This window comes from Aedes albopictus, chromosome 2, assembly GCF_035046485.1.
Source record: "Aedes albopictus strain Foshan chromosome 2, AalbF5, whole genome shotgun sequence".
NCBI classification, from domain to species: Eukaryota; Metazoa; Arthropoda; class Insecta; order Diptera; family Culicidae; genus Aedes; species Aedes albopictus.
Window position 1 is genome coordinate 97,373,210 of NC_085137.1, and position 144,179 is coordinate 97,517,388.

The 144,179-nt window shown below is 39.0% G+C and overlaps 2 protein-coding genes and 1 long non-coding RNA gene across 6 annotated transcripts in view; all 3 read right to left on the reverse strand.

Moving 5' to 3' along the window:
* Nucleotides 1-59,313: 59,313 nt before the first annotated feature.
* LOC109419785 (protein bicaudal C) lies at nucleotides 59,314-98,260 on the reverse strand. Its single transcript, XM_029852712.2, has 12 exons — nucleotides 97,955-98,260; nucleotides 90,562-90,956; nucleotides 74,292-74,341; nucleotides 74,075-74,224; nucleotides 73,552-74,004; nucleotides 73,326-73,436; nucleotides 72,474-72,581; nucleotides 71,850-72,359; nucleotides 71,403-71,750; nucleotides 71,005-71,341; nucleotides 70,664-70,940; nucleotides 59,314-60,835 (listed from the first exon to the last, which is right to left on the reverse strand). The coding sequence occupies exons 2-11, from the start codon at nucleotides 90,770-90,772 to the stop codon at nucleotides 70,693-70,695; spliced, it is 2,526 nt and encodes an 841-aa protein (XP_029708572.2). The 5' UTR covers nucleotides 90,773-90,956; nucleotides 97,955-98,260; the 3' UTR covers nucleotides 59,314-60,835; nucleotides 70,664-70,692.
* A 753-nt stretch (nucleotides 98,261-99,013) lies between these two features.
* On the reverse strand, nucleotides 99,014-103,468 carry LOC134289013 (uncharacterized). The gene is made up of 2 exons (XR_009998219.1): nucleotides 103,069-103,468; nucleotides 99,014-99,365 (listed from the first exon to the last, which is right to left on the reverse strand). It is a non-coding gene; the product is annotated as an uncharacterized LOC134289013 (long non-coding RNA).
* Nucleotides 103,469-131,363: 27,895 nt separating this feature from the next.
* The window catches only part of LOC115255007 (uncharacterized), a 717,425-nt gene continuing 704,609 nt past the window's right edge, over nucleotides 131,364-144,179 (reverse strand). For 3 of the 4 annotated variants that reach the window (XM_062850108.1, XM_062850106.1, XM_062850107.1), the window contains exon 8: nucleotides 131,364-139,116. In XM_062850108.1, coding sequence (XP_062706092.1) covers nucleotides 138,980-139,116 — 137 coding nt within the window. In that variant the 3' untranslated portion in view covers nucleotides 131,364-138,979. The remainder of the gene's footprint in view (nucleotides 139,117-144,179) is intronic. The other variant, XM_062850109.1, reaches the window with a different exon arrangement.

The following is a 144,179-nucleotide window of genomic DNA, read 5'->3' on the forward strand; positions in this document are numbered from 1 at the left end:
TTGAAGCAACATGCCGCATCACCGATAAAATTGCACAGCTACGACATAGCCGTAGAAGTGCACTCCTAGTATCATTTGACCTCGATCACGCGTTTGACAGAGTGAATCATCGATTTTTGAGAGAAACTATGCTGCGAATGAATTTCAATCCACAGTTTGTTAACCTGCTGGGTACAATTTGGAGTCAATCTTTTTCGAGAATCTTGGTCAACGGTCATCTAACTCAGGAATTCAAAATAAATCGGTCAGTAAGACAGGGTGACCCGTTATCTATGCACTTGTTCGTGCTATATCTACAGCCGTTATTAGATGAAATCGTGCAGCGATTCCCAAATACTGTGTTAAGTGCTTACGCAGACGACATCTCCATGATGATGATTAACCTGGGCTTGTTAGGGGAATATCTGTAAATAAAAAGAAAATCGGGTTAAGTACGGTTCCTTTGAATTCCACTAAGAATTTGCATCCTTTGACAGATACGTATTTCGACCTCAACTGTAAGGTCGTCTTCAGTGTCTTGTACTTGACATCTCCATGTTTTTTGACAACGAAGGCATCCTCGTGGAAGTAGCTGCCATCTTTAACGAGTTCGGACTAACGTCAGGAGCGGTTCTTAATAAGGAGAAAACTATTGCAATAATGATAGGCATCATCAATCTAACTAATGATACGGAATGGCTTACCATAGAAAATTTTGTCAACATTCTTGGAGTACGCTATGGAGCTAATATCAAACAAGCCCAAAAACTAAACTGGCAAGCTGTATTAAGTGGATTGCGAACACGGCTGTGGCTACATAACCCAAGAAAATTGAACTTAATCCAGAAAGTCGTATTGCTCAACACCTACATTAATTCCAAAGTTTGGTATATAGCTGCAAATATCCCGGTTTATAAAGGATTCATCAACAAAATAAGAGCCGAAATGGGAAAATTTATTTGGCATGGACAATCTCTTTAACGGATAGCATTTTCCAATTTAATTCTTCCCAAAAACAGAGGTGGATTGAATCTTCATTGTCCGAAAACTAAATCAAAATCACTGTTGCTAAATCGTCTTATAAGTTTAATGCCCCGGTTTCCATTTTTAAGTAGTTTGTTGGAAAATCCAAACACCCCCGTCCCTCCAATGTTCAACCACATTTCTCTATTGAACGCAGAGCTGCCCAGTTTACCGGATCGCCTTAAAGACGCGCCGTCATCACTAGGAATTTATCATCATCTTCTTTCGCTGAAGCCCGATCCTGGATTTGTCTCTGCAGTACAACGAAATTGGAAAGCAGTATTCAAACTTCGTCTCAACGTTCCAACTGGTTTACCATTATGCATAAGAAGATTAAATATAGGGAATTATTATGTCAACGAGGCGTTGTTGATGACACAATTTGTGAAACTTGTCCAAGAGAACCAGAGACTGTAGTGCATAAAGTTTTTCGATGTAATCGTGTTAGGGATATCTGGAGATATCAACTTAGCCTAATCTTGAGAAGTGAGTCTAGTTTGTGCAGGCTTGAGCAGGAAGAATTTATATACCCTACTCTAAGTAACATAAGTCGAAACTCCAAACAAATGATTATTAAGGCACTTGGCATTTACTTCAGTTATATAATTGAAACACCTGAAAACGAAATAGGTTTAGATAGTTTTATATTTCATGTTAAAAAACCAATTTTACAAAAAAAAAAAAAGTAAGCACTAGTTTACTGCATTTTTGGTCTCGGTAAGCTGATGATCAGTTTTTTAGTGTAGAATTATGCCCTAAATTCGAAAGAACGATGAAAACAAAAATCAGTGAAACAGATTTTTCTTTCCGACTTTCCATACAAGGCTTACGTTTTGGAATCGATATTTGTTCTATACCAATTTAAGCAATTGCTGAATTTATACGTCTCATTCTACGTAGTCAATGCACTATGGGGCGGCTACATACAAACCGGTGGTCAAACATATTTTTGCGTCTATTTCATAATGTCTTGCTCCTATTCGTACGGTTTATGTCTGAAAAATATGAAAAACGTGTTGAACAGGTTGTTTTAACACGACAGTTTCAAACAGCATGAAATTATAAGGGCATTGCATACTTTCAGGCGTTTAAGGATTTCTGATCCTATTTACAAATTGTATTCCAATTCGTAAAAACACACTTCGCTAAGAGATCCAAGACCAGATTTAGACTGCACTATGATTGATCTACCGGAAAAAGCGGCCATGATGACCAAATGTTTCCTCAGAGGTATTTAATGGCCAATAGGGAGATTTTATATAGCAATATCTCAATCATCGCCGACAACTTGATTGGAATTGCAGAATAGCAGCTAGTAGCAGCTAAATTTGATTTCAATGTCTCCCAGGGATCCTAAACAAAGTCATAAAAGTAGTCCCAAAGCGAAACTCTGCGAAACTTTTTTTTGTATGGAACGGTTTGTATGGAGAAAATTTGATTTTTTCAATGTGGTATCACTTACTAGTTTTACAATCAACATTTCCACGTCTGATACGTAATTCGAAAGGTTTATAAGCAAGCTTTAAGGAACTACTTTAAAAGTATGACATTTTTCATTTAAACCAAAGATATGTAAAGTTGAACATTTCATTCGTTTTACCAAAAATTGGCAATGGTCTCATTCTGCTACCAATATCTCGATAAGTAGGGATTAGCTAGAGGGTCTTGTTTCCCGGACTGAAAAAAATCGCGGGATTCGGGATTTTTATTTTCCAAGTCCCGGGATTTCCCGGGATCCCGGGAAAAATCTAAATTTTCTAAAAAACGATGAAAAAGTTAATGGAACGATTTCTTAAGCACTTTTAATTAAATTCGATCAACTAATAACCATTATATTCGAAAGAAAATACATATTTCGTAGACATTTGATTGTGTGAGGGCAGTTGGTGACATTCAAAGGTATTTTCAAATAAAGTTCATCTTCTTCCGCAATAGGTTAACTTGGACTATAGGTTAATTTCTGCCTTACTTATCCGAAGGAATTTTTTGACAGAACTTGATGATATTTCTATAGTAATCCCTTATAATTTACCCTGAGACGAATTATGTGTGAGAGTTTCATGACGGAGTTAAAATGGCAGTGTTAGAATGGTGATTTGAAAATTTCAAATGGCAATTTCTTAAGATATTATTTGTCCGCATTTTGTTTTTTTTTTAAGAAAATGTGTGACTATTTCAATTATATTTGGATATACATTCATGTCAACATTTTAGAATTTCGATTAGTTTTTTTGGTGAAATACATTGAAGAGACTGTGGAAAAAATCCAGAATAATTCAAGATAGACCCTCTCAACAAACTTCTTGTTAAACTGATATGAATATCTTCAAAAAAATCCTTATAAAATTCTTTCGAAAATTTATTTATGATTTCCATTTCAACATTTCTATCCCGAAAGTCCATTGATCTTTTTTTCGATTTATTTGGCAGGATGACAAGGTATTAAATTATATTCTTCGATTTTATTGCACGATTCGCTTTATTTTTTTACGATTCGATATCGCTCTGTTTTTTACCATAAATCATCACAGAAATTTCTGCAGAAGATCTAAAAACGGTGTGCTGTTCCTTCTTGTGAATAAATTAGTGATTTCTCTTAGAATTTCGTCAAAGCTATCGCTTTTATTATCTCTAGTGATTGTTGAAATGAGCTCCGCAGAAAATTTCGCCTGGACTTAAGAACAAAATGTCTCAACGAATATCTTTACGAAATCGTCAACAAATATTTCAAAGATTGTCAAAGTCCTGCAGAGGTTAGGGATTATTTATCCGTTTTCTTTTTAAAATTCTGCGAATTTTCCTCATAATTTAAACGTAAATGTGCAAGCAATTGATCAGAACTGTTGAATATTATATAACAACACAGTATTCTTAAGGGATAACTCCAGAAACATCTTAACATATTTGCAACAGTTTACATATTTCACATATTTTAAAAATGTTGAACATTGTCATAAATTCCAAGAATACTACCAGAACAATCTAGCTTAAAATAAATCATTTTATTTCACATTCCGATATTCTGTCATTTGATTCAGTTTGATTATAATTGAAATGTAACGCCACATAAATGAAAAATGGAAAGGCAGTAATAAATTGTAAAATGTAAAATCAATGTAAAAACAAAAGAATTCGGCTCAGTTATGCCCATGTGGCGCCCGAGCCTTCAAAATAAACGAATAAGTGAAAAAAATGAAAATGAATGACATAAATTAAGCCAAAATATCTTTAGTCTAATTAGTTGGACTTTCATCTAAACTTGACTTAAGTAGAAATAAACTATACCTGACAGATAGCGTAGAATTGGATGGAAAAAAGGAAACATTGTCAAAGAGAAGATTTCAAAGTGAAAAGATTTGTTTTAGTATTGCCATTTCTTTATTTTCTGGAAATCCCGGGATATCCCGGGATTTTTGTCCCGGGAAATCCCGGGCAAGACCCTCTAGGATTAGCAAACTAATATTCTAGGGTTTACTGGTCCAGGTGGGCTACTTTCAACTACCGAAGCTAAATATCAAATTGAATAAAGTCAATTTTTGATTTTTGGCCACCTGAATCCCCTTAGTGCATCGCCGACAACTTCATTGGAATTGCAGAATAGCAGCTAGTAGCAGCCAAATTTGATTTCAATGTCTCCTAGGGATCCTAAACAAAGACATAGAAGTAGTCCCGGAGCGAAACTCAGTGAAACTTTTTTTTGTATGGAACGGTATGTTTGGGAATAATTTCATTTTTTTAATGTGGCATCATTTAATAGTTTTAAAATCAATATTTCTACGCCTGATACGTCGTTCGAAAGGTTTATAAGAAAGCTTTTAGAAACCACATTAAAAGTTTGACATTTTTCATTTAAGCCGAAGATATGCGAAGTTGAACATTTAATTGATTTTATCAAAAATTAGCAATGGTCTCATTCTGCTGCCAATATCTTGATAAGTAAAGGGATTAGCAAACTAATATTCTAGGGTTTGCTGGTCCAAGTGGTCTACTTTCAACTACCGAACTTGAATCTCAAATTGAATAAAGTAAATTTTCGATTTTTGGCCACCTGAATCCCATTAGTGCAAAGCTCCAGTTGAGCTGAGTTTAAAACTATAACTCGCTAGTAAGTTGCAAAAAATGAATGATTTTTTCTTGTAAAAAATAACATATCATCAATCAGGGAATCATTCTGCAATTCCCTCAAGGCATTCTTCAGGAAATCTTTCAGGGAATCCTTCAAGAATTCCCTCACGGAATCCTTCATTAAGTCCCCCAGGTAATCCTTTAGAAATTTCCTCAGGAAATTCTTCAGGAATTTCCTCAGGAAATTTTTCAGGAAATTCTCTCTGGGAATCCGTCAGGAATTCCCTCAGGGAATCCGTCAGGAATTCCCTCTGGGAATCTTTTAGAAGTTCCCTCAGGAAATCATCCAGGTATTCGCCCAGGAAATACTTCTGGAATTCCCTCTGGAAATGCTTCAGGAATTCCCTCTGGAAAAGCTTCAGGAAAACCCCAGAGATTCCTCTAGGAATTCACTCAGGGAATCCTTCATGAATTTCCCTAGAGAATCGTTCAGGAATTCCCTCAGAAAATCTTTCGAGATATCCCTCAAATTTTTAGGATTTTCTGGCTTTTCAGTCCGATCCGTATCGAAACGTCGGAGTAAGAGAACATAAGATTGTTTTTGATCTCACAATCGGACTGAAAAGTCAGAAAAATCCTAAAAATACACCAAGAACAATCGTAACCAATTGGCAAAGATATCCCTCAAAGAATTCTTCAGAAATTATCTCAGGGATTCCTCCAGGAATTCCCTCTGGTATTTTTTCAGGGAATCCTTCAGGAATTCCCTAAAGGAATCTTTCAAGAATTCTCCCAGGAATACATCCAGTAACTCCCCCGGGGATTTCTCCAGGAGATTTTCCCGAGAATTCCCTCAGCGATTCTCTAGGGATTACCTCATGGATTCTCTAGGAATTACCTTAGGGATTCCTCCAGTTATGTCCTCAGGGAATCCTCCAGGCTTTGATTTCATGAGTACCCTCTATGAATTCTCTCAGCAGTTTTTCCTGGAATTTCCCTAGTAATTCCTTTATGAATTTTAAGGAATTCCTCCGTTAATTCCCTTAGGAATGCCTCCAGGAACAACTTCAGGGATTTAACCCAGGAATTCCATCAGGAATTCTCTCGTAGAATCTGTTTTTACCGAACCATGTAAAAAACAAATTATGAAAAATGTTCTATGGTAATCAGAAACTTTACCGATACGTGAAAAATCTAACAGGTCTGTATAGTAGCGTTTCTCAACTTTTAGGTCGCGTCCCACTGGTGGGTCGCGGGCTATTTTTTGGTGGGTTGCCAAGTCTTTATTAACTTTTATCGAATGTTATTGCCAGCCGCTTTCTAATTTTCAAACACTTCCCTATAGAATCCATTTCCAGAATTTCGGTTTCTCCTTTTGTATTATAAGTCTTGTCTGTAGTATATTGAATATTGAAACTATTGTCTGCGTTTGAAATCGATTCTATAACTATGAGTTTTAAATCAAAAGTTTTAAGATTAGGGTAAAATTTTAGATTTTACTTGTGATTTGGAAAAAAAGAGTTCAAGTTGTTGCTTGCAGTTAGCATTTTCTGTTAGACTTACACGCCAGTTTCAGCAGTTAAAATATCAAAAAAAATAGAAATACCAAAAAATTAGCAAACTTCGCCAATAAGCCTTACTATTCGTCAAGAAATTGCAGTAAATATACACTTCTACTTCCGTGTAATTCAGACGAATGTCGATAATCTGAACTTTAACGGAATAACTGAAAAGTAATTTTAATGAAAATAGAAATACAATAATTATGTATGAAGGATCCCAACAAACATTTTTGCTGTGCAAGAGTGGAACTAACTACTCTTAAGCAACCCTTAACTTAAGAGACTATTATTCAGCTAGTTTAGTTTCTTAAGATATCATTAAAATATTCAAAAGGACTCATCAGACCAATCAGCATTACTATAACTCCTAAAACTACTACAGGGGATACTCAAAATAACTGGGACAGGTAAAATTTTCACTTTTCAAAATATGTTCAACTCGCTGTAACTTTTCGAAAAGAGCATCAAATATTCTCAAATTTTTACTGTAAGTTCGTCAACTAGTTGTGTATTAGTGGTTCAAATTTGGAAAAGATAGGTCCACGACGAAGTTATAAAGATTCTAGAAAATTCTAGAAGATTCTAGAAAAAGGTATAATTATTCGATACCCAACTTTGAGCTGTTATATCTCCGGATTCAATGAACCGAATGCAATGGAATTTTGATCATTTATGACTTATATAATGAACTTGCAAAAACAGTTGACTTAATTTGAAATTATTAATAAGAAAAAAAGTTATGGTGATTTCATTTATTCCATGTTGTTTCGGTAAATTAATTTATTTTTTATATGCATCCCATTACTTTTTCAATTTAATGCCGGCTATTTGGTTGCTTTCCTTTGAAACATAAATATCTTCAATTCAATTAGAGGGAATTTAAATGAACTATAATTACTATCTCAAATTTTGAAACGATGATGAAGTTTTGAGTAAATTAATAGGGGGATTCACTTAACAGCGTAAACTGATTAAACTGATTAAAGGTCGCGATCACTAAGGCAATCTTCGATTATTTCATTCGCAAAAGCATGAAACATTTCAAATAAGCAGAAAATCATGGCTTATGCAGCAATTTAATCTGTTTGGTGAATACCCCTAATGTTATATTAGAAAAATAAACTAATCGAAATAATTTTCACTCGTATGAAGAATTTTAGGTTTAGTCAAATGTTTTTAATAGCTCATTATATAAGTCATAAATGATCAAAATTTCTTTCCATTCGGATCATTGAATCCGGAGATATTACAGCTCAAAGTTGGCTATCGGATAATTATATCTTTTTTTAGAATCTTTATAACTTCGTGTAGAATGGACCGATCTTTTCCAAATTTGAACCACTGATACACAACTAGTTGACGAACTTACAGTAAAAATTTGAGAATATTTGAGCCCTTTTCGAAAAGTTACAGCGAGTTGAACATATTTTGAAAAGAGAAAATTTTACCTGTCCCAGTTATTTTGAGTATCCCCTGTATATCTGGACCCAAAATGGTCCAAATTTGAAAATAAAATTACATATTGTGTATATGTATATGAAAAGCAAAAGTGGGTCGCAAGTTGAAAAAGTTTGAAAACCCCTGCTGTATTGCATTGTTCTGTAGAAAACTAATTGACAAAGATGCTTTGGGTCCTCCAAGAACTTCCGCGAGTGTAGGCTTTAAGATCTACGATATCAATAAATTTTTGATTCAATACTGATGCGGTGTAACATCCTACAAAAGCTCCCTGGATCATAGTTTTGTAGAGAAGTAATTTTCAAATATGTTGTAGGTTCCGCGAGTAAAGGCCTTAAGATCTATAAGTATATGCATTGGGTTATTGTTACATTACTGATGCGAGGTAACATCCTATAGGTCCATGAAGCAAGTTTTTGTGCAGAACAATTTTCCAAGAATTTGCCCCGTAACGTGGGTAGATCACCTTAGAATGGTGCGTTGCGGCGTAAGATCTACCACCACATCAAATTTCGATCTTGTTAATGTTTTCATGCTTAAAGTGGCCGATCTGTGGTAAGCAGACATTCCAGGATCGAGATTTGATGTGCTTTTTTAATGTTTTGTTACTAATCCACATTTTATTTCAGGAGTTATCAGGTAAATGTTTCGCATATTTTATAAATACTTATTTATCATGATTATGATTGTTTTTCATACAAATGTATAACAAAACATACACAACACACACTCACATACATTACATATACATATCTCATCATATATTGGGAAAAGGAGGGACCATCAGGGCACCCGATTGAAGCGATTTGGACAGGAGCTTGGAACTGCCTCCTCCTTGTTGTTAACATTTCGTGGATTGAGGGCGGGCTCTTCGACCCCATCTATTGGGAGTATTCTGTCAATCGAGGGCTTGATTTTGCAGTTGTTCGTGAGAACTTTCTTCTGGAAGGAGATTCTTTTCCCCTGACGCGGGTTTCGCGCAAGTGTCTCTGCTTGCGGGTCCGCACAACCCTTTTTGGCCCTTCATACAGGAGAATGGCTGACTACTAACAACAACACAATCTTGATCAAATCGCTTTTCAGATTATTCCAGTGCTATAGGCAGCTGCGTTGCTACAATAGATGGTAGAACAATATCATCATCATCATCATCATCATCATCATCAGAACAATTTTCCAAGAATTTTCTTGGTCATGCAGGAACTTCCGCGTAAGCTTATGGAATACAAGCTTAAATAATAGGATGCTGTTACATTACTGATACGGTGCAACATCATACAGGTCCATGCAGTATTGTACTGTAAAGAACCAATTTTTAAAAATGATCTAGGTTATCCAAGAACTTCCCTGAGTTAAAGCCTGAGGTTCCACAAGCGTAACCGATGGATTGTTGTTATATTATTAATGTGGTGTAACATCTTACAGATCCATGGAGCATGTTTCTATGAAGAACTGCTTTCCAAAGTTGTTCAAGGACTTCCAAGAACTTTCACGAGTAAAGCGCCATCAGTCAATTGTTGTTACATTACTAATACGCTCGTGCATATGACCATTGACCGTGCATATCCATGTGCCATGGTTCCTTAGAGAACTATTTCCACAGATGTTCTGAGTAATCCAAGAATTTTCGCGATTGAAGGCCAGATCCACAAGCATAATTAGAATGCTTTATGGGTAAGGCGAAAGGTAAATTCAAGTGGGTCAGGACTAGGGATAGAGGGAGTACCAATGGGAATTGAGGGGAACAAGGGGATTTAAGATTTAGATTAGTTTCTGAAAAGCTTCAATGAGGCTTCACTGGGGGTTTCAAAGGAGTTTAAATTGAGTTTCAAGAAAGATTCTGTGAAATTTCAGGAGTTTCATGAGGGTTTCAGATTGGTTCAAGGTCAGCAGTTACAATTTGAACAGAATTGAGAAGACGAAGAAGAATTTCCTTGTGCTTGCGCTGAAATGTGCAAATTAATTTCCAAAATGAATATTGACATATTGTCAGAAAGATTCCGGACATGTATTCAAACGTTTTATTTCACTTCGCTTATGTTTAAGCTCTCCCCCTTTTGACAGTTTGTAAAGTACAGCTAAAGTCGGAAATAAACCGAACTTTTGCACCGTTGGCAATCTGTCAGGGGAGTGATAGTTATAAAGACAGTTCCTTGACTGCTTTCGCGAATCGCGCGAAGTAATCAAATAAATAAAACAGCATCGTCGTGGAAAGAAAATCGGTAGGTTCTTACCGAGGAAAATACACGCCCCAGCAAATATGAGCAATGTGTGCTGCTGCACTGCACAGAACTGGTAGCGGAGGAGGAGGAGGAGGAGGAGGAGGCCAGCCATCTCGTGAATCGCAGCAGAACCAGAGGGCACTCGGCGACGGCAACGGCAGCAAACAGCACACTCACGCTGCAGGTTCGAACCAGCGAGTATTCAAATCAAATTTATGGTGATTGAATTTGACTTCTTTTCTACCCACTAGGAATCCGCGCTTCGTGAACCAAACCGACTCGATTCGAGTTTAGTGTTTCGCCATTTTTTTTTTTCGATGGCTGCTTGGGTTGCGTTGACCCTGAGGGGGTTGAAGAGATGACAGGGTTACATTTCCCCCTAGGTTGACTTCAATATTTTCACGCTGAAGACGGTAGGTAGATGGGGCTGCACTGCAAATCTTTGCCGAATGCCCTTTGGATGCTGTGTTTATTGCTTGCTCTCTATTGCTAACTGCTTGATCTTAACATTATTCGTTGGTTCGTGGTGTGTAGAATTGGTCTATTCACTGCTCTGGTGGCTGGGTATAACTTGACGATATCCATATTTTCTACGAGCACAGAACGTTAATACACCTGAAAAGATGATCGAAGAAACATCTACATATGTATCTGTGCCGTTTTGGTTTTGGTTTTATAACACTTTCACGAATACCATTGATCACCCTGAAAGGTTGAAAACCCTGAAACATTATTGTATAAATCATTTGTGCATCGTCTATTCTTTCCTAATTCATAGGCGCTAGACAATGTGAAGCAAATACAGTGAATGGATTGTTAATTGTAACATTGAAATGATTCAAGTCTCAGAGAAATGGTCAAGCGTTTCACTCTTCTTTACTAACAGAAGGGCTGCCATAAGCTACAAATTAATGAAGTCGCAATTATCTGCATCATTATCGTGTTCAGGTAATCAAATCTGTAACACCAAGATGAAATTGAGTGCGGCATGGATCGTTGACATTGCCTGTGATGCACTATGAATGACAGCGTTGCGAAATTTATAATATACCCGGTTTGTAGAATACATATTTCCGACGATAACAAACGACCCAAAAAGTACTTTGATGAAAACAATCAGTAGACAGTAGTATGGGACAAACATCAAATTCTCGCTCCAGTCGACTTTTTGAATTCCATTTAGGTCCCATATGAACTGTGCAAAATTTCAGCGCAATCGGTGAAACTATAATTCAGCGCAAGCGATTCAAAGTTTTCATAGGATTTACTATGGAAAAAGTTGAACTTTCAGATAAAAAATCCCAGAAGTCGCCACTTGTCTCCTTAATTCAAATCGATCTACGTTTCTTGTAGAAAAAACTTTTGTAAAACATTCCTTCGAAGACCGCAAAACAATCGGATGCTTGTGGAAAATGTTTTTGATTTATTACCGATTAATGATCCAACGAACGGCTTTTTGTTTTGTTTTATTAGCAGCACTGTAGCTGCTGCCTTGGCTGCTGCTGTTTTTGGGGGTGGTGATGCCTCCCGCCACCCCATGCAACAACGGCAGCAGCAGTGCTGCTGATAAAACAAAACAAAAAGCCGTTCGTTGGATAACTAATCGGCAATAAATCAATAACTTTTTCCACAAGCATCCAATCGTTTTGCGGTCTTCGAAGGAAAGTTTCATAAATGATTCAATTTGAATTAAGGAGACAAAGGGCGACCTCTAGGATTTTTTATTTGAAAGTGTAACTTTTCCCATAGTAAATCCTATGCAAAATTTGAACCGCTTGCGCTAAATTATAGGTTCACCGAATGCGCTGAAATTTTGTACAGTTCATATGGGACTTAAATAGGATCAAAAAAGTCGACTGGAGCGAGGATTTATTTTTTCCATACAAGCGTGTCCCATACTAGTAGACAGCCAATCCAATGTTCGGTAATCTAATTCAGTTGCACCGAGACACTGATAAATCGGAAAAGACCAGGTCTTCATTTGCCAACAATTCCAACGAAACAGAATGCAATCAGAAACACTTCAGTAAATTATTGATACCGAACAATGCAGAGAAAGTGCAACCCCAAGCTTCGGTTAGAGTGCAAGCACCGACCGACGCGGGAGTAATTGAAACTGAGTGTGAAATTTATCTCCTCGATGATTCCGGCCGGAGTGCGGTCAGAACAGCACAGAAGAGCGGCACTAACGAGGTAATAATTGGTTTTATGGTGCTGCCAATGGAAAGAACCCGGGCACAATGCACTGCTGCAGTCGTGTTGCTGCATCCGGAACTGAATGAATAATATTTAGCTTTTTGCAGTATCAAAAATATCACACCCAAGCATTGGCAGCTCGAATGACTAGGAACCGCTTGAGGTGAGTGTTTGCACGCCAATCGAAATAATCCGACCACAGCGTGGAAAGTGATGACACAAAAAGCGACTAAAGTCGGAAAATATTGATTCGTTCGTCACATAAAAGCCTGCCAGATTTGCCCATGCAAATTTAATTGAAGTTTATAATTGAGTGGCGAAAATTTATTTCAATGATTTTTCACTTCAATAGCGCTTGGTACCTGTCCACCGATGATTTGGGGATTATACTGTTTCAGAAATATGGTTATTGAAAAGGCATACAAGGGAGGGTATGCATATACAAACGAACATAAGTTGCAATTCAAATTGAAATTAGGCGTTGGTGTTGCATATTACAGCACAGCTTGGCTTCTGTTGTTGTTGAATGAGAATGCAGACACGTCTAATTTCCTGCTAAGACTACAATAATGGGATCTCCAGTTAGTCTAGTAGTTGAGGCTATGGATCGTCAATCCGGAGACGGCGGGTTCGCTTCCCGTTCCGGTCGGGAAACGGGGACTCCTTGGGCATAGTTTATCATTGTACTTGCTTCACAATATACCAATTCATGCAATGGCAGGCGAAGAAAGTTCTTCAATTAATAACTGTGGAAGTGCTCAAAGAACTCTAAGTTGAAGCGAGACAGGCCAAGTTCTACTAGAGCCATAACGAAGTAGGAGAACAAGCTATAATAATCGCCAACTTTTCACATTATGGCTTAATAAATCTGTTATATGTAAATTAAATAATAAATTAAATAACATAATGTAATTTGTTTTTGTTGTAAAATTAACTAAGTAAAAGCTTGAAGCATTTGAAGTACTAGATTGTAGTAATGAGCTGAATGTTTGTATAATGAGAAGGTAAATTCTCGATTTCTACCCCGTAACGTGGGTAAATCACCTTATAATGGTGAGTTACGGCGTAAAATCTAGCATAACAAATTTTGATCTTGTAATTTTTTTAGCAAATTAACAAATTAAATTGAGGAAAATTTCAAGATCACAATTTCCTCCATTTTTTTTTGTTTTTTTTTTTTGTATTATGTTTTTCATTGTTAATATCCTGCATTGCGGGAAAAATTGGCCCGCAAATTCAATCGCAATGGTAAATAGACGAGCGCGACTGCAAGAAACCGTTTTGGTGTCATATGCGCGTTATTCCTGGGGTAATTTGCGAACTTATTGTAGAAGACACCAAATCGATTTAACATCAAAGCGCACATCTATTTAAGATTGCGATCAAATTTGCGGGTGGATTTACGGCGAAACGCGCAGTAAACCATTCGTTTATCCCGAGCGTCTGGAGTGAGTTTTTTGGAGGCAAAGTGTACTGGCCGCTTTTTCATTCGGGTCATCCGCGTGCGCGTCGTCGTCTATTTGACTGTGCTCATCTTCGTACAGGGCGGTTTAGTGAGTTTTTGGAGGCAAAGTGTACAGGTCGCTTTTTCGGAATTCAGTGTACGGTGGACGCGTCATGGTTCGAGTCGGTTCCGAATTTTTTGCTTCCCGTCGGTGCTAGTTCCCAATACACTTTTAGTTGATAATAAATATTTTCTTTCGTTTTTTGCATTTACACAAAAAAATGAAAAATGTTAGTTCGGGCTCGCCGGTCGAGAAAAAAATCCGGGCGCCGACAAGTGAGTCGCGTTCAGTGTATTTCTGTGTGGAATAGACTGAAGGTTTCTGCTCCCTAGTGGAGTGGAGACGCGCGATAATTTTTTTTTTTTTTGCTAGTTTTGCGTCGAAAAGTGGTCGGTTGTTAACGGCGGTTTGTGTATATTGATCCATTGTCAAATCATATCACCAACCATAGGTGACTCCCGGACTGACAATGTACCTTACCCTACTAACAAAAAAATCCTTCCTGAGACAAACGTGGAGATGCAGCGATTCGCGGTCTTTATAACAACGTTTGTCTTACTAACATTCCCTCCCATCCTCGATGACCGTAAGGACGTGGCCGGCGCCGTTATTGACCTTATTAAAGTTGAGAGCTCTCGAACTGTGTACATTGAGAATAGTAAGCTAGTCCCAAGCCCTATTCATTGGTTCCTTGTGCAATTTCGATTGCTCTGGTCTATCACGGAGTAGCAACTACGAATTGTGCGGTCATCTATGCTCATGCTCATGCTCATGCTCATTCGTTTATCCCGAGCGTCTGTTCACCAAGGAGGTGCGGCTCAAACAGCGTCTGTTCTGGCATCCAGCGGCTGAGTATGAAATGCTGTATTGCGTCAGCTATACCTAAGAAGGCAGCCCCTTCAACGCAATGTAGGCAGCGCGGCGCCGGTAAGGTAGCCTGCTGAAAACCTTCAAACACCCAGAAAAGCAATAGTAGAGTAAACGGATTGATTCAACGGCAACAGACCCGGCAACGAATAAAGGACAACGATTGGAAAGTCGGATCTTGGAACGTGAGAACTTTGAATGAACCCGCACGTGTTGGGCTCCTGCCCAAGTAGCACCTGCAACTAAAATGGAAATGATCATCGTTGCAAACATGTTGCAACTGAGTTTTCATGAAACAAACAAAATTAAAATCTATTAAAATCCTGTTGTTAATGCCAAACTGAGGTGTAACAATTTTATAACAACTAGCAAAATGAAAACAAACGTCATCATTAGTCGAAACTTGCGAAACCAATTTATAACTGAAGTACAATGTGACTGTTTCAACGAATCTTAGTTACAACCGTTTACAAACCAAATCAACCAAAACATTGATTCTGATTGTTATAAACATGTTGCACCTGGAACTTATTTAGAACATAACGAACAATTTTGACAGGAGAGGTAGAAGTTCCAAAATGTGCGGCAAAATGTTTTTATGGTCGTGAAAAATATAAAATGCACTATAAAAAACCAAAATGTTTCAAAAATTATGAAATCATGTGCAAATAAAATGTAATTTTTTCTTCATAAATTTATCGACATATTCCAAATTTTATAAAGTTGAAGTGGTAAAATAGAAAAAAATCTGATTGGAAGTATAATAATGACTCAATAAAAAAGCCTCATTTTCGCAGTACTGAACGACTGCTACCTACCACTGGGAATATATGGGGGTTTGAGAAATCTAACGTAACGTACAAAAATATTAGGAGTTTCCCACGAAAATTTACAATGGGTTTACATTTTTTACAAAAAACGTGAAATTTTCCTTACGTAATAAATGGACAACCTCTTGTCGACGTAAATTCGTGGAGCCTCGTAGCCGTGCGGTTAGGGTCACCAAGCTTATAATCGCACCATGCTATGGGGTGAGGGTTCGATTCCCGCTTCGGGCGTTGAAACTTTTCGTGAGAATAGTTTCTTCCCCGTTTCCACTGGTGCATGCTCCGTTGTCCGTTGTCTAATGTTCAGTTTAAAAAACAGTCTGTACAGCCGAAAGCTGAAGACGTTGTCCGTGTCTCTTTTTTTAAATGGGAATGGGAATGCAAAAAACCGTCAGCTCAACGTGTGGATTACTATGGAAGGTTAGAAAGTTTTTGCCACAGAAAGCACTGTTGACAATGTACCATGCCTTTGTTCAATCCAAATTGCAATATCTTGTTTCGCTCTGGGGTGCTGCAGCAAAATCGCGATTGAAACCGTTGCAAACGCTCCAAAACCGTTGTCTGAAAGCCATTTTCAAGTTACCAAGACTACACTCGACCGTGGATTTATTCAGAAACTGCCCTCCGTCCATACTGCCAATACTTGCCTTGCGAAAACTACAGTGTCTGCTGCAAATTCACAATAACATGTTCAACCAAGAAGCGCATCATAATCAGAGCATAGAACGTGTTTCGCATAGATACCTACTAAGAGACACAGCAAATTTAGTTACCTCGCGCGTTAACACAGAGATGGCCAAGAGATCGGTGTCATACTTCAGTAGGAAATGTTTTAATTCATTACCAGTTGCCCTGAGACTCGAGCGAAACGCAATTAAATTCAAGCTTGCTGTGAAATCCCTGATGCGTCTCGAGGTCCACAGATACGTAAACTAATTTTTCCCAACATCTGAACAACTCCGCTCATCCGTCGGTCGAGGAAATACTCCAGCTCTTCCAGAACTGGAGAAAAAAAAACACATCTAATGACTACCAGGACGCGCGAAAGATATCACCGAAATTAGATTCCGTATCTGCAACCCCATTGTGATGCGCTGTTGGACAACCATCTATGGTCCGCTCATCCGTCGGCCGAGAGGATAGTCCAGCTCTTCCAGGTAAGAAGCTGGTATATGTCTGGCCGAAGTAAGTGATGCTGCGCGCCTAATTAGGTCGAAAAACTTTTCCAGAACTTGCGAAAAAAACACTGCTACTGGCTTCCACAAAGTGCGGAAAGTTCCACCGAAACTGGCTTCCATCTTGCTGTAACTCCATTGCGCTGCGCTGTTGGACAACCGTCCATGTCCGCTCATCCGTCGGCCGAGAGGATAGTCCAGCTCTTCCAGGTAAGAAGCTGGTATATGTCTGGCCGAAGTTAGTGATGCTGCGCGCCTAATTAGACCGAAAAACTGTTCCAGAACTTGCAAAAAACACTGCTACCGACTTCTTCAACGTGCAAAAAGTACAACCGAAGCTAGAACTCCATTGCGCTGCGCTGCTGGACAACCGTCCATAGTTCGCTCGTTCGTCGGCCGAGAGGATAGTCCAGCTCTTCCAGAGCTTGCGAAAACACTGCTACTGGCTTCCACAAAGTGCTGAAAGTACCACCGAAACTGGCTTCCATCATGCTGCAACTCCATTGCGCTGTGCTGTTGGACAACCGTCCATGGTCCGCTCATCCGTCGGCCGAGAGGATAGTTCAGCTCTTCCAGAACTTGCAAAAAAAAACATTGCTACCGACTTCCACAACGTGCGAAAAGTACAACCGAAGCTAGAACTCCATTGTGCTGCGCTGTTGGACAACCGTCCATGGTCCGCTCATCCGTCGGCCGAGAGGATAGTTCAGCTCTTCCAGGTAAGATGCTGGTATATGTCTGGCCGAAGTTGGTGATGCTGCGCGCCTAATTAGACCGAAAAACTGTTCCAGAACTTTCAAAAAAAAAAAAAAAACACTGCTACCGACTTCCACAACGTGCGAAAAGTGCAACCGAAGCTAGAAGTCCATTGCGCTGCGCTGTTGGACAACCGTCCATGGTCCGCTCATCCGTCGGCCGAGAGGATAATTCAGCTCTTCCAGGTAAGAAGCTGGTATATGTCTGGCCGAAGTTAGTGATGCTGCGCGCCTAATTAGACCGAAAAACTGTTCCAGAACTTGCGAAATAACATTGCCACTGGCTTCCACAATGTGCTGAAAGTACCACCGAAACTGGCTTCCATCATGCTGCAACTCCATTGCGCTGTGCTGTTGGACAACCGTCCATGGTCCGCTCATCCGTCGGCCGAGAGGATAGTCCAGCTCTTCCAGGTAAGAAGCTGGTATATGTCTGGCCGAAGTTAGTGATGCTGCGCGCCTAATTAGACCGAAAAACTGTTCCAGAACTTGCAAAAAAACACTGCTACCGACTTCTTCAACGTGCAAAAAGTACAACCGAAGCTAGAACTCCATTGCGCTGCGCTGCTGGACAACCGTCCATAGTTCGCTCGTTCGTCGGCCGAGAGGATAGTGCAGCTCTTCCAGAGCTTGCGAAAACACTGCTACTGGCTTCCACAAAGTGCTGAAAGTACCACCGAAACTGGCTTCCATCATGCTGCAACTCCATTGCGCTGTGCTGTTGGACAACCGTCCATGGTCCGCTCATCCGTCGGCCGAGAGGATAATTCAGCTCTTCCAGGTAAGAAGCTGGTATATGTCTGGCCGAAGTTAGTGATGCTGCGCGCCTAATTAGACCGAAAAACTGTTCCAGAACTTGCGAAATAACATTGCCACTGGCTTCCACAATGTGCTGAAAGTACCACCGAAACTGGCTTCCATCATGCTGCAACTCCATTGCGCTGTGCTGTTGGACAACCGTCCATGGTCCGCTCATCCGTCGGCCGAGAGGATAGTCCAGCTCTTCCAGGTAAGAAGCTGGTATATGTCTGGCCGAAGTTAGTGATGCTGCGCGCCTAATTAGACCGAAAAACTGTTCCAGAACTTGCAAAAAAACACTGCTACCGACTTCTTCAACGTGCAAAAAGTACAACCGAAGCTAGAACTCCATTGCGCTGCGCTGCTGGACAACCGTCCATAGTTCGCTCGTTCGTCGGCCGAGAGGATAGTGCAGCTCTTCCAGAGCTTGCGAAAACACTGCTACTGGCTTCCACAAAGTGCTGAAAGTACCACCGAAACTGGCTTCCATCATGCTGCAACTCCATTGCGCTGTGCTGTTGGACAACCGTCCATGGTCCGCTCATCCGTCGGCCGAGAGGATAATTCAGCTCTTCCAGGTAAGAAGCTGGTATATGTCTGGCCGAAGTTAGTGATGCTGCGCGCCTAATTAGACCGAAAAACTGTTCCAGAACTTGCGAAAAAACATTGCCGCTGACTTCCACAATGTGCTGAAAGTACCACCGAAACTGGCTTCCATCATGCTGCAACTCCATTGCGCTGCGCTGTTGGATAACCGTCCATGGTCCGCTCATCCGTCGGCCGAGAGGATAGTTCAGCTCTTCCAGGTAAGAAGCTGGTATATGTCTGGCCGAAGTTGGTGATGCTGCGCGCCTAATTAGGCCGAAAAACTGTTCCAGAACTTACAAAAAAAAAACACTGCTACCGACTTCCACAACGTGCGAAAAGTACAACCGAAGCTAGAACTCCATTGCGCTGTGCTGTTGGACAACCGTCCATGGTCCGCTCATCCGTCGGCCGAGAGGATAGTTCAGCTCTTCCAGGTAAGAAGCTGGTATATGTCTGGCCGAAGTTAGTGATGCTGCGCGCCTAATTAGACCGAAAAACTGTTCCAGAACTTGCGAAACAACATTGCCACTGCCTTCCACAATGTGCTGAAAGTACCACCGAAACTGGCTTCCATCATGCTGCAACTCCATTGCGCTGCGCTGTTGGATAACCGTCCATGGTCCGCTCATCCGTCGGCCGAGAGGATAGTTCAGTTCTTCCAGAACTTACAAAAAAAACACTGCTACCGACTTCCACAACGTGCGAAAAGTACAACCGAAGCTAGAACTCCATTGCGCTGTGCTGTTGGACAACCGTCCATGGTCCGCTCATCCGTCGGCCGAGAGGATAGTTCAGCTCTTCCAGGTAAGAAGCTGGTATATGTCTGGCCGAAGTTAGTGATGCTGCGCGCCTAATTAGACCGAAAAACTGTTCCAGAACTTGCGAAAAAACATTGCCACTGCCTTCCACAATGTGCTGAAACTACCACCGAAACTGGCTTCCATCATGCTGCAACTCCATTGCGCTGCGCTGTTGGACAACCGTCCATGGTCCGCTCATCCGTCGGCCGAGATCCATCTTGCTGCTACTCTATTGCGACGTGCTGCGGACAACCGTCCACGGGCCGCTCTTCCGCCGGCCTAGAGGAAAATCCAGCTCTTCCATAACGTGCGTATAATACCATCGAAATTGACTTTCGTATTGCTGCAACTGCGATGTACTATTGGACAACCGTCTATGGTCCGCTCATCCGTCGGCTGAGAGGATAGTTCAGCTCTTCCAGGTAAGATGCTGGTATATGTCTGGCCGAAGTTAGTGATGCTGCGCGCCTAATAAAATTAATGAATTGTTCCAGACCACACGCGCGTCCCAAAGGGGCTCATCTACCAACCGAAGAGATTGCAAAACCCGTCAGCCGTATTCCTTCACCACCGTTCCCACCAGTCATCGTCACCTCACAAATGAATTTGATATATTTTTCTAAAATTAAATTGTAACAGTTTATGCACTTCCTTCAAAGAGATATAATTCTCACTGGAAGTGCCATTGTAATGTATTTTGAAAAGAAGAGGAGGTTTTATGCCTTTGGGAGAAAGGATTCAAATGGACATTCCACTCCCAGGGGCTTTTCCCTGCTCCTAATAAAGAAGATAAAGAAGTACACGTCCAAGTGCCTGCTTTTATGGTTACTTATGTCCTACACGGAAAATTCAAACTACCTTATTGTGGGTCGATTTTACCCTAAAATGGGTATATCAAATTTTTTTAGGTTGTTTTTCCTCTCTCCCCCACCGATGTTGTCGTAAATAAACGAAGATGTGTCTATCCAACGGGGGTCCTTGAGGCCAATAAGCCAATTTTGGGTAAATGTAGATTTACCCAAATTTGGGTTGAATGAAAGGGGTCCTAGGTTGAGTATATTCTTAGCTAGAGGTAAAGGCAATTTACCTAGCATAAGTTTAATCGATTCACGCAAATGTTGACTTATTGAGTCGAACTAAGGGATTGCGTCAAAAGAATCCAATTTTGGGTAGTTTGGCGGTTCCGTGTACCGCGTGCAGCATTGTTGTATTTTGTCAATACGGATTCCCATAGACATGATTTAGCAAATACTTAGTATCTTTCTGAATTCTAAAATTAATTTTCAGCATTTTACGGGTGCAGTAAATGAGCTGCTGAAATGTACCCCGTCGAAGCATTATGGCGAGTTAATTTTTACCACAAATGCCTAAATTTTCACTCGCAAAATGATAGGTAGACTGAGGCGCGTTGGGAATACGGAGCCAGAATGCGTGACTTACCGATAAATCTGGAGCGGCACACAAATTGACGTGCTCGGTCAGACTTTTTTGCGGGATATTTGTGCACATAATCATTGATCACTTGAACGAAACTGTGGGTGCATAGTTGGCAGTGACGAATGTGGTGACTAGCTGACTAGTTGTCGAACCGGTCACAGTTTGTAAGTCGACTATAAGTTGTATCTTGGTTATAATTCGATTGCGTATTGAAACCGTTTATATCACGAATGGATGTTTTATATTGGCTCCACCTCTTGCGCTTTTTTGTTGTAATTTAGTCGTTAATATGACGATTGGTTCAAATGGCATAACTTTCAATATAGTTGCATACAAATTACAGGAACTTATTAATGTCCAAGTGTGTTGCTTGGGTGGCTCGTGAACTGCAGAATGTCGGCGTTAATGTGGCTGCTATCCAGGAGATACGCTGGCCCAAAACTGGAGAACGCGAATTCCGAGCGGTGGATCCCATCGCCAACACTTCATTCAAGTATCACATCTACTACAGCGGCGGCGATAAGGCAGAACGCGGAGTTGGCTTTATAGTGATCGGGAAGCAGATGAAGCGAGTTATTCGGTGGAAGCCGATAAGCGACCAAATCTGTGTGTTGAGGATGAAGGGCAAGTTCTTCAACTACAGCCTGATCAGCATCTATGCGCCAACGAACGACAAACCCGATGACATGATGGATGAGTTCTATGAGAGCCTTGATAAGGCCTACGGAGAGTGCCCAAAACAAGATGTCAAAATAGTCATCGGAGATGCAAATGCGCAGATCGGCAGAGAAAGTTTCTTTCGGCCTGTCATTGGAACGGAAAGCCTTCATTCTGTTACCAACGATAATGGTCTGCGCCTTGTGACATTCGCTGCTGCTAGAGGGATGGCAATCAGCAGTACCTACTTCGCACGTAAGAATATCCGAAAACACACCTGGCGACACGCAAGTGGTGACACTTGCTCCCAGATAGACCACGTGCCGGTCGACGGGCGACATTTCTCGGACGTCATAGATGTGAGGTCCTACAGAGGCCCGAACATCGACTCGGATCATTATCTTGTAGCCGCTAAAATTCGGGCGTGATTATCCAGCGTCACGAGTTCAAGAAACAACAGGACGATGCGTTTCAATATCCAGCGCTTGTCAGCCGAAGGGGTTGCTGCACAGTACCATCAGAAGCTAGACGAGAGGATAGGAGAGACCAACGGATCTGGAGATGTCAACAGCTTATGGGGAAGTATCCACGAAGCAGTGACAACAACAGCGCAAGAGGTGATTGGTACCGCTCAGCGACGCCAACGTAATGGTTGGTTTGACGAGGACTGCCAACGTGCGACGAACGAAAAGAATGCCGCCAGAAGTCGAATGCTAGTGGCCGGTACCCGGCAGAACAGAGAGCGGTACAGGGTTGCAAGAGCAGAAGAGAAACGAATCCACCGCAGGAAAAAACGGCAACACGAAGAGAGTGTTATTGCTGAAGCGCAGGAAAGTATGGACAGGAACGATATGCGGAGATTTTATGCAACTGTCAATGGCGCGCGGAACAAGACTTCGCCAGTGCCCGCCATGTGCAATGACCGGGAAGGAAATTTGCTGACAGACAAAACAATGGTGGCAGCCAGGTGGAAGGAGCACTTCGAAGATTTGTTGAATGGTAGCAGCGAAGGAGCACCCAGGAACAGGATTAACATAATGGTTGACAGTCAAGCAGTGGAACCACCAACACTGGATGAGGTTAAAAAGGCCCTTAAGGAGCTGAAAAACAGCAAGGCTGCTGGGAAGGATGAGATCCCGGTCGAACTTCTTAAGCACGGAAGCGAGCAGCTACATCAATCAATCCATCAGATTATTATAAAGATTTGGGAGGATGAAGAATTGCCCACCAGTTGGTTGGATGGCCTCATATGCCCAATCTACAAGAAAGGGCACAGACTGGAGTGTGCCAATTACAGAGGGATTACCCTTTTTAATTCGGCGTATAAGATACTGTCGCGTGTCCTGTTCAACAGACTGCGACCTCTTGAGGAGTCCTTCGTCGGCGAATACCAGGCTGGTTTTCGTGAGGGCCGATCAACGACGGATCAAATGTTTACCCTGCGGATGATCCTAGATAAATTTCGGGAATATAACTTGCAGACTCACCATCTGTTCATTGATTTTAAAGCAGCGTACGATTCAGTGAAAAGAAATGAGCTTTGGCAGATAATGTCAGAACATGGTTTTCCGGCGAAACTATTTAGGCTGATACGCGCAACGCTGGATGGATCAAAATCAAGTATTCGGATCGCGGACGAAGTGTCTACGTCGTTTGTGACCTTGGATGGATTGAAGCAGGGGGATGCTCTTTCAAATTTATTGTTCAACATTGCACTCGAAGGCGTGCAGAGGAATGGCTCTATCATCACACGGTCGCACATGCTCCTCGGTTTTGCGGACGATATTGATCTCATCGGCATCGACCGTAGGGCAGTGGAGGAAGCTTATGCCCCTCTGAAGAGAGAGACAGCGAGGATAGGCTTGACGATTAACTCTACCAAGACGAAGTACATGATAGCGGGTAGAGACAGAAGCAGGCCTAGTGGTGTTAGTGCTGAGGTAGTGATTGATGGGGAAGTGTTTGAAGTTGTTGAAGAATTTGTTTATCTTGGAACACTTGTGACATGTGACAATGACGTTTCTCGTGAAGTGAAAAGGCGTATTGCAGCTGCGAATAGGGCCTTTTACGGATTGCGTAGCCAGCTTAGGTCCCGTAACTTGCAAACGCAAACAAAATTCGCTCTGTATAAGACGCTGATTTTTCCGGTTGCCCTCTACGGTCACGAAGCGTGGACGTTAAAGGAGGTAGACCAGAAAGCTTTTGGAGTTTTTGAGCGCAAAGTGCTGTGGACAATTCTCGGTGGGAAACAAGAAAATGGAGTGTGGCGCAGACGCATGAATCACGAGTTGTACCAAGTGTAGGAAGATGCGAATATTGTGAAACGTATAAAATACGGCAGACTTCAGTGGGCTGGACACGTAGTGCGAATGTCGGAAGAAAGAATAGCGGAAACAATATTCAGCAGAGAACCCGGTAGAGGTAGGCGACTTCGTGGGCGGCCGCGAACTCGCTGGCTGCACGCGGTTGAAGAAGATCTACGATCCCTACACGTTCGGGGAAACTGGAGGAATATCGTCCAAGACCGACGAAGATGGTGCTCTACTATACGCTCGGCATTGGAGTAAAGTTACTTTGTAGCCAACAAGGTATCAAGGTAAGGTAAACTATTTGTTTCAGGAATATTTAGGTAATTTTTGTCTATGTCTAGAGAAATTTATTTCCAAAAATTATGTAACTGTTGTGAGCCTATCACCATTTAATCATGTTTTCTGAGCTACAGAACACGTAATACCCAAAATGCGTTACGGATGAATTTCTGGATTAACCCTCTAATACCCAAATTTTTGATTTTGATCTAAATATCATTTTTCGTCATCTAAAATCGATTTAAACATGTTTTGGAAGATGATTCTTTTTAATTCTCGATTTCGTGAATTTCAGTTTTTGATTTTTCTAATTTTTATTTTTGAACATCCCCACACTTTTATATTTTTTCTGGAAGCCTTTTTGGGGTACGGATTTTTTGGGATGAAAACATTTTGAGATTTTATGATTATTGTTGAAATATTTTTATTTTAAATTTTTTTCATATAAAATTTTATTTTCCGTGTAATTTTAAGGAAAATAATTTTAGAGTGTATTCGATCCCCTTAAACTATTATGGGTAGAATGGTTTGGGAAAAATTTAAAATATGTTAATCGTAGCGATTCAATACAAAATAAACAATGACTTCTAAAAGGTGACCAAAACATCAATTTTTCAATGATTTTTAAAAAATGTTAATACGCTTTAAAATACTCCAAAAACCATTTTGAGATATACAAAATAGTCCTAAATATCAGTCAAAAATATAAAAATTTTGATTTCCCACGAAACAAAAATTACAAAAATGCTCAAACTATACCCCGTCTAAAGGCGGGGTTGGGTATTAGAGGGTTAAGGATCAAGCATCGGTCTTCAAGTTATAATACAAATAAAACCAGTTATCAAGATTCAGCCGTTGGAAGCAGGAAAATCGCTCAATCAAACGGATCTAACGATGGACCTTTCAAATTTTGTGAAAATGTTCCTTCTTTTACTTGTTCTATCTTTAATACCCTATATTGTTATATAACTACATATAAGTTGAAAATTCGCTATTTTCAACATCCTTTCATCTATTGGAAGCTGCTTGAGTTCTGGGATCTTTCTAAGTTCATGAAGGGATTTATAAATGCTTGCAAGGACTTGGCTAGGTGTTTGGAACTGAATAAGTCTATGGCATTGTAGATGGTAGCGAAATCACAAATGTCACTGGATATATTCAACTTTTCATTTCCATCCAAGATTTATGCAAGTAATCATGCAATACTATGCCATGCTTACTGTGATATTGTTTTCACCATTAAACATTTTGAACACGGTAGTTGGTTCATAAGGATCTGGAGGCATCCATAATGCGTTTTTTTAATGAAAACTCCAACTTGTTTACTTGTATATGGATCGTAACGCTAGGCTGTGTTGCCTATTCCCTGAAGTGTTACATAATTTGGGGACGCTGCATAATGAAAATATACACGAAAGTTAAGTTTCATGCGCAATGTTGAGAAATTTAGACATTTATACAGCGGGTTGCACAAAGCTTTCTGAAGATCAAATTAAGTACTAATATTGAAATCATATCACGATGAGATATTGAGCTGATATTTGGCAACTTTTTGAATATCTCACCAATATCAAATTAAGATATGACATCAAAATTTGATCGTTTTGAAATATGATTATGATATTCACGTCTACCCGGGTTGGGATCTGGTATCACGGCATTTCTGTAGGATTTGCCGTACGGTGTAGATCTGCTCCGGAAGATGATCTGAGTTAGCACTTTGTAGGCAGCATTTAAAATGGTGATCGCTCTGAAGTTCTCACATTCCAAATGGTCGCCTTTCTGGTGAATGGGGCAGATTACCTCTTTCTTCCACGCCTCCGGTATCTGTTCGGTTTCCCAGATCCTGACTATCAATCGGTGCAGACAGGTGGCCAACTTTTCTGGGCCCATCTTGATGAGTTCAGCTGCGTTACCATCCTTATCGGCTGCTTTATTAGTTTTGAACTGGTGAATGGCATCCTTAACTTCCCTCAGCGTGGGAGTTGGTTCATTTCCGTTCTCCGCTGCACTGGCGTCGTCGTTCCTCCGTTGCTATGGGCTCCCGTGCCTACGTTCTCCACGCCGTTAAGATGCTGATCGAAGTGCTGCTTCCACATTTCGATCACCTCACGTCCGTCCGTCAAGAGGCCTCCGTCTTTATCACTGCATATTTCGGCTCGCGGCACGAAGCCGTTGCGGGATGCGTTGAGCTTCTGATTGAACTTCCGTGTTTCTTGGGAACGGCACAGCAGTTCCATTTCTTCACACTCCGCTTCTTCCAGGCGGCGCTTTTTCTCCCGCAAGAGGCGGGTCTGCTGTTTCCGCTTCTGTTTGTAACGTTCCACGTTCTGTCGAGTCCCTTGCTGCAGCATTACAGCCCTCGCTGCGTTCTTCTCCTCCAAAACCGTTCTGCACTCTTCGTCGAACCATTCGTTCCGTCGAGTCCGTTCCACGTACCCGATGGTGCTCTCTGCTGCGTCGTTGATGGCTGCTTTCACTGTACTCCAGCAGTCCTCTAGAGGGGCCTCATCGAGCTCGCCCTCGTCTGGCAACGCGGCCTCGAGATTCTGTGCGTATGCTGAGGCGACATCCGATTGCTTCAGTCGCTCTAGGATGTACCGTGGCGGTCGCCAGTACCGTACATTGTTGATGACGGAAAGTTTTGAGCGCAGTTTGACCATCACCAGATAGTGGTCGGAGTCGATGTTGGCACCACGATAGGTCCTGACGTCGATAATGTCGGGGAAGTGCCGTCCGTCATTCAAAACGTGGTCGATTTGAGATTCCGTCTGTTGTGGTGATCTCCAGCTGTAATGATAAGGGAGGCTGTGTTGGAAAAAGGTGCTTCGTATGGCCATATTTTTGGAGACGGCGAAATCAATGAGTCGTAGGCCGTTTTCGTCCGTCAGCTGGTGGGCGCTGAACTTACCAATCGTCGGTCCGAATTCCTCCTCCTAACCTACCTGAGCGTTCAAATCTTCTATGATGATCTTGACGTCGTGGCTTGGGCAGCGATCGTACTCGCGTTCGAGCTGCACGAAAAATACGTCCTTGTCATCATTAGTACTTCCGGAGTGTGGGCTGTGCACGTTTATTGCGCTGAAGTTGAAGAATCGGCCCTTGATCCTCACCCTTCACATTCTTCAGTCGATCGGCCACCAACCGATCACGCGCCTCTACATATCACCCATCACGATGAAAGCTGTTCTCAGCTCGCGTGTGTTGCTGCAGCTCTTGTAGATGGTATGATTACCTCTAAACGTTTGCACCATGGATCCTGTCCAACACATCTCCTGCAGCGCTACGATGCCGAACCCGCGGTCCTTCAGTAGATCGGTGAATATGCGGGTGCTCCCAATGAAGTTGACAGATCGGCAGTTCCACGTACCGAGTTTTCAATCGCAAGTCCTTTTTGTTCGCTGGGGTCGTTGCCGTTGGTCTCGGTTCATATGATTCTGTTGCTGATTTTCCGCTACAATGTTATTTTACGGCTGGCTCGTAGGGCCTGACACCAACCCCCTACTTTCCAGAGGACCATCGCGCACAGCTGAGCTTAGAGTCCTTCCCTGGCACTCGGACGTAGATCAGCCGCCCCTAACATGGGGATCAGACGCTGTTGTGAGCCCCTCCTCCTGGAGAACAGACGCTCAGGTTCCCTGTCAGCCTACGACCAAAGTTCCCACCGGGGTTGGTTACCCGATCTTCCCTAAGGTTGCTTATAGTTTCCGGCCGGTACCGTGTGGAGTTGGGGATAGGAGTTCCCGAGCAGAAGAAAATAACAAGAGAATAACATATCAAGGTATTTATCTTAAATACTACCATACCTTGATATGCCCTTCATTAGGTGGTAATAAGAGGCAAAATAACAAAAGCGAATACCAAAATATAAAATATAAATAACACCTAGAAAATAACAAGTCTTGTTATTTCAATAATGAATGCATACCTAAAATTTCAAGTGCTGTATTTGTTATCGTAAAGTTATTGAATAGCAAACTAATAACATTTCTTGTAATTAAATGTTTCATTTGATCGATGACTTCATGATGCAATAGCAAATCCTGTTATTCGGTTATTTTCACTGCTAAACCAACAAATACTATATCAATACCAAACTCTGCTCAAATACCTCCAAATGTTATTATGATGTTCTCATAACATTTTGCAGAATAACGGAGCAATAACAATTATAGGTATTAGAGCACATGTTGCTCTTCGCATGGTATTTGTAAGGTATGCCCTTCTGCTCGGATTGCTGAGCAGAGGCTAGTGGATCACAATGGGATCAGAATTGCGCAGCATACCCAGCCTTTACCGTGCTCGTCGCCGTTGGTATTGGTTCCTATTATTTTGTTCCTATGTCCGTTACAATGTTTTTTTTTACGGCTGGCTCGTAAGGCCTGACACCAACCCTTTTATTTCCGGAGGACTATAGTGCACAGTTGAGCTTAGAGTTTTTCCCTGGCACTTGGGCGTTAATCAGCCGCCCCTAACGTGGGGATCAGACGCTGTTGTGCGCCGCTCCTCCTGGAGAACAGACGCTCAGGTTTGCAAAAGCAAATGACACTCTCGAGTCATGTCAGAGGGTTACGGCAAGGTGATGGTTTTTCGTGCTTGCTGTTTAACATTGCTTAAGAGGGTGTAATGGGGAGATCGGGGACAAGCAAGAGTGGAACGATTTTCCCGAAGTCCGTTGAGCTGGCTGGTTTCGCTAATGATAATGAAATTATAGCTCGAAAATTTGAGACAATGGTGGAAACGTACATCCGACTAAAGGATAAAGCTAGGCGAAATGGATTAGTCATCAATTTGTCGAAAGGCAAAGAACATGAAGGCAAAGGGCTCTAAGGAGGAAATAACGCGCCCGCAACCCCGCATTGGTATTGACGGTGATGAAACCGATGCGATTGAAGATTTCGTGTATTTGGGCACTCTGGTGACCGCCGACAACGCCAATTGCAGAGAAATTTAGCATTGTGGCTGGAAATCGAGCTTACGTTTGACTCCACAGAACGCTACGATCCATGAAAGTTCACCGTCACTTGAAGTCAACTATCTACAAAACGCTGATTAGACCGGTAGTCCTTTATAGGTACGAAACATGGACTCTACGTACAGAGGACTAACGCACCCTAGGAGTTTTCGAACGGAAGCTGTTACGTACCATCTACGGTGGAGTGCAGATGGAAGACAGGACTTGGAGAAGGCGAATGACCCACGAGCTGCATCAGGTGATGTGAGATCCAACAGTCGTTCACACAGCAAAATTCAGGAGGCTACGGTGGGCGGGATACGTCCGACATCCGATAACAACATGATAAAAATGGTTCTCGAGAGCCATTCCGCCGGTACAAGAAGACGTGCGCAGCGAGCTAGGTGGGTTAATCAAGTGGAAGACAATTTGCAGACCCTTCGCAGAGTGCAGAACTGGAGACGCACAGCCATGGACCGAGTAGAGTGGCAACGACTCCTACGTACAGCAGAGAACACTCAGGCCTTAATCTGACCTACTCGTGAACGAGAGGGGTCCGGTGATACAACAGATCACACGCTGATATTGGATCGTAGTCAACTTATCAAAATCGGCGATTTGCCTACCATTTATAGTGATAGAGCGCAACTCTGCTTTGAGAGCGCTGAAATTAGTAGGAACACATACCAAAATGCTGTCGTCTATATGATACTCTCTCTATGTCTAGTGTGCTATCAACCAAAGCTCAACTCGCATTCAACATTCGATTCCCAACACTCATCCAACCTAATCGAGCTGTCTACAATGTGCAAGTCAAAAAGCACGTTCCACGAGCAAGATAACTACAGTGTTCTTTGGGAAAAGTGGAAAATCGCATGCACAGAAGTCGCCAAAATCACCAAACCAAATGAAATTGGAAAACTCGTATTGATTATTTGCATAAATGATGAGAGTACCGAGCGGCCTTTGGTCTTTGCCTGTTAGCTGGAGGCAACTCCACTGCCAGCGCCGCCGCCTGAGGGATACCGCACAATAGCAGTGGAACCGATTGTTTCTGCCCGAAGGGGAACCGGCCTATCTCACTGTTCGTCGTCTATTATTGGAAATCGGGGCTGGAATTTGTCACTGGGAACGTTGCATTCTGATGCGGCATATGTCTTGTTTTGTTATAGACGTACGTACACAGAGGGGGACCCCATTCCCAGTACCTATCGACAAAAAGGCAACCCCGATTAGGTTCTGTCTGTCGGAATGCCGTGTTGACTCATGTGAAGAAGAAACAAGTAATAATCAAAACCATTAAGTGGTTTGGAGAACTGGTCTTCCCCCAAGGTGTGGAAGCTCTCCGACGACGACGACGACGACGACAGGACATCCGTGTTTTCTCGGTACATCTCTATTATCGTTATGGCACGGTTCGTTTCGATTCGATCGCCAAGGCAGTTGACTTCACCGGAAATGCGAATGTGATTTTCCAACGTACGAGCCTATTTTGGTCATCCAGAACAACATCGACGACCGTTAAAGTGGATTCATTTCAAAAGCTGCTCTGGCTGATGATGGCGACCGAACGTTATTGTGTATCATGTTGCATTGCTTCCAGTGAGTGAATGCGGAGAAATTTTGCCGACCGATCCGGGTTAGATTATAGCTAGGGGAAAAAGTGCAACCGTCTGCACGTTTTTGAATAGGAACGACTGCCTGCCCTACCACCGGTTACTACCCACCATTGCTGCAGCTCTTGCTAATGATGATGATGAGAGGTGATGGCATGCCGAGTATGATGACAATCCTACACAGATTTTAGGTACGGCTACGATACTGTCTGGGTTTGTCTTTCTGCTCTAGCTGATGTGCTGTTTGTGACTAGTCCACAGCCATCTTCTTTGGGATGCACTGAGGGCGTTCGGTATGTGGTGATGCAACAATAGGAATGGAACAGTCTCCGGTGAACCGACCATCACGCTAACGCCGCGCAGCACAAAAGTGCATAATTTCCAGACTACACCAAAAATGTGTAACCCTTGCACATTCACAAAATCAGCTCCTGTGTCCGCAAAATCGTTAAATTCGCAAAAATTTTTGTACAGCAATCTAGCTAGGTTTACTAGTGACCTTGGAAAACAAAAAAAATATCGACATTTCGTATCTAGACGAGTGTACGAGCTATTTTTGAGAATGTGTAACTGCTACACATTTTTGTGTGGTCTGGAAATTATGCACTTATGAGTAGGGCTTACACATTTTAGTGCTGAGCGGTTTTACTGTGATGACAATCAACAATTTCTTCCAGATGATTGTGATGATGTGGGCCGATCCGGTTTGTATTATTACTCTTTCCTGCAATTCGATCCCAATTATTTTCGATGGAAGGTGCATTTCGCATCCAATTGGATCACTACAAAATTTGATGTATTCTTCGAAAGTGGGATTAAAGTTCATGTTTGCACTTGTAAAACGCACATAATATTTACACTACATTCCAATTATTATAAGGGAAACACATAATCAACAATTCTTCATTGCACCACGAAACCTAACCCCAAATTGAGTACACCTCCCATTAACCTTCCGTAACTCGCGCGGTTGACTACCTGCGTCAGCACCACGCTAATGCTGAGTACAAAAAGCGAGATTTTTTCAACGTGTTGTACAAAATACAACAGCGCGATCGCTCGTGGGTTAAGCATAAATACGATAGACTTGAGAACGTTTGGAATAAGTGCGTTAGGCATAAATCATGTTAGGCTAAAGACATTACACACCATCAGAATAAGCTCAGCAAATAGTTACGACGAAAAATCTTCCAGAGATTCATTCAGAAATTCGTTCAGGGAATCCACCAGAGATTTGTTCAGGAATTGCTTCTACAGGAATTCGTCAAGAAAATCCTGCAGGAATTCTTCCAGAAGTTCATACAGAGATTTCCTGAAAGGACATCTTTAAGAATTTCTCTTCGAATTCTTTGAGAAATTCATTCAGAAATGTTTCCTAAGAGTCAGGAATTTTCTGAATGATTACCTTACAAACTTTTCAAAGAATTCCGTTCAAGGCTTTTCCGGGGAATTTCTTCAGGTATACCTCTAGCAAGTTCCAAGGTTTTTTTTTAATTTTCCTCTGGAGATTTATTCGAGAAAACTTACTGAGATTTTTACAGAAACTTTACTGGAGATTTCTAATGAATTCCTCCAGAGGTTCTTTCTGAAATTCCGGCTCGGATTTTTTCCGTTATTCTGTCAGGAATACATTAAAAAAATATCTGCAGAGACTTCTTCAAGAGATTTTTTAGGAATGTCAGTGCGGGATTTCTTCTACAGTTCTTTTATGGATTTTTACAGAAATCCAACTTAAAAATCTTCGAAAGAAGTTCCTTGGTGATTGTATGGAAGAATCCCTTGTTAGCCTTTCAGTACTCGCGCCAATTTTTGTAACGCGAGCAGTCGCGCGTTGTACTTTGTACAACACCCATACATTCTGAAATATCTAAGGATCCTGATTGTTTAGAGGAGGACTGTCTTTGGCAAAGTTGTTGTAAGTTTCATGGGCTACTCGATGCTGACAAAGTTGATTCGTAATACGTCCACTAGGCGGCGCTAGTGAGCAATATCATGTTATATCTTATATTTCTGGATCCTGATATCTTAGAAAGATGGTATCTTCGGCAAAGTTGTTTGGTATGTCAACGGCTTACAGATTATTGGCCGTTTTATTGGAAATTTCACCACTAGGCGGCGCTAGTGAGCGAATAAACTTTATATTCTATGTATCTCGGGATCCTGATTACTTAGAAAGATGGTGTCATTGACAAAGTTGTTTGGTAGGTCAAGGACTTACGGATGATTCGCAGTTTAATTTGATATTTCACCACTAGGCGGCGCTAGTGAGCAATTTCATGTTATATCTTATATCTCAGGATCCTGATGTCTTAGAAAGATGGTGTCTTCGGCAAAGTTGTTTGGTAGGTAAACGGCTTACAGATTATTGGCCGTTTAATTGGAAATTCCACCACTAGGTGGCGCTAGTGAGCAAATAAACTTTGTATCCTATGTATCTCGGGAACCTGATAACTTAGAAAGATGGTGTATTCGGCAAAGTTGTTTGGTAGGTACTTACGGATGATTCGCAGTTTTATTTGAAATTTCATCACTTGGCGGCGCTAGTGAGCACGTAAACATTATATATTATGTATCTCTGGACCTTTATTACTTAGAAAGATAGTGTCTTCGACAAAGATGTTTGGTATATCAAGGGCATATAGATGAGTGATAGTTGCGCTAGTGAGCATGTAAATTTTTAATCTCATGTAGCTCAGGATCCCGATTAAAAAGGCGCGGGACACCGTCTTCAGCCAGAGGCTGTACATACTGAACAGAACTAAACACTAGACCATGGACACGACATACATTACATGCACCAGTGGATAGCATGGTGCGGTTACACACTTGGTAACGCTAACCGAACGGCCACGAAGCTCCACTTTACTCAGAAGGATGGTGTCTTCGGCAAGGTTGTTTGGTAGATCAAAGACCAAATGGAGGAAAAGTTACCTCTCGTGCCGACCTTCTAAAAGATCGAAAACTTACAGATAGTTGTCCGTTTGAATCGTAATTTCACCACTAGATGACGCTAGTGAACATAAAAAATGTATATGCAATAGTTCTCAGGATCCTGGTTACTAGAAGAGAGATGGTGGTTTCGGCAAAGTTGTCAAATAGGTTAAGTGCATTTGGTTGATGGGTCGTTGAAATCAATATTTCGCCAGTAAGTGGTAAGTAATGAGTATGCACATTTTATATCTTACTAGCTGGCCCGGCAAACCTTGTCTTGCCGTCTTGTGGAGGTTTGACAACTGTTAAGCTCAAAATTTTTTTTCGTAATTTTTAATACTTATAAACACAACCACCATGAATACGAATCGAATCATGCAAGAGTCATGCTGATCGGTTCACCCGTTCGTGAGTTTTGTTGCCTCAAAAAACCTTTGAACTCATTTATATATATATATATATATCTTATCTTATATATTTCCGAGTCTGATTACCTGCACGGAAAAACGAGAGTACCCAAAAGTGAGTTCATTCCACCCAACTTCGAGGTTGCGTGCGGGAAGCCAATTTTGAGTTGCTGGAGTCGATGTTTAGGTAGGTAGTTTGCATTTAGGCGTATACAGCCAAAGTACCTAAAGTCAAGGTTCTTTTTACTCAACCGTCAGTTAAAATTACTCAACTTTTGGTACTGTGCCACTTACTCAATTTTGGCTTCCCGCATCGAACTCTCAAAGTTGGGTTGTTTTGCTATTCACTCTCTGACAACTATAAAGAGAGCGAATGAAACAGGATGCAAAAAAGAACTCAAAAGTGAGTTTAAAAATACTCAAATTTGGGTTCTCTTGTTTTTCAGTGTGGGAAGTTGATATCTTTGGCAAGGTTGGTTGGTAGATCAAGGGCTTTCAGTTGATTGACCATTTGATTCGTGCTTCTGCCACCAGAAGACGCTAGTTGTAAATTTGCAAAAGCATGAACGTGTTCGTCTAGAAAAAAAAATCAACGAGCTGTAAATTTTTATACTTCCGAAAGTTTTCAAAAATTGAAAATTACACAACTAGTTGATTATAATTTGTTTAAATTTGCACTTGATTGATTAATTTTACATGAAGTTAAAGCGCTTAGTAAAATATTCAATATCTGACCATCGTATTTCAGTATACTCTATCTTAAGGTTGTCAATGTCACGGGATAAGTACATCCATCCTTTATCCATCAAACAACAAGACATCATCTTTCTAAGTAATCAGGATCTTGAGATATATGAGGTATAAAATGGGAATGCTCACTAGTGCCACCTGGATGTGAAATTGCACGTCATATTTGTCTTCATCAGTTAGTGTTTGATCTACTAAACAACTTTTCAGAAGACACCATCTTTCTAAGTAATCAGGGTCCTGAGACACATGAGTTATAAAATTTGAATACCCACTAGCGCCACCTAGATGTGGAGTTTCAAATCATACGGCTCTCCATCAATTAGTGTTCGATCTACTAAACAACTTAGCTGAAGACATCATGTTTCTAAGTATTCAGGATCTCGAGATATATGAGTAATAATATTTGAGTTCTCACTTGCGCCACCTGGATGTGGAATTCCACATCATACTTGTCTTCATCAGTTAGTGTTTGATCTACTAAACAACTTTGCAGAAGACACCATCTTTCTAAGTAATCAGGGTCCTGAGATGTATGAGTTATGAAATTTCAATGCCCACTAGCGCCACCTACATGTGGAGTTTCAAACCAAACGGCTCTCCATCAGTTAGTGTTCAACCAACCAAACAACTTTGCCGAAGACACCATCTTTCTAAGTACTCAGGATCCTGAGTTATATGGAATATAAAATATACATGCTCACTAGCGCCGCCTATCGGTTGAAATCTGAATTTCTCAGATCACCTCGCGAAGGCCCTTGATATCCCAAGTAACTTTGCCGAAGACACCATATTTCTAGATCATTTAGATTTTGAAATACACTAATTCACATTCAACTGTCTATCTTATCTTTAATATAGTACGTTCTTCATATTGCGATTTTCAATTTTCCGCATTATAAGGAGTTATACTGTTTTCAAAAAAGGTCTTATAATATTCCAAATAAGATTCCTGTAGAATACATTTGGGGTTGACATCGATAGAAAAGATGGTTTCAAAGTAATAGTCGATAATTCTCATGTGTTGTACAAAGTACAACAGCGCGATTAACGGAAGGTTAAAAACTCTTTGTTATATGTTTGAAGATTATTAGAAGAAATTCTTGAAAATTTTCTGAAGCGATTCTTGGACAAAACTTCTTGAGATCACTTCCTTAGCTTCTCTGGGATATCAAATTTAGGATGCTCCTTAAGATCCCTCCTTAATTCCTGAAATAATTCCTTAAGATACTTTATTTATTCCTAAAAAAAGTCATGAAAAACTTTTCGAAGAGCTTTGAATGTTAAATGAAAAATTGCTTGAAATTGAATTGCTGTTAATAGTAGAGACATTTCTGAAGGAATCTCTTAAAATTGTCTGCCCAAAATTACTGCAGAAATTGCAGACAAAGGTTTTGATGGAATTTTTGTATAAATGCATTAATTAATTTCTGAGGATTCCCTGAAAAAACTTCTGAAGGAATCCTTACAAGAACTCCTGGACATATCTCTGGAGGAATTCATTGATGACTTTTTTTCATACAATTTCTTCATGGATAATTATGTTAGAACTCTGTAGAAAAATTCCAGAAGAAGAAATTGCTGAAGAACATCATGCAGAGACAACAAACCTCCTGAAAAAAAAACATGGCAAAGAACTAATAAACAAAGTTTTGCAAAAAAAAAATATTTGAAAAAAAAAAATCCAGAAGAATCTTTCGCAGGTATCTGGATGAACTCTTTGAAAAATCCCAAGGAATAGATTTTGAAGTAATTTCTGTAGGAATTGCTGAGATAATTTTTGGAGAAATTTATAAAGTATCAACGGAAGAATTTATGAAAGAATACCTGACTTAAGGTCTGAATAAGGACTATATCGGAATTTAACTATAAACGTTCACAATTGCCTAAAAAATAATCTGTTCGAAATAAACATAACTTTATATTTGCATGTACTTAAAAAATCTTTTAAATAAAGAATGCTAGCTCTGTTTTTTTTTTCAAAAAATAATCAATTAACTTGAACTTTTATCTCAATTGCGAAAACTTTGGAATAGTGGTGTCATCGTAGTTACCCCAAGTTACTCACTGAGTAACCAGATCTTCAGTTAAAAAAAAAAATGTCAGCACTCAGGAAGAAAATATGCTTATATGAAAAACGTTTTATATATATTTTTTTGTATGCCATATTTTATGCGTTTTGCGCCGTCATGAATGTGACAAAAATTACTTCAGAAAAATATAATTTGAGTACAAATAGTTATACGTTTATGGTTTCCCAATTCGCCCCGAAATCACCAAACTTTTTGTGTGCCCCCATAAATATTAGAAAAGTTATCTTGTAATTCGCTTAGTAATATACCTTTGCGGTTTCCAATTTTTTTTTGCACTCTCGTCAGAAAAAATGGGTTTGTAATTCGCCGATTTATGATTTTTCTAATGTTTTTCCGCCCAGAAATCACCAAATAGTCTTCTTTCTTACGCCCTCATGAAAATCAGAATAGTTATCTTGTAGTGCGGGCCATAAATAGACCTTTGTGATTTTTACATTTTTTTCTTTCGCCCTTAATTATCATTTTCATTCTCCCATGAATATCAGAATATCGGAAAACTTATCTTGCAATTCGCCCATTATAATTTTTACCACTTTGTTACCATTATACCCTTGTGGATTTTTCCATTTTTTTCAACCGTTCCGAAATCACCAATCTAATTTCAATATTTTTTTTTCTTGCGCCCTTATGAATATCCGGGTTCACTTGTTAATGTTAAGTTAACTTGTGATTCGTCCATTTAAGATTTTTTCTTCCACTCTGAAATCATCAATCTTTTTTTTTTGCACCCCAGGAATGTCAGAAAAGTTATTTTGTAATCCGTCCACTAAAACCTTTACCTTTGTCGTTTTTACGTTTTTGCCTTTCTCGTACACTAAGTGTACTGGAAAGGCTATATGTTCACTCCAAAAACGACTTTTTGATAGAAGGCTCGAAGGGTCAAGTCACATATACCAATCAACTCAGCTCGACGAACTGAGGTGATGTCTGTGTGTGTGTATGTGTGTGTGTGTGTATGTGTGTGTGTGTGTATGTGTGTGTACAAATAAACTCACATCACTTTTTGGCAGTAAACCTCAACCGATTTTAATGACCGACGGTTCATTCGACGCGGAATCTGGTCCCATTGTTTCCTATTGAAAATGGTTCGGATCGGTCCAGCCGTTCCGGAGTTATGGCCATTTAGGTGTTCCGGACCAGTACCCTTGGAAGGGGCCATACATAAACATGTAACAAACACATACATGCGACACATCAAACTGCGGCATTTTGGATAACCTGATGAACAGTCAGCAAGAAAACAGTCACAGACCACATCTGAACCGGTAGTGTTCCGGAACCGGTTCCGGGAGTCCCACCGGAAGTGGCCAAATATAAAAGTGAACCAAATCCATGCATGCGACACATCAAATTGCGGCATTTTGGATAACCTGATGAACAATCAGCAAGAAAATAGTCTCAGACCATATCTGAACCGGTAGTGTTCCGGAACCGGTTCCGGGAGCCCCACCGGAAGTGGTCAAATTTAAAAGTGAACCAAATCCATGCATGCGATACATCAAATTGCGGCATTTTGGATAACCTGATGAACAGTCAGCAAGAAAACAGTCTCAGACTAATCTGAACAGGTAGTGTTCCGGAACCGGTTCCGGGAGTCCCGCCGGAAGTGGCCAAATATAAAAGTGAACCAAACCCATGCATGCGACACATCAAATTGCGGCATTTTGGATAACCTGATGAACAGTCAGCAAGAAAACAGTCTCGGACCATATCTGAACTGGTAGTGTTCCGGAACCGGTTCCGGGAGTCCCGCCGGAAGTGGCCAAATATAGAAGTGAACCAAATCCATGCATGCGACACATCAAATTGCGGCATTTTGGATAACCTGATGAACAGTCAGCAAGAAAACAGTCTCAGACCATATCTGAACCGGTAGTGTTCCGGAACCGATTCCGGGAGTCCCGCCGGAAGTGGCCAAATATAGAAGTGAACCAAATCCATGCATGCGACACATCAAATTGCGGCATTTTGGATAACCTGATGAACAGTCAGCAAGAAAACAGTCTCAGACCATATATGAACCGGTAGTGTTCCGGTACCGGTTCCGGGAGTCCCGCAGGAAGTGGCCAAATATAAAAGTGAGCCAAATCCATGCATGCGATATATCAAAGCGCGACTTTTTTGATAACCCAATGAAAGGTTGGCATAAAAAAAGACTCAGACCATATCTGAACCGGCAGTGTATCGGAACCGGTTCCGGATGTCCCGCTGGAAGTGGTCATATATAAAAGTGATCCAAACGCATGCATGCGGCACATCAAACTACAGCATTTTCGATAACCTGATGAGCAGTTAGCAAGAAAACAGTCTCAGACCTTATATGAACCGGTAGTGTTTCAGAACCTGTTCCGGGTGTTCCGCCGGAAGTGGCCGTATATAAAAGTTGACGAAACTCTTGCATGCGGCAAATCAAATCACGGCTTTTTCGACAACTTGATGACCGGTTATTGAGGAAGTAGGCTAAGACCACATTATGGACTGTCAGTAGTGCCGAAACTAGTGCCCTCCGAAAGCGGCTAAATATAAAATTGAACCAAACCCATGGTTTTTTTGATAACCTAATAAACTTTAGCAAGCAAATAGGCTCAGACTATTTAAGAGACTATCGGTAGTGTTTCGCAACCGGTTCCGGACCGGAAGTGACACCAAACCCATGCATGCGATACCTCAAATCACGACTTTTTAGGTAACATGATGAACAGTTGCAAGAAAATAGACGCAAGCCCTATCAGTGCGTTACGGAACTGATTACGGGTGTCCCGCCAGAAATGATCAAATGGAAAAGAGAACCAATACATGCGACATATCGATGACTTATTCAGTAACAAGATAAACGGTTAACCAACAAATAATCTCAGACCATATTTGGGAGAACCGGTAGTGTTCCAGAACTGGTGACAAAACGAGTAACGCGTATGAAGTGGTAAAATATAGAAAGGAACTTAACCATAGCGGCGTTTTTGATAATCTGATGAACGGCAACAAGAAAATAGTTTCAGGCCACAGTAGTTTGGAATCGGTTGCGGGTGTGATTTGATAGAAGTGAACCAAAACCATGCATGCGATACATAAAATCGCGGCATTTTCAAAAAATTGCCGAACGGTTAACAAGAAAATAGCCTCAAATCACATCATTTTCCGGTTTTTGAGGTCACGTGATGATCAGTTGACAAAAACATAGTCTAAGACCATATTTGAGACAACCGGAATCAGTTCCAGGTGTCCCGCCGGTGGTAGTCAAACGTAAAATTAAACCAAACCCATGCAAGCTGCACATCAAATAGTGGAATTATAAAGGTTAAAAAAATAAATGTCAAAGCGATAAATGAAATTGTGGCTTTTTTGATAGCATGTAAACGTTGGGTAAGATTATAAATGAAGAAATGATCAAAGTCTTCATATATGCGAGAGAACGAAATCGTGATCAAAGCGATCTCTTCAAATCACACCATTTCAGATTCCTGCGGTGTAAATGTATAGTAGGATGGATCAACGTTTTATATAAAAATATAATTTAATCGCATCAACCTTATACAGTTTTTCAATCTCCAATCTCCTTATGCTTCTAAAATAACTGCTCACAATTTGGGTGCGGCTGGTTGAGCCCTCACTCTTCTCATTGCGATTGAAATTTGAATGGAAAATTTACATTTTCTGCATTTTCCTCGTAGGAAGGTCAAATTTTACATGAATCGTGTTACCAATGACAATAAAACATAGCCTAAAGTGTGCTGAAATAAACATTGGCGAAGATCACAACTTGATCTGTGATTGTGAATAAAGTTAACTTTCTTTAAGCATTAGCTGACGCTCACCCCGCTGCCGTAGTGGATGGAATGGGGTCACAATGATCCCAACACACGACTAGGGTTAAGGTGGACAAGCAGTCAACTGAGTGGTCTGATCTTCCTCTGCTCTGTTTTGTTGTTGAACATAACATCGGAATATGTATCATCAATATGTTTCGAAAATCGATGATGGCTTTGTTAAAATTGTTGCTAGTGTAAAGTGTTTTCAGGATTCAGGAACATTTTGGCTAACGTCGAAGAAAAGTTTATGAGTACATATACGACGAGAAAGGCACTATCACCACTAGGTGGATTAATCTGGGTTTTTTTTTTTTCTTCCACTCTGAAATCACCAATTGTTGTTTCTTGTGCTTCCATGAATATCAGAAAAAGTCATCTTCAAATTGTTCCAGGAAATTCTCTAAGTATTCATTCCTCAAGGAATTCTTCCAATTTTTCTTCCTCCAAGAATTTTTAAGATTTTTTTTGCAAGAAGTTCTCTATGACTTCCTCTTAGAACTACTTAAGGAATTTCTCATACAATTTTTCCGGGAAACCTTCCAAAAATTGTCCAGAATCCAGAAAATTTTTTTCCAATTTTTTCCAAGAACTTTTCCAGGAATTCCACCAAGAAATCTTTAGGAATTTTCTCCAAGAGTTTTCCCAAAGATTACTTGAAGAATTTCTCCAATTATTTTCCAAAGAATTTCTCCAAGAATTTCTCCGGAAATTTCTACAGGTATTTTTCCATGAAATCCTGCAGAAAAATCCTTCAGAAATTCGTCTAGAAATTGTTCTAGGAATTTTTCCAAGAATTCCTTCCGGAATTCTGCCAAGATTTTCTTCAGGAATTCCTCCAAGAATTTCTCAGATAATTCCTCAAGAAACATCCCCAAAAACTCCTCCAGGCGTTTTTGGAGAAAATCATCCGGAAATTCCTCTAAAAATTTCTTCAGAAATACCTTAATTTGTTTTTAGAAATTCCTCCAGGGATTCCTCCAGGAGTTAAAAGACGCGGACACGTTTAATGCTTCCAATGAGCTATTTGCTCTTTGAAGGGAGCACGATAATTGACAGCGCTACTTCGTTGCAACACCCAGTAGCATTGCCGAAAGCTTTTCCTGTCAGCTGCAGTGGGAATCGAACCCACGCTCCTTAGCACGATGCGATTCTTTCAAGGATTCTTCAGGAATGTCTCCAGGGATATCTCCTGGAATATCTTTTTTCGAGAAGTTCTCCAAGCATTTGTCCGGGAATTCCTTCAGAAATTCCTGCAGAAATTCCTCTAGAAATTTCCGGCAAGACTTCCTCCAGGAAGTCCAAGTCCAGGAAGTCCAAGTCCAGGAAGTCCAGGAATTCCTCTTAAAATTTCTCTAGAAGTACATCCAAAAGCTTCTCTTGGTATTTCTTCATGAATACCTTCAGGAATATCTCCATGAATGTTTTCAAAAATTGTTTCAGAAATTTCCTAAGATTTTTTTTTAAGAAATTGCTTCAAAGAAGCCTTTAATAATTTCTCAAGAAATTATTGGACAAATTTTTGGAAAATACCCTGGATATGTTTTATAAAATCCACAGGAATTCTCGCAGAAAGTAATAGAAGCATTCATGGATGAATTTCTACAGAATTTCTTGGATGATTTTTTGGAGAAATTGTGGAGTAATTCCTAGAGGATCTTTTAAATGTCTTGGAGAAATTCATGGACAAAATGCTGGAGAAATTCTTGAAACAATTCTTCGAGAAATTCCTATAGAAATTGAAGAAGAAACTTTGGGGAAAGTTTTGGAAAAAAATCCTGGAGAAATTCTTGGAAACATTCCTTAAGGAATACTTGGTAAAACTCCTGGATATTTTTTGAATAAATTTCTAAAGAAATTCTTAGAGAAGTAGAGAAGTTTCTGGATGAGCTTCTGGAACAGATTTTGCAGGGAATTCTGATTGAAATTGTTGAAGAAATTTCTACAGACAATTACTGGAAAAAACCCTGGAGTAATCTCTTAAGAAATATTTAAGGAATTCTTGAAGAAATTCCTTAAGGAGTTATTGTAAGAACTCATTTAAGAACTCTTGGAGGAACTCCTGGAGAAATAATTAAGCTGCGATTTGCACGAAACAGTGCACTGTTTGTTATTATGCCAAGTTTTTGCAATTGAAAACCGACATTTATCCAAAGTTGCTTTGATTCACGTTGTGTTAGTCATTTGTTGGCTTTGTTTGGCTAAATATTTGTTACCTCTAATGGGGCCTTTAGAGAGATTCCTGGGGAGATTCAAAGCTATTTTTGCAGGATTTTTTGGAGAAATTCTTCTAGGAATTCTTGGAAGAATTTCTTGAAATTCTCACAGGATTTGCTGGAAGAATTGCTGGAGTAATTTCTGGAGGATGCCTAGAGGAATCACTGTAAAAAAAATTTGAATAAAATTTTTGAGTTATCCCTTGATGAATTCTTGGAGAAACTCCTAAAGAAATACTTGGAAAATATCAATTTTGGAGAAATTTCTAGATGAATCAATTGATATCGGGTTACAATGATCAGTGAGGTGAACTTGATCGACGTGAAGGCCATTTTTATTTGTTAAAAATAACACCGTAAATTTAAAACACTTACTAGCTTATGTTACCGTAGCTGTATCACACATGTAATGATAATTCAAATGTATGTTCATACTTGCCAAGTATTCGTTGAATCCGATATTTTCACCAAAAGTTCTATAAATATTGAAAGTTTCTACTTTCCCGGAAGTTATCCCATTTTTAGTATGACAATTGCATAGTTTCAGGTGGTTTGTTTATCTATATATATAAAAATGCAGTGGCATACGTGGGACCGCGCATAACTTGCGAACGGATGGTCCGATTCGGGTCGTCTAAGTTTTGTTCTGTTAGTTTGCACCCAAGGAAGGTTTATGAGGCAAAAGACATGGGAAAATTGCGAGTTTTTGAAAATCGGGGTTTCATACATTTTGAACGGGGACTTGGGCTTGACTAGGGACTTGGAACATCAAAAAACACAGTAGGCAAGACAAAGTTTGCCGGGGTCAGCTAGTATCTATTAAAATTTAAACCTAAATAATTAAAAATTTGGAAAACTTGCAAAAGTGTTATGTAGTTTTACAAAAGCATTTTATTTTCTTATAATTTCACTCCGAAAGCAAAATTATAGATTCTGTTAGCTGACCCTATTGGACAGCGCGCGCCTTTTATAAACCCTCCGACGTCAACCACCTGATGGAGCCTGTGATGACAATGGAATGGAGTGACAGATACGACCGTGAGTAGCAAGATTAGAACAAATAATCCATGACGAATTTCGCACCAACTCGTCTTCGGGGTTGGCAGCACCCCCTCATAATCTTATGAAATTTTGTAGGTTTCAAGACTTTACCTTTTCAAGCAACTTTGCGTATTTTGTTTTTTCAAAATTAACCTAGACTAACATTTAAAAAGAGTCAAAGTTCTTTAACCGTTTTTTTTTCACAAAAAATAACTCGAATATGATAAGATGTACAAAAAAGTGATGTATGGGTAACATTTAGAGAATTGTCCAAGCTTTCATGAAAAAATATTTTAATAATTCTAAATACATTTTTACACGCTAAAAAATATATTTTTAAAATTAAAAGTCAATTTACAGAAAATGCCCACTTTTTTATGTTTTGAAATTTTTTTTCCAAGAAAGTCAATATTGTTGCCTAACTTTCCTCCATACATCACAAGATGGGCACTTTTAAGGAAAAATAGTTTTTCTAACAAAAACTTTTTCATGTTAGTTTTTTTAGCGTGTTGCGCATTAGCCGTTTTTTTCACAAAAAATATAACTCGAATATGATAAGTTGTACAAAAAAGTGATGTATGGGGGACTTTTAGGGAATTGTCCAAGCTTTCAAAAAAAGCATATTTAAAAAATATAAAAAATGTTTTACACGCTAAAAAATATCTTTTCAAAATTAAAAGTCAATTTACAGAAAAAGCCCACTTTTTTATGTTTTGAATTTTTTTCCCAAGAAAGACAATATAGTTGCCTAACTTTCCTCCATACACCACAAGATGGGCACTTTTAAGGAAAAAACATTTTTCTAACAAAAACTTTTTCATTTTATTTTTTTTTTTTTTTTGCGTGTTGTGCATTAACTTGTACAGTAATGTATCCAGAATCCTAATGACAATCCATTAAAACTTAATGGGCTCAACTACTTTTTTAATATCTTAACGTGCTTGACATTGAAAACGTGCTTGATATTGGAAAGGGCTCAAGACAAATTTGCTTGTAATTAGAAGGCACGAAATGTTGCTAATTGGCAAATTGAGAGATGAAATTTGTGAAAAAAATCGCGTTCTGGTGGGATTCGAACCCACGACTCCGTATTCGCTAGACCGGCGCTTTAACCAACTAAGCCACAGAACAGGTAATGGTTCTGCGGAATAGAAAGCCAAACTGACTCCGAAGCCGCACCGTGAACACTCCTATTTCACAAACTCATCTCTCTTTTCGGCTTAGATGCCAATCCACAACACACTCCTGTTTGTGCCCACTACCTACAAGTGCGAGCGAGTTATTTATATGAAGCCGAGACTTACTCTCGCACTCCGCATACCTAGCCACCAGGCAGTTTGTTTTGCTGGTGTCTAATTAGTATGCGTCGAGAGCTCGGCACGGTCGGACGCTCAGACGACCGAACTGCGCCAAGTGACGCAAGCAAGGGTACAATGATACATGTTGCCCATTTTACTGGCATTTTACCAGGTTAGCTGGTATGTCTGAAACATACTGGAAAAACTTGTAATTAGAAGGCACGAAATGTTGCTAATTGGCAAATTGAGAGATGAAATTTGTGAAAAAAATCGCGTTCTGGTGGGATTCGAACCCACGACTCCGTATTCGCTAGACCGGCGCTTTAACCAACTAAGCCACAGAACAGGTAATGGTTCTGCGGAATAGAAAGCCAAACTGACTCCGAAGCCGCACCGTGAACACTCCTATTTCACAAACTCATCTCTCTTTTCGGCTTAGATGCCAATCCACAACACACTCCTGTTTGTGCCCACTACCTACAAGTGCGAGCGAGTTATTTATATGAAGCCGAGACTTACTCTCGCACTCCGCATACCTAGCCACCAGGCAGTTTGTTTTGCTGGTGTCTAATTAGTATGCGTCGAGAGCTCGGCACGGTCGGACGCTCAGACGACCGAACTGCGCCAAGTGACGCAAGCAAGGGTACAATGATACATGTTGCCCATTTTACTGGCATTTTACCAGGTTAGCTGGTATGTCTGAAACATACTGGAAAAACTTGTAATTAGAAGGCACGAAATGTTGCTAATTGGCAAATTGAGAGATGAAATTTGTGAAAAAAATCGCGTTCTGGTGGGATTCGAACCCACGACTCCGTATTCGCTAGACCGGCGCTTTAACCAACTAAGCCACAGAACAGGTAATGGTTCTGCGGAATAGAAAGCCAAACTGACTCCGAAGCCGCACCGTGAACACTCCTATTTCACAAACTCATCTCTCTTTTCGGCTTAGATGCCAATCCACAACACACTCCTGTTTGTGCCCACTACCTACCAGTATGTTTCAGACATACCAGCTAACCTGGTAAAATGCCAGTAAAATGGGCAACATGTATCATTGTACAAATTTGCTTTTAGGGTTTTATATCAATGAAAACGCTTGTGTATTGATGAAATATGTACATATGTATATGTGTATTCAATTATTTTCTTTTCTACAATATATACATCCTTCTTTTATACATTCTATTGTAACGTTTTTTGAATATTAGATCTTTAGTCTATCTGAAACAAAGTAAACTTTTTTGGATTATCTTTTGAATTCGAAAACTTCTTCGCTTCAATTTGATTTTCAGAAATTGGCACAAATGAATGAAATTTTTGTGTACCAGGTATTGTTTTTACGTGACTGTATGTGTATAGTTCTTCAAGTTCATCCGTCATTTTTGCATATTGTTCATTTGAAATAAAGCAGAAATTCAATTTTGTTATATGTATATCTGACTGTTTAACTGCCCAGTCATACAGTTCTCGAGGAGTTGTGATTGTGTTTCCATAATCTCGAGCAAGACTTGCTCGTTTTGCCATTCGCTCGAGAGTACCTCCAACAGCGTCACATGGACCTTTGCCATGTGAAGTTGCGAAGAAGTGCCATTCTGCTTCCAATCCATAATTGGACCGAAAACTGCACAAACTGGCAAATTTTTTTTTTGTTCTTATAATGAGCTGCTGCTCCATCTGACATGAAAGTAATTTTTGAGAAATCAATCGATTGTTTAATGAAATCCAGCAGTTTTGATATAAATAACTGAACTGCTGTTGTATCGTGTGTAAGTACTTCAGATATTATTATAAAGCTCAAGTTTTCCAACTTATTTTCTTTTCTGTAGTACACTTCATAGGGGTGAATGGTAGCTTGAGAATTATTCCAATGGTAACCTTGAGCTGAATTTTGAATGATAAATGAATAATTTTCTGAAAAGTCACAAATTGTTAATACTTCACCCTGTTTAAGAGATTCTTTTTTATCCCGCAAAAATGAGGATTGTTCTTTATAAATGAAATCATGAGTTATAAGCTTATCAACTTTTTCTACAAAATACGGAACAAACTCGTCTATAGTCTTAGTAATAGTTTCCAAATTGCATCGATCAGTGGTTAGCCATTGTTGAAATAAAACCGATTCTTTATCATTCGCTTCTAATAATGATGTTAGTTCACTGGTTCTAGGCACACAATAATACAATTTCAGCAAACAGAATGCTGTTTTAAGCATTCAGATATCAAAACAAGCTGAGAAACAGGTTCTATTCCAGTTGGGATGTAACGCCAAGAAAAAGAAGGCACTCAATCAAACAAAGTTGTAATGCCCATTGAGTGTTATTAAATGGGTATAAGGATTCTTGATACATCCTGTACGAGTTAATGCGCAACACGCTTAAAAAAATAACATGAAAAATTTTTTGTTAGAAAAACTTTTTTTCCTTAAAAGTGCCCATCTTGTGATGTATGGAGGAAAGTTAGGCAACAATATTGACTTTCTTGGAAAAAAATTTCAAAACATAAAAAAGTGGGCATTTTCTGTAAATTGACTTTTAATTTTAAAAATATAATTTTTAGCGTGTAAAAATGTATTTAGAATTTTTAAAATATTTTTTCATGAAAGCTTGGACAATTATCTAAAAGTCCCCCATACAACACTTTTCTATAGGTCTTGTCATTTTTGAGTTACATCGATTTTAAAAAATTCTTCGAAAAAAAGTTAGGCCCTCTTCAAATGTTACTCTTGAAAATTTTCGAAAATTTAAGTATGCAAAGTTGCTTATAAAAACCTAGTCTTTATGCCCACCAAGTTTCATTCGATTCTGAGAGGGTGTTGCCAACCACTGGTCGAGTTGGCGCGAAATTCGTCCCATGCAGAATCAGATTGTCATGAATTGAAAGTGAATTCTACTTTAATTGAAATATTTTTCCAAATTTATTATTCTAATTGTGTGAACTATAATTAACTAGCAGGTAATCTAAACATAATTGGTATAATGCCTAAATCTAATGAAATCTCACTTTAGAGCTTTAGTTCACAATATAGCGTAGTGACGGACTTTGCATAACCTGAATTGAAACAATTTGCATTGGTTGGTAAGATGTTAGAGTGTTTATCTATAGAATTTCTTCTGAAGTCGCATCCAATAATACTTACAGCCGTCCCTGAATACATGACGAAAGATAAACACGACTTAATTACCGGACATACATGACTTAGAGGGACATTAAACGTAAGTGCTACTAGACTTAAGACTAAAAGCTCACACTATTTGCATTGATGAACTTGGACTGCAAAACTCATATACTATGTTCCATATACTCCATACTGTCCCATATAGGAAATTTGTAATCTCCCAATATAAGAGCTCAAACACAGTCTGCTCTGGAGGTTATTCATCTGAAAGAAATCCCCCCGGTCCGGTACTCAAGCAACAGATTCATTATTCCAAATGTGAGGTCTGGGATCATTTGGGCAGGAGCACCTATTTTGTGCACTGCTGCAATAACTCAGTCAATTTTTAACCGACTGACTTGATTTTTGAGATACGATCAGATACGCACAATATCTAGCCATTTTCAAGAATTCAAGTCAATCGGTTTGAAATTGACTGAGTTATAGCAAAAAGTGCCCAAAATAGGTGCCCAAATGGTCCCAGACCCTACTGCAGTAGAAGTTTAAACCTATTTGACTGATGAAAACCGTGGTCGTACTTGTTTTAAAGCATTGAGTTTGACCGTATCGATAAGTATTCAAAAATAAGACACCAAAACTATGTAGAGTGATGAATTTCATCCGAAATCACGGTACTTCTACTGATACTCTGGGAGGAATTCCGAGAGCTCATTCTGGAATAATTCGTGCATGAATTTCAAGATGATTTCTTTGGGGAATTCCTGATGTAGTTTCTGGAGAGTTTTTCTGGAGGAATTATTTGAGAAATTCTGGGAGAAATTCTGGAACAAAGTCCTGGTGTTCTTGTATGGATTTCTGAAGAACTTTCTTGAAAAATCTCTTAAGGAATGTATGGAATAACTCCTGAAAGATTTCTTCGTAGAATTTCTGGAGAAACTCCAGCATGAAGTCATGGAGGAATTTCTTTTGGAAACTTTGGAGAAATTTCTTGAGAAATTTCCGGAGGGAAGGAAGTCTTGAAGTAATCCCTGGAGGAATTTTTGGAGTAATTTCAGGAACAATTTCTTATGGTGCTACTGGAGGAATTCCTGAAAGATTTTTTGGAGGAATAACTGAGTAATATCTGGAGGGTTCCCTAGTGGAATTTTCCGAGGAATCCTTAGTGTAATCTCTGGAGTAATTTATGGTGAAGTTTTTGCAAGAACTTAGTTGAAATTGAAGGACAAAATCATAAAGGTATTCCTGGAGGAAATTTTGCAAAAAAATTCTGGAAGAATTTCTGAAGTAATTTCTTAAGGTTGAATTCTGGGGGAATTGCTGTAGAAATTTCGGGAGGATCATATGAGAGATCCTTGTACGATTTCAACAAAGAAAAACTTGAAGAACATATGCAAGAAAATTGGAAGGTTTTAACACAATAACTGCTGGAGGAATTCGCAAAATTTATTCTTGAAATACCTGGAGGAATTATTTGAAGAATCCCTGGAGTAATTCCTGGAGAAACCAAGAGGAATTAGAGAAGGAATACCTGAAGGAATTCTTGGAGAGATCTGAAATCTCTGAAAGATATTTTGTTAAAGAAGTTCTAGGGAAATTCCTGACGAAAATTCTAAAATGATTCCTAAGGGAATTCCTATAAAAATCTTCGACGAATCCCTGGAGGAATCTCTAGAGGAATGCCTGGCGGAATTCCCCGAGGAATTCCTGGAGGAATTTCATTTTCATTCATTTATTTAGTTAACATCAAATTCATGATAGTACTGAATCAACAATTTGCCGCCATAATACTCGATTTGCAGCTGCAGCTCTCCAACGTCGGTCACGCCCAACACTCGCCAGATCACGCTCCACCTGGTCCGCCCATCGTGCTCTCTGCGCTCCACGCCTTCTTGTACCAACCGGATGGTTAGCAAACACCAACTTTGCAGGGTTGTTGTCCGGCATTCTTGCAACATGCCCTGCCCATCGTATCCTTCCGGCTTTGGCCACTTTCTGGATGCTGGGTTCGCCGTAAAGTGCAGCGAGCTCGTGGTTCATCCTTCTCCGCCACACACCGTTCTCCTGCACGCCGCCGAAGATCGTCCTTAGCACCCGTCGCTCGAAAACTCCGAGTGCTTGCTGGTCCTCCTCGAGCATCGTCCATGTCTCGTGTCCGTAGAGAACCACCGGTCTTATTAACGTCATGTACATGGTACATTTGGTGCGGGGGTGAATCTTTTTTGACCGCAGTTTCTTCTGGAGCCCATAGTAGGCACGACTTCCACTGATGATGCGCCTTCGTATTTCACGGCTCACGTTATTGTCAGCCGTTAGCAAGGAACCGAGGTAGACGAATTCTTCTACCACCTCGAAAGTATCCCCGTCTATCGTAACATTGCTGCCAAGGCTTGTCCTGTCTCGCTCAGTCCCACCTACCAGCATGTACTTTGTCTTGGCCGCATTCACCACCAGTCCGACCTTTGCTGCTTCACGTTTCAGGCGGGTGTACTGTTCTGCCACCGTTCCAAATGTTCTAGCAATAATATCCATGTCATCCGCAAAACAGACAAATTGGCTGGATTTCGTGAAGATCGTACCCCGGCTGTTGAGCCCGGCTCGTCGCATAACACCTTCCAGGGCGATGTTGAATAGTAGGCAGGAAAGTCCATCACCTTGTCGTAGTCCCCGTCGAGATTCAAATGAACTGGATAGTTCACCCGAAATCCTTACGCTGTTCTGCACACCGTCCATCGTTGCTCTTATCAGTCTAGTCAGCTTCCCGGGAAAGCTGTTCTCGTCCATAATTTTCCATAGCTCTGTGCGGTCGATACTGTCGTATGCCGCTTTGAAGTCGATGAACAGGTGATGCGTTGGGACCTGGTATTCACGGCATTTCTGGAGGATTTGCCGTACGGTGAAGATCTGGTCCGTTGTCGACCGGCCGTCGATGAAACCGGCTTGGTAACTTCCCACGAACTCATTTACTTTAGGTGAGAGACGACGGAAGATGATCTGGGATAGCACTTTGTAGGCGGCGTTTAAAATGGTGATCGCTCGAAAGTTCTCACACATTAACTTGTCGCCTTTCTTGTGGATGGGACAGATTATCCCTTCCTTCCACTCCTCCGGTAGCTGTTCGGTTTCCCAGATCTTGACTACTAACTGGTGCAGACAGGTGGCCAACTTTTCCGGGCCCATCTTGATGAGTTCTGCTGCGATACCGTCCTTACCAGCCGCTTTGTTGTTTTTGAGCTGGTGGATGGCATCCTTAACTTCCCTCAGCGTGGGAGTTGGTTCGTTCCCGTCCTCTGCTGCACCAACATAGTCATTTCCTCCGCTGCCTTGGTCCTCCGTGCCTACATTATCTTCGCCATTCAGGTGCTCGTCGAAGTGCTGCTTCCACCTTTCGATCACCTCACGTTTGTCCGTCAGGAGGCTCCCATCCTTATCCCTGCAGATTTCGGCTTGCGGCACGTAGCCTTTGCGGGATGCGTTGAGCTTCTGATAGAACTTCCGTGTTTCCTGTGAACGGCACAGCAGTTCCATTTCCTCGCACTCCGCTTCTTCCAGGCAGCGCTTTTTCTCCCGGAAGAGACGGGTCTGCTGCTTCCGCTTCTGTCTGTATCGCTCCACATTCTGTCGAGTTCCATGCTGCAGCATTGCCGTCCGCGCTGCATCCTTCTCCTCCAGAACCGCTCTGCACTCCTCGTCGAACCAATCGTTTCGTCGACTCCGTTCTACATACCCGATAGTGCTCTCGGCTGCGTTGTTGATGGCTGCTTTGACTGTACTCCAGCAGTCCTCTAGAGGGGCCACATCGAGCACACCCTCGTCCGGCAACGCTGCCTCGAGATTCTGCGCGTATGCGGTGGCGACATCCGGTTGCTTCAGTCGCTCTAGATCGTACCGGGGCGGCCGCCGGTACTGTACATTGTTAATAACGGAGAGTTTTGGGCGCAGTTTAACCATCACCAGGTAGTGATCAGAGTCGATATTAGCGCCACGATAGGTCCTGACGTCGATAATGTCGGAGAAGTGCCGTCCATCAATCAGAACGTGGTCGATTTGCGATTCCGTTTGTTGTGGTGATCTCCAGGTGTAACGATACGGGAGGCTGTGCTGGAAGAAGGTGCTACGAATGGCCATGTTCTTGGAGGCGGCGAAATCGATGAGGCGTAGGCCATTTTCGTTCGTCAGCTGGTGGGCGCTGAACTTTCCAATTGTCGGTCTGAATTCCTCCTCCTGGCCTACCTGAGCGTTTAGATCCCCTATGATGATCTTGACGTCGTGGTTTGGGCAGCTGTCGTACTCGCGTTCGAGCTGCGCGTAAAATGCGTCTTTGTCATCATCAGTGCTTCCGGAGTGAGGGCTGTGCACGTTTATTATGCTGATGTTGAAGAATCGGCCCTTGATCCTCAACCTGCACATTCTTTCGTCGATCGGCAACCAACCGATCACGCGCCTCTGCATGTCGCCCATCACTATAAAAGCTGTTCCCAGCTCACGTGTGTTGCCGCAACTCTGGTAGATGGTATGATTACCTCTAAACGTTCGCACCATAGATCCTGTCCAACACACCTCCTGCAGCGCTACGATTCCGAACCCGCGGTCCTTCAGTATATCGGCGAGTAGAGTAATGCGGGGCAAAAGTTCGCACGGGGCAAAAGTTCGCAGTGGGTCTTTTTCTGAGCACGAGTTAAGAACCCAATCAAATCTGTATGGGTTCGACACATAATCAGGTCAGCTACTCGTCAATAAAATTTGAAACGATTTCGTTATGGTTTGGCAGGGTTATGCGAAAAAGTATGTTTCTAGGGGTTTTGATAGAATTTTAGAACCTCTTGGAATAAGAATTTGTAGTAACAGGAAGAAGAAGAATCTCATAACCTCTTTATGTCGGAGAATCGTTATTCCACAGTAGTTTGCGAGGTACACTCGAATAAATAATAAACTACTAGTGCTTCTTGTAGAAAGGGACATTGTTAAAATCTCGACAGTGGGGCAAAAGTTCGCAGTAGCTGTGGGGCAAAAGTTCGCACTAGATTTCTGAGTCTAGTACATGAATATAAATACAGAATCTTTGAAGCAATGATAATTTCGTATAGAAACTACTATAAATGCATAATATGAGTAGTATGCACCCTGAAATCGTTGCGACAGAGGGTCTGAACTAAGTTTTGTAAGAAAATTAATCTTCTAACTAAAGCAAACATTAGATATGTTCACGCATTTAAATCAATAAATGAAAAATGACTGAAAAAACATTTTAAAACATTTTCTTCGTCATCCTCGTCGTGTCTTTTCGTATGTTTCTGAAGGTCTTATGTTCATCTACTTTACCGGGGTCTTACATAGCATCCCAAGTAACACAGAAAACATCTTTGAAAAAAAATGTTTGAGAAAGATGTTATAATACAGTACTATAATCGTATTTGAATACATCTTGTGTTGAAATCGTGTTTTCTTTATGTTTGGCAAAAACAAGTTTGTACACAGTCTAATCAACCTCATCACAAGTTAGAATGACGTAAATTTAACGTTGATAACACAAAATTTTGTATCAACATCTGCTTCAATTAAAGATGATTTGTAAAACATTAGCAGCACATAGTTAAAACCTTTTCTCCCAAATGTGTTACTAAAACGTTATTTTCAAGTATTAATTACGTAATTTGTTTATCACTTCACAGTCTCTTCTTGAATGTCACTGTCTTGATCATTAAATATCTTTAAATATCTTTTACACAAAAAATACCCAGAAATTATACTATAATAGCATGCAACATTCACATTTGTTAGCTTTGTCATTTACTCAACAGGTAAACAGAGGTATTGAAATACTGTTTACAACGGTTGGCGAGTGTGGAAATCACTCTAGGCGAAGAAGAAAGCGACCACTTTTTACTTCACCACAATGTCAGTTCTACTATCACCTGATAATCACTTCAGATACTTATTATTCCTTGTTGGGTATTTAAGTCACTACGATACTTACTGGCAGCTCAATCTCACTGAAAAGGCACTAAATTAACCCCATGAAATATTAATAATCAATTTACTGATACTGGCTTCGCAAATTGAACACAGAGTTTGTTATTGTTATACTAATGTTCAAAATAGGTATCCAAAACTAAAATCGCATCCATGTATATAATATGCAAATGGTTGTTTAAAATACGTTGCAATGATGTTTTTTCAATGTATTTTTGAAGGTATTCGAGAAACATGTTATTTAGGTGTCCATAAGATGTAATTTGAACGTATTTCTAATATTTTGAATTTTTTTTTATCAGGACAGATGGATTACAGCGCCCGTTATAAAGTTTCACACTGACACTTCAGCTGTTGATTTATCTACATTTTTTTCTTCCAATAACTATTTATCTGTGACAATTAAACATTGATTGAAATAATATAATTTCCTTATCAATAATTGATAAAAATTCTACATTCTAAAAGTACATCATTTATACAACATAAATGAAAATGGCATTCCAAAACTTCCTGACGGTACTGTGTCAGGAAGCCACCATGTTGCATGCCTGAAAATTTGTTCCAAATTCTCAAGCAATCCAGAGAAATGACAAAAACCTTTCTTCTTGTTTCCAACCTGATGGAAAGCGCATGCATTAAGGAAGAGTGAATGTGTTTATTTCACCATAAATTTTGACTGGCATATGAAATTAGTTCATAGTAATCAAACATCCAGATTATAAATACCAAATCAAATTAGTGGCTTAATATTTATTTTGAACCATGCCCAAATAGCACCATAATAGGTGACATATTTATTTACACAGCGTGAGTTTGGTAAATTATGATTTCTCTGAAAGTAAACAGTAAGTATTTACGATGTTTGCAGAAAACATATTCAATACTAGTTTTATGTTATAAGAATGTATTGAAAAAAATCTTTGGTAACATCGAAGATGTTTTATAAGCCGACATTTTTTGCGCTTTTTCGGTGATATAAGTGTACGAAAATACGTTTCCTATATTTGGAACAAAACATTGGTGTTTGTATGGATCATGTATTATTTACATTATTATAACAAGTTGTGTTACTTGGGATAGTTTGTAATTTCACAGTTATAATCCATCACCATACTGACGGGGATAAGATTCGATAACAGTCCCGTTCAACAGTTTTGCTGCATATTTGATTTTTTTTTTCATGCATTTTGTGCAACATGTATCTCTATGATTACACCACAATGAGTTATGACAACATCAGCAACGCTGTAAAGGACAGATCTTAGTTAATAGTTGTGGAAGTCTTCATAAAACACACTCTATACAAAAGCTGAACACCAGGTCGTATTCCAGTTGGGTCGTAATTCTAAGAACAGAAATAAACAGATTTCATGGCTAGAGTGAAAAGATGAACATGAATTAACATGAAATAAATGAACATCACACCAATAAACTACCCTGTACAAGGTGCGAACTTTTGCCCCGCATAATGCGAACTTTTGCCCCCACTATGGGGCAAAAGTTCGCATTGGAGTACTTGTTTTAAAAATTGTATTAGTAAAATTACAAAAGGAACGCGAAAAAATCTAGTACTACGTTTTGAAGGCAACATGATAGGGACCCGTTTAACGAAGAAAAACGATATTATTTTCTATTCGTTCAATAGTTTTTTTTGTGAAGTCTGTTAGGTGCGAACTTTTGCCCCGCATTACTCTATGCGGGTGCTCCCAATGAAGTTGAGAGATCTGCAGTTCCACGTACCGAGCTTCCAATCGCAAGTCCCTTTTCGTCGCTGTGGTCGTCGCCATTGGTATCGGTTCGCATTCTTCTCTTGTTGATTTTCCGGTGCTAGTCTTTTTTACGGCTGGCTCGCAGGGCCTGACACCAACCCACTAACCCAGGGAGCTGGGCTTACCTTCCCGGAAGCTACGGGTTCTGCATTGGCATTTCCTCCAACTACAGTGCTAAATAGCTAGGCTCGAGCGCCAGTCTTCGCCGGGGGTGGTGTTTTTAATGGGCGCTCAGGAGATAATATTTTACCTGAGCTTCCACCCCCTGGAGGAATCTCGTGAGAAATTCTGTACTTTTTCATGGAGGAATCTCAGAGGAATTTGAAAGGCGTTGTTATCATTCTACATTTTTCACATTGTTATTCATTTACAATGAGGCCTGCTTTCGAATCTGAGATCGCCACTTTCTATTTTAGGAAGCGGAAAAATTATTCCACTATTTTTGGTATACGATGAACGCAATTTTCTCATCTAAGATTAACACTTTTTGTGAGCGGGATAATTTTCTTATTTGCTTCAATTTGGAAACCGTAAGATCGACACACTGAACGCTGAATTATTTATATGGGGGGCTTAGCATCATAAGGGGCGCAGCTTGGGTAACTTGGGTAACCAGCTCTGATTTTACCATGACAGCACTGAGTTTAGGGCAATTCTTAAAATAAAAAAAGACCATTTTTCGAGGAACCCTTTTTTATGCGTCTTCAAAGAACGATTACGCAAATAAAAAAATACATAAAGTTGAAAATTTGCATTTATTTTTTCAATTGGGTAGGTATGTGTTTAATATATTGAAGAGGTAGTTTCACCAAAGAACGGAATTTTATAACCTCTGAAGATATTTAAAACAGAGCGTCGAAGTTCGACCAAAAAGTAGGTGTTTTTTTTGGGATAGACCATGTTCCAAATGTTGGAGGTTTTTCTATCCAAAATAAGAATTTTAAAAGTCGGTATTGAGTGATATGTTATGTGTACATAACTGCCAGTAATAATAATTATTTTCCAGATTTTTCCCCGTACAATTTTTTTTCACTACAAATTATTCAAACGATAAAAAAATTGAAAAAAATGCAGTTTGTACAGATTGTTATTTTGTGTGGTATACTCATAGAACCAAATTATCAATAATACTAAACATTTTCCAAATTTCTTCAAGCTGTTCTAAACTTAACTATGTTGTGAAGATTTCTTAAAGAACCGGAATGAAAAGACCAACCGTGCTTCGAGATAGAGCATTTTGAACGTTTATAGTTAATTTCCGATACAGTCCTTAAACACTAAGCAACCCCTGGGGGAACTTCTGAAGAAACCTCTGGAAACACTTTCAGAATCTCTGGAGGAAGAATTTTCTAGTGGAAATTCTCAATAAATGCCGGAGAGAATCTTTATATATATTGAATTGCCCCAAAGAAAACTCTTTCAACAATTACTCCTGAAAGAGTTCCAAGAAACATATCTACATTTCTTAATGAAATCCCTAGATAATGTCAAAATGTTTTTTTTTTTGAATTGCATCTTTCGAGAAAATCTATGAAGGAACTTCGTGAAACCAAGAAATTTAAAGTTCTTGAGAAATTTCCAGATAAATTCAGGTGGGAAATTTTTACATAAATGTTTGAAGAAGCACTCTCTCTCTCTCTCTTCTTGGCGTAACGTCCTCATTGGGACAAAGCCTGCTTCTCAGCTTAGTGTTCTATGAGCACTTCCACAGTTATTAACTGAGAGCTTCCTCTGCCAATGACCATTTTGCATGCGTATATCGTGTGGCAGGCACGAAGATACTCTATGCCCAAGGAAGTCAAGGAAATTTCCTTTACGAAAAGATTCTGGACCGACCGGGAATCGAACCCGTCACCCTCAGCATGGTCATGCTGAATACCCGTGCGTTTACCGCCTCGGCTATATGGGCCCTGAAGAAGCACCTGAAAGAATATATGCACGAGCTTCCATAGCAATCCTTGAAGGAATTTTCTAAATAAATACTAAAGGAATCCCAGGAACAATTTCTGAACCAACCTTGCTTGAAACATACTTGAAAATCCTGCAATAATCTTGTTTCTGTTTAAAAAAAATCCGATTTTTTTCAATAAATTTCGAAAGAATCCCTTAAGGAATTTCTGACAGTATTTCAAGGTAATCATGGAGAAATTTCTTGAACAGTATAGGGGAAACTATAAATTAAACAATAGGGGGATTCACTTAACAGCGTAAACTGATTAAACTGATTAAACGTCGCGATCACCAAGGCAATCTTCGATTATTTCATTCGCAAAATCATGAAACATTTCAAATAAGCAGAATATCATGGCTTACGCAGCAATTTAATCTGTTTAGTGAATACCCCTAATATTTTTGGGAAGAATCTTGAAAAGAAATATTGCTGAACTCACAGTAGCAGCACAGGATGGCAAGAGTAGAAAAGAAACGAATCAACCACAGCACGAAACAGACGCACGAAGAGATTGTGATTGCTGAAACGTGGAGAAGCATCGATCAGAACGATATGCGGAGGTTTTATGCAACAGTCAATGGTGCGCGACGTAAAACTGCGCCAGTGCCGACCATGTGCAATGACCGAGAAGGAAATTTGATGACAAACCAAAAAGTGGTGGTGGCCTGATGGTAAGAACATTTCGAAGATTTCTTGCATGTTAACTACAAAAGCCATCAGGTACACTCTCGGGGAAACTGCAGAAACATCAAGGAATCAACTCTTTAACTGCATGAGACACACAGCATTGCCATGCTATGCTTGATATACACATCATTGCCATGCTATGTTTCTCTTTCTTTCTTAAATGGTATGTACAAACACGGTAAGTTTATTTTAATTGAAGCATGCTGTTTATTGATTTAACACCGGATTACAAAGCAAAACCTATAAAGAATGATCCTTCGAATACAAACCTAAAGCAGCAATAGTCAATAACTTTGCAAACAACTAGAGAAGTCAATACTGTTGAAAGGATTAATGATTTTTCGTTACCTCGCTTTACAGCGCTAAATGAATACTCCCAAAAATTAAATGCTGAACGATGAATGAACATGCAATTTATATTAAAAAATTCTTCATTGCTTACAATTATTGATGGAATCTGAACTTCACCGGCAACCGGTCCTCTAGTAATTGTTGGCCTTCGCAGTTTCCGTATAGAGATCTACTCATACTAACGACAATTTCAGGTGTGGCAGCCAAACAGTGTTACAAAGTGGGGATCCCGGTTTACAGTGCCAGTGTGTGATTGTGTATGTCTTATGTTAACCTATTGCTTGTTAAATGAAAAGAAACTTTGATCGCAATACAATAAACTATTTAAAATTGTGACTTTACAAAAGAACAATCAAAGTTTCATTTCATTTAGAGAAGAAACGCGAAAAAAATCCCACTGCGGCTTTTCATTACCAGCTCCATCCTCTCGGTCTCCCGAACGGCCACAGGCTTTGGAAGAGGCCAAGCCGTTGAAATTGAATTTTTATTTAAATTACCTCGGTCATGGCGAAATCCCCGTATGGAAACATAATTAGATAGGAAAGCCAAGACGTGTCCGCCCGAGAGTGGTTAAGCTGCGATAATGAAAACAGGCGGATTTTTTTTCTGTAGCTTCTTCCTGGAACGTTTTAAAACTGAGCTTATCTATGAGTGTGAGTGTTTGATGAGATGCATGCAATTTGAGTGAGAGTGGAAAAAAATGAGGAAATTTTGCGGTGTGTTCGTTGAATGTGGCAAAATGCATCACCCGTTCGTTGAAAATGAATAAATAGAATGCAGATTGGGGCGATAGATGGTGGTGATGCAGATGTGGACGGAAATACGTTGGTCTGGTGAGGAAATGCTTTCCATAGTTCGGTGATCCAACTGCCAGCAGCCGGAGGGAAATGTTGCATTTAATTAAAAATATTTCATCGCCGTTGCAGTTGAATGCGGGCTTCTTTGGGTGAATGTCGTCGTCGTCGTAGAGGCACAATCTTTTCCGGATCAATTGCACACAGATGGTGGCTCGCGTTCGTTAGGAGATGAAATCCGCAAAGGATTTAACACGAATTAAATACATTGTAGTGGAAGATTTTCGTCCGGTTTGAGAGGAAGATTCCAATCGGGTTTGTGCGAACAAACACCTTCACATGCAATTCCTTGTTCGCCTTACGGCATCGGCGATGTTGTTTCTTCGCTGAATCGATATTCAATTGGTACCGGTTGGATGACATTCGCTTGCCACGCGAAGAGTACTACGAGGGTAATTATTGTTGCAAGAAGCGATTAATTAAACGCCTGTTTAATTAATTTTCTTCTGCTTGATGGTACACATGCCATTCAGTATTTTTAAATGCTCTAGGATGATTATTGAACTTTTCCTCTGCTTCACCTGAAAAATAGAAGAATAAAAAAATATAACTTTTAATTTATTTTATTTTTTGGCCCACGACACTACCATGGGTGCTCAGGACTGAAGACTATTTTTTGAGGAGTACATATTGGAATTACCCATTCTAATCGAATGATAACATTGAAGAAGTCATTCAACAAATCCTCTAGAAAACTCTGTAAAGCATTCTTATAAAGATTTTTGTGAAAGTTTTTCAAAGATTTCTCCAAGATTTTTTAAGGTCTTTTTGTAAGTATACTTTCGGTTATGCTTCCAATGATCTCTACAGAAATTCTTCAGAAGTTATTTTTGATGACTCCATTTTGAATAGGTATCCAGCAATTCGTGTAAGAATTTCCACAAAAATTCTTTCAAGAATTTCCCCAGGAATGCAGTCGAAACTGTTTTCAGAAATTCTTGCCAGGATTCTTTCCAAGAATTCTTCCTAAAATATCTCTGGAATTTCTTTTGTCATTTTTTCATTCTCCAAAAGATTTCTCTAGCAGTTGTTTCAGGGTTTTCTGTAATTCTGTAATCTCAACGCACTCTTTCTAGTAGAAGTTGTTTTGTGACACGAATGCACTTTTTAGTGTAAAGTGTCATTAATAAATAAAAAAAATAGAAGTTGTTTCAGGATTTTTGGCAGAAAATCCTTTCAAAATTGTTGGAAAAAAATCTTATAAGGGACTTTTGGAGGTGTCTTGGATGGAATGTATTCCTACAGGGATTCGTGAAGGAGTTCTTGCAGGGACCTTTTAAAAGAATCGATGGTAGATTTCTGGGATAAATCCTTGAAGGTACTCATGGAATTATTTTTGGAGAAATATCTGGAGTAATCCTAGGGGCAACTTTTGAAAGGTTTCGCGGAAAATTTTATGGACAAATCCGTGGAAAAAATCTGGAATAAACACTTGGAAGGAAGCAATTCGTGGAGAATAGATTGTTAGAGAAATTTTTAGAGTAGGTTTTGTTAAAGTTCTTTTAGCAATTCATAAATGAGTTTTCGGAAGAATTTCCGGATGAATAAATCCGGAGTACATATTTCTTCGACTATTTTTTGAAAGATTTTCTGGAGGAGCTTCATTTATCTTGGGATAATTTGAATTTCAGTAGACTAGGTGATGATCTCTGGAGAACTTCTAAAAAAACAAGGAGATTGACTGAAACATTATTTGTAGGTTTGAACTTTTAGTAGCTACGCAGTCTTTATTCTTGAAACGGGTTTATTATCTACCCAACGTTTCGGCACTTAGGGATGATGCCTTCATCAGGGGGAAAATAATGTTCTCGTTTCGTCTCTCGTCTTTCGGCTAACTTTAACTGTCCTGACTCTAATTGTTTGGTACATGACTCAATAACACTTCGGAATGCCCTGTAAGAATGATTAGAAAAAATCGGACCCAGGAAGATTTCCAAGGAGTTTTTCAAAGTAAATCCTTAGAGGTATTTATGGAATTATTTCTGGGGAATCCTAGAAGAAACTCGTGGGGATTTTTTTTATTACCATACGGGTTTGGGCCAAAGGGTCTCAGATTTTCATGAAACTTTTTCCACAGGCAGGGCTCATGGATACATGAACAAAAAAAATGAGCAAAATTCAGGGTCACCTATTTTTCCGGAAAACGAAGGTGGATTTTTTATTTTGTTTTCCCCTGACACTACTTACTTTAAAATAATCATAACTCAAGAACGAAGCATCGTAGAATAGAAACAAAGTTTTTTTTTTGATGAAAGCAAATTTTCTCAGAAATCCAAAAAAAATATAGGGTATGTGTGCCATCAGTAATCTCATGCTCCCATTTTCATCCTATTCGAAAACAAGCGATTACGGCACCGATTGACTCCGTTCTTTTTGTTTTCATGGGTGCTCACTTCTAACAAAAAATACAAAAATAAGAAACAAAACAAACAACGCTTCAATCCTTTGTTTTTCGTGGGATGAAAATGGGAGCCACATGCTTAATAAGGGAACCAATACCCTATGAACTGGAAAAAGTTTTCCACAAAATTTTCCACAGTTGAGAAAATTCGTAAAGAAAAGCCGGAAAAACTATGCCCGAACTCGTGGAAAATTTTCGAAAAAATATATTTTTGAGAAGGTTATTTCATAAGCTTTAATCGCTGAAATTTTTGGAATGCACTTTTTTCGTTTTTGGGTTATGGCCAATTTTGTTGAAAACTGTTCAAATGTGCCATAAAAGCCTTCTCTTTGAAAAATCATAACTCAAGAACGAAGCATCGTAGAAACAAAGTTTTTTAATGAAAATGAAAGCAAATTTTCTCAGGAATCAAAAAAAAATATGAAATGGAAAATGTTTTCCACAAAATTTTTCACCGTTGAGAAAGTTCATAAAGAAAAGCCGGAAAAAAACTATGTCCAAACTCGTGGAAAATTAAAAAAAAATTTGAGAAGGTAATTTCATAAGCTTTGATCGCTGAAATTTTTGGAATAAGAAATCCTGCTCATTTTCTAAAAAAAACTTTGTTTCTACGATGCTTCGTTCTTGAGTTATGATTTTTTGAAGTAAGTAGTGCCAGGGGAAAACAAAAAAAATCCACCTGAGTTTTGCTTTGGAGGAAGACATTTCGCTTGTGGTTTGGGCAAACTTCCAGTAACTATTCTACTGCCGTGAATCTCAAGTCAGACTCATCTGTAAAAAGTAGGCATTGAGAAAATGAACTCAAATGTTTTCAAATTCCATTACTATGTGAAACTTCTAGAAATCATCATTAATTGAGGACTTCTGTGATCATCATGAAACTTTCACAAAATGTTTCAAATGTGCAAAAGAAACCGTGAAAAATATAAAACTGACTAAAACAAAGTTCGGTTTTGTACAGCAGGGTTAACAAGTTCGTAATGGGACTGACTTGCGATTACTTTTCAATATGGGACAATCTGAGTTGGTGTTGTTTCTCGATTTTACTGAACAAACTATATATTTTTATTCACGCAGCTGAAAGATAATCCGAAAAAAGATCGAAAACTGCTATTAACTAAATTTTGCCAAAATGCAGATGGGACTGACTTGCGATTCACGGCAGTATACGTGCTAGATGAAATTCTACTGAATCAATTATTCCTCCATGAATTCCTTTCCCAATTTCTCCAGTAACTTCTTGCAGGGTTCTTCAGAAAGCTATTTATGAGATTCTTCGAGAGGTTGATTTAGGATTTCTTCAGAAGTTCTCTCAGGGCTCTTCCATAAGATTTTGCTGAGGAGCCAAAGCGCCTTACTGTGGAATTCCTCCAGTAAATATTTGAAGGATTTTACTGGATTTCTTTGTGAACTTCTTCCGAGATTACTCTTGAGATTCCTTCCGGGATTTCGTCAACAATTTATTCAGAGATTTTACCGGAAGTTCCGACATTCCTTAATGAATTTTCTTCCGCGATTTTTCCAGTGCTTTGTTCCGAGGTTCCTCCAGAATTTCCTGGTATGCATTCTGAGGCACCTCAGGGAGATATTTCTGTGATTATTCCAGGAATTTTTTTTCTTAGATTCCTTAAAAGGTTTCATCCAAGATTCCTCCACGAACCCATTCACGGCTTTCTCTAGAAAAAAAAATTTCGCCAAGAATGCCTGCTAAGATTTTTCCGGGAGTTCCAGGATTCGTCAAGAAATGTCTTTCAGGAATTCGTTTCGAGATTCCTACAAGATTCCTTTCTGAGGTTTCTCCAGAAATTTGTTCCTCTAGGAATTTGTTTCGAGATTTCCCCAAGAATTCTTGTAAAAATAACTTAAGAAGAAATCTAAAAACCAGATTAATCCACCTAGTGGTGATAGTGCCTTTCTCGTCGAACATGTACTCATGATCTTTTTTTGGTTGGGATACGACTGGGATGATTTTGCTTCAGAATGTTGGCTTCAGCCTTTTGGGGGAATCGAAATTACTAGTTGTCGATTTTTTTCCGACGTTTCGGTCCGTATGGGGCCTTTTCAAGGGTTCAATCGGTCAAGGTTTCCTAGTCAAGATGGCCTTGCTTAACTTAAAAATGTCATACGGAAGTTTTGGTATTTATTGAGTCCGTTCGGTTTGAAACCGTCGTGATGCGGACAATCTCCTACCTATCGGGCGATCTAGAATTCGTATCCTGTTTTTGGAATCATCGACTATTGTTTTGTTTAGCTAGTTTTTGTGCATGGGCCATCATTCCAAAGCATGATCTTTCCGGCGACGTAATGCGAACTGTTCCTGAATCCTGAGAATACCTTATTTAGAAAAGCAATAATTTTAATAAAATTGGGAAACTTATTAATTGAACATATTCCGACGTTACGTTAAACGAATAGACAGAGCTGAAAAATATCAGAATTTTCAGTTGACTGTTTGAGCACCTTCACTATCACTGAAGACCAATCAACATCAAGACGATGATTTCAAGCTAGGATATAACGTCTTTCGCAATCACAGATGACTTTACGGTGTTCGACATATTTTTTTCTTCACACTTTAGTCTATATTTTATTATCATAGGTAGCAAATTCATGTAAAAGAACTTAAGAAGAAATCTAAAAAAGAGCTTCATAAGGCATCTCAGGAGAAGGAAGAAGAACTCCTTGACGAGTCCCAGAAGAAACTTCTACAGGCATGTCAGAAGGAACTCATTTTGGAATTCCAGATAGAACTCCTGGTTCATTTAAAAGAATCCAAAAAGGAACGTTGGGAGGAATCCTAGAATAAAATCCGAGAAGAATGCAACATGTGAAGGAATCATAGAAAGAGCTCCTGGAGAAATTTAAGAAGATAGAGTCCTCAAATGGAGGAATTTTAGGAAGAACTCTATGGAGCAAAAGGAATGCCTCTATAAATCTAAAAATATTTCTTCAACTCCTTAAAAAATCAAAGAGAGAATTTCTGAAGAAATGCCGAAACAAACCACAGAAAGATTCACGGACTAGGAATTCTTTCCGGAATTTCTCCAAAAGTTTTTTGTGAGCCTGTCCCAGGAATTGTTCCTGGGATTGCTTCAGGAGTTCTTCCTGTGATTCCCCAACGAGTTCTTTCTACGATTCTTCCAAAAATTTATTCAGAGCTCCCTCAGAGATTCCTTCTGGGAGTCTTTCAGAAAATGCTTATGAGATTCCTAAAAAGGTTACATCTGGGATTCTTTTTTTCTGGGACACCTCCAGGAATATTTTTCGAGATTCCTCCAGGAATTCCTCTAGGTTTCTGGGGTTTGTTCACAATTCCTTCAGAAGTTCTTTCTGTGATTTTGTGCAGTTAAAGAAAACCTTTTTAGTTTTCTAAAGGGATTCCATCTGAAGTTCTCTCTGAAATACTCCAGGAATTCTTTACGGGATTCCGCCTATGATTTCTTTATGAATACCTTCCGGAAGGCCGCTAGGAACTCTGTGAATCCTCCAGGAATTATGCCCGGAGCTCTTGCAGGAATATCTTTTGAGATTCCTCCACACGTTCTTTCTGTGTTCCTCCAGAAGTTTCTCCAGGGATTCCATAAGAAGTTCATTATGGGATCCTAAATGAAACATTTAGAGGAATTCCAGAAGGAATTGTTCAAAGAATCTCCGTATGAACTTCTCCTGGAGTTCCTTGTGAGATTCCTCCATATTTTTTCCTTCTAAAATTGATCAGGAGTTCTATTTGGGATTCCTGAAGGAGTTCTTTCTGACAATCCTGTAGAAGTTGGGATTTTTTCCTTTTTTGAGATTCTATGAGAGTGCTGGGTTTTCTCCAGAATTTCCAAAACTTCTCCGAGGAGTGGGGGCATTTCTGAAGGAATTCAGGGAAGAACTCATTGAGTAATATCAAAAGGAATTCCTGGGGGAGTCTGGAGTATCTGTAGCAATTCTGATAGAAATGGAAGAATTCCAGAGTGAACTTCTAAAGTAATCATAAGTAAACATCGCGAAAAATCTAACAGAAAAAGAAACTTCTGGAAGAATCCCAGGGAGGATACTACACACAATCACCTTGATTCAGTAAATTTCTCCTACATGTAGCTACGAGTCGCAATCTAATCGTGATCCCAATACCCGAGCAAAGGCGGATAACAAAGTGATATCACTTTGATAATAAACTGTGTTATCGATGTTATCATTTTGTTATTTTTGTTATCATCTTTTTCAATTGATGACAACCAGATGATAACAAATTTAGTTATCGATAATTTTGGTCTATAGCGATAACTTAAAAATACTAAATGATAACAAAATACGTTATCTGTTTCCAAACGCACATTTCAAAGCTTTCCCAAAACTGAGAGTCTGATGAAGCTTGATTCTAAAAATAGATTCCGATTTCCCCCTTCAATGCGACTGTAGTACGAAGGCGTAGCCTTTTATTACTATCACTCTCAATGAGTCCCGTTGGTATAGGGGCTATCGGCTGCGACCGACAATCACTCGATCAGGGTTCGAGACCCGCCCGGGCGCAATAGTTGAAAATATTGGTTGTAAATTATAAGAAACTTTTTTCAATAGGTGGTGATGTCGGTAAAGAAGATTTTTTTCTATTTTGGTCGGTAAAATAGCACTGATTGATAACTGATTGATAACAAAATCAGTTATCAATCAGCTGTATTTTTTCGTGTTGATAACTAAATATAATGTTGAGCAAAATATTGTATAACACAATTAGTTATCAACTTGAACTCATTGATAACATAACTTCTTATCATTTTGGTATTCGAGAACTATATCTGAGTTATCATTTTTGTTATGTTGGCTCTTAATTCAACCTAAATGATAACAAACTCAATTATCAAACGAATGATAACCAGGTAACAGAACTTGTTATCATTTTGTTATCCACCTTTGCTCGGGTATGGATCCCACAAAAATTCCCACAAGTCCACTTGAATTTTTTCAAAACCACAAGTGAAATGTCTTCCCCATGATTCTCGTAAATTTTGGAGAAGATTCCTGGAGGAATAGATCGAAAAATTTTGAGAGAGATACTTGAAGGAATTCGTGCAAAAAATCTTGCACGAATAGGAAGAATTCGCAGAGGAAGCATTTATGAGTTTGTGGAGCTATCCTCGATATAGAAGAAATCGTTTGAGGAATTGTCGGAAAATATTGAAGCAATGTTCAAAAAATAGGCTTGGAGAAATTCCAGTAAGATTCTGCAAAAAATTAGCTAGGACTCCAGCAGGAATTTTTCGTTATATTGTTGGTATAATTTTTGGTTAATTCCAGAAAAAGTTCCTGGAGGAACTCCTAATCCCTAATGAATTTATGTGGAAGTCTTGGAAGATCTTCCGGAGGAATTACTACACATCACAATGGTCGGAAAAAGATAAAATTCGGCCAAAACTCTTTTATGTGCTTAATCGAAGTTTTTTTTTTATTCTTAATCACTTAACCTAATTTACAGCTCTTTTGTCCACTAGGGTATTACGTGAGCGATTCCAATTGGACGCTGCACTTCCACTTTGTACAGCGCCTAAATGTATTCTATTCTATTCTACTTTATTGAACTGGTTGCCTTTTTGCTTCTTTCACTTTTCTACGCTGTCCATGGTAGAATGATGAGCACGGTGATGCTGATGTGTGGCTGCTGTTCATTTTCCAGTCCGATTGGAGGTCCATTATGAGTTGCGATTCGCCGATATCCAAATTCCGGGTCCGTTAGAGCTATATGCTCCGAAGAGGGTCAGGTGTCAGCTGCTCTCGGGGGGAAGAGCAACTGACGAAAAATAGCTAGTGCCGGGGCTGGGTTCGAACCCATGACCATCCGCTTATGAAGCGAACGTGTGGACCACGACGCCACGGGCCCCGACTTTAATCGAAGTTATAGGTTGTCTAGATATGTTATATAGTATTTTTAGTGTTTAAAAAGGGGTATTCAAAAATTACGTAACTTCAATAATTTCAAAAAAACAGTGAAAATCAGTAAACCCCACATTTTTTGCGTTTTTTGTTAAAGAATTAATTTGAATTTAATTTAATGATCATCTTTCGATCAAAACCAATAAAGTTTGTTCCAAACGTTCGAAAAATGTGGGAAAATAAATATTATTTCAGTCAAAAATGGAAAAATAATGAAAAAATATATGAAAAAACATGACTTTTTTAAATATCTCTAATTCGAAAAACTGCAAATTTCTGCAAAATATTTAAACGTTTTTATGTAGCCCTAAGCATGATGTTTAAGATGTACTATTCGAAATTGCGGCGACACGTGACGACACGAACCGTTTTTTAACTTAAAAACTACCAAAATTTCTTAGGTACAATATATGAAAATTTGAAAAGTTTTGTGACATATTAGTTTTGCACCATGCGTGCATTCAAACAGTCCAATAACAAGCTTTCATATGCTGGATAACATAAAACATGTATTCCATTCTCAAAATACTATTATTTTAGTTTTTTCGAATAATTCATTTTTCAATTTTATGACTTAGGCCACTTTGGCAGTGAAAATGTCATTGAAATACAAAAGCTGGTATGCTTTTAATTAAGAATCATAAAACTACAATACATTATCTTTGTTATAAGGTGAAATAAAGTTTAAAAATATCAATTTCGTTTTTTAAGAGTTTTGGCCACCCCTTTGTATGGAGCCCGACCAATGTGGATTGTAGGATTGGTTTTTGAATACAAATCCTACAGATATTGTGGTGGTATGAATTGATAGCTTGTTCCTTTTACGATTGTTGGCTTCCGAAGTTCACTGAAGTTGGTCACAAAACGGATCAGGTGTCGGAAAGCACCCAATTTGAACTTTCGGAAGTAGCAGCTGCACGAGGAGCCGCTACGGGTGTGAGTAACAGCACAATATCGAATCATTCGTATTTACAGTGTATTACATTGTGACATTGTCGAATTAAAAAATGTCGTATTAAAGAGTGATGAATGCGCAGGGTTTGACAGTACATGAAATAGCAGCTTTTCTGAACAATGATCGATTTGTAAGAACTTAGCCTCAGATCATATTTTAGACAACCGGTAGTGTCCCGAAACCAGTTCTGGGTGTCCCACTGGAAGTGGTCAAATGTATTAGATGAAGCTAATCGTGTTTTTTAGGTAACCTAATGCTCGTAAGCAATGAAATAGTCTCAGACTATATTTGGGAGACCTGGTAGTGCGGGAACCTGTTCCGGTACCGCATCGAAAGTAATCAAATGTACCATGCGATACATTACATCACGGCTTTTTTAATAACCTGAGGAACGGTTAATTAGAAAATAGGCTCATATCACATTAGAGACTGCCGGTAGAGTTGCACAACCAGCGTTTGGTACTTCGCCGGAACTACGAAAGTAAATAAATTCCATGCAAGCGATAAATATGTGTAAGCGAACAAATCCTTTACAAACTAAACCCACATACAACCAGACGTCTCACTATAATTACTACCTATTGTTCTTGCTTTCAACGGTCAATAAAATATAGCCTAAAATATGCAGAAAAAAACTTTGTCGAAGACCGCAAAGTGATCTGTTATTGTGTAAAAACCTATATCTTAGCTTGTTAGTATCGTCTTGATATTGATCAGCCTCCAGTGTTGGTGAAGGTGCTCAAGCAGTCAACTGAGAAGTCTGATATTATTCAGCTCTGCATATACGTTGAACATAACGTCGGACCATGTGCCATTAATAAGTTTTAAGTCAATTCAATGATGGCTTTGATAAAATGCTTGCTTTTCTTTAAAAAAAAATATCAGGATTTAGGAGCACTTTCACTTACGTCGACGGAAAGATTGTGAGAACATATTCGAAGAGAAAGGCACTATCACCACTAGGTGGATTAATTTGGGTTTTTTATCGAATGTTCGTTAGGCAAAAGGTTACAGCCACTTGGTAAATCTAACCTGCTGTTACAGTCAATTTAGGTAGGATAAAAGTTGTCTACTCACCACCATCATCGTCCCACATCGGCACTCCCTTACTGACCGCTGGAGGTTCGTCTTTCTGCTCCAGGAGCGGCTGATCCTGAGAAACGAGACATCGACGACGAAGACGACGCCGGTGACATGTTAGCAAAAGGGTTCCCATGCTGACGCGTATACAAGTCATGAATGGCCATCAGTATGCGACGCCTGGCGCCCAACGGTCTAATGTCCAAATTCAGCAAGTCCTGATCGGTGAGCGTCTGAAACACGGTCATGTCAATTTCACCGTTGATGAAGTTTTCTGCGGAAGAAACAAATTTAATCATCATCGAAAAATGGTCACACAGGGAAATCCAGTCACTCACTGATGTAATGCTCCAGGCCCAGGCTGGTCAGGATGGATGTGACGTCATTGTACTGCGATAGCTGTTCACGTTGACGCATCGGAGTGACCTCGATCATCGTGGTAGTCATGTTGAGGCGCGATTCGTTGCCACTACTGCTGCTGCTGCCACCGCTGTTGTTAACCCAACTGAGATCGCACGCCTCCAGCGGGGCCGGCGAGGTCTGACTGAGACCCAATCCCTGCCAGGATGGTGTCGGGGTCCGGAGTTCGCCCTGCTGCGGCGGCATATGCATCGCTTTGTAGCCGGCAACGACACGTGGGTCAAAGTTGAACACGAACGTATCGTTGAGTGTGCTCTGCGGAGAAAAAAGCGATATCAGTAATGGGCAACTTCGCAATAGTGCAGCCGTGACTCACCTTCTGCTCGTAGGCCATCGGCGTCCGCTGGTCCGAGAGATCCGTCTGGTACTGGGGACTGTCACTGTAACTAAGATGGCGGCATCGGTTCAGCGAAGCCATGCTGCCGATTCCACTCGTGTCCGGTGAGCTGTTGATGAGCGACGAGGAAGCTGACCCCGAAGAACCCGGCATCGATTGAAGCTGTTGATCCAGTGAACTGTTGAGACTGTGATAGCCACTGGAATGGTCACCTCCAGCGCTACTGTTACTTGTGTTTTGACATGGTATACCGCTGCTATCGGAACTTCTACCTCCTAACTGCAGACGATGGTGCTGTTGTTGTGCTCCGGGAACCTGCAGATGCGTCTATCGGAGTGGAGTAAAGTGTTCATTAGGGTAAGTAGTTGTAAAAAATGGCGGGTATGAACAACAAAGTCACTAACAAAGACAAAAATAGTAACTTACCCTGGTATTCATAGCATGCAATTGTGATTTTCCCAATCCTGGGGGCATCGCCAGCGGGTGATGCATTTTGGTCGTTCCCATCTGCAGGTTTTGGAACTGATTGCGCATCTGGTTCAGTGCGAATTCCTGCGGAGGGGTTGGCGATGGCCAAGCGTTCGTCGCAAAGGGCAATGGATTGATGGGCGAAAGAGGAGAAAACGGTTGAGGAGTTGGACCGGCCAACAGTTGGGATACGTTTTGGGAATTCTGCGGTTGCTCGTTGGGTCCCAGATAGGACCGGGGCACTTCGGCCGCCACCTTTGGGCCGCTGCATTTGAGCAGCTCGTGGCGTGCCTCGTAGATATTGGAAATGAACTTCTCAATCCCCTTGATGACGATGCAGAGGGTGCTCTGGCGGGATTTCTGTCGGACCGAAATGAAAACATCGTGCGAGTACATCAGCTTGGCAATCTCCTCGGAATCAACGGTGTTCTCCGGGTAGTCGAATATCAACGCAATCGGAAGATTTCCCTGTGTTTAATTGAAAACAGATTTTCCATTACAATTTGAACAAGACAATGGGATGAAGGAGTCAGATTGTTCATTTTAATTGCGCCACTTCCAGGAATGATGGGGATTGCTTACTATTAGTTGCTGTCTGGCCAGGTAAACGCCATTTATCGTGCCTGTGATGGTCACCTGGGAGCGCTTGATTGGCTTGATGTTCACATCGTTTGCATCCGGAAACATTATCTGCATGGGAGAAAGTGAATACGAGATAGACTGTGAGGGCTGTGTTGTTCAGTGCTGTTACAGGAAAATCTCTTAGCGATGAATAAAACAATTGATCGTTTAGATGCAGGCTCATAATGGGATGCCGTTCAGTGTCTGATGGTTTAAGATAGGAAAATTTAACTGACTTATTACCATTAGTGGTCATTTTCAAACGAGCATCTAATTGAAGGTAAGCTTCAAGAATACTACATGGCAAAATTCTCGAGTAGTATTTTCAAATGAACTTGGCTCCGTTATGCCTAATGGCGTATGAGCCTTCAAATGAATGATTAAGTGAAAGAAAGAAATTCTCGAAGAAAATTGTATATAGTTTGACTTTTAGAGTTTGGGGAGGAAAGTGTGAAACAATGTTTTCTTCGGTGAATTTTTCTACAAAAATAAATGTAAGAGCAGTATAGGATCGACTGTGGTTCATTGGTTTTCAGTTTTTTATCCTACACTTTAACAAAGTAGTTTTTTTCTGTTTTTGTTTATTGTAGACTAAAAATCATAATAGAACATTTCGCAACATGCTCATAATTTTGCACAAAATTTACTAAATAAGAATGATAGTGTTTTACTACATATACACATATCACGAAATAATGATTTAAAACAGTTTTTAGAGCACTAATGTGTCCATATTTTCCAACCCTACACCCTCATCAATTGGCTAAGCTGTCTGTACCTGCATCGAGTGCATCTCGATCCAATGAAACCTACCTGTGTCCCGGTTCGACTCATAATTTCTCGCAAATTGCCTGAAGCCCGCCCCAGCACAATCGGATGATGTTGGGTGGAAATTTCCAGCTGCATCTGAACGGGTATCTGGTTCTGTACGCCGGCGAGAGAGAGGCAAAGCGAAAAACAATTTGTTGTAGAAATTACAATTTAGCTATCATAATTCATAATCAAGCAATCGTTTGGCACCGATCGGGGTGAAATTTACCGCAATGTTCTCGCACATGAAGTCCATCAGCCGGCGGGTGGCCTCCTTCACCTTCAGTTCCTCCTTCTCCGAGCCTTTGACCAGCACCAGCGACGAGTGCAGCTTGGGCCGGGTGGAAAATATGACCTGCACGTTGAATTCCTTCTCCACCTCCTTGACAAACGGTGTTTCGTTATCCGGTGGGGCTTTTCCCGGGGCCAGGATGGGCAGTTCGAACGAGATCAACAGCGGCGTCGAGATGCGAACCAGCGCACGTGCCCGCTCGACGCCCTCCATGCTGCCGCACAGCGACACCTGGTTGCTCTTCTCCGTTGGATTCGATCGGTTCGAGTCCGGGAAGTGGATGTGGGTCGCCGTTTCCTCCATGATGCGTTTGATGTTGTTACCCCCGCGGCCGATTATGAACGAGTGGTCCGTGTAGGACACGTCCATCTTCATGATAACGCGGCTACCCTGTTTGGGGGGAGCAATAAACGTTAATGATTCATGACCACCAGGGAATCTGTGGAACAATTCTACATACCCTGGAATCCAATCGAGCCATCACTTTGTCTTTGGCCTTTAGCACATCGGCCATCTTGCCGACGATGCGAATGTGCGGATCCTTTTTGGTTTTCGCACCGATTTTCAACCGGCACGGCCAGCTGACGTACGTGACGGTTTCCTTCATGATCTATGATATAAAAAGAATGTATTAAAGGTGGTATAATTAAACAAATCCAGCAGTTGAAAGAACTTACGTTTGTGAAGAATTCCTCAGCACTATTCATTCCTTCTGAATATGTTTCGACTGGAAATAATAAACAAAGGAAAATTGTCATTGAATAATAACAGAGCAAGCCATGAAATAAGTAGGTTTAAAGTGGGTCAACGTTTTATGGAGGAAATTTAAATTTGATCGCATCAACCCCTTCAGTCTATATTATTATGCGGAAATTTAAAAATTTGGATTTTGGTGCGGAAATTACGCGCAGCGGGCTATCACCGCATAGAGCAAAACGTGCACAGTATGCGTTCACTCTTAGAAAAAATCATGTAAATTTAAGTTCACTTGGATGCACATAAAAGGAGCGGCCCCTTTGACACAAATTTACGTCTTCTATAACAAATAAAGTCGAGCCAACAATCGCTAGAGCCGAAGCAAGAAATACAACATATGTAAGTAAAATAATGAACTGGATTCAAACTCTGGTCCGCTGATTGAGAGGCACGTACTATACCTCTCGGCTGTATCACCGAGTTGTAAGACAAGCGATAAATGTAAAACTGTTTCTACCTATCTGGTTGGATAGGTTTGTTGACATCTTGTGCAACTAACGCGAACTTACATAATGGATGTAAAATTGATTTAAATTTGCCATTCAGTCATGAAGTGTTTACGTACGTTGATGGTTTACGTCACGTGTAAATTCCTAATTTTTTAAGAGTGTTGATATAATTTTCATGTTGTCACTGTTTAACTTTACATTAGGTGTCACATTGTAATAGATGCCGGGTCAAGTGCCGGGTAATAGGGTAAAATAAGAGCAGAAAAGTCTGGGAAAACATGATTAACATGTCGATTTACAGTTTCCGGAGCAAGACACTATTCTAATCCATCGACATAATGTGCGTGCTCTATTTCCTTCCTTGGTGTTGAACGTCTACCATGCTAGAAATCGTAAGGAACATGACACCTTTTGAGCAAGCTTTTGAGAAACATGGAATGCATGGAAATTATCCGACCCCTCAACAGAATTGAAACAAGGATCAATCTGAGAGCTGTTGGGCTTAGATGTATAATGGAGGCTGCATACCGCTCACCATACCCAACTGTCCATGCTTATCATATCACATCATGTAGAAGACATTCGTGACCCAAAAACGACCATTGTTCATTGACCATGTGTTTTCTGTCCACGTGAACTCAAACTTGAATTCCTCTTGAGCCTATCCCTTACCACTGCACCCACGGCGGGACATAAATCTTCCCAGAAATCAATCTGTCATAAGACAAAACAACGCTCATTAGGCATAGGCACCTATGATCATCAAGCAGTGGCACTTCGGGGCACACTGAGGCACAATTCAATACCCGTTGGCACACTGAAAATAATTGGCGCAAGTAAAGATGTGCTCAGCGACTCCCCCTTGGGAAAATATTCCTCAATGCGGGTTTGAATTTTCCAGAAATCAAAATTTTTCTCGCAATGCGTAATATTACGCATTGCAGCAAAGAAATATTGCGGATTTTTAGAAAAAAATTCACTCTGCGGTAGCCGCCGAGTTCTACCGCAGCCATGAAAATCATCTTATCATTGAAACTGAAGGCCAAATCATAGTATGCTTGCAAGGTGAACTGCTCTGAAAACCAACAACAAACAATCATCATCGGCGTCGTATCCAAGGCATCGCTTGGACCTAGGATAGGATGTGACACCTGCAACTTCTCTGTCTAATTTCACAGCTTGCTTGGATTGATCGATGATCCATCAATAAAAATCAGTAGTCTGACAGCTGCGGTAGCTTTTCGTTCTACCGTAAAACGGAAAGTTTTCTCTAAATTAGCAATATATGAGAAAACGTCTTGCACCGACTTTTCGAACCCTTCGAAAGCAGAATACCCTCTTCGAATGAGTGTTATCAATTTTGTACCTTTTAATTCCGCCCTATTTTGCTTATCCTCCGACATATACGCGTGTTTCGACTAGCACTTGACATCTTCCTCAGAGTCAATTATCCACTAACTACTATTACAAAAACTACCTACTTTTTGCATTTTTTTACGTATTCAATATGCATTTTACTCATAGGTTGAATTTATTGTCTAAGCCATGTAACCAACGACATTAAAGTATAGCCTAGGATATGCCAAAAAAAAAAAACGCTGAAAGCAAGCTGAAAGTCTCTTTAATAAAGACAAATCAATCAATGCCAAAAAACTTTGTCGAAGACCGAAAAGTGATCCAACGTTTGTGAAAAAAGGTATACTCTTGTGAATTCAGGTCAAAAACTAAGATTTATTATTGATGTTATTTCTTTACATGTTAAATGTTAAGCACCATCAGACGATCTGAACGTAATAACTTTTCACACATCCTAGGCAATACTTCAACGTCATTAGTTAGATCGTTTCAGACCAAAAAAAAAAATTCAATTCATGAGAAAAATGCACGTTTTTCCATACTAAATTCCATACAAATTTCAATGCGGTGTACGGAGATGCAACCAATTGCTCCCAAATTTTGTACACCCGAGCAGAAGAAATTATATACAGCATAATAAAATATGTTATTTTAGCGTAATAACTGAATAATAGAATCAGTAATTTTTATGTTATTAGCATAACATATTATGCTATAAACTTGTCTATCATAAGCGGCAAAATAACAAATATCATTACAATATAATGATCCTGGAAGACTAATTCAATAACATATTTTGTTAGATGAATTACAACTTAATAATATAAAATGTGTGAAGTTATTGTTTTGTTATTGTTCTTCACATATTAGTACATTCTTTATAGTAGAATAATAATTAAACTTGTTCTACAACATATATTATTAAAATGTTATCTTTGAAGATATTTCCCAATAACTCAAACATATCAAAGTAAGATTACCTAAGAAAACATGTAATTAAAAAGATATAATACTTTCATAAGTTAACAATAACAAATTATGATATAAAAACAGGCTATGTGATTCTATTGTTATCAATTTGCTATTGCCCTCTGATCGGGCAGCTTTTTTGGATGCTAAAAGGAATCGAAAAAGCTTTGTTCCAAAAAATCAAGTTTGTTGACCCAGTCTAATAAGTATACAAGTACACAGGAAGTCAAAAATGGAACAAAAATGACAAAAATAGAAGAAGTAAGGTATTATCACTAGCTTCACAGCAAAAAAAATCTTGTGATATCACACCGTTTTCGTTGCACATCAGTCGCGTCGTAAAAATGATGTACAGATTACATTCTTTCCACGCAGCAAATTTTCCGCCGCAGCTTGTAAGAGGGTCTGGCAATCGCTAGAACCGAGTCGATAGCTGAATCATATATAAGCAAAATATTGGCATGGATTCGTACACAGATCCGCTGATTGTGAGGCGTATCCCTTACCTCTCGGCTATTTCACCGAATTTGGAAGGTGGGTGATAAATATGATACTGCTTCTAGGTATCTGTTGGAATGGCTTTGTTGACACTTTCCGGTGCCAACAAGGGTATACATGGTGAGTGTGATAATTGTTAAAAAACGATGTAACCGAGTGAAATTACGTTCGAAACTGGTTACATCGCCAGAAATTACGCGCTTGGATATTACAAAATTATTTGCTGTGTTCCATCCAATATTTCATGGCATTTTTCCTGGTATTACTCCTATTGGCATTTTTAAAGATTCAAGATATTCTTTCTATGATTACTCCTTGAGAATCTTCAAGCATTCACAAATTTCGACATAATTCTCCTAGAGTTTTAATAAAAATCACCTACACAGCAAATAATTTTGTAATTTCCAGGCGCGTAATTTTTGGCGATGTAACCATTTTCGACCGTAATCTCACTCGGATACATCGATTTCCAACAATTATCAAACTCACCATGTACACCCTGGTTGGCACCGCAAAGTGTCAACAAACCCATTGCGGCGGATACTTAGAAGCAGTATCAAAGGATGTAATCTCCACATCACTTTTACGACGCGACTGATGTGCAGCGAAAATGATGTGATATCACAAGAATTGTTTTGCTGTGTACCTATGTACACAGCAAAAAAAATCTTGTGATATCACATCACTTTCGCTGCACATCAGTCGCATCGTAAAAGTGATGTACAAATTACATCCCTTCAACGCAGCTAATAAGCCGCCGCAGCTGGAAAGTGAGTCTAGCAATCGCTAGAGCCGAAACGATAGATGGTTCATATATAAGTAAAATATTGGTATGGATTCGTACACTGATCCGCGGATTGTGAGGCATATCCCTTGCCTCTCGGCTATTTCACCGAATTAGAAGAAAGGTGATAAATATGATACTGCTTCTAAATATCCGCTGCAATGGGTTTGTTGACACTTTACGGTGCCTACCAGGGTGTACATGGTGAGTGTGTTAATTGTTGGAAAACGATGTGTTCGAGTGAGATTACGTTCGAAAATGGATACATTGCCAGAAATTACGCGCCTGGAAATTACAAAATTATTTGCTGTGTATATAATTTCTCTTATCTTTCTGTGCTCTCACAAACAAAGAGTAGCGATTCATTCATTCATGTTTGTCAATATTTTTGAGAACTCATACGTGCAAAAAAACTTTGTGATATTGGGACATCTTCCAAGAATGTCTCAAACTAAAAGAAATATTTAAGGGATTCTTTCAGAAATTCATCCCAAAACTTCTTGGGATATTTGTTCAAGGATTGCCCTACAAATTCATCTAAATATTCAACAACGGGCTATTGAAAATCAAATATCAAAGATTCATTCGGAAACTTTTTTCAGGGATTTCTCAAGTTTTATTCAGTTTTTTTGTGATGTTTCACAAGCTAGGAAATTTCTCATAAGATTATTTTCCTCCATGAATTTCTACAGCAATATTTTATGTATATCCATTGACATTGCTGATTTTGCTACTATCTACATAAACAAATTAAACTTGACACACCTGGCATTTTTATTTCAGATATCCAATCATCTAGTTAGACCAAGCCCACTCATGGGCTCAATCAAGCGTTTTAACGTTAAGTAGAACCCCGAACAAAGAAGTGAACCGCACCAGTCGCTGCTAAGTAGGGCTCGAAAGCGAAAAGTTTGCGTACGGTTCGTAGCAGGGCTTATGTGCCCCACACAATGCATACGTTTGCGTGTGCGTGACAGTAGTTTGACACATTTCCCATGGGAAAACTGTCAAAGAAACGCAAACCTCGACGGAACGGACGCTATGTGCTCCAGGCTTTAGAATATAGAGACACGCAAAGTACGGTCTCTATCCGTAGGCTCGTGCGCTCTCTCGCGTTTAGCTCTCTGGGTAGCGTAAAGAGGAGACGAAAGAACATGAGTATGGGTTTGTTGCCGGGTATATAGTTTCTAGAGAATGATTTTCTTGTTTTGTATAGGTAGGAATTTATTTTAGTTTGCATCAAATATTTAAAATTTTTATTTTTACTTGCTTTGAAATTTTCAACCAAACAATATCATAGATCGTTACACGAATAACACAACAAATTGTCTGACATACAATTGTGATAGAGTGACAATACAAACGCAGAAAAATAATAGGTTTAAATTGACAAGCTTTGCTTAAGTATGTTATGAATGAAGTTTTCCCTTCTTCGCCAATTTTAGGATCATGTATAACGAAAATGTATTGATTTTCTTATAAAAATAGTTACGATTGTTCATAATCACACCTTTAGTTTTTGATTCGGCCGATCGTTTCGAAACTGATATTTGAATAAATGTACACTGATTCAGTGAGTTTTGCTATTTTAACACGTACATGTTTGAGCCGGGGTTGCTACGCAGCAAGTAAAGTTAGGTTTCGCACATTCAGAAAAATGTCCAAATAAATAACTCGCGCGAAGTTCGTTCCGACAAGTTCCAAAATTATCGTCATCCGTCGCAGATTCCGGTGAGAAGATGTGCGTATTTTCTAACCCGGAAAGATACCATATGAAGGTAATAAGTGACCACAAGGTTTTCTTTCTTCACTTTCCGGGCTGAGATCCCCCGCTTTGAAAGAGCTGTGCCTCGCCTTTCGTTTTGTCCTGAATATTTCGAAAAAGGCAAAGGAGTTTTGGTTTGATTGCTGTTTTTGAAAATGGTGGTCGTCAGTGGGTGGTTTATTAAATATATATTTAAAAATATAAATTAAATAAACGAGACATTAGGAAGAAAGTGTGCGAAATGGGTAACTTCACCCTTGTAGAAACAATAAGACAAAGCAGAAAAAAAATCTGCGAAGACCCCATGCGAGAAACACCGATCATACAGAATAGGAGGTTCGACATTAGATCTATAAAAACAACCCAACAATTGGGGAGATCTTTCCAATATTACACATTTATTCACAGCTCTTTTATCCACATTTTCATATATTTAAAACATATTCATCAACATGTTATCTGGATCGTTTGGTACAATATGTCCACGCATCCTTCCTCCCCTGTAAATTCGAGAAGTACCTTGCCGAAAGAAAATATTCTGTATTCCAAGTATTTCGAAGAATCAGGGTGATTCCGTACTGGCTGCGTATGTATAAGATAAGATTAGATAAGAGTAGTTACGATTTTTCAAAGATGCTTTGACTGTACCTAACTCAATTCAGATATCATAGAAACACTTCAGTAATTTTTTTTGTAAAAACAAACTTTAATCATACCGATAATAATCTTAAAAAAATGTAGTCGAGCTGCCAAGTTTCATCAATCAAAATAGGCGGTGTGCAGGACTTCCATATTGTAGGTTCCTCGTTATAGAAAAAGCAAGGTGTTGGATGTTAAAATACATCAATTGTTGTATGAAGTGCCAAAAAGGAAAGTGGGCTCATTATGTACTTTGACAAATACGCAGTCTACTTCAAGCGCATAGAATCTGCTTCCAACGAAATATTCATATACCAGCATCCAAAGGATCGCAATATATATTAAGATTTTTGATTGATGCTTTATAACTAAAAGGTAGTGACTGAGTATAGAATAAGCTGAAGTTAAAATACACGTTAATGAAAAAAGGTTACGCAAACTTATCGCAGACTGTTAGAAGACAGCTTCTACTATGACCAGGATTCAAAAATCTTGACCTACGCGAAGTTGTATAGGAGACAACTACGTTATAAATGTGTTGGAAATGCTAGGGATGTAATTATTCAATAAACCTAATTATTAAAAAGATGCTCCAAATCTCAAATTCAGATAAATTTCTTGCGAGAAAGGCAACATGGATATCGAAGAGATGGATATTATTTTAGATAAAAATTCAACCTACAAGTCATACAGTAAGCAACCAACACATAATTTAAAAAAAGATTGCTTGAATTCCGAGATTAAATACAATCATACATTATTGAGAAAATAATATCTTTAAACGCACCAAAACTGGTACAAATCTCCAAGGGAATTATTTATTTGAGTTCAATTTTTACTAACTGTTTTCAGTCTTATCCAAAACCTCTTCTTTCAAAATATGAGCACAGATTATTATACTGAATAAGATTTGCAATAACACCATAGAAATACACAAAATATTGCGATGATTTACAGAAGTGCAAAAAAACCGATGGTACGGGTAGAATAGAGACCACCGGTGCGCAAAGGCGACCGATCATTATTTTACTCACATGGAAACGAACGACCGGTGCGAAAATGGGTGGATATCGACATTAAAAATCGTTAACGACGTGCTGTTGCGTGTGTAGTATGAAGCCCACGAGTGGGCTTGGTCTTAGAAGCAGCTTCCAATAGATAGCTTCCCAGACAATCAGTAATCGTATAGATGTTGCATAAGATGATAAAGTGGAGGCCATATGCGTGCATACCTCCATTTAGGCGCATATTGTCTCCACTTTTACATCTTATACGATCACTGGTTGACTGGGTTCCTTGGAATTCTTATGAAAATGTTACATGCATTCCTTTTTTAAAATCTCCCAGAAATTCCTTCTCGAAAGTCTAGCACCGATTACCTTTGTATGTTCTATTATTATTATTATTATTAATATTTATTAAAGACACTTTACCACTTATGTGGCATTCGTGTCTGGGGTATGTTCTATAAGAACATCTTCCAGACGAGGATCCTCCAGATTTTTTTTTTCAAGAACTCCTCTAGAAGTGCTTCCAAGAGTTTTCTCCGAAATTCTTCCAAAGATTCTAGTAGAGACTCGGACAAGAATTCTTCCAGGAAATCATGCTCAGTTCTGTTCTTTATGGCTCTACGTCCCCACTGGAACTTGGTTTGCCTCGCTTCAACTTAGTGTTCCTTGAGCACTTCCACAGTAATTGATTGAAGGGCTATCTTTGCCTGTCATTGCATGAGTTTGTAAATTGTGAGGCAAGTACAATGATACACTATGCCCAGGGAGTCGAGAAAATTTCATGCATGGATTCCTTCCGAAATAGGGCTCTGCACGAAATTCTCTCCCTCTCTTTCGCTCTTATTGAGATTTTGTAAACAACAAGGCCAAGAAATGTCAAAATCCCATACAAAATCAAAACAGTGCAGTACCCTATACTTTCTTTGAAGTATTTTTCCAAGGATTGCTTTGGAAAATCTCCCACGTAGTACTTCAGAAATTCATTTAAATATTTCTTCAGAAATTCTTACAGGGATTCCATTAGAATTTTTTTCTGGAAATTTCTTCAGAAATTCTTAACGTGATTCCTCCATAAATTTTTTCAAGGATTCCATTAAGATATATTCTAAGGGATTCCTGTGCCCTTTAGGTTTTTTTGCGAGCAAACGGGAGCTGCGGGAATGCACTACTGCTTTGCACTTTGACATTACTGCACGAGGGACGACGATACGGGTGACTATGATTCGCGACGCCTACTTGATTGCTTGATACGTCGTTGTCCACTGTTCAATACGACAATATAAATCTACAGTCAATTTCTTGATTTTGCTTTGGCTGACCAAGCCATGTGGGAAATTACACTGTTGAAAATGCTTTGACATCCATGTGCACAACAGAACATGTGCTCGATGAACAAATCGAGATTTGAAATTATGAAAAGAAATCCACGTACTCCGGTGAGACTCGAGCTCACGACTCCCAATTCGCTAGACGGGCGCTTCTATTCCTTCAAGCTACGGAGTCACTCGACTATCTCCGTCGCCAGTAGGCCTAGAATTGAACTCGATTCCACAATCGCACATGGTTATCTTCTTTTCACAATCCAAACCAAACCTCCTACGGATAGGATTAGAATTAGATGATCATCTAACACATACACTGTTGTGCACATGTATGTCACAACGGGAGAGGAAGTTATTTTTAATTGTCGAGAGCTTCGGGCAAATCTACTGCCACACGATTACTTGCAAGTTGCAACATGCTGCACGGATTTCTTCAGAGAAATCACTTGTTTTGCATTCGAGCTTTCTGGCTCAGCATAATGCTGCAGGGTGTTTGGTCAGTCTTTAGCAAAGAGTTACGTTTTTTTTAATCTACCAAGGTTCTTTCAGAAACTCCTACAGCGATTTTTCCCAGAAATTATTCCTGAAATTTCTCCAGGACTTCCTTCAGATATTTCCTCAAGATTTCTCCAAGATTTTTTTATGTGAATTTCCATAGGTTTCTTCTGAAACTCTGTTATAGAAAGAATTTTTTCTATGGATTCCTTTAGAAATGTGTACAGGCATTTCTTCAATAAATCTACAAGAGATTTGTTCGCGAGTTGCTCTAGTAATTCCTTTAAAAATCTCACAAGAATCTGTCTAGGAATTATTCTAGAAAATCTAGCAGAAATTTCTCCGGAGATATCTGCATAATTACTTTTAGTGATTCAGGCGGGCATTCACCAACGGACTTCACCAGAAGTTCATACTGAGATTTCCTCCAGATTTTCCTTCATGTATTTCATCAATAATTTCTCCAGAACTTCCTCTAAGGATAACTCTTTCCTTAGATGGAGTAGATTCAGTACATTTAATAAATTAGGATTTATTTCTTAGGAATTTCTGCAGAAATTTTTTTAGAAATATCTCAAGGTTTTTTTTTTCTAGGTATCTCTGCAGAAGCTTATCTAGGCGTTTCACCAGGTACTTTCACATGAATTTCTGTAGAAAAACGTTCCCAGATTGATCCAGGTATACTTTCAGAAAATCCTCAAACCGACTTTTTCTACACATTCCACCCAGATTTCCGGAGATTTCTACTGGAAATATCCAAGGTGTAATTCCATCAGAGATTCCTGCGCGAATTGCTTAAGATATTCCTCGAGTGCAGTGGTCTTTAAGTAGTTCTTCCGGAAATTACACAAAAAAGCACTGGAAGAATTGTTGAAAGGAACTAATGAAATCCCTGGAGAGTTTTCTAAAGAAACCCTTAAAAAAACTTTTTTAATTTCTGGACAAAAAATCTTGAAGACATTTCTGAAGTTATCTCTGGAGGATTTCCTGGATGAATGTATGAAAAAGATGAATCCTTAGAAAAAAAAATCATGATACATTTATGGAGGAACACTGAATCTTAATCCAAGGAAATATTGCTTGAGACATTCTTGGAGGGATTTCTGGAGAAATTCGTAGAGGAATTTCTGAAGAAATCTCCTAAAAATGTCTGGGGGTTTCTGCATAAGTTGCAGAAAAAAATATTGGGGGAATTATATAAGAAATGCCTTAATTATGTTTTGAGGGTTGCCTGGCGGATATTCTTAATGAACCCTTGGAAGAACTCGAAGAGATTCCTTCGAAGGAATTCTTAGAACATTTTTTATACAATTTCTGAATGGAGTAGTTAACAAAAATCCCTGAAGGAAGAAATTTCTGATTGAAATCCTGCAGAAACAAAAAAATCCTGGAGGAATTCTTTGGAGAACCACTGAAGAAATTTTCAACTTTCATGTAAATCTTTGAAAGAATACTTGGAAAAACTGAGTAACCCTCAGAGACTGCAGGTTATTTAAGAATTCATGAAGAAACAAATGCCAAGGATTTCTGCAGGAGTTGCTGAAAGGTTCTTCGGGGAAATTCCTAAATCATCACTGGAAAAAAATACTGAAAGGATTCCAGAAGAAAGGTTTGATAAAATCCTTTCAAGAGGAATTTTTAAATAAATACCAGAAAGAATCTCCAAATATATGGAGTAAATCAACCAGTATAATTTCTAAAGAAGTTCTTGGAACAATTTATTAGTTTCTGATGAAAAACCCCAGAGAAACCTCTGAAAGAAACTCCGAATCTCTGTGGAAAAAACTACTCCCTCTGGAGAAATCTTCGGAGGAAATTCTGGAAAAATACCTTAGAAAAAGTTTTCAGAAGTTTTCAAAAGAAATCCTGAAGAAATCTCAAAGAGGAACTTCATGAGGTAATTCCGATAATATTCCTGGAAAAATTCATTCAGAACATTATAACAAACTAACTACATGAAGCGGACCTGGTGTGATAGCTAGAACACTTAACAATCACGCCAAGGACCTGGGATCGAATCCCACTCCCAACCAGGGATGGCAAAAATACTTTTTTCTCTTTTCCGTTCATCGATAGCGCCAGTAAAATAAAAACAAAACAACGGCAGCACCAATACCATCAGACGCCGCGCCGACGGCAGTCAAGCAGACGCTTGATGGTTTTCGCTTCCCCACGAAAATATTTATGAGCAGTCATGCTGAGGCGGGTGATTGCGAAAAATGTCAAATATTTTCAACCGCTAATAAATCACTTGTTTTGATAAATAATTTAAATCGATTTGCACAAATAGCTAGAGCACACTCCTAGCTTTGTGATGCATGTAAAGAAGTTTGTCTAGAAGCGGTTTGAAACGCAGAAAAATGCGAAAATGAGAAAGACAGAAATTTCTATCGTCGTTGTGCTCGAGTACTGGCGCTCTCGCGCTTGGAAACAGTTTCGAGGAAGAAGGCTGCAGGAAAAAAAATGTTATGACATTTATTTTTCAAACAGTTTGAGTTTGGCTGGGCCTGTAATGTTCGTGTGGAAAAATGTCAAATGTACAGCCGGTAACTGTTTTTTCCAGTACATTTCTCATCCCTGCTCCCAACAAACTCGCAAAATGTGAGTTCTTCCTTCGGAAGGGAAGTAAAGTGTGGGTCTCGAGATGAACTAGTCTAGAGCTAAAAATCTCGTTAATACAGTTAAAAATTTAAAAAAAAAAACTAACTACATGAAAAAGAAAACATTTTTCGGATGAATCTTGAGAATAATTCTTGCTGAGCTCTTGTCGAGAAAGAATTCCAGCAAGAATGCCCTTTCCGCGATAATTACAGCATGAAATTATGCAAGGAATTCCCGACAATGATTCATTACTCGGCGCAATATTGACATCATTTCCAAGTGGGCATACCAGTATAGGGGACGTTCAAATTTGAAAACCTGGAGTAACCAGCTCCGATTTTACCATGGCAGCTTTTATAACTTCTTCGTGATGAGTTTATCTCGGAATCTCGGCCTCTGGCTATTCTTTTTGAGACTCCTCTTACACCTAACTACTCCCGGAGTTCTAGTCGGGATTTTCCAGTTTTTGTTTTTTGAGTATTTTCTGCGACAACTTACCTAATTCTTTTTAAGAAATTTTTTGAGAACTATCGGGAAGAATCCTGGAGGTATTTTGCCAGGATCTCCGAAAAAAAATGAACTGCCGAGAACTTCGGAAGAAAACTGAGACACATTGGAAAACATCTGATAGTAATTCCGGTAAGAACTATGGAAAAAATCCTGGAGATTCAACAGCAATACCGAAATTCTTTGAAAGAAATGTCTAGAATAACTGCTGCAGCAGCCTTTACAAAATTCGAAAGAAACGAAAAATTTTCAAAAGACATCCCTGAAGGTGCTTTGGAAAGACCTCTGGAACGAATTTCGCTAGAAACTCTGCGAGCAACAATGTGAAAACCTTTGGAAGAAATCCTAAAAAAATGCGACAAAAATGCTGAATGGTTCTCTGGCAGGGGCACCCCAGGAACAACTGTCCCTAATTAAATCCCAGAAGGAACACCTGGAAATTCCAGGAATAGAACTCTGGGAGCAATTCCAGGATAACTTCTGGATGGAATCTTCAGGATTAATCCAGAAAACTTAAAAAGAAAACAATTTCACCGTCTTCGACCTTGTGGCCTCTACAGATTGAACATTACTAACATTTGACAACGGACAACTCATATTACGCTCAGTGGCCCCGTGGAGAATTTCCCGTTTGACGAAAGTTTTCCCCGACTGGAAGGTGAATCGAACCCACATCCCGAGGCTTACGAGACACCTAAACGACTGACGCCGCCAACCGCTCGGCCACGAGGCCCACAACTTCCGAGAAAAATCCCCAGATAATTTCAAATAAAAACTCCGGGAGAAATTGTTTGTATTGAAGAGAAAACGTGGGAAGAATTCCGTAAGAAACTGTGGTAGAAATCCACGAAGAAGTCCTGTAAGATACTCTGGGAAGAAACCAAGCAATAATTTCTGGAGTATACATCTGCATTTGCACAAATTTATGTGTATGTCGGAATGTTGGTGGGATACGGTTGGCAGAAGGTTCACACATTGGTGCGTGGATGCCAGGCGTAAGGTGATAGATTGGTGTGTTTTATCATTTTGTAGATGTGCGGCACAGTTCGTTTGTTGCATAACTCGTACACGTTATCTGATAGATTGACACTGTGCTGTGAAAAGTTGGAAGATGGAAGGGAACGGCTTTTCAACCCGTTCCTGTTCTAGATTATGAAGATGTGAATATATGTATATGAACTGTACATGTAGCGAGGAGGTAGAAAGTAGAGTAAGGTGGGGCAAAAGTTCGACCTTAGATGAAAATTAAACTTTTTTCAAGAAATCAAAGCAGATAAAAATAAATGAATACCGTGTGGTGATTCTACCATCCATGAGCTAAACATTTGCTGAACAAAGTTACGCCAAATGTCTTTTCAATTTTGAGTTACAACACTTTTTGTATGTGTGTGTCTAATTCGAACTCTTGCCCCACCACTGGGGCAAAAGTTCGAATCTAGTGTTTATGGAATTCTACTAACCGTAGCACACTATTTATCTATGTAGAAAGATACAAAAGTTGGAGGAAAGTGACTGGCCAGGGATTGAGCCCAGGACCTTCTGCATATGAATCAGAACCAGTAGCCACTAAACCACCAAGCCAGCAACCAGCTGTCCAACTAGCATTCTTTTCCTTCCTTGGTTGACCATAAGGACGTAGCCGGCACCGTTATTGACCCAACAAATATTGAGCTCTCGGATCGTGTACATTGAAGATGCAGTGCTATTCGTAAGCCCCATCTGAACAATTTCTTTAACGCTGATCAATCACGAAGTAGCAACTACAAAGTGTACAGTCTTCAATGTTCATGCTCTTTAAAAATCGAAGAAAATTGTTAAATAAAAGAAATTATGTCAACCAAAGTAACAATTCAACATCATTAATAAGCATGCCAGTTGATTAAATGTGCTACAAAGGCGCCGACAGTTGTACAAGAGTAAATGTTGAACAAAATGGCAAATAAATGTTTCATGCAGTGAAAACTGCACGTTTGTTAAACATATTTCTGCTCATTGAATAACCAATGGTACAAAAGTTGAAAGACAGTTGCTTACCCAGTCAACCAGTGATCGTATAAGACGCTGCATAAGATGTTAAAGTGGAGGCGATATGCGTACATTTTACATGCGCCTAAATGGAGGCATGTACGCATATGGCCTCCACTTTATCACCTTATGCAACATCCTATACGATTACTGGTTGTCTGGGTAGACATTGACATCATCAGTCTAATAGTGCTCTAATAATGATAATACAAGCTGCTTCCGACGTATTAGATGCCGTTATGATCATCAATCGAACAAGTAGCTTATTTAAAGTTTAACAACTTTTGCTTGATCATTTTATTCAAGCACACTAATTTAGCTTAACAACAAGTTGTTATCATGTTTCTTCAATACAAATGTTACACTTTTATTCAAGCAACGTTGATTAGCAGTGGTACTGTATCACTTAAATATCGTTGTTCATCCTGCCTCTTTTTGTAAACACGATTGCTGATTAGGAGCCTAAGAAAAGCATCCGCGGCTACAAGCTTGAAGATCAAACAAACTTCTTGCAGCAGCTCAAAATATTCACTTTTCACAAACATTCTGACTCATCTTTTACACTACCCGCTCCAACGACAGCAAAATCAGCAACTAAAACACCAGAAAATGCAGCAGAAAATCCTGGGCGGCTCCTCTGTTTGGTATTGGTACCCACTTTGGTGGCACCGGTCAAACCGAGCACAGCTTTCTTATGTTCATATTTTATAGCTACTAGGAAATATACACAAGCGTTACACATTCTTCTCCCGACACAAAACAGAAGCAGTGAAAATAAAACAAAAGTTCGAAAAGATACCAATCTCACAACACAACACCGTGAATTACTGACGGACTAGCAAAATAAATAACATGCATGTCTTATGATTAAACGTTGCGGTTACAATTATTCCAACATTGATCAGCTTCAATGTTTATGAAGATAATTAGTTGAATAAAATATTTAAGCAATGTTTAAGCAACATATGTATTCGACTCAGGAATTTAATATATATATACTGCTGAAATTTGCCGATTCATGTAATTCGGATGCAGACTAGTGTGAACCCAAAGGTCCAGAGTTCGAGTCTTTCCATTGATGTGATTTGTCTCATAAAATGTAATAAAATAAAGATGTTGGGGGTACAAAATCAGAGAGAAATATTCCTGATTCAATACAAATGCAGAAATGTAGCAATTGTTAAACCATATCTAATAATAGAAATAAATTTCGTGAGTTGTATCACGGCCCCAGCATGTTTTGATTGTATTATGGTGGAAATAATATGGAAGAAAGCTTGTTATTATGCACTATGCTGCTAATGCACAATAATGGTTTCTAAAACCATTCTTAAATGATTAAACAAATGGCGTCATACAAGATTGTTTAATAAACGTTGAAGAAAAGTTTATGATGTTGGTGTAAATTGCTGATGGTTCTAACGTTGAACAAGAGTTTCGCAACCGATGAACGATCATTGGATAAACATTCAATTAATCGTGCTTATATAACGGTTGATGTTGAATAGATTCTCATTTTTGGGCGAACAAGAGTTGAAGAACAGTTTTATTTCAAAATTATGCAAATATAATACGACTTGCAGCTTAATAACGTTGCTTTGAGAAACATTTCTTAAAGCAAAAACTGTTTCTTGGAAATGGGCAATGTTTCTATTTGAGGAACTCAGTCATTTTCAGATTCGATGGATTTAGTGTACTCAGTTGTCGCAGTTGTAAAACAGCTTGAATCCGCTAAGGAGGATGATTATAACTAAAGAAATTCAACACTCACCTTTAATCATTTCCTCCAGCTTCTGGCGGTCGACTTTGAACCGCTCGACATGCAAATCGTCCGGATTGGCCACCCCCAGCTGGGCCGCTATCAACCGCAGGTCGCCCCAGTCGCTTTCCACCGAGGAGATCTCGCTGCCGGTCGTTTCACTCGGCGGTCCCCCGCCGATGAAGATGTGCTTGTTGAAGGGTGGACAAGATGCCGCCATCATTTTTCAGCCGCTGTGCGTTTTTTGTTGATGTTGTTGTTCTCTGCTGTATGTTCTACCTCGATTTCGACACGGGATTACGGTGACGCCAGGTGACAATGTTGATGGGTCTTTGTCGTCCGCATGTACGGAAATAAATCTACCACAATGTGTGTTTGGCGAGCGATTGGGTTGAGATGGATGAATCCTGTGCGAGATGGGATAGGAGAAAAAATCCGTATCAACTACCAATGCGATGCATTCCGGAAATTAAAAATCGAAACATGAGCTGCGTGTAGAACACGCAGGCAGGATGATGCTACGTGGTACAACCATAGTGCGCTTGGAAGGGAATGAATAAATTGGATTTTTTTTTGTTCTACCCGTAATTGATCGTATCTCATAAATAACATCCGACCGGTTGACGATGTGTGACGACGGTGATGCGCAGGTTGTCGGACAGAGTACAATTTGTACCAGCAAGAATGATAATGGGTTGTTGTGACAAAGTGGGATCTAGGTTGAGGTGGATGTACTTGAACAGATTTTCATTCAAAGATTGGGATTTTGTAAACAAGGTATGCCTTAGGTTCGTTATATAGATAGACAGGCAGGCTTCGTTGCTTCGTGGTCGTGCGGCTAGTGTCACCAAGCATTTAGTCGCATCGTGCTGTGGAGCACGGCTTCGATTCCCGCCGCAGCTGTCAGAAAAAGTTTTTTGCTGTGCCACTTGACGTTGCATGCCAGTCCGTTGTCTAGTGTCGTGCTTCCTTCAAAGAGCGAATAGCTCACTGGAAGCATTAAACGTAGGCTGACCATCCGTCCCGTATTTAACGGGACAACACAATTTTTTTGCCGGGGCCCGTGGCGTAGTTGGTCACACGTTCGCTTCATATGCGGATGGTCATGGGTTTGATTCCCAGCCCCGGCACTTGCAATTTTTCGTCAGTTGCTTTTCCCCCGAGAGCAACTGACACTGACCCTCTTCTGAGCCTCATGGCTCAAACGGACCCGGATACCTGGACATCGGCGAACTGCTACTCATAATGGACCCCCAATCGGACTGGAAAGGAACAACGGCCATCCATCATCATCCTTGTGCTCATCATTCTACTAGGTATAAAGTAGAAAAAATGAAAGCAGCAGAAAGGCAACCAGTTCGATCAAGTTGAATAGAATCTAGGCGCTGTACAAAATGTAAGTGCAGCTGTCAATTGAAATTGCTCACGTAGTGCCCCAGTGGACAATAGAGCTGAAAATTAGGTTAAGTGATTAAGAATAAAAAAAAAAACACAATTTTCAAACACTCGCCACTGGAGCATAGTTAACGTTTTTGACTCAATTATTCGTTTTTTCTAGCTGAAATAGCATTATTAACAACATGAAGTTCTGTTTTTGAACATTGATTTGCTTTTTGTAGAGTTTCCGAAATGTGTCCCGTATTTAAACGGGACAAATCTGGTCAGCCTAATTAAACGTGTCCGTGTCTCAAGCCTGTGCACAAAAGTGGCGCCAAGGGAGGGGGTTTTCCCAATCTCGGCAAAACGCGGAGGGGCGCCTAGTATATTAAGGGTCGGTAAAGGGGGGGGGGTTTAAACAACATTGAGTTTTGTACAGGAAAGCTTTTCTGCTGATCATGTTTCCGACTACGCTAACAACACCAGAAAACTTGAGTTTTGTAGTTCTTCCAAAATAGAGTGGAATGTTTTCTTCAGCATTTCCGGTAAGTTAACTTGAGGAATTGCAAAAATTAAATTATATATTATAAACTTTGAAGAAAAAAAAAATTCCTAAATAGAATATTCTTTCTCAAAAGTACTTCTTCTGATTGTAAAATCAAAAAAGGGCAAAGTCGTACCCTACATGTATTATAGGGGATAGACAAAATGATCGGGACATGCAAAATTTTCACTTATCAAAAAATGTACATACACTAGCCGTTACTTTTCGAAAAGTGCATCAAGTATTCTCGAATTTTTACACAACTAGTTGTGTATCAGTGGTCCAAATTTGGAAAAGATCGGACCATTCTCTTGAGGATTCTTGAAAAAGGTATAATTATCCGATAGCCAACTTTGAGCTCCGAATTCAATGAGCCGGTTGCAATGAAATTTTAACCGTTTATGATTTATATAATGAGCTATGAAAAACGTTTGATATTACTTAAAGTTCTTAACACGGAAATAAATTTTAACAATTAGATTATTTTTCTTATAAAACACCAATCTATCCAAAACTTTAACATCGTTTCAAAACTCAAGATGCAAATTATAGTTCTTTTAATTTCCTTCTAACTGACTTATATATAAATGTGTTTAAAAGGAAAGTAAAACGTAGCCGCCAATAAATTGAAAAAGTAATGGGATGCATATTAAAAATAGACAAATTTACCAAAAAATAGAGAAATAAATAAATCCGCTAGTTATGCCTTTTTGAAGAATCTTTATAACTTCATGTAGTATAACACGATCTTTCCCAAATTTGGACCATTGCTAGAAAAATTTAAGAATATTTGATGCATTTCCGAAAACTTACAACTAGTTGACCGTTTTTTGAAAAGCGAAAGTTTTGCCTGTCTCTGTATAGGGTATGTATACCAATTATGGCTATAGTACCAATTCAGTAGGTCGGCTCTAGAGGCACGTTCTCCTCCATTCGGGAAATTTGTGCCATTATTCGCCAATTATTCGCCATAGTTAATTTTCACTCTTCAACGATGTAAATCAACAAGAAAAATTTTATGAACAACAGATCACGTTTACAAAAGATAGTCGCACTCATTTAAAACTTTTTTCTCCAAATTTCGGCACCCTTGCACCCTTTTTCGCCATAGTGTACCAGTTATGGCTAACCCCATAAGGAATGCATGCAAACAGTGCGAAAAGGAACCGAAGTTATAAAATGTAACCATAACTGGTACAGGGTTCCTATCATTGGCACACGCTGTAATACATAAATACTAAAAGTAGTTTTGGCTCCATTTCTTTATTTTTCCTGTAAAGTTGGAGTTAACTTATTGATGACTTTCGTTGGTCTTCACGTTATTTTTGTATAAATAGCTTTCCTTAGGTAGTGCCATAATTGGTACACGCACCCTATATACAAATGAATTTCTGTCTATCTGTCAGTCTGTCTGTCTGACCCTAAAATTTGTACGCAAGAGTTTTTTGGGACGAATAAGATCCTAAGCATGGTATGAGAATCCTATCCCGGGAAGGGGGGCTCCCTTACAGAAGATAGATTAGTCAAGGTTTTTTAAAGCCTCCGAAAATCTTTCCAAGAAAATATGCTATTTTTGACTGCCTATTTTCATCGTCATGGGGTGTTTTCTGAATCATGTAAGCTTAAAGTTTATCTCAAAACTTTCCTTATTAAACTGAAGCATACGACCAAGTTACAGGTATTTTGATCGGCATAAATCTTACCTTGTTAAGAATTCATCCTGGATTTTGTTTCAAATTCTATCAATTTTTTTTGCTGAAATACGAAAGGCTGAAATTACAGAAGGCTGAATGCATCAAAAGGCTGAAATAACATAAGACTGAAACAATGATTCCACTAGTTTTCAAACCTCAACACTAACAACTCAGACAAACAGATCATGCCAAATGGGAATAATCATATAAATTAATTGGTTATACGATCTAATTATAAGTTTGCTTGTTGGTCGATTACCCAGGCGTGGCACACGTATTGGTTTGGCTTGAGCTTGACGATTGACCGTCCTAACGTCCCTAGCTCATGGTTGGCCAAACTAAGCCATTTTGTGGAAACATGCTTCGGTTACTATGTTTTGAATCGGAAAGTTTTACGGCTAAAGTTTTTTCTTATTCCTGTTCGGGTTTGTCACTGCGACCAGTTTTTAGATCTATTATGACTAATACTAAGACAGTATTTTTCAAAAGAATAGCATTTATTTCAAAGAAGGGAAAATCTCTGATGATGTTTTAGTAGCCGTAATGACAAGCATCTCCAAAACAACATGACTCAAAAGAATAGCTCATGTTTAAAGAAGGATAAATTAACAATATGAATATTATCAGTTCCTTTTTGTGTTCGTTGGTATGCACCATTAGCCTTTTCACTATAAGCTCAGTTTCGAAACTAGGGCGCATGCTGAGGGCTACGCATACGATTCGCGTTCGGACCAAGAACTTTTCATTATGAAAATTTTCTTGACTCCCTTTGGCATTGAGTATCTTCGTGCCTGTTACACGGTATGCCATGTTACACTATCTTAATTTCAGCCTTCCGTCTTCAGCCTTTTGAAACTCAGCCTTATGTTACAATCCCCTTCTAGGTGTAGGAACGCTCCTTGTAATCCAGATTCCTTCTTGATTTATGTTGATTTGAAAACAAAAACAATCAGAGGAATGTTTACCATCTTCACGAAATCACAAGCTACCAGTAAGAACCTGCAACATTACGGGCTAGATATTTGTTATAACAGTTTATTGTCACTACAAACTTGTAGTAGAGTAATGCTCGCTGAAACCAGGCCGCCATTTACATAAAGTCTGGGACTTCAATGTTTTCTTGCTTATTCGCTAGAATATGATAATAAAGGATAAAAACCGCTTTGGTTGGCTTAAATTGATGGACCCCTCGCTTAGCAAGGGGCTGACAAGGTGACAAAAATGACGATTTTTCAACAAATTGCACCTAGTTTATCGCATAATATCTCAAAACTTATTGTTGTAACATATACAAAGCTTCACTTTTCTATGAAGGGAAAGTATGTATAGACCTTTCATTTGAAGTTGAAACATTTTTGGCAGCCATCTTGGATTTGGTCGCCATTTTGAATTTTATCATTAAATTGCGTTTTTCGCTGTGTTCGCAACCACCGATTTCAAATCCGAACTCATCATTAGGCCGTTCGCAATGCTGTTTTATTTTGTATGGCGAGTTTTAAAAATTTTAAAACTCGCCATACAAAATAAAACAGCATTGCGAACGGTCTTAGAAACCTGAGAGTTTAAGCTTTCCAAAACATTCAAAAAATTAGGTGTGCATTGAACCCAAAAATGATATAGTGTAAAAGCTCCCTTAGTGGAGGTAGGTAGGTTTTTGAATTGCTGAGAAAACTTGCTTACGATTCCCAAAAAAAAAAAATGTGACTACGATGCTTCGTGCTTCAGTAACGATTTTTCAAAGTAGGTGGTGTCTGTGGAAAATGTTTGTTTTCTACTGAAGTTTTCCGGAAAATTAGACGACCCTGATATTTTTCAATTTAGTTTGTGTTATATGATATGAACCCTACCTATGAAAAAAATTCATCAAATTTTGAGAACCTTCGTACCTTTTTACGATATTAAAAAAAACCCCATATGTAACTTTTTAAGAGTTTTTTTCTTAATCTTTGAAGGGTTTTCTAAAAAAAACCTCTGTGGAAATTGGTCAATAAAATTTATGAAGCAATGACTAAAAAGCAGTGTCTTTTCAAAATACTATGCATAAAAAATTCTAGAAATACTATTTCTTGATATTTTTTTTGCATTTTTCTGGGAATTTAAAAAAAAAGAGTAATAAAAAGTACTGAAAATGAACGGCATGCCACTTTGAAGTAATTTTTCTCCAACATTTTTGTCGCTTCTTTTTTAAGTCCTCTAGGGTTTTATTTTCGGAATTACTTAAACGACATTTTGGACAGATTTTCCATACTGGCAGTACATATTTAAGAATTCTTATAGCAAGGCACTAGTAACTCGGTGCCACCTTATGGACTCTAGTATGAACTTCACCATTGTGACAGCAACGTCAGAATCTTTTATTATAAAACTCCTCAGAATAAAACCCAGGAATTTTTTTTAAGGATTACTTGAAATTTCTTCAAGATATTTTCAGAAGGACCCGGATGGCGATTCCATTGAATTCGCTATATTTTGAAGTCATGGGCTGGGTCATCTTTCCGGATGCTGAATTGTTATTCTATCATGGATATATTCTGCATCTTAAATTGCTTATCTTCGTAGCAAGCAACTACACCATTCACAAAGTTCCCTCAAAATCAGAACAAGTAGGTAACGGCTAATCAATTTATGCTTTGCGCTACACATTTTCTATTGGATATCACAAAAGTCACCATATGAATACTGTAACTCACTACACATTTGAAACGGTTATTGCAATCCACACATCGATCCCTTCACATAAACTCCGTTCGCCACTAAAATCGAAACCCATTCATTGGCAGCGCGGTTCGGATATAACCATTGATTGCCCATTTCATCACCCCCTAACGCTTGGAAACTAATCGTACAAATAACGTGCATCCTTTTGCAATCGTGTGACCAATCTACAAACGTGCCTTTGTGCGAATAATTAATATCGTTCCCTTGAGGACCATTTTCCACTTCATGTGGGCAATGGTCTGGCAGCCCCATATCGAGATGACCACCAAAATCGTTTCGTTGGATAATTGAAAGATTGTGACACTGCGGTGCGGACGGTATTTGAGATTCGCCCATTTGAAAGTTGTTAACTTTTGAAGTGTGGTCTTCGAGAGACGGAATTAGTTGTGTGGGACTTGTAATGTAAGCGATGCGATATCTGATATTAGCAGCAGTTGTGAATTCACATAGCTGGATGTTGAAACAATGACCTATTATAACGACACGCAATCAGTACTGAAAGTAATATGAGAAGTAACTAGATGTTTTACAATATCAGAAACTGAATAATTATACAAAATATCCTATGTTATAAGAAAGAAGCTGTTTTATTCACTATTCAAGCAGTTAACTAATCGGTTCGTATACGTGAATTCAGTACTTTACGATAGCAGTTCATTTATAGTGATTATCAGAATACTGTACCTTAAATTCTTTTATATTCAATAACACTGCACTTAATTTTCGAAAGTTCAACAAACTATTCCCCTTCATTTAGTTAACCAACTTTTTGCAAGCCTGGTCAAGAATGAATGAGGTTTCCAATCACGAAATTCAGCACAACACTTGATCCCTTTCAAAGTTCACTTGAGACTAACCACCTTCTTTACAAGTCTCGCTAATTTAGGCCACAAACAATAACCGTACATTACATGATCAAAACACACCCAAAGCAAGGTCATCGACCTTCGTCCCGAGGTTATCGACCTCACATCATATCAAAAACAAACCGATCGATAGGTCGTATACAGGAGATTCCCAGCATTTTCACTGTATTTGTGACATCGGCTAAATCGCTTGTATTTGTTCTTACCTCGCACACGAGTCACCACTTTTTACCGCCTTCTGGAATGCTCCTCCCTGGAATCCCAGCCCGCTGTGCTGTCAGATCCCTAATGCGTCAATTCCGAGGTTGATGGCCTTGTAGCAAAACATTTTCCTTCGCGGGTCATTTTAACACGGATCACTTCGGGAACACAATCTTCAATTAAGCATGCAAATCAATCGATCAATTTGTTAAAAAACCACGACACATCAATCAACACGATCAACCTCGCCGAAGAAACTACCGATCACATGGGTGAGATCGCGCACTCGGTACTGATCGCATTAGACGGTTCAACCGTATTCGGAGAGTTACGATCTCTCCCGAATCGATGAGAGAAACTGATGATCAACGAAACATGGAAAGAGAGGGCGAGATTGGCTTCGATTAGGTCAACCGATGATCGCAGATCATTTCCTGTTGAAGATTTGACGAAGATCAGCTTGAAGCACGTTCTCGAAAGATAGGGTAGGTGGAGCAGTTTTGTTCAATTAGATAATTTCATCAATTTTGATAATGCTATTAAAAACACATTCACACAAATGAAATCCAAATCCAATCCAAATCCAATCCAAATCCAATCCAAATCCAATCCAAATCCAATCCAAATCCAATCCAAATCCAATCCAAATCCAATCCAAATCCAATCCAAATCAAATCCAAATCCAATCCAAATCCAATCCAAATCCAATCCAAATCCAATCCAAATCCAATCCAAATCCAATCCAAATCCAATCCAAATCCAATCCAAATCCAATCCAAATCCAATCCAAATCCAATCCAAATCCAATCCAAATCCAATCCAAATCCAATCCAAATCCAATCCAAATCCAATCCAAATCCAATCCAAATCCAATCCAAATCCAATCCAAATCCAATTCAAATCCAATTCAAATCCAATCCAAATCCAATCCAAATCCAATCCAAATCCAATCCAAATCCAATCCAAATCCAATCCAAATCCAATCCAAATCAAATCCAAATCCAATCCAAATCCAATCCAAATCTGTGAGAATCTTTCTCTGTAATGATTATTCAACAACTGTATTCATTATTTGTATACACTTTATTACCGATACTTCAATATTACATACAATGATTCACACTCCAGACAACAATAACAACATCTCCACATATGACAGATACTCAATGTAAACATACACGCTAAACGTAATAGAGTAATACAATAATTTATTATGTGCACACCACAAGGTACCACATCTCGTTTTTTCTCCAGATCCGCAGCAAGGTCACTCCACGTTGTTTCGCTTATAGTCTCCTCAGTTTATGAACGTCTCGCTTCAGTCTCACATCAGAATTAGAAGTACAGTCATCCATTTGGTCATCCATCTCTGCTCGGCATTTTGGTAAATTACTTGGTCGTTACTTGTGGTTGTACCTAAAAAGAAATATTATTTTGACCCAAATATTTTCCCAAATCCCAAAATATTTTTAATACTAAGTGTCAAGCTAAATATTACCTTTGCTGATGAATTATTTGAATTGCTTTCCTCTTCTCAAATGTTTTCAATGACAGCTAGCATGCAAACATTGTATACTGCCCACTGATTTTTTTTGACATGTCCTTTCATAGAAGAATCTCATACAAAAGGTATGTATATATTATGATCGGGAAAATAGCCAAACCCTTTCGAGAGAGTTATGAGAGCATAGAGAGGAAACGATAAGTGAACGATAAGTGAATAAACCTAGATCGAGTTCGATCTCTTGTAATTTGGAAGACTAACGAAGCAGACGTGTTTTTACTTCTATTAGAAGAAACTCCAATTGGTAATTTATATTGAACATTATAGTATATTCAGATTATTATTCAGACATTTTTTTAACTAATATGTCGGAACACTGCACGAATGTTACAGTGGAAAAATTATCAATATCCATTAACTCGTTTTCGATTCAAAGTGTCCAAGTGTCATACAAACACTATTTCATTTTATGTTTTTTAGCGAACTTTGCTGGAACTCGTTTCTTGTTCAGAATATATTAAGAAGTTTGGCTTTACAGATTTTGTTTTCTAAATATCGAAGGGATTGATACTTTTTTTAAATCAAATCACGATTTCGAAAAACGTCACTTGTCCAAAGCAATATTTGTAATACTAGTTTTAGCTAAATAGTAATTTGAAAACTTGAAAACATTCTGTTTTTGAATTATATTTAATATATATTGTTCACAAAACTCGCACCCGCACTAGCTGTTTGAAAGTATAGTAGAATATTAATATTCATTCTTTTTTTCATGTTGTAATCCCATAATTATCTCAAATTTTTAATACATACATCATCGTCGCAGTACCAAATCGAAGTCACGCATTTAAGCACATGCAAAGTTGCAGTTGTGACGTAAATTTGAACCGGTTGCTGGTATTGCGCATCATAAAGCTACTTAAGAGCTGAAATTAGCACTAATCTAAATCGAGTTGCTATATTTATAAGTAGGTTAAACATCAATTTTCGCACCGCCAGTCACTTCGGCTTCCAACCGAAAACGTAATGATAGTAGCCAATTATTATATACAAAGCAATTTTCTCTAGATAACAAAATAAATCGATCATCTTATTGGAGCACTTTTCGACGGTTCACCTATATAGGTGTCCACGTTTTTAGTATAGGTGTCCACGTTTTTAGGAATCATGTTTCCGATAATTTCGGAATTCTCATGATTTACCATTTACCTTTCAAACTGAATGAGTTTATTTTTACGGTTTGGTCGTTCAATAGGTTTACATTCTACGATGCATATTTTCCCTCATTAACTGGTGATTCGTGCTCAATCAAACCTATTTTAACATTACAAAACCAAAAATTTGTTCCTTTGATGTCGCTCTTTTGGGTTCTGAACTGTAGGACTTATTTTAAAGGTGTACCTCCAAAATATTGCAAAAGCACCTCAACATGTTATGTTCTCACTCTAGATACCTAATGAAGCTATCTCAACAAGCCTTTTCCAAATTATTCGCATTCAATGTACCGTCAAAATTTAGAACTTTTAATCTTTAAGTAACTCTGATTTTCTACATATGCTCATCATATTGATAATATTCTCAGTTCGTTGGATCGGACTAGAATATTCTGTATTATTGCAAAGCTCAATCATCTGTCTATCATATCACTTATTTCACATTTTTTCGATGAAATACATCCTCATATTTTTTTTTTTTTGTTAACGACTACAAGTCTGACGTAGTGCACACTGACCATGATTGTCTGTGTCATGATGGCCCTTACGCTTGCCTCTACGATTCATTTCTTTGTACTGAAACAATTTAAAGCACGTTTTTATTCAAATTTTCAATGAACTTATTAACACAAATATCACTTATACATGTACACGCATTTTTATTGGTAAAAATCCATGAATTTGATATATACATTTTATTTATACACTCATACTCGTTTTCCACGCTGGATCACACATAAAATCGATGGACCTTATATAAACTATGTGTATCTACACATGAAAAGGGTTATCTATGACAAATTGCAAAAATCTATGTGAGCGACACATGCATACAATATTTGAAGTTTTTTCAGTGTATGAAATCTAAAAATTCAAACAAGGTAACATGTTAGTAAATGGTACCTGTTTGCAATAATAAGCTCGACTGAAAAACAAACCTCATAATCCAGCTTTCATTAGATATATCTATTCCTGTAGTTACAGAAATGATTATCTTTTGTTATTCCAATATCTTGTGCTTTTGATATACTGTACGTTATTCTCCTCAATAATAGTTTCAATACTTCTTTAACTGATCAAAATTTGTCTCTTCCTGTAAGGAAATTATTGTGCAGAATTTGTTGTTGAGCGTACTGCTGAACCTTGTTCTCTAACTTGTGCCACAGTTCTTGGCAAGATTGCCCACTCATTAGCAAAAATGGCACTATATGCAGTGTTAGGCAATCATAAGTCAAAATGCCCCTCCTGACAACACCCGATACATTTTATATTCAAAGACTTCAGAAGTGATTACTCAAGAACTCACTGTACTTGAATCGCATAAACATTTAGTGGCATTCAATAGGTTATAAAGAGCTTTTTACTCGAATTCCTGAGACTTCTAGTTAAGCCGAAAAGTTTCATTTTTTTTTCCTGTTTTTCTAGTCACGCTCAGCCTAAAGTTTAGTTTTGTCTTTCGCCTTCTCAGCTGCCACTTAATTGGTGTAAAATTTCATTTTTAATGGTTCAATTTAACTAAAAAGCCTAGATTGGAGTTCAAGAGAAATCGCTCAAGAAACTTCTAGAACGATTCCTGTCAGAAACTTTCTACGGTGACTGCCATTTGAACTGTCATTTCTTCGCAATTGCGTACTGCGATCGAAGAAAAAATGGTTTCTTGAGTGATTCAGCCAAGGGATTTCCCATGCCTCAAGATAGGCCGAGAAATTCCTTGTGATCTGCAAACAGCCCTTAAATCTGCGTTGGCTGGTAATCTGTTTCTTACGAAATTTACGACACTGTTGCGTTTTTAGTACTTTAATTTTTAATAACACAATTTGCCTTATACGGCTCTACAAAGAAACGACTATATCTGCCTTGCAGGTCTTACCGCCTTCAACGGCATTTCCACCTTCAACGGCTTTTTCCGCCTTCAACAGCTTTTCACTCTCCGACGGATCTTTCCGTTATCGACAGTTTTTCGCCTTAGTCGGCTCTTCTGCCTATAACATTTTTCCTGCTTTCCGCCTTCAACGGCTTTTCTATCTGTAATCCTTTCCGCCTTTTACGGCTATTTCAAGAATGTCGCCTCCATTAGCTTTTATCGCCTTCATTGGCTTTCATCGCCTTCACTGGCTTTTAACAGCAACGGCAAAATTTGATTTCAAAATATTGTTTCACCTCTACGCCTTCCTCGGCCATCCGGTTAACAAATCAATACTTCATTCATCATTCACAATCAACAAACCTAAGGTTTTCTTCACAGTTCTTTATTTCTTTATCTGACAATAGCGATTGTCATCGATTTGAACTAAACAATACCGATCACCATCAAAATCTCTCACAGGTTGATCATTGTCATTAGTCGAAGGTACAAATAGATTGTTTGATTCATATTGAACAGTTAGTACACAATATTTACCTTTTTGATTCCAATGTTGAAACTCAATCACAAGTCATCAACTGGAGGTCATCACCACTCTGCATGCACCACACACACACACACATACACACACACCACTCATCTCTTTCTTTTTCCAAAGACAACACTTCCCGAACCGAAATTAAACTAATTTCACATGCACTGTTCACCGTTCTCGTCGCCAATGTGAGAATCTTTCTCTGTAATGATTATTCAACAACTGTATTCATTATTTGTATACACTTTATTACCGATACTTCAATATTACATACAATGATTCACACTCCAGACAACAATAACAACATCTCCACATATGACAGATACTCAATGTAAACATACACGCTAAACGTAATAGAGTAATACAATAATTTATTATGTGCACACCACAAGGTACCACAAAATCCAATCCAAATCCAATCCAAATCCAATCCAAATCCAATCCAAATCCAATCCAAATCCAATCCAAATCCAATCCAAATCCAATCCAAATCCAATCCAAATCCAATCCAAATCCAATCCAAATCCAATCCAAATCCAATCCAAATCCAATCCAAATCCAATCCAAATCCAATCCAAATCCAATCCAAATCCAATCCAAATCCAATCCAAATCCAATCCAAATCCAATCCAAATCCAATCCAAATCCAATCCAAATCCAATCCAAATCCAATCCAAATCCAATCCAAATCCAATCCAAATCCAATCCAAATCCAATCCAAATCCAATCCAAATCCAATCCAAATCCAATCCAAATCCAATCCAAATCCAATCCAAATCCAATCCAAATCCAATCCAAATCCAATCCAAATCCAATCCAAATCCAATCCAAATCCAATCCAAATCCAATCCAAATCCAATCCAAATCCAATCCAAATCCAATCCAAATCCAATCCAAATCCAATCCAAATCCAATCCAAATCCAATCCAAATCCAATCCAAATCCAATCCAAATCCAATCCAAATCCAATCCAAATCCAATCCAAATCCAATCCAAATCCAATCCAAATCCAATCCAAATCCAATCCAAATCCAATCCAAATCCAATCCAAATCCAATCCAAATCCAATCCAAATCCAATCCAAATCCAATCCAAATCCAATCCAAATCCAATCCAAATCCAATCCAAATCCAATCCAAATCCAATCCAAATCCAATCCAAATCCAATCCAAATCCAATCCAAATCCAATCCAAATCCAATCCAAATCCAATCCAAATCCAATCCAAATCCAATCCAAATCCAATCCAAATCCAATCCAAATCCAATCCAAATCCAATCCAAATCCAATCCAAATCCAATCCAAATCCAATCCAAATCCAATCCAAATCCAATCCAAATCCAATCCAAATCCAATCCAAATCCAATCCAAATCCAATCCAAATCCAATCCAAATCCAATCCAAATCCAATCCAAATCCAATCCAAATCCAAATCCAATCCAAATCCAATCCAAATCCAATCCAAATCCAATCCAAATCCAATCCAAATCCAATCCAAATCCAATCCAAATCCAATCCAAATCCAATCCAAATCCAATCCAAATCCAATCCAAATCCAATCCAAATCCAATCCAAATCCAATCCAAATCCAATCCAAATCCAATCCAAATCCAATCCAAATCCAATCCAAATCCAATCCAAATCCAATCCAAATCCAATCCAAATCCAATCCAAATCCAATCCAAATCCAATCCAAATCCAATCCAAATCCAATCCAAATCCAATCCAAATCCAATCCAAATCCAATCCAAATCCAATCCAAATCCAATCCAAATCCAATCCAAATCCAATCCAAATCCAATCCAAATCCAATCCAAATCCAATCCAAATCCAATCCAAATCCAATCCAAATCCAATCCAAATCCAATCCAAATCCAATCCAAATCCAATCCAAATCCAATCCAAATCCAATCCAAATCCAATCCAAATCCAATCCAAATCCAATCCAAATCCAATCCAAATCCAATCCAAATCCAATCCAAATCCAATCCAAATCCAATCCAAATCCAATCCAAATCCAATCCAAATCCAATCCAAATCCAATCCAAATCCAATCCAAATCCAATCCAAATCCAATCCAAATCCAATCCAAATCCAATCCAAATCCAATCCAAATCCAATCCAAATCCAATCCAAATCCAATCCAAATCCAATCCAAATCCAATCCAAATCCAATCCAAATCCAATCCAAATCCAATCCAAATCCAATCCAAATCCAATCCAAATCCAATCCAAATCCAATCCAAATCCAATCCAAATCCAATCCAAATCCAATCCAAATCCAATCCAAATCCAATCCAAATCCAATCCAAATCCAATCCAAATCCAATCCAAATCCAATCCAAATCCAATCCAAATCCAATCCAAATCCAATCCAAATCCAATCCAAATCCAATCCAAATCCAATCCAAATCCAATCCAAATCCAATCCAAATCCAATCCAAATCCAATCCAAATCCAATCCAAATCCAATCCAAATCCAATCCAAATCCAATCCAAATCCAATCCAAATCCAATCCAAATCCAATCCAAATCCAAATCCAATCCAAATCCAATCCAAATCCAATCCAAATCCAATCCAAATCCAATCCAAATCCAATCCAAATCCAATCCAAATCCAATCCAAATCCAATCCAAATCCAATCCAAATCCAATCCAAATCCAATCCAAATCCAATCCAAATCCAATCCAAATCCAATCCAAATCCAATCCAAATCCAATCCAAATCCAATCCAAATCCAATCCAAATCCAATCCAAATCCAATCCAAATCCAAATCCAATCCAAATCCAATCCAAATCCAATCCAAATCCAATCCAAATCCAATCCAAATCCAATCCAAATCCAATCCAAATCCAATCCAAATCCAATCCAAATCCAATCCAAATCCAATCCAAATCCAATCCAAATCCAATCCAAATCCAATCCAAATCCAATCCAAATCCAATCCAAATCCAATCCAAATCCAATCCAAATCCAATCCAAATCCAATCCAAATCCAATCCAAATCCAATCCAAATCCAATCCAAATCCAATCCAAATCCAATCCAAATCCAATCCAAATCCAATCCAAATCCAATCCAAATCCAATCCAAATCCAATCCAAATCCAATCCAAATCCAATCCAAATCCAAATCCAAATCCAATCCAAATCCAATCCAAATCCAATCCAAATCCAATCCAAATCCAATCCAAATCCAATCCAAATCCAATCCAAATCCAATCCAAATCCAATCCAAATCCAATCCAAATCCAATCCAAATCCAATCCAAATCCAATCCAAATCCAATCCAAATCCAATCCAAATCCAATCCAAATCCAATCCAAATTCAATCCAAATCCAATCCAAATCCAATCCAAATCCAATCCAAATCCAATCCAAATCCAATCCAAATCCAATCCAAATCCAATCCAAATCCAATCCAAATCCAATCCAAATCCAATCCAAATCCAATCCAAATCCAATCCAAATCCAATCCAAATCCAATCCAAATCCAATCCAAATCCAATCCAAATCAAATCCATATTTCAATATTGCATGTAACTCATTTTAACAGATTATGACTGCCTGTGGCAGTCTGCCACATTCTTTTCTGGCAACAAAAAAGTTTCTAAACGTTGGCTGTGATGCCATATGGTAAAAGTCATCCCAAATAAAAAAGAATGGAATATGCGCCCAACTTGCTGGTTCAAGAGCTACTAAGAAGGTGTAATTTTTTATCAAGTCTTATGCCACTTCCCATTTTTGGTCGTCTCATGGTGACCTCGTGTTAGGGAACAGTGCCAGTGGCCAGATTAGGTGAGATGCCCAGGACTTCGTTTCCCGTAAGATGAACTGTTTTCGGTGACATTCTGTGATTTTTTTTGTTCAGTGGAATCCTCTGCTAGACTCTTTGGAGCAATATGTTGTCAGTGCTTGGCCTTGAGATTGAAAAATAGCATTTATCCTGTGCCATAACGACTTGAAATGGTGCACATTTTTCAATCTCATTACCAATAGTTAAATTTGTAGCATTATAGCACCCACCCTATCCCTATGGCCCTACAAGAGGCCATGTAGACCCCTTGTTAAATTTGTTCGTCAAAAATCGAATTTGATCACAATTACCTACCTATAGGGTGAGTGTACCTGTTATGACCATAGTGGAAATTTGGAAAGGTTTTAAAATTTGACCTTTTATAAGCATTTAATCAGTAAGCAATTGAATGTATCTTGTCTTTAAGACACTTGAAACATTGCAAAACTTTGAAACTTTCAAACAACCGCAGGATAGTAAACCATTATTGCGATAACTGGTACACTCAGTCTACAGTTTTTAAACAATACAAAACCAATTTCGCCCGATGACCATCGCCAGTTTTGCTCTACTCTTCAGCAAACCCTATATCCATTGTCTTTTATTGGCTGGTACTCTCCCCTGCATAACAAGCTCATCTCGTGCCATCCCAGATACGAGAGCCCATCGGTGGTGACGGCATCGTTCCTCGTACCAACTGTAGTCAATCTATCAAATTTTCATGACCAGTCAGTCGTTGGTCGTTGTTGTGTTGATGATTGGTATCATACGAGAAAAAAAAAACGATATTAAACATTGATTGTCTTATGCCTGTGTTGCTCGATGATGCGGATCATTCCCATACGTACGTTTTAAAATTGAAGTTTTGAAGAACCCTTTTCGATTTTATTACTTAGAAACTAGTTGCCATCACGCTGACGACGGCATGAGCTTTGAAGTAAAATGCTTCGATTGTGGTGTTAATAATTTACGATTGCATAAAAGTGATCCAGTTTTATGGCAGCCATTTGTACGCATAACGAAAAATCTAGGTTTTGCATCGTTCCCTAGATCATCAACGCAGGAGTGCTTGAGCTGTCAATATCTTCTTGATTAACATTGTTTTATTATGTGATTTAAAAAACAGAAATATGTGCGATAAAACATTTTTGTAAACTAAAGTGAGCAGATGATCAGAGTTCTAACGCAGGACAATCACTTGAAAAGATGCATCTTAAGGTGAAATGATGAACTCGTACACATTACTTTTTATTTATTTTTTGTTGGCGAAAGAGTATGCAGAATACGAAACACTCGCGTCTGCTTCCATGCATTTTTTTCTGCGTCATGTACTTTCCGCAGAAGTGGAACATTGTTATATCTTTTTCCAAAATCTCAAAAAGAATCTAGCCATCAAAAATGCGTTTATTATATTAAGGTTCAAGCATTCGTCATCATTTTTCCGAAAATAAAAAGCAGTTTTTTCGTTGTAAATAAAAACATCGACCATGAAAATATATTCACTGCATTCCATTCCTCATGTGGAGTACAGTGAATATATTTTCACATCAAAGACTTTTGTTTTGAACTAAAAAACTGCTTTCAAATGTTTGATGATGATGATGATTTCAATGACGAATTGTTCGACGTTAACACTCAATCGCCTTAAAAAATGTAATTAATGTGGTTCGAACTTTCGATAGAAGGCTCGGAGGGACAAGTCTCATATACCAATCAACTCAGTTGAACGAATTGAGATAATGTCTGTATGTGTGTATGTATGTATGTATGTCTGTGCGCCAAAAGAGTTCAGTCACTTTGAAGGAACTTCCTATTGGCTGATTTTTTGGATTATAGCTCGAATCGAACCGGAATTTTACCGCATTGTTTGTTATTAAAAATGGTCCGAATCGGTCGAGGCGTTCCGGAGTTATGGCCAATTCCGGTAGAGCTGACCGTATATAAAACTGAATCAAGCCTTATCATGCGACACATCAAACTGAGGCGATTTTTTAATCTTTAGCATGGTTGACGAATTTTTTTGCGGAAATCAACACTGGGGACCAGAATTTCCACGATGTCAGCCAAAATTCAAGATGGCTGCCAAATATTCAATATGGCGGCTCCAAATTCAAGATGGCGGCTGTTTAATAGAGTTTTAGGCTCTAAAACCATGCAAAATTGGTTATATTTGGTATGGGAAAGATGTTCTTCTTCTTCTTCTATAAGGCTCTACGTTCTCACTGGAACTTGGCCTGCCTCTCTCCAACTTAGTGTTCTTTGAGCACTTCCACAATTATTAATTGGAGCACAATGATACACTATGCCTAGGGAGTCGAGAAATTTTTCCCGACTGGAACGGGAATCGAACCCACCGTCTCCGGATTGGTAATCCATAACCTTAACCACTAGGCTAACTGGGGAAGATGTCTGGAGTCCAAAAATATGGACCAGAATATCCAAGATGGCGGTCTAAAATCCAAGATGGAGGCTCACAATTCAAGATGGCGTCTGTTTATTGGAGTTTCAGGCCCTAAAACCATGCAATATGAGTATATTTGGTATGAAGAAGATGTTCGGAGTCTAAAATTGGTGAACAGAACATCCAGGTATCAGAAGGCCGGCTCCAGAGGCACGTTACCCTCCATTTGGGACATTTGTGATTAATGAAGTTTTAGGCTTTAGAACCATGCAAAATGGATATATTTGGTATGGGGAAGATGTCTGGACTTCAAAAATGGTGGCGATCGAAAATCCAAGATGGCGACTGTTTAGTAATGGAGTCTTGTGCCCTAAAACTATGCAATATGGACTTGAATATGGGTATATTTGGTATAGGGAAGATGTTTAGACTTCAAAAATGGTGGCAAGAATATCCAAGATTGTGATCCAAAATCCCAGATGGCGGCTCCTAATTCGAGATGGCGGCTGTTTAATGGAGTTTTAGGCTCTAAAACCTTGCATACATACATACATACATTTATTTGTTCAACATCATTAAGACAAGACATAATCAACAATAGTACGCCACAATACTCGGTTTGTGGCTGCCGCTCTCCATCCTCGGTCGCGCCCAATGCTCGCCAAGTCACGCTCCACCTGGTCCGCCCATCGTGCTCTCTGCGCTCCACGCCTTCTTGTGCCAACCGGATCAGTTGCAAACACCAGCTTTGCAGGGTTGTTGTCCGGCATTCTTGCAACATGCCCTGCCCACCGTATCCTTCCGGCTTTGGCCACCTTCTGGATGCTGGGTTCGCCGTAAAGTGGAGTCCTCCTCGAGCATGGTCCATGTCTCGTGCCCGTAGAGGATCACCGGTCTTATTAGCGTTTTGTACATGGTGCATTTGGTGCACCATTGTAAACCTTGCAATATGGGTATATTTGGCATGGGGAAGATGTCCGAAGTTCAAAAATGTCGACCAGAATATCCAAGATGGCTTCTCAAAATTCAAAATGATGACTGTTTAATGGTTGTTTAGGCTCTTAAATCATGAAATATTGATGTATTTGAAATGTAGAAGAACTCAGGTCCGGAGTCCAAAAATGGCGATCGAAATATCAAAGATGGCGATCTAAAATCCAAGATGGCGGCTCAGAATTCAAGATTGCGGCTGTTTAATGAAATTTTAGGCGCTTAACCCTAGCAATATTGGTATATCTGATATGGGGAAGAAGTTTGGAGTCCAAAATTGACGCCCAGTATATCCAAGTTGGTGGACTTAAATCCCAAATTGGCACTTGATTGTGCATAAAAATCAACCATATTTTCGAATTTAAAAAAATCTTGGACTGCTATAGAGCGATAAAGAAAAAGCTTTCAACAGTTCAAACCGGTGAAGGGGGGGGGGGTGGTTGTTAAGCAGCCCTGGCAATTTTATACATACTACCTTACATAAATAAACGTAACACGTTGAAATTGAAAATACCGTCAAGGCACCATTCACCGTGGATCTAAGAGGATTCGGGGCAAATAAGGGCTGTCATTTGACACCAGTCTTATAAACATTGTTGGTGCCGCTTTTAATTGACTTCATTATAGGTTAAAATTAAAGCAATATCCACAGAAGTAGAAAGTTTTTCACAAAATTTGGTGATATAGTACAATTAGTAAAGGGTAGTAGGGTCGCCTAATTCCGTGGTAGGTCACCATTCACCGTGGTAGTAGGGACCCATTCACCGTGTATGAGAAATTTTATTCTACTTTGTTTAAAAATGATCAAAACAACCCAGCCAAGGGAATTTTCTTCGTTTAAATTCATTTCAAGTAATAACTTGCAAGATTTTATTAGAAAAACGAATGTTCGATTTTTTGATTTTTTCTAGATATATGGGACAATATGGGGCACGGTGAATGGAGACCATTGATTTTTAGGGTACCCATTTACCGTGCCTTTTTTATCAATTAAAAAGTACGAGTAATCGTACTTTCTTGTTAAACTTACTTCGGTAATGCAAAATACATACCTGATGTAGCATTCCTGCTACGCATCAGTCATAGGATTTTTCCAAATCGATTATTAGGCGTGATTACCCCCGCCTCCTGAATTAGCAATTTCGCACAATCTGCTTACAAGATGTGTACGCTCATTATCACGGTCATAAAACAGTAACGTTGGTTATTGTTTTGAATTTGATGCGCTTGCGACCTTTACCTGCAGACGCTGAATTATTATTGTTTATTACACATAGCGAGACCGTTAAGCATGTCTCATGGTTAGGCCGAATTGCAACCTTTGCAAGGGCGTCACCCGAGCTATGTTTATGTTGTCTCAGTCGCAGACGCGCCAACTTGGCCAAATTATTGGGGGGGCAAAGCCTGGATTTCCTGATTTTTTGTATGAGAAAATCGAAAAATCGTCGAATATTGGGGGGGGCAAAACGATGCTTGCCCCCCCTAAGTTGGCGCCCATGCTCAGTCGGGTTATTCCAAATATTGTCAATAAACTGTCTGTGCGAGGTAGCATAATTCTAGGTAACTCTAGTTGTAGGAAATAAAATGTAAGCTGAAGAGAAAATAAATCATTCATTCCTAATCTAGACCTGAGACGATACTCGCGTAGAGGAAAAAAAGCAACGTCAAGTGTAGCTCAACTGAGCTGTCAGTTGTAGCCCGTTTGATTACGTTACCTAAAACGAGGAAAGTATTGCTATCCGAGATAAATTCTGAAGCCAAAATTCACTCCGAGCAGCATTTTCTTCTCCTGTACCGTCAAAAATAAATTGAAAACAAATCATTCCATTGATTATTTTGCTTGGCGATTGTTGGCGATGCAAAATTTCACCTCAACATGATTTTGTGCGTGAATGGGATTCAGTCACACTGCATGTGAGGTGACGCGGTCACGTACGTGTTTGAACCACCAGCCCAAAATATAATGTCAACACAGATAGGAAGAAGATAAAAATAATAAACTGGGGAAAAAGAAGACCGTCTTCGCGAGTCTCGTCTCAGATCTAGACGCAGTGGAGTACGGACTTAATTTTGATGACAAGTCCGTAGTGAAGCATCAACGGGAGAGATGCTATTCTGATATGTGAATTTAATTGCTTCTTGGTGGAATAAAAACGTTACTACATTTTGTTTATCGCTTAAATCACCTTAGCGCAGTTTTCGTTTTTTTCACTATGAATGCAGGGAACGAGCAGAAACCCGCTTCATGTAGACACACTTTAGTGTCAAAATGATACTTTTAAATGTTTCTAATGAGCGTTTTGACATGGTAACAATACATTAGTGTTGTATTGGTGAAATTGAAGGGAAATTGTCATATCATTCAATCATAATATGGAAATAATGAAAAAATATTCGAAGGCACACGGTGAATGGAGCCCCCACGGTGAATGGCGCCTTGACGGTACAATATATTCTCAAAGCATTACTTCACTCTTAAGCAGTTGTATTTTGTACATTGCGTTGAAAACAAATCTCTTCTACTCTACACAAGGGTGGCCAATTTCTGGAAGGTTAAGGATTTTTCTTTACTTGTGCATTGTTTCTTCTGGAGCTTATAATATTGTTTTGTTAATAATTACAAAACTATCGTAACAAATTATTGCTTAACTCTTTTAAAACATATGCACTCTTTCTTGTACTAATCCAGAATTTTCTTCATGATTTCCTCTAAAATTTTCTCCAGCAGATCACAACGGAAACGTATCCGAAGATTTTTTGAAACTTTCTACATAATGACTAACTGGAGTTTTTTCAATAATTAATCATCCAATTTGCCAGACCTTATTAGCAATCTTGATATAGCCTGGATATATATTCTTCTAAGAATAAACCTTCCGTTGTATTGGGGCAGCGAGCCAGTTGGGCAGTGGCTGGTATTTTGGACACTATTCGCTATAACTCAGTCAATTCCAAACCAATTCCCCAAGTAACACAATATGTTCTATAGGAATTATTTCGACTCCAATATGACCAGTTACTGTATTTTGGTTCATAACAATAAAACCGTTTTTTAGACAGATATATGACCGAAAAAGCGCAGAAGGTGGAGCTTCGGCAACATATTTGAGATGTTATAATCATGTTCTATATGAATCAAAGCATACTTAATAATGTTTCTTAGTATGTTTTACAATACATAATTCTGACAACTTTCAATAACCAAACTACACGTCTTCTTTTTCTAATTGAGGATGAAAATTCAGTTTCTTTTCTAAAGCGTAATCAATGTTTGTTGCATAACCGTATTCAACTATGTTTCAAAATGTCAAAAAAAAAAACTATTCAAGTGCAAAATATGGCTTGCGATATTATTTCAGCTAAACTATTCCAACGTAAAATTGGCTTTGCATGACCAGAAACTGTAGTGCGAGTCATTTTTTCTGGTGAAATAGGCATTTGTACTTCGATAAATTTAATGCGCCTTATAAACACGTATATTTGAAGGATAATAAAATAAAACAAATTAAAACCATCGTTTTCCTTGAGCATGTGTAACCTAAAGTGCTTTGTTTTCCTAAATAATATTTCTAATTTCTGCAAAAAAATCATACATCATGGATAAAAATAGGATATTCGACTGGATATTTTATAAATATTAAAAATATAGGGCACTGCACTGTTTTGATTTTGTATGGGACTTTGACGTTTCGTGGCCTTGTTGTTTACAAAATTTCTGTAAGAGTGAAAGAGAAGGAAAGATTTTCATGCAGTGCCCTATTAATGAAAAAATAAATGGCATACTTGGACACGGCATGCTAAATGATTCGAGATATGATAAGAAATAAGCTTAATGCGAATATGTGACAAAACGTCGAATGCCAAAACGTCGAATGCCAGAACGTCGAATGCCATAACGTCGAAAGGACAAAACGTCGAAAAGTGTGTATGCGTTCACAGTTCAGCGTGGATTTTTTTTTAATTTTGTGTGAATTTAAATCGATTCTGTTGGTAGCCTGAGAGGGGTGGTGATACGGTAGATCCACCAAGATGGTAGGTTGACGAACTGATTAACGGGGACACACGAACATTGTCTCGTTATCTGGGGTCACTGCCCGAACGCTGAAGGTCAGTGACTTATTCTGCACTCTATAATGCTTCAGTTGAAACCACTAGCTGAGTAAAGATTATTGCGAGGATACTTGTGCATTGTTGTACTAGTACCATATTCTGTGAATACCGGATGAATTGCGGAGCTAGTCAAAACCCCGCTATTTCAAGTAGAACTCCGGAACTCCTCCCACCCCTTACGTTGGGATGGAAAGTACCGGCAAGTCGTGCCGTAAACCAAACCAGACGCCTTTGAGGGAACAATGCACCCGACGATCACCATTGCCACCCTAAAGGTGCCAGAGATCCGGCAGACGATAGCTAGAGGCCTAACATCGAAGTGCATAGAAGCCACCCTGAAGGAAGCTGTGACGTAATGCTAAAAATTTTTGGAAGGAAATTTGTGATAGTGTGCCGCTCGCAGTGTTGCATTTGAACGCGATCAATTTGCGTTGAAGTTCAAAAACGGCACGCTGCGATCAAACATATTTGAATTGAACATTGTTCAGTTCAAAATTTGATCAAGAACTGCACCCGCAAAAACATGGCACCCTGGTACCTGGTAAACTTAAACGGTCATGTGTCTGCCATTTTTTCACAAATTCTAACAATCGTTGATTCGATTCAGAAAGTCACCCTCTATTGAGAAGGGGAACCAGATCGGTCACCGTGGATTACCGGAAAATCCGCATTCCGGTGCAACATCTTAATGCCCGATGCCAAAATGTCCCATTTCATTGTGGTGCATATATTCGCGCAACAACGCATGTATGCAGATGCGTCACAAAGTCCTAGGGCAGCACCTTGGACAGGACGCACATACCTAAGATTTGATGACACATCCAAGCTCAGTTCATTCTTGGCTCGCGTTTAGTTCAAATGCAACACTGGGTGCCAGTAGAAGGGGTCAAAGAAGTAAGAGAAGAAAAGCCGGGAAAGTTCGGGAATAAATAATTTTACACTTAACGTGACGTGATGTGAGTTTTTTATATACGACAGTGCGAATATTCCCTACCCACGAAGAACTGGTCAAGGAACATGCCGACCCTGAGGTGTTGTTTCTGGGAGCCTCAGGAAGGCTTCCCTCTGTACTAGTTGGCAGATACAAGTGAAAGAATGAGTATCCTTTAAAAGAATAAAGAACTCACTATTTGCTTAGATTACTCGTTTTCGACGTTTTGTCCCTTCGACGTTTTGTCCCTTTCGACGTTTTGGCATTCGACGTTTTGTCCCTAAGTCCTTAATGCTTACTAATCTGAAAAATTTGTAAATGTAAATTGAGAATATTCTTTTTACAATGTCATACATATAGCCATCACAATTTATATGGATTTGAATGAAGAAATTTTAAAGTGACATACACATGCAAAATTAACATTGGCAGAGGAAGCTCCAAATAAATAACTGTGGAAGTGCTCGTAGACTAACACTAAGCTGAGAAGCAGGCTTTGGTCCAACGTCAGAAGAAGAAGAAAATGTATTTCACATTTTTGGGCTGATTATATAAACGAAAATTTGACAGGAGGTAGTGTCACTACCTCGTGAAAATCAATATCATTATCAACATTGTTGTCGGTTCGTAAAATGGGTAATTTTTCATAAAAAAATGCGGTGAAAGTCGATAAGAATTTCCATCTAGAAAAATGGTACACTACTAGTTTTTCCAGGATGATAAAATTGATGTATGCCGTCGAGCCAATTGAAATTTTATTAATTAATACAATCAAAATTGTAGAGCATTGGCACGGTAAAAGTATAGTTTTTATTGTTAATTTATTACATATTGAACATCATATCGGGGCCCATATAGCCGAGGCGGTAAACGCACGGGTATTCAGCATGACCATGCTGAGGGTGACGGGTTCGATTCCCGGTCGGTCCAGGATCTTTTCGTAAAGGAAATTTCCTTGACTTCCTTGGGCATAGAGTATTTTCGTGCCTGCCACACGATATACGCATGCAAAATGGTCATTGGCAGAGGAAGCTCTCAGTTAATAACTGTGGAAGTGCTCTTAGAACACTAAGCTGAGAAGCAGGCTTTGTCCCAATGAGGACGTTACGCCAAGAAGAGAGAGAGTGAACATCATATCGACATTTTTATGATCGGTAGTGTAATATAGCCTAGTTAAAAATAATGACTTTAGTTTATGTTACATATGTTTGTTTACTTATTGAAAAAAAAATGAATGTGACTTAATGTAAACAAACAAAACATATTCTTCTTTCTTCTTCTTGGCGTAACGTCCTCACTGGGACAAAGCCTGCTTCTCAGCTTAGTGTTCTATGAGCACTTCCACAGTTTTTAACTGAGAGCTTCCTCTGCCAATGACCATTTTGCATGTGTATATCGTGTGGCAGGCACGAAGATACTCTATGCCCAAGGAAGTCAAGGAAATTTCCTTTACGAAAAGATCCTGGACCGACCGGGAATCGAACCCGGCACCCTCAGCATGGTCATGCTGAATACCCGTGCGTTTACCGCCTCGGCTATATGGGCCATATTATGTTTAACAAAAACTTCATCGAAAACAAGTATTGAAAGACAGACTGAAAATGTTACTCATATATGACTTATGAAACATACTGAACATGTCATCATGTTACACATGTTTGCATACATACTGCAGAAACCCTGAATATGACTTCATAAGAACAAATGAAACATATTATGTTTCGACAGAACTTAACCAAAACAAGTATTGGAAGTAAGACTGAAAATTTTACTCTAATACGACTTATCAGACATATTAAGTCTGTTGAGCTGTAGAGGGTCTTTCATTTGTTTATCGTGTGGTAGGCACGAAGAAATTCAAGGAAGTTTCCTTTGCGATCTACGCCACTATTGACCCCATTGAATAGTAGCAAACTTATACCATTATTATAAATAGCAAAACAAATCCTACTGATAGTGCTACGAGTTGACGTAAGTGGTCTAAAGTGGTCTTTAAAGAAACTATTTTAGGAAGACTCAAGCCATTTTATGTCGTAAAATATAAATGTGAGCTGCAAAATATTGTGATAGTTCATATACTTATTACAATAATCGGGTAAGTTGGACGGTAGTAGTATAGAGAAGAATCTATTGAAAGTTCGCTATTGATAGTTCGCGTGCAATACAGGAATTATGTTGTAATGTAAAACCCAATAAATTGGAGTGTTGTAATGTATTTGTATTTATTAGCGAAACTTTAAGATGTGACGAAGCCACAGCACAAATCTGAAGAACCGAAAGTCCCTACCGAGAATGTGTTTGATGAACAGACTTGTCATATTGCGGCAAAATAAACGTAATTAGAAAATATCCAACAAAATTGATATCAACATGTCAGATTTGTTTGAAAAGACAAAATATTTACTCAAATACGACTTTTTAATAAGAGATCATTGAAGACTAGTTTTTGAAATCATGAATTTGACTTATACAAGATAACATTTGTTTTAAAAAACTTTGAAACAACTGTTATAGGACAAAATGATTAGTTTAAGACTTCTGATTATGTTTTCGGTGTTAGTTGGGTGACCAGAGTACACGGCTCCGCGTTTCCGCGTTTTAAAATTGTGTCAATTGATTCAAAATTGGCCGAGTTGTAGTAGCAGAAAAGTGCCCAAAATAGGAGCCCTGCCGAGATGGTTTCACTTTCCTATTTCGAGTACATTCTTGCCCTGGAGAAATTCTTTAAAAATTATTTTCGGTGTATTTTTGCAGAACTCTCAAATGATGGAATTCTTGGAAGAATTCTGGATTTCGAATGGGTGACAAAACGTCGAAAGACAAAACGTCGAATGCCAAAACGTCGAATGCCAAAACGTCGAATGTCAAAACGTCGAAAGGACATAACGTCGAAAGGACAAAACGTCGAAAGGACAAAACGTCGAAAAGTGTGTAACTGTTCGCAGTTCAGTGTGGATTTTTTTTTTAGATTTTATGTGGATCGATTTACTCCTGTTGATAGCCTGAGAGGGGTGGCGATACGGTAGATCCACCACGATGGCAGGATGACGAACTCATTAACGGGGACACACTCATTATGTCTCATTATCTCGGGTCACAGCCCAAGCGCAGAAGGTCAGTGACTTATTCTGCACTCTATGATGCTTCAGACCCGAGTTGAAACCACCAGCTGTGTAAAGATTATTGTGTGGATACTTGGCATTGTTGTGCTAGTACCATATTCTGGAATACCGGATGCATTGCGGAGATGGACAGTCGTAACGAAACCAGTCGCCCTTGAAGGAATAATGCGCCCGATGATCCTCATCGCCACCTAAAGGTGCCAGAGATCCAGCCGACGCGACGATAGCTAGAGGCCGCCATCGTAGCCACCCTGAAGGAAGTTATGACGTAATGCTGAAAATTTGTGGAAGGTGCCTCTGACATTGTGCCTCTCGCAGTGTTGCATTTGAACGCGATCAATTTGCGTTGAAGTTCAAAAACGGCACGCTACGATCAAACATATTTGAACATTGTTCAGTTCAAAATTTGGAACGCACGTGAGTTCGAAAGTGAACGCAACATGAGCAAGAACTGCACACGCAGAATGCCAACATGCCAACATGGTACCCTGGTACCTGATAAACTGAAATGGTCATGTTTCTACCATTCTTTTACCAATTCTAGCAATCTTGGGATGATTCGATTCAGAAACTCACCCTCAATGAGAGGGGGAACCGGTTTGGTCACCGTGTGTTCGGCAATGAACACAAGTAATTTTAGGCGAAAGCACTGGACTGTATGGCACGGCAGTAGAGAAACACGCAAAAACGGCTACGCTCAAAAATGTGTTTGACCTGCACATTTTTAGTAAACATCCATGCCGCACATGACTGTGTTGGAAACACACATTTTTTTAAAATTGCTCGTACGCTCACATGAGCATGTATTTTGCAATAATTTCGACATGGCAGCTCACTGGGTTTATAAACCACCTTCAAATACCGAAAAATATTGATATTTTGCAAAAATGTGAGCGTACGAGCAATTTAAAAAAATGTGTGTTTCCAACACAGTCCCTGTGCGGCATGGGCGCTACTCAAAAATGAGCGTTTTTATTTTAGAGAGAACGGGTTTCGGACTGGAAGGAATAGGGCACTGCACTGTTTTGATTTTGTATGAGATTTTGACGTTTCGTGGCCTTGTTGTTTACAAAGTTTCTGTAAGAGTGAAAGAGAAGGAAATAATTTCATGCAGTGCCCTATAACACTGGATCACTTTTACTACACTGAACACTTTATTTCTCTAACTGCTACTATTTACACTTGGGTAATTTCACTACGCGTTGTCCAAGCCACGCGTACGCTTGTCACTTATTCACTTTCAAATTTGAACTGACTCGCTACTGGGAACGGGTCGCATATTTATACCCAAAAATGCGGTATTCCAGAAACACGTGGAATATTCTACGCGCGCGTAGAACCCACGCGACGCATGTGGAACAAACCATCATCACGCTACCTGCAGGGCGACGACGACGAGAGTCGATGATGACGATGATGACGGTTGCGGCGATGCGGTTCGCTGCTGTACTCACGACAGGATCTCACGGCACTCACTCTCTCGCTGCTGCTCGCTGATGTTTCGTCGGCTCGAGTGAGTGCGCGTGCTTCGTCACGATGATCGATGATGGTTCCGATGCAATGGTTGGTGGCCGCGCAGCTTACCATGCTGCTGCCGTCATTTGGAGCGTATGTTCGCGAACACCGTGGATTACCGAAAAATCCGGATTTCGTTGCAGAATCTTTATGCCCGATGTCAAAATATCCCACTTCATAGCGGCGCATATTTTCGCGCAACAACGCATGTATGCAGATGCGTCACAAAGTCCTAGGGCAGCACCTAGGTCAGGACGCACATAAGATTTGATGACGCATCCAAGCTCAGTTCATTTTCGGCTCGCATTTAGTTCAATTGCAACACTGGGTGCCGGTAGAAGGGTCTCCAAAGAAGTAAGAGAAGAAAAGGCCGTGAAAGTCCGGAAATAAATAATGTTGCATACACTTAACGTGACGTGTTGTGAGCTTTTATATACGGCAGTGCGAATATTCCCTACCCGCGAAGAACTGGTCAAGAAATATGCCCATCCTGAGGTGTTTTTTCAGGGAGCCTTAGGAAGGCTCCCCTCTGAACTAGTTGGCAGATACAAGTGAAAGAATGAGTATCCTTAAAAAGAATAAAGAACTCACTATTTGCTTAGATTACTCGTTTTCGACGTTTTGTCCTTTCGACGTTTTGTCCCTTTCGACGTTTTGGCATTCGACGTTTTGTCTTTCGACGTTTTGTCTTTCGACGTTTTGTCCCTAAGCCCTGGAATTCACCTTAAGCTGGACAAATAGCTCGGATGTATAGAAATAAAATGTCTGGAAGAATTTAAAAAGCAATTCTTAGAGGAATTCGTGGCGCTTTTCTAGAGAAATTGTGGGACGAAACCCTGGGAGAATTCCGAAAGAGTTTTTTTCCGGGTACATTCCTGAAAACTTCCTGGATAAAAATCTGAAAGTGCTTCTAGGATATAAGCACTTAAATGTTCAAAGTAAGTCACAATGACCGTGAAAGAATAACAGGATATTTCTTGAGAAACTTAAGAAACTCCTTTCCAGGAGCTGCAGGAGGTTTTCTTGAAAGAATTCATGGATGGGTTCCTGAATCAATCTGTGAATGAACTCCTTAAAGATTTCTCGGCGATAATTGTTAAAGAATTCCTGGAGAACTTCCTGACTTCCGTATCCGTCTTAAATTATCTTATGGTATTCCAATACAAAACACTGGAGCAATTCGTCTAGAAATCATAAAAATAAAGGGGTGAATCCCTTGAAAATATTATGAACGAATTTCCCGAATTTCTCACCGAGCCGCTCAATAGTTTTTGAATTTGAATTTTTTGAAAATTTCCAGAGGGAAATTTCACAAAGAATCACTACAGGAACTCCTGGAGCAATCTCTGAAAGGGCTCCTGAAGAAATCTCTGATGGAATTCTTGGAAAAATCCTTACAGGAACTCCTGCCGATATGCCTATAGTAAACCCCTTAGAAATCCCTGGAGGAATTTTTGAGGTATACCTGGGGAAATCTCTTAAATTTTTTTGCAGAAAATATGGGTGGAATCCTTGGAAATATTTCTGACGAAATCGCTTGAAGAATGCCGGGAGGAATTCTTGCACAATTCCTGGAAGAATTTTTGGAAGAATTTCTGGAAGAATTTTTGGAGAAATCCGTGGAAGAATTCCTGGAAAAATCCCTGGAGCAACTCATAGAGAAATCTCTGAAAAAAATCCTGAAGGAACTTCTGGACAAATTCCTATCGGAATCCCTGGAGAAGTTCATGGTGGAATCCCTGAATGAATTCAGAAAGTGCACCTGGAGTAATTCCTGGACAAACCGCTAGAGGAATTCTTGGAGAAATCCCTGAAAGAATTTCTGAAGGAATGCATAAAGGAATACCTGAAGAAAATCCTGGAGGACTTACTGCAAAAATCCATGAGCAAACCCCTTGAAGAAATCCTGAAGGAATCCCTGGATAAATTCATGGAGAATTCCCTTGAAGGATTTTGGGTGGAATCCTCGAAGAAATTTTTGAGTAAACCTCTTAAGAAATTCCGGGAGGAATTCTTAGAAAAAAATTTTAGAGAAATTCTTGGTAGAATCCCGCGGAAATTGTTGGAAGAATCCTTGGGGAATTCTCGGAAAAACCCTGGAGGAATCACTGAATGAAATACTGGAGGAATCTCTAGAGAAATTTTGGGAGAAATCTCTGGAGAAATTACTTAAGAAATTCCTAGAGGAATTCCCAGAGGAGTTTCTGGAGGAATTTCAGGAAGAATTTTTGGAGGAATATCTGGATAAATAGCTAGAGGTACCATCGGACAATCCTCTGGAAGAATTTTTAGAGGAATCCCTGAAGGAATTCCAAGTAAATTCCTGGAGGAATTCCTGGCGGAATTACTGGTGGAATCCGTAAAATAATCTCTGGAGGAATCTCTTGAGGAATGCTTGAAGGGATGATAAATTCCTTTTTAAAGAATCCCTAAAAAAAATCCTAGAATTACTGAAGAAATTCTTGGAATTCTTTTTAAGGAATCTATGGAAGATTTCCTGGAGAATGTACTGGAGGAATTGCTGTAGAAGTTTCCGAAGGAAATGCCTGGATGAAATCCTGGTAGAATACCTAGAGGAATACCTGGAATAATCCCTGGGTAAATTCCAGAAGCAATTCCTGGGGAAATTTTTCAAGGAATCCCTGGAGGATATCCTGGAGAATTCATAAAAAAAAATCTTAAATAAATTCATAGAGAAACTTCAGGAGGAATTCATGCAGGAAGCCTTGAAGGAATTCTTGTAATCATGTCTGTATAAACTCCGGGAGGAAGATTTCCTGGAGAAACTGCAGCAGCAATTTCGGGATTTCTGGAGGAATTTCTGCAGGATTTCCTGGTGGAATTCTTAAAGGCATTCCTGGAGGAGTTCCTGAATGAAATCCTGGAAGAATGCCTGGATGAATCCCTGGAGGAACTCCCGAAGGAATGCCTTGAGGAACCCCTGGAGAAAATCCTGGAGACATGCCGGTAAGAACTCCTAGATGAATCTCTAGAAAAAAAATCTTGAGAAATCTCCAGAGGAACTCCTGGGGGATTCCATGGAGAAATCCCGAGAGAAACCCCTGGAGGAATTTCTGGAGGATTTTTTAAGAGAATCACTGGAGAAATTCATGGAGGAATCCCTGGTGGAATCTTTAGAGGAATTCCTTGAGACATCTTTATAGGAAAATCTGGAGGAATCCCTGGATAAATTCCTAGAGGAATCCTTGAGAAATCTCCAGAGGAACTGCTGGAGGAATCCCTGCATGGATTTCATGAGGAAGCCCTGGAAGATGCCTTGGAGAAATCCTTGGGGGAATTTTTGGAGTATTTTCTTGAAGAATCACTGGAGGACTTCCTGGAAGCATCCCTGAAGGAATTCCTGGAGGAATCGCTAGAAAAATTTCTGAAGGAATCCCTGGTGAAATCTCTAGAGGAATACCGGGAGGAATCTCTGGTAGAATTTCTATACGAATTCCTGAAGCAATTCACAGAGAAATTTTGGAACAATTCTTGAAGGAACTCCTGGAGGAATCCCAGGAAGAAATCCAAGAATCAATTTATGAGGAAATTCCAGAAGGAGCTGCTGAAGGAAAACTCAAGAGGAAGTATTGAAGAAATCGCCGAAAATCTTGAGAAAATCCTGAAGGAATCCTAAAAAGAGTACGTAGAGGAACTCTTGTAGGAATTTCTGTAGCAGTTCTTGAAGGAATACCTGGAGGAGTTCCTGAAGAAACCCCAGGAGAATTCTCGGAAGCAAGAGGAGTTTATAGGGGAATCTCCAAACAGATTCTATAGGAGTTTCTGAAAGAAATCCAGGAGGAATTCCTAGAAGAATCCCAAGAAGGAATGCTTGTGGGCATTCTTAAAATAATTCCGGAAAATGTTCCTGAAAGAATCACAGAAGGAATTCCCGGGTGAATCTCTGGAGGAATTTCTGAAAAACCCCATGGGCAATTCCTTAGGCAATATCAAGATTTTTTTTTCGATTTGTAAAAAAAATGAAATCATTGCTCCTCTCTTCTCCCAGAGGGGGGAGGGTCATAATTTTCGATTTCTGAGCACATACATCTCTGGTGGTTAGTTCAGAGATGAGTGTAGTAACGATTGCGTTATTGACAACAACACAGGTTCGAAGAATTTCACGTGAGTTTGCCGTTTTCATTTTTACTGAAAGTAGCAAACACCGAGTTCACAAGGTTTCCTAGATAGAAATTCCCCTTACGAAAGTAAGGTTTTTGGACTAAGGCCGCTTGCGCTATACCGTTTTGCGTAAGTCTGCAAGGATTAATCGTTGCTGTTGTTTATGCTAAAGATCCCAAGAAGCATACAAGTCACAAAGAAGTGTCGACAGCGCAGATTTTTGTAGCTACATTCATGTAATTCTTATAAAAAGGCAGAATTACTTGAAAATGACTCGTGTTTAATCAAAAATCTGCGCTGTCGATACTCCTTTGTGACTTGTGTGCTGCTTGGGATTGATCTGAGCTATCCTCACTGTACCCACTAACCGAACTAGGTAAAATTGTCACGCAATGCTGTTGATATAGGCGTGCCGTTGGCGTGTTAGGATTAGTTTATAAATCAAAATGTTATTTAGACTAGAACTTTAGTTTTGGGACATAATAACCCTTATACCCGATAAAGGTTCACCAGAAACATGGATGTGATTTGGTTTGAAGAAGCTTCGCACTATAAAAGCAAACGTTCATTACAAACTGCATTGAGCTTATTGTTTCGGTTGTAAATAAAACGCTCCCCATTTAAGAAATAGTAGCAGTAACACTTTATTTCGCCTCGTTCGTTAGTTTTCCAGTATTGTTCTAGGAATCGATGGCTTTTCACCTACATCGTCTTAATCATTCTCTTACTCATTTTTCATCCGTTTCCACTAAACTCAACGCACTCTTATCACGCTATCGTACAAAAACAGTTTTTTTTCTGAAAACATTATTTAAACATTGATAGACATTTTGTGGGTTTTGTATTCTTCTTTACTAGATAATTATCGTTTCGCCTACACTTTTGTTTTGCTGTTCCAAATAATTGTTCTTGGCAACTTATTGTATCGCTGATTGTTGTCCCTATGGCAAAACTGACTGTGTTCTAACTCTAAATACGTACGTGTACTGTTTCGTTTGAGCTTTTTACATACTTTTTGTTTTGTTAGTTTTTTTGATTTCATGTTTCGGAAGTTTGCATCTTGGCTTTGTTGTTATTTGATTCGAGCACATCAGCTGCTGTTTCGAAGCTGATGACTTCAGCGTTGCATTCGTCTAAGGTATGTACAAATTGAGTTTACAAACAAGTTTTAACACAAAAAATCATTCCTAAATAACAAGTTTATTTATACAGCGAACTGCGCTTAGTTGTACGGCTGTTTATCTACAGTGACTTCTTATGGGTCTGTGGTTACCTAGAATGAGGGGAACTAATCTAACAAATGTTAAACTGTAGTAGGATTTGCATCATCTCAGTAAGGATTCCTTTTCGTTCCCAATCAAAATCTATGTTACTGTTAAACAACCCTGGCTGTGAACACAATTTTAATTAATGTAGATATCGCCATTTCCACCAAAGCGAGCCGTTTGGGGCTGTCCATAAACCACGTGGTCATGAGAGGGGGGGGTTCGGCCAATGACCATTTTGTATGAACAATTAAAAAATTTTGCATGGACGAATGACCACGCGGGGGGGTTGAAAAGTCCCAAAAAAATGACCATGTGGTTTATGGACAGCCCCTTTATTACTCTTAATTATTATGATAATGCCTCATCGTCAGTTTTTCACTTCGTCGCTCATCATCATTTTAATGCGCTCTCATTATTCGCTATTGGATAATAAAACTGCTTTACACCGTATTAACGCACAATTAAATTTACACTTTCCAATGCACAACACTTTCCATTAGCGACTGATTTCTTTTGTAATCGGTAACTGATCTGCTATATACATTTTCCGTCCGATTTCAAATAGTTTTTATTTTTATTTTTTCCTAAAAATAACTATGCGCTGTTCTTTACCTGCGCATTCGAGTCCAGCTTATTGTGGCATTTTACTGTTCCAATTATTCTCTTTCAACTAAACGGCGTACTGTATTCGATTACATCCGGTTCCAACTACAAATATGTACAAACGTTGCCATAATGCGTATGGTTTTCTCTTACCGTAATAATGAAAGTTCGAGTCTATGGTTGTGTGGTGTACTAAAATGAAAGTTCCTCGCAACTGCTCTAAAGAAAATATAAGACATTGTTCTACACAAAAAAAAACGAAAACGAAAAGAGAACTAGAGAGTTGGGTGAAAAATACCTATAATTGGGTATTTTCATTATTCGATTTTCTTTTAACTTACAGGTATGTATTCCACTTACACGCCCAGGTTCATCATCATCATAATATCAATGCCAAAATGAAATTGAGAAATTCCAATGGGTACTTCTAGGGGAATTTCAGAAGGATCTGAAGAAGAGATCCCAGAAGAAACTTCTAGAAAAATCCCTAAATGAATTTTTTTAAGGAAGACCAGAATCCCAGGAGAAATTTTTGAAAATATTGCAGAACTGTAGGTGGAAAAACAGGGAAAAGTCTTGGAAAATTCCCTCAAAGAACTTTTTGTGAAGCCTAAGAAGGACCTTCTTGAAGAATCTCAGAACAAATATCCGTAGGAACACCATAAGCAGTTCCTTAAAAAATAAAATAACCTAAGAGAAATTCATGAAGCATACCCAGGAGAACTGCCTTTTGAGGTTCCGCAAAGATTTTTTTCCGGGTTTCTGCGGCACTTTCTTTTATTAACCCTAATGGAGTTCCTTTTGCTTATTTTTTTTTTTCATATCATATGAAATTTCTACTGAGATTCAAGGAGGAAATCCAAAAGAAATCTCAGCAGGACCTTCTGAAGAGACTCCAGAACTCCTTGAACAATAGGTACTTCTTTGGTAGGAATTCTTAAAGAAATTTCTCCTGACATTTCTAATGCAACTCCAATAGTAAGAGATAAAAGATTTTGGAAAATACATATTCCAGATTATTCAAGGATTTGCCCCGAATTTTATGAAAACGCAGTGTCCATAGCTTTGTTTTCCTTTTTTTTCAAGAGATTCCTGTGGAAATTTTTCGAAGTAAATTTTTGGCACTTTTTTTAGGAAAGAAATTTGTGCATTTCCGTTTTTGGAATGCCGAAATCACTCAAAGGGGCTTTCCTTCTTTCAAAATTTCTAGTTTAAACAAACAATAACAATGACAATAAATTTATGCATTAAAAAACGGACAAATATTTCAAGATATAAAATTGCAAGAGTTATTGTTGAAATGTTTGGATAGAATTATGGTTTGAAGATCAACTAGCCACGGGCTGGTTATACTCAGAATATAACGAGTTTCAAAAAAAAACGTAGCTTCGTAAAAAAATTTAAAATCTTTTAATTTGGATGGGGATAATCCATCGCTATCAACAAGTGCGAGCGAAGATTCAGCAGATCGATTGGGAAACTGTAAGTGTAGCTCACAGAGAGTAATCATAAATTATGTTGCCGATGAAGATATATAAAGTAATTTGAAGAGAATTTTTAAAGAAAATTCGTGAAAAAAAACTTTAGGTTCTATCAAGGAATGAAATGATTAAGCAAGTTCTATGCGGAAATCCATAAGAGAAAATAAGAGTTTTTAGGGGATGCGTTAAATAAAGTTAAAGAGAAAGTTCTTGAAGGAACTTCTATGAACAATTCAAGAAATTTTCCCAGAAACTTGAAAATAAAATTGTGTAAGGAAAATACTTTAAAAGCTCGAAGGAACTAACATTGCAGATTTGCAGCATTAATATTTTAAAAACTTCCTTCAACTTTTAAAAAGATTATTAAAAACAGCAATTTTATCGAATTTTTGGGTGATCTCTCTTCGCGTACGATTGATAGCTTTGAATATGGAAATTCTGAAGCATATCAAAGAAAAATGATAAAGCTTTCATTTGTTTCAACAACAGATTGCAATGGAAAAAATAGGTTTGACTATCCCAGAACTGCCCACCAGTTGGTTGGATGGCCTCATATGCCCAATCTACAAGAAAGGCCACAGACTGGAGTGTGCCAATTACAGAGGGATTACCCTTTTAAATTCGGCGTATAAGATACTGTCGCGTGTCCTGTTCAACAGACTGCGACCTCTTGAGGAGTCCTTCGTCGGCGAATACCAGACTGGTTTTCGTGAGGGCCGATCAACGACGGATCAAATGTTTACCCTGCGGATGATCCTAGATAAATTTCGGGAATATAACTTGCAGACTCACCATCTGTTCATTGATTTTAAAGCAGCGTACGATTCAGTGAAAAGAAATGAGCTTTGGCAGATAATGTCAGAACATGGTTTTCCGGCGAAACTAATTAGGCTGATACGCGCAACGCTGGATGGATCAAAATCAAGTGTTCGGATCGCGGACGAAGTGTCTACGTCGTTTGTGACCTTGGATGGATTGAAGCAGGGGGATGCTCTTTCAAATTTATTGTTCAACATTGCACTCGAAGGAGCGATTAGGAGGTCAGGCGTGCAGAGGAATGGCTCTATCATCACACGGTCGCACATGCTCCTCGGTTTTGCGGACGATATTGATCTCACCGGCATCGATCGTAGGGCAGTGGAGGAAGCTTATGCTCCTCTGAAGAGAGAGACAGCGAGGATAGGCTTGACGATTAACTCTACCAAGACGAAGTACATGATAGAGGTTAGAGACAGAAGCAGGCGTAGTGGTGTTAGTGCTGAGGTAGTGATTGATGGGGAAGTGTTTGAAGTTGTTGAAGAATTTGTTTATCTTGGAACACTTGTGACATGTGACAATGACGTTTCCCGTGAAGTGAAAAGGCGTATCCCAACTAACATTTTTGTTCTATAAGAGCTTAAGCGAGCTTTCATCCAAGAGCGTTTGTTCCATAAGCTGTTATACAGCTACTTTTGTTAGTAGGGATTGCAGCTGCGATCATCAGCTTAGGCGTAGCCAGCTTAGGTCCCGTAACTTGCAATCGCAAACAAATTTCGCTCTGTATAAGACGCTGATTTTTCCGGTTGCCCTCTACGGTCACGAAGCGTGGACGTTAAAGGAGGTAGACCGGAAAGCTTTTGGAGTTTTTGAGCGAAAAGTGCTGCGGACAATTCTCGGTGGGAAACAAGAAAATGGAGTGTGGCGCAGACGCATGAATCACGAGTTGAACCAAGTGTACGAAGATGCGAATATTGTGAAACGTATAAAATACGGCAGACTTCAGTGGGCTGGACACGTAGTGCGAATGTCGGAAGAAAGAATAGCGGAAACAATATTCAGCAGAGAACCCGGTAGAGGTAGGCGACTTCGTGGGCGGCCGCGAACTCGCTGGCTGCACGCGGTTGAAGAAGATCTACGATCTCTACACGTTCGGGGAAACTGGAGGAACATCGCCCAAGACCGACGAAGATGGTGCTCTACTATACGCTCGGCATTGGAGTAAAGTTACTTTGTAGCCAACAAGGTATCAAGGTATCATCCCAGAAGGATATTTAAAGTAACAAAGGATACTGGATTTATTCTGAAGCAAAGTTGAATGATTCTTGACGTTTCACAATGATTCCTTGAGCCGGCCTATTTCCATCGATGGAATTTCTGAAGGAATCCCCAATGGATTTGATAGAAGAATTCTCGAAGATACTGAATTCCTGAAAGAGCTTTTTGAGAAACTTCTGAATGAACTTCTGAAAAAAAAATAAAAGAAACTCCTTCCAAATAATGATAGAGACATTCCCAAGTAAAAATTTCATTGCTGATTGGTTTTGTTTAATTTTTATTAGGGTGTTATTACAGCAATAATTAAAACTCACAGTTTTATGACTATACTTTCATGACATCTATAAACACAATAAAACGGTTCAAACTCTCAACAGATGGTGATCCGTTCGATTAGTAAGGACATCTGTTGGTGGAAAAGCAGAAACTACGACACTTTATTGCGATATCCTAGATTGCGATCATCATGAAAGTAAACTTGCTTTCGACGAATTTCGCACCAACTCGTCTTCGGGGTTGGCAGCACCACCTCAGAATGTTATGAAATTTTGTAGGTTTCAAGACTTTACCTTTTCAAGCAACTTTGCGTATTTTGTTTTTTCAAAATTAACCTAGACTAACATTTAAAAAGAGTCAAAGTTCTTTAACCGTTTTTTTTTTTTCACAAAAAATATCTCGAATATGATAAGATGTACAAAAAAGTGATGTATGGGTGACATTTAGAGAATTGTCCAAGCTTTCATGAAAAAATATTTTAAAAATTCTAAATACATTTTTACACGCTAAAAAATATATTTTTAAAATTAAAAGTCAATTTACAGAAAATGCCCATTTTTTTATGTTTTGAAATTTTTTTCCAAGAAAGTCAATATTGTTGCCTAACTTTCCTCCATACATCACAAGATGGGCACTTTTAAGGAAAAAAAGTTTTTCTAACAAAAACCTTTTCATGTTAGTTTTTTTAGCGTGTTGCGCATTAGCCGTTTTTTTCACAAAAAATATAACTCGAATATGATAAGTTGTACAAAAAAGTGATGTATGGGGGACTTTTAGGGAATTGTCCAAGCTTTCAAGAAAACACATTTAAAAAATATAAAAAAATGTTTTACACGCTAAAAAATATCTTTTCAAAATTAAAAGTCAATTTACAGAAAAAGCCCACTTTTTTATGTTTTGAATTTTTTTTCCCAAGATAGACAATATAGTTGCCTAACTTTCCTCCATACATCACAAGATGGGCACTTTTAAGGAAAAAAAATGTTTCTGAAAAAACTTTTTCATGTTATTTTTTTTTTGCGTGTTGTGCATTAACTCGTACAATAATGTACACTCAAACCTCCATTTAGGTAGGATCCATTTAGGTAAAATCTATTTAGGTCCCTCCATTTAGGTAACGTTACCTAAATAGAATTTGGTTGTGTTCAGAACAGTTGGAGTACTTATGCTTGATGACGTCATACCCGACATTAACCTATCATTCACCTGTTTTTATGTTGGCCTCCAAACCCAACATAGACCGAACAGTTGTTCGATGTTGGTCCAACAGTGGCCCAACATACGATAAAAATTTACCCGACATTGACCCGACATTCAACAATTTTTCAGTCTGGCGGAATTTTTCAGGGTTTTTTGTGTTCCGCGCCCAGCTAGTCATTTGCATGACAATTCTCACCTGAGACCCTTCAAAACCCCCGAAAATGCCCCTGAAGCCCCTCCCCTACAGAAACTCCCTTGAAAGTTCTCTGAAACTCCGCATGACCATCTTTAAATCTCCTATTCGAGTTACTCTCCCTAGTTAAACTTCTTTGCAACCTTGTACTCCATTTAGGTAATGAACTGAATCCATTTAGGTAATGAATCCATTTAGGTAAAAATTCTATTTAGGCAGTCCCGACCCATTACCTAAATGGAGGTTTTGGTGTATCCAGAATCCTAATGACAATTCATTAAAACTTAATGGGCTCAACTACTTTTTTAATATCTTAACGTGCTTGACATTGAAAACGTGCTTGATATTGGAAAGGGCTCAAGACAAATTTGCTTTTAGGGTTTTATATCAATGAAAACGCTTGTGTATTGATGAAATATGTACATATGTATATGTGTATTCAATTATTTTCTTTTCTACAATATATACATCCTTCTTTTATACATTCTATTGTAACGTTTTTTGAATATTAGATCTTTAGTCTATCTGAAACAAAGTAAACTTTTTTGGATTATCTTTTGAATTCGAAAACTTCTTCGCTTCAATTTGATTTTCAGAAATTGGCACAAATGAATGAAATTTTTGTGTACCAGGTATTGTTTTTACGTGACTGTATGTGTATGTGTAGTTCTTCAAGTTCATCCGTCATTTTTGCATATTGTTCATTTGAAATAAAGCAGAAATTCAATTTTGTTATATGTATATCTGACTGTTTAACTGCCCAGTCATACAGTTCTCGAGGAGTTGTGATTGTGTTTCCATAATCTCGAGCAAGACTTGCTCGTTTTGCCATTCGCTTGAGAGTACCTCCAACAGCGTCACATGGACCTTTGCCATGTGAAGTTGCGAAGAAGTGCCATTCTGCTTCCAATCCATAATTGGACCGAAAACTGGCAAATTTTTTTTGTTCTTATAATGAGCTGCTGCTCCATCTAACATGAAAGTAATTTTTGAGAAATCAATCGATTGTTTACTGAAGTCCAGCAATTTTGATATAAATAACTGAACTGCTGTTGTATCGTGTGTTAGTACTTCAGATATTATTATAAAGCTCAAGTTTTCCAACTTATTTTCTTTTCTGTAGTACATTTCAAAGGGGTGAATGGTAGCTTGAGAATTATTCCAATGGTAACCTTGAGCTGAATTTTGAATGATAAATGAATAATTTTCTGAAAAGTCACAAATTGTTAATACTTCACCCTGTTTAACCTTCGAGCGATCGCGCTGTTGTATTTTGTACAACACGTTGAAAAAATCTCGCTTCTTGTACTCAGCATTAGCGTGGTGCTGGCGGTGGTGTCCAACCGCGCGAGTTACGGAAGGTTAAGAGATTCTTTTTCATCCCGCAAAAATGAGGATTGTTCTTTATAAATGAAATCATGAATTATAAGCTTATCAACTTTTTCTACAAAATACGGAACAAACTCGTCTATAGTCTTAGTAATAGTTTCCAAATTGCATCGATCAGTGGTTAGCCATTGTTGAAATAAAACCGATTCTTTATCATTCGCTTCTAATAATGATGTTAGTTCACTGGTTCTAGGCACACAATAATACAATTTCAGCAAACAGAATGCTGTTTTATGCATTCAGATATCAAAACAAGCTGAGTAACAGGTTCTATTCCAGTTGGGATGTAACGCCAAGAAAAAGAAGGCACCCAATCAAACAAAGTCGTAATGCCCATTGAGTGTTATTAAATGGGTATAAGGATTCTTGATACATCCTGTACGAGTTAATGCGCAACACGCTAAAAAAATAACATGAAAAAGTTTTTGTTAGAAAAACTTTTTTTCCTTAAAAGTGCCCATCTTGTGATGTATGGAGGAAAGTTAGGCAACAATATTGACTTTCTTGGAAAAAAATTTCAAAACACAAAAAAAGTGGGCATTTTCTGTAAATTGACTTTTAATTTTAAAAATATATTTTTTAGCGTGTAAAAATGTATTTAGAATTTTTAAAATATTTTTTCATGAAAGCTTGGACAATTCTCTAAAAGTCCCCCATACAACACTTTTCTATAGGTCTTGCAATTTTTGAGCTACATCGATTTTAAAATTTTTTTCGAAAAAAAGTTAGACCCTCTTCAAATGTTACTCTTGAAAATTTTCGAAAATTTAAGTATGCAAAGTTGCTTATAAAAACCTAGTCTTTATGCCCACCAAATTTCATTCGATTCTGAGAGGGTGTTGCCAACCACTGGTCGAGTTGGCGCGAAATTCGTCTTTCGTTTTATTTTTGCTAATTATGGTCGCCGCCCTATTTAAGAATTAGCTAACGTGAATGGAAAATAGTTATTTTGCTCAAATTAGCAAGATTGAAAATTCTTCAACTAGGTTTTAAAACGGTGTGAGTGATCCACTTAGCCGGAAGATGCTCTTAAAGAGGTTATCAAGAGGTTTTGATGTAAAAATCAATTTTATTGCTAGTATTGTACTTTTCTTATAGAGCCGAACAAAACTTAATATATTACTTGGGATACTTAATACATTTTCGGGGTAACTTTCCACAAAACACTTCAAGTGAAAATTATAATTACCTTTTTGAAAAATAAATCAATGAAGAACTACTAAATGGATTGCCGATGGATTTCTGGATGAATTTTCCATAGAACTTCTGAGGAAATCTCCAACGGAACACCCAGACAGATAGTCAATACAACTACTGCAGAAATTTCCAACACTTTAAGCAAAAAGTCATTGAAGAACATGTAGAGAAATTTCTGAAAAATTCTTGAAAAAAATCTCGAAGGCACTCTTTAACCTTCCTAATGCAACAGCTTGCAGACGTTGGCAACAGTTCGCTTACGTAGTGCACGGTTTGTATCAAATATCACCCTGATGCGCAAGGTGAGGTGAAGAGCTCCCTAAGGGAGCATCCATTAAGTACGTCACGCTAAAATTGAGAATTTTCGACCCCCCTCCCCCCTTTGTACGGGTTTTTCCTATTCCTAATACATTGCTTGTCGCACTTTCACAAACCACCTCCCTCCTAGGACCGTGACGTACTTAATGGATGGCCCCTAAGGAACTCTTTGACAAATGTCCGATAGTACCCGGTTTTGTTGCATTATTTTGTCGAGTTTCGAACAGTACAGCGCTCGACATACGGAATTCAACTGTTATGTTTGTTCACTTTATCCAAGAGTCCACTAGCATCAAATATTCAACGCCAAGCGTTTAGTTGAGATTTTAGCTAACGAACCTAAACCGAGATTTACTAAGCCAATCCCGGCATTTATTTTTGAGTGTGAAACCCTAAAGAAACAACTGGAGGAATTCCCAATGAAACGGCTGGATCCATCCCGAAGCAACGCCTGGAAGAGCCCTCTAAGGAAGTCACGAGAGATTTCATAAGAAACTTCTGCAGTATTTTTTGATAGTATTCCTGAACAAAGAGTTCCCTCAAAACTCATGAGGTAATTTCCAGAAGAATTATGGGAACAATTCTCGAAAATCTTCTGAAATATTTATAAAAAAAAATCCTGGAGGTACGGCCATTGGAGCTCTGGAACAGAAGGAATTCCTGCAGTAATTTCGGATGTGTATTTCATGGGGGAATTCCCGATAGAATTTTTGAAGAAATTCCGGATTGAAATCCCTAATGGATTCCCGATGGATTTCCAGAAGGAATTTATAATAAAACTCTTGGAAGAATTCCCGAAGAAACTTTCGGAGAAAGCCCCGATGGAACTACTGAAGGAGCACATTCAGCTAAGTCCGGCTTTTTAGCATTATTTAGAAATTTAGTTTGAATACTGAAAGGAACAACCCAATGGAATTCCTCGACGAAAACAAAAATGATTTACAGGAGAAATTTTCAATGAATTCTCAGCGGAGCGAGAGGGAAGGGGATTTCATAAGAAACTTCTGGAGTTATTGAAGTTGGAGTTTCTGAATAAATTCTTTACGGGAAAAGTCTTGGAAAAATCACAAAAAAACTTCTGGAGGGATGCTCAATGAAACTCCGGAAAAATCCGATTTCCTGCAGGAATTAGGTTTCGTAACCCTCTAATACATAACCCCGCCTTCACACGGGGTAAAGTTTTAACATTTTTGTATTTTTTCTTGCCCAAACTTTTATATTTTTAACTAATATTTAGGACTGTTCTGTATATCATTCAATGGTTTTTGACGTCTTTTAAAGCGTTATAACATTTTTTTCAAATCATTGAAAAAATGATGGTTTGGTCACCTTTTGGATGTCATTGTTTCTTTTGTATTTAATTGCAGCAATTAAAGTATTTAAAACTTTTCCCCGATCATTCTTTTTTTTTTTTGTTTAGAGAGACTTCACCCAGAAGGAGCATTCGTCTCTAATTCTATTATAGTAGAAGAGTTTAAGAGATTTGAATACACTCTAAAGTTTTTTCCTAAATGTTAGACGGAAAATAAAATTTGTCATGAAAAAAAATCAAAATAATAATAACACTAGTTTACAAAACAAATCGAAAGTCGTGAGCTTCTGTCAACGACCACAATTTTTGAAGTACAATTTAGCGCTGATTTCGAAACCGTGCTTCAAAAAATTTTAAGTAAAACAGTTTTTGAATTTTAGCTCAATATCGAGTTTTACAACATTTTAAAATGTGGAATTAACTTAGATTCAAATATCTTGCGTTTTGTTCAATCATATTTAAATCTTTTTCCATAAATTAAAAGCTGAATATAATACCATTCGATCATCTGAATGCAGGTTTTTCGTCAGATTGATAAAGTTCAAGATATCGGCAAGTTTTAGGGACAAATTCCTCAAATTTTAGCAAAATTTCCAAAAATACATGAAGAAATATATTTTTTCAATAACAAAAAAAAAATCTAAAATTCTTTCTCAACGTTTATTTGATGTAGCATATGTAAGCAAGTTACAGTTAAAAATTCACCTCAATCGATGCATTGATTACGGAGAATGAGATGTGTGAATTGAGAGACTTTGCTTAAAAGTAGAACAAAAATCGATTTCAAATCATCAACCTTGTAAGAAAGTTAAAAACTTTTCCGCTCCACTGTAACTTTTTGTAAGCTAAAATGATCATCAGCTTACTGAGTTCGAAAATGCTGTAAACTAGTGTAATTCAACAATAACGATAGAATCTCAAAATGTTTTCATCTTAAAAAATCGGTATGCCAAATAGGCTTCCAGGAAAATTACAAAAGTGTAAGGATGTTTAAAAATGAAAATTAGAAAAATCAAAAACTGAAATTCTTAAATTCGAGAAAAAGAAATCATCTTCCAAAACATGCTCGAATCGATTTTAGATGGCGAAACGTTATATTTTGATCAAAATAAGAAATTTGAGTATTAGAGGGTTAAGATTTTTTTTAAATTTTAAAGAATTTCTGAAGTACTTGTTCAAATTTTATTTTGTTTTTATTTCTGTGTATATGAAGGTTAGAACAAATCTTTTTTTTTTTCTTTTGTTACTTTGATCGTTGACTCGTCAAGGTGGTATGGAAAATAATAAATGTAATTGATGAAAAATTACCCAAACAATTAGGCAAAATAGATTTTCTCGTCGATTCTAATTTCACAAAAAAAAAATTAAAATTTCTTGAACAATTTATTTGTGTCCCCCTTAAAATGTCGAATTCCGACAAAATTTTTTCAAGGGAGAAAATCGAAATTTGTGTCAGCCTAACTTAAAGGCTAATTCTGCACTTGGTAGCAGTTAAAGGTATTTTTGCTAGATGAAGACCCGAGGAGTTTTTGAAAAATATTCTTGAGTAAACTCTCGTAGAAATTCCAAATGAAATTTCGGGAAAAAGTCCCAATGGATTTTGTGCAGGAATTTTCTATGGAACTCCTGGGTGTTTTTTTAAGGAAATGATGGAGTGCTTGTTGAAGGAACTTTTGGAAAAACGTTTGAAAAAAATTAAATGAATTCGTGAATAAAACCTTGAGAAAACTACTAAATTATTAAAAAAAAAACTGTTGAAGAAATTGTCGAAAAAACACTTGAAAGAATTCCCAATGGACACCAGAAGTGAATTCTTGAGTATTTTTTGGAGGAATTCAGGATTTTTTTAGGAATTAATGAAGGGAGCTAAAAAAAGAACTTCTGAAACAAAACTAAAACCATAGGATTTACCGATGGAACTCATAGTATTTAGAATTGTCGGAGCGACTTTTAAAAATTCAAATCTGAAATTTTTACTATAGGCTACCAAACCATGATTTTTTAATAAATTTTGGTGGAAAATGTCCAAAATTAGTCACTTTACTAGCAAATAGTAACATTAACGCAGCATTTGGAAAACCAGCACTTTTGAAGATTAATTAGACGTTCATAGAAAAATACAAAAAATGTTATTTTTTCAAATATGCATATCTTTTATTTTAGGGTTGAACCCCTCGACTTTTCGATCGTTGATTTTTGGGACAGCCTATCTCATTCATTTATATTGTATCTATATATTACAAACGATAAATTTTAAATACTTCTATTTTTTTTTTTTTTGAACTTAAAATCTAAATCTATTTTTAAACGCAATCAACAAGTTTTAGAAATATAAAACATTTAACAATATGAATATTGTTTCATGTGCTACTCGACTCACGAACTTAATGCAAAAAAGTTACAAGAAAAACCAATGTATCCTTGTGTGAGTCAACAATTCAATGACTTGTGGAAAAAACACAAACTTAAGCGTTACTATTTGAGCTTAGGCTACTTAACCTAATGTATAAGAACTGGATTTTCTCATCCTTATAGTGTTAGTAATCCTAACCTTCAATTTAGTACACCACACATTTTTCGTCCATGCATCATCCGTGTAATTTCCTCTATTCATTACGTCCTAAAACCTCAATTTAATTCTACTTTCAACTGCTCGCTTCTTCCTCTCGGCACTCCTCTTATCCCAATTATCCGTGCTCTCGTGGTGTACAAAACGCTCTCAGGGTAAGTGATTTTCGGCACATCATGACGCCAATTTACTTGTTTCCACCCGACCATCTGACCAACGAACCAACTACAGCTACATAGGTAGGTAGGTACTTGTCCAGGGCCAATCCCGGTTAATTACAGTCAATTTTTGGAAAACAAAACCACAGCCAGTTTCCAACTTGCCAAGGATGGTTCGTGTTGGATGCGCTGCGAATCTCTAGGGTGGTTTGGCTTTTTTTTTTTTGTGACATTGAGTAGTCATATGTTCAAAACTTAATTTGTTGGATTGTTGTTTTTACCATCAGGAGCTGTTATTTGTATGTGATTTTTTGGTTTTTCGATGCAACTTTAGAGCTCCTAGAAATTTTTTAGATTTGTTCGTTTTTTGACAAATTTACGTAGTATTTTATTCGAACCATGCTGTCTTGCGAACCTAAATCATTGAGTTTTTAAGTTTTCTAATTCACCCTAATGCAGGGCTTTGTTCCTGACTGGCCATTTGGATAGATAGCTGGGTAGTAATTCGTTGATTTTCTTGTGCTCCTCTTCTGCAGGAGCCACTCCGAATGTGGCTGAAAAGTAAAATTGGCCGGTTGCTTCCGGATATGGTTGCTAGCTGGTCAAGCTGGACAGGTCCAATTATGCCGCTACGATGCTCCTTTTATCGCTTACTTCAAGTCGTTTTGCTCCAGGAGCGGGGAGGGGGCTTCTAGTGGAAGGCGAAAAAAGTAACAATCTAGTTTCTAGGGTCTGTGGAAGGAATGAAGCAATCGTCGTCGTTCTCTCGCTCTCGTCCTCTGGAAGCTTGTTGTAGATGTGATGGCGTTGTTTTTTGTTGGTTTCTCCGCTAGTTCTTGGCGGGAAGGATTCGAGGGGGTGATCGTTCGGATTTGTTGGCGATTTGTCGGTTCGATTTATATTTTGATGATCTCTTTCAGGTTGTACAATCAGGAGATTCCCACCCGGAGCGAGTACAACAGCACGGTACAAATGGTACAGATGTAGAAGGTAATCCAGCACACCTTCACGTACGAACCGACGACCATACCCGCCGACGATGACGACGGAGGTGAGGCTTTATCTGCTGCAATCCGAAACATGAAAAGAGAAGAAAATAGTTTGGCATTAGTCAAGGATTGACAATTTTCCAACTGATTTATCGCATCAATAAAACTGATTTAGATTGAATCTTAATAGACTCACAATCTTCGGCCACTTCATTCCTGATAAATTCTATAAAGTCTAAATCACCTTATCTACTTGAACATCTTGATTGAGTTGAACCCACTCTATCTCTTTCCCCTCTCCCCAAACAACACCCATTGAAAGCGATCCCAAAACGGTGTCCAAATAAACCCTTCACCAGGATCCACTTAATCCGGCATCGTTTGAAAAATAGGAATATAACCACCTCCATCGACCATTTTCAATCTGCACTGGACACAACAAGAATAACCATTTTCCCATTCAAAACCGAGAGGCAACAATTTCAAGTGGTTTTTCCCTTTTCACTGCTGCCGCCGCGCTGCTGCTGCTGCTGTCGGATGTTCCTTTGAAGCTCTGTGAAGTGTTACCTCTTTTGTTGATGGTCGCTGCGCAAGAAAAGAAAACCATCTGTGGTCCCACCATTCCAGTTCAGTTGATTGGACATCAATCGACCAACAACACTCCTATTCCAATAATAGGAAGGAAAACACTTACAATGGACGGGTAGTGTCCTATATTATTGATAAAAAGGAGGCATTTTTGTTATTTGAAAAGGATGTCCATTTGTTGTATAATAGCAAGAAAAATCTAGATTTTCTTCTGCCGGTCTAGTTAAGTGTATTGAACATATTGGATCTGGACATTAAGGTTTATGTTTTATCTCCATAGATTGAGTCAAAAATCCTAGATAGAAAATTTCGATCGGAATCCTTGTTGCAATCAACAGGGTTCCTCCAAGGATTCGTGCATGAATTCCTTCAGGAAATCCTCCAAAATTCCTCCACGTATTCCTCCAGAAAATCCTAAAAAATTTCTCCCGGAATTCTTCATGGAATTCCTCCAGGAATTATTCGAGGAATTCCTTCAGGAAATCCTCCACGGATTCTCCCAGGAATTTCTCCAGGATTTTTTTTCAGGAATGCCTCCATGGATTCGTTATTGATTTTCTTCAGAAATTCTCCAAAAAAATTCCTCCAGGAATTTCTTTAGAAATTCCTCAGGCAGTTCCTTCAAATATTCCTCCAGTAATTCCTCCAGGCAGCCTCATATATTTCTCGAAAAACTCCTCCTAGAATTTCTCCAGTGATGAAGGGGCCCGTGGCGTAGTGGCTACACGTTTGCTTCATAAGCAGATGGTCAAGGGTTCGATCCCATCCCCGGCACTTTCGTCAGTTGCTCTTTCCCCCTGAGAGCAGCTGACACTGACCCTCTTCTGAGCCCATGGCTCAAATGAACCCGGATACTTGGACATCGGCGAACGGCAACCCATCATTATCCATTGACCCCCAATCGAATTGGAAACAGGAACAACCAACAGCCACACATCAACATCCTCGAGCTCATCATTCTACCATGATAGGGTAGAAAGTGAAAGCAGCGCAACGGCCACCAGTTCGATGTAGGACAATTAGAAATAGAATACATTTAGGCGCTGTACAAAGTGTATGTACAGCATCCAATTGGAATCGCTCACGCAGTGCCCTAGTGGACAATAGAGCTGTAAATTAGGTTAAGTGAGTGAAGAATAAAATTTCTCCAGTGAATACTCCAAGAATTCTTCCAGAGATTCATCCTGAAATTTCTTTTAGGAAAATACCTCTAGAAATGTCTGCTAGAATTCCACCACTATATCCTCTAGGAATTGCTCCACGGATTCCTCCAGAAAATCCAAAAAAATCCATGAATTTCTACAGAAGATCCTTCTAAAATTCCTCCACAAATTCCTGCAGAAATTCTTTCAGGAATACCTCCAGGGATTCCTCCAGAAAATCCTCTAGGAAATACAGTCAGAATTCCTCCAGAGAATCCCGATGGAATGTCTCCCGGAACTCTTTCAGGAATTCCGCGACGAATTTCTCCAGGGAATCCTCTACGGATTTCTCTACCAATTTATCCTCCTGGATTTTTTCTAGAATTTTCTTCAGGAATTCCTCAAGGGATTCTTTTATGAATTTCTTCAGAAAGTCCCCAATAAATTCCTCCAGGGATTAATGATTGAATTTCTTCAGAAATTCATCAGAAAATTCCTCCAGAAATTCTTCCAGGTATTCCTTCAGAAATTCTTCGTGGAGTTTCTTCAGACATTAATCCAGAAATTCCTCCTAGATGCCTACAGAGGTTCATTATTGAATTTCTTCAGAAATTCCTCAAAAAATTCCTCCAGGGTTTCCTCCAGAAATTTCTCTAGGAAGACTCATTTATTTCTCCAGAAATTCCTCAAATAATTCCTCCAGCAAATACCTCAAGAATTACTTCTAGGATTTCTTCTAGGAAAAATTCTCTAGGAATGTCTGCCAGAATTCCCCCAATATTTCCTCCGCGGATTCCTCCACAAAATCCTAAAGGAATTTCTCACGGAACTCTTCCAAGAATTCCCCGAGAGATTCATTCAAGGATTCCTCCATGGATTCCACCAGGAAATTCTCAAAGAATTTCTTCAGAAATTCGTCCATGAATCCAGGAAATCCATGAATTTCTTTAGAATTTTTTAAAAACCCCCTAGAAATTCCTCCAGGAATTCTTTCAGAATTTTGTCGAGGAAGAACTCCTCCAGGAATTTCTTCAATGATTACTCCAGAAAATCCTTTAGGAATTTCTGCCAGAGTTCCCCGGGAATGTCTCCTGGATCTCTTACAAGAACTGCTCGAGGAATTCCTCCAAGCATTCCTCCAGGAATTTCTTTGGGATTTTATCCTGAAGGTTCTCCAGGAATTCCTCAAGGTATTCATTCAAGAATTTATTCAGAAATTCCACAACAAAATCCTTCAGGTATTCCTTCAGAAAATCCTCGAGAAGTTCCTTCAGACATTCCTTCAGAAATTCCTCCAAGATGCCTCCAGGGATGCCTTCCAGGAATTCCGCCACGGATTCCTAAAGGAATGCCTCCCTCTTCCAGGAAATCCTCCAGGAATTTCTCCAGTTTTTTTCAGAAATTTCTTCTGAAATTCCTCCAGGGATTAAATAATAAATTTCTTCAGAAATTTCTCAAAGAATTCGTTGAGAAATTCCTCAAAGAATTCTTCCAGAAATTCCTCCAGGAATTCCTTCAGAAATTCCTCGAGGAATTCCTTCAGACATTCCTCCAGATTTTTTTTCCAGGAAGCCTCATATATTTCTCCAGAAATTCTACATATAATCCCTCCAGAAATTCTTCCAGTAAATACTCCAAGAATTCCTCAAGAGATTCCTCCTGAATGTTTTTCTAGGAAATATCCGTCAGAATTCCTCCAATATTTCCTCCAGGGATTCCTTCAGCAATTGCTCCATGGATTCCTCCAGATAATCCTGAAGGTATTTCTCACGGTACTCTTCCAGGTATTTCTCCTACAATTCTTTGAATATATCCTACATAGATTAATCCAGGAAATTCTTGAGGAATTTCCTCAGGGATTAATCCATGAATTTCTTCAGAAATTTCTCAGAAATTCCCCCAAAACTTTCTCCAGGAATTCTTTCAGAAATTTGTCGAGGGAGTATATCAGAAATTTCTCCAGGAATTGCTTCAGGGATTCCTCCAGAGAATCCTTAACGAAATGTCTCCCGGAACTCTTCCAAGTTCAAGTTCATTCATTTATTTAGTTAACATCAAATTCATGATAATACTGAATCAACAATTTGCCGCCATAATACTCGATTTGCAGCTGCAGCTCTCCAACGTCGGTCACGCCCAACACTCGCCAGATCACGCTCCACCTGGTCCGCCCATCGTGCTCTCTGCGCTCCACGCCTTCTTGTACCAACCGGATCGTTAGCAAACACCAACTTTGCAGGGTTGTTGTCCGGCATTCTTGCAACATGCCCTGCCCACCGTATCCTTCCGGCTTTGGCTACCTTCTGGATGCTGGGTTCGCCATAAAGTGCAGCGAGCTCGTGGTTCATCCTTCTCCGCCACACACCGTTCTCCTGCACGCCGCCGAAGATCGTCCTTAGCACCCGTCGCTCGAAAACTCCGAGTGCTTGCATGTCCTCCTCGAGCATCGTCCACGTCTCGTGCCCGTAGAGAACCACCGGTCTTATTAACGTCTTGTACATGGTACATTTGGTGCGGGGGTGAATCTTTTTTGACCGCAGTTTCTTCTGGAGCCCATAGTAGGCACGACTTCCACTGATGATGCGCCTTCGTATTTCACGGCTCACGTTATTGTCAGCCGTTAGCAAGGAACCGAGGTAGACGAATTCTTCTACCACCTCGAAAGTATCCCCGTCTATCGTAACATTGCTGCCAAGGCTTGTCCTGTCTCGCTCAGTCCCACCTACCAGCATGTACTTTGTCTTAGCCGCATTCACCACCAGTCCGACCTTTGCTGCTTCACGTTTCAGGCGGGTGTACAGTTCTGCCACCGTTCCAAATGTTCTAGCAATAATATCCATGTCATCCGCAAAACAGACAAATTGACTGGATTTCGTGAAGATCGTACCCCGGCTGTTGAGCCCGGCTCGTCGCATAACACCTTCCAGGGCGATGTTGAATAGTAGGCAGGAAAGTCCATCACCTTGTCGTAGTCCCCGTCGAGATTCAAATGAACTGGATAGTTCACCCGAAATCCTTACGCTGTTCTGCACACCGTCCATCGTTGCTCTTATCAGTCTAGTCAGCTTCCCGGGAAAGCTGTTCTCGTCCATAATTTTCCATAGCTCTGTGCGGTCGATACTGTCGTATGCCGCTTTGAAGTCGATGAACAGGTGATGCGTTGGGACCTGGTATTCACGGCATTTCTGGAGGATTTGCCGTACGGTGAAGATCTGGTCCGTTGTCGACCGGCCGTCGATGAAACCGGCTTGGTAACTTCCCATGAACTCATTTACTTTAGGTGAAAGACGACGGAAGATGATCTGGGATAGCACTTTGTAGGCGGCATTCAAAATGGTGATCGCTCGAAAGTTCTCACACATTAACTTGTCGCCTTTCTTGTGGATGGGACAGATTATCCCTTCCTTCCA

Excerpts from the sequence above, each read along its gene's own strand:
- LOC109419785 (XM_029852712.2), bottom strand. The coding sequence starts at position 90,772 with ATGATGGCGGCATCTTGTCCACCCTTCAACAAGCACATCTTCATCGGC. Across the intron at positions 74,225-74,291 it reads CTGAGGAATTCTTCACAAAC|ATCATGAAGGAAACCGTCAC; the intron begins GTAAGTTCTTTC and ends TTTATATCATAG. Across the intron at positions 70,941-71,004 it reads GGGCCTGGAGCATTACATCA|AAAACTTCATCAACGGTGAA; the intron begins GTGAGTGACTGG and ends TTTCTTCCGCAG.